This window comes from Bos mutus, chromosome 3 (assembly GCF_027580195.1).
Source record: "Bos mutus isolate GX-2022 chromosome 3, NWIPB_WYAK_1.1, whole genome shotgun sequence".
Taxonomy (NCBI): Eukaryota; Metazoa; Chordata; class Mammalia; order Artiodactyla; family Bovidae; genus Bos; species Bos mutus.
In genome coordinates, this window is record NC_091619.1 from 42,022,842 (window position 1) to 42,167,020 (window position 144,179).

General features: G+C 38.8%; 1 protein-coding gene across 1 annotated transcript; it reads right to left on the reverse strand.

The window, feature by feature from the left end:
• Nucleotides 1-6,230: 6,230 nt before the first annotated feature.
• Nucleotides 6,231-67,127, reverse strand: PALMD (palmdelphin). The gene is made up of 8 exons (XM_005906509.3): nt 66,802-67,127; nt 40,992-41,072; nt 35,282-35,406; nt 15,127-15,241; nt 14,955-14,988; nt 14,723-14,836; nt 11,862-12,956; nt 6,231-7,700 (listed from the first exon to the last, which is right to left on the reverse strand). Exons 1-8 carry the CDS (start codon nt 66,844-66,846, stop codon nt 7,657-7,659), a joined length of 1,653 nt encoding a protein of 550 aa, XP_005906571.1. The 5' UTR covers nt 66,847-67,127; the 3' UTR covers nt 6,231-7,656.
• Nucleotides 67,128-144,179: the final 77,052 nt, after the last annotated feature.

Here is a 144,179-nt window from a genome sequence, read left to right on the forward strand (position 1 = left end):
AAAATAAAATAAAATAAAAATAAAAAAAAATAAGTTTTTTTTTTAAGAAACAAATTCTGGAATGTTGTGGTTGGGATAACATTCATAACTGATGCTATTTTTGTTTTTGTTGTTTTACTATCTTTGGAAATTATTCTTGGGGACATAGGTAACCTATGGCATAAGTTATTGAATAAATGACTCAAACTCACTTTAATTCCTACTTGGTTATCCAGATTTTGGCTCAAACATGTGTTAAGTAATATTCATCCCACCCACCTCCTGCCCCAGTACAGGCTGCAATGGGAGAAGACAGATGCAGCAGATGCCAACTAGGAAGCCCTAGGGGCACATGTAAATTTTGACTAAAGTTCTATTTATCTGTATATTCTGGTAAAGCAAGAAAAAACAAAACAAAACAAAGGTCCTTGTTTAAGATAATCCATTGTAGATGGGAATGAAATAAAGATTTCTTCTAAACTCTTTTCAAATCAGATTAGGCTACATCCTGTCACTCTGTATATCCTGTTTCTCTCCTTGCCCAATACCCACCAGGCTAATCTCTGCACCCAGGTCAGATGGTCACCTGCCTGGAATGCCCCTTCTGTTCCCCTCTTCCTAGAAAAAACGAATTTATTAAGTTCTGGCTCAAAATGTTTCTTGTTTTTGGAGCGTTCTTGACTGTTTCTTCTACATAGGTCTCTGCTGACCATCCTTATAAAGGGTGGGTTGGAAGGCAGCTAATCCTGTAACTACAAAGGACTGGGAGTTCGGGAGTGGAATTGGAAGACCTGAATATATACGTTTGGTTTATGAGACTCATGTTGTTGAGCAAGTCACTCATCTCTGAGCCTCATGCCTTCATCTGTAAAGCCCATCTCACAGGGAAGTTGTGAGGAAGAAATGAAGTGGTGCCAGCAAAAGATACTTTGAACAGGTTGTTGATGATGTCATTGCTTTTGATTACAGTGTTAAACTTTGGTAGCTTTTAAGCTATGAAATGTGTAGTTGTTATTTGGTAAAAGATTTGATGTTTACCTTGAAAGCATGATGCTAAGTGAAATAGCCAGACAAGAAAGGACAGCTATTATGTAATATTTACTTGGAATATCCAGAATAATCATATTCATAGAGATATAAAGCAGAATGGTGACTGCCAGGGGCTGGTTTGTGGGGAGGGAGGAAAGGGGACTTATTGTTTAATGGATACAGATTTTCTGTTGATGATGAAGTTGTTTTGGAGATTTACGGTGGTGATGCTTACTTGTGATGATGACATTGTGAAATGTATCCATGCAAGTAGTTAAAATGGAAAATTTTGTGTTACATATATATTTTATCACAATAAAAAATTGATGTTTATAGGAATACTATTCATAATTGTCAATTGATAGAAACAGCCCATCTGCAGATAAATGAATAAGAAAGTTGTGATACATACATTCGATGAAATAGTATTTGGCCATAAAAAATGTATGAAATACTGATATGTTCTGTCACATGGATGAACCTTCAAAACATATGCTTCTCCATGGCTACCAGAGACATTGAAGGACTAGAATAAGAGGAACAACAAACAAACAACAAAAAACTATTATGCTAAGTGAATCAGACACAAAATGTCACATATGATGATTATGAAATATCCAAAATAGGTAAATGCATGGAGACAGCAGAGTAGTGATTGCCAGGGCCTTGAGGGGAGGGAATAGAGGAGGGAGTGAGAGTAAATGCCTAGTGGATATAAGGTTTTATTTTGGGGTGAGGAAAATGTTTTGGAGATAGATAGAGGTGGTGGTCATACAACATTGTGAATATAAGAAATGCTACTTTAAAATGCTTACTCTATCTTTTGTGAATTTCTCCCTAGTAAAACAAATAATTTATCTAATTACAACTCTTGGATTATGCCTTTTGCTGGCCTTAAATTTGTTATCAGCTTAATTTCTTATTTCATTATCAAATAAGTTAATGTAATTTTATATTGTGCCTGGTTATGTAGCTTTAGTTTAAAGGAGAGGTAGTTCCTAGAACATATCTTTAGAAGTATATTGTCTTCATATGATATTCTTATTCACATGTAAAATAAATTCATATTACATTCACATGTAAAAGAATTCACATTACTATGTCTTCTTATTCACATATAAAAGAAATTGTACTGTACTCTGGGTTTCTGAGTTGGTGATGGACAGGGAGGCCTGGTGGGCTGCAGTCCATGGGGTCGCAAAGAGTCGGACACGACTGAGCAACTGAACTGAACTGAACTGGATTTCTTGCAAGAACCTAAAGAAATTTTTTGATTCCCAGTCAGATGCTAAGACATAGTAATCAAGTTCTGGGAATAAGAATTTCCTGAACCCACACATTCTAAATATGTGATTTCTACTGCCAGTAATGGCTAAGATCCTGCAAAATAGACTTTCCTTCAGAAAACTAGGATAAACTTCAAAAAGCAGCTATCTAAAAGAATAAGGAAAAATTTCGGAAAGAGAAATGACCAGAATCCCAAGGCCTGTTAATGATAGCATCTTCAGTATTATCTCAGGAGAGGAGGAACTAAGTTAATAATGACTGGAAAATCCCCAAATTTACTAAAGGCCTAACTTTACTGATTTATGATGCAGGAAAACAACTCAAGCAGGAGAATGTCGACAGTCATGCTTATACAAATCATTGTCAAACTCTTGAAAGCAAAAATTACAGAGCAAGTCTTGAAAGCAGAAAGAGAAAAATTAAGCATTCCAGACAGGGGAACAATGATTTGGTTAACATTTGACTTCCCTGGTGCTCAGACGGTAAAGAATCTTCCTGCAGTGCAGGAGACCGGGGCTCAATCCCTGGGTTGGGAAGATCCCCTGGAGGAGAGCCTGGCAACCCACTCCAGTATTCTTGCCTGGAGAATCCATGGACAGAAATGGGCTACAGTCCGTGGGGTCACAAAGAGCTGGACACAACTGAGCAACTGAGCACAAGCACAGCACAGGGATCTTATGGAGCCCAGACAGAGTGGAATCACATCCAAAAGAGAAAAAAAGTCAATAAGAATTCTAGTTGCAGAAGAAATATCCTTCAAGAACGAAACAGAAATGAGAGGACATTTAAGAGAATTTGTTAGCACGTATGCACTACAAAATGCAAAAGGTTCTTCAGACTGAAGAGAAATGACAGCTGGACCCTGGGAAAGACATGAAGAAAACTCAAAATGATAAACAATTAGTAAATAAAAAATCCCTCTTGGACTTTTATGACCTAAGTTCTTTATAACAAATATGCCTGATTAAAGCAAAAAACAGTCTACATTTTTTTGTGGGGTTTATAATGTATGCAGATATAATGCATATAACAAGTTAGCATAAGGGATGGCAAGAGATAATGGACTCATACAGTTGAAAGGTGTCTGCATTTTATATGAAGTTATACAATGTTAGTTCTAAGTGAAAAGTTCAAGATGTATATTGTAATTCTTACAGAAATAAAAAATAAGACATATATAAGAAGCCAGTGGAAAAAATGATATAAAATCTCAAAATTATTTGCTGCTGCTAAGTCACTTCAGTCTTGTCTGACTATGTGCAACCCCAGAGACGGTAGCCTGCCAGGCTCCTCCGTCCCTGGGATTCTCCAGGCAAGAACACTGGAGTGGGTTGCCATTTCCTTCTCCAGTGCATGAGAGTGAAAAGTGAAAGTGAAGTCCCTCAGTTGTGTCCGACTCTTCGTGACCCCATGGACTGCAGCCCACCAGGTTCCTCCGTCCATGGGCTTTTCCAGTCAAGAGTACTGGAGTGGATTGCCATTTCCTTCTCCATAAGATAATTTAATTTAAAGGCTAGAAAAGAAAAATACAGGAGCAAAAAAACAAAAACAAAACAAAACAAAAAAACACAGTGGGGATAAAGAGAGAACAAGTAATAATATTGTAGGCCAAAATTCAACCACATTAATAATTACATTAAATGTTAATGGGCTAAAAACTCCAATTAAAAGCAGAGAAGGTCAGATGGATAAAAAAGTAAAACCCATGATATGATTTATTAAAATATAAAGGGACAGATAGGTTGAAAGTAAATAAATGGAAAAAAGCATAGCATGAAATAATAAGCTTGAGAAGGAAAAATGTCTGTTTCCAGACAAAGAGTATCATCAGAGATAGACTCTACTTTTTATTTTTTGAGATAGACTCTTCTTAATTGATTATAGCATTAATATATTGAGAACTCAGTAAGTAACTCGAGTAGTGTAAACATCCATGAGCCCATACTGATTTAAATTAATGATTGAATAAATCAACAAATGAAGGATAATAGACAAATCTGTATAGAAGAATTTGAAATAATTGATACAGATACTCTGTCCTCAAGGAAAGTGAGCCTAACTTCCTATTACTTAAGTGTGGGCTGTGCGTAGTGACTTCCTGCCAATGCAGACAGCAAAAAGGAATGATTTTACAGTGAAGTAATCTGACTAAATTATATCAGCCAGTTTATCAAGGTCAACATTAACAGTGATAGATCATGTTGAAAGTATGTATCATTGACATGATCTGATAAAAATGGCACTTTACCTCTTTAGTCTTCCTTTCACAAACTTATGACCTCAGCTTAATCAGGAAAGTAATATCAGACAATTTGCAGTAGAGAGACATCTTACACAATACATGGATGGTAATTTTCAAAATTGTCAAACTTATCAAAAAAAAGGAAAGTCTGAAAAACAGTCATAGCCAAGTGGAGCCTAAGGAGACATGACAACTAAAAGTAATGTGGTTTTCCTTATATGATCTTGGAATTGAGAAAGTACATTAGGTAAAAACTATGGAAATCTGAATAAACTATGCTGCTGCTGCTCCTGCTAAGTCGCTTCAGTCGTGTCCGACTCTGTGCGACTCCATAGATGGCAGCCCACCAGGCTCCCCCATCCCTGGGATTCTCCAGGTCCTGGAGTGGGTTGCCATTTCCTTCTCCAATGCAGGAAAATGGAAAGTGAAAGTGAAGTCGCTCAGTCGTGTCTGACTCTTAGCAACCCCATGGACTGCAGCCTACCAGGCTCCTCCGTCCATGCGATTTTCCAGGCAAGAGTACTGGAGTGGGGTGCCATTGCCTCCTCCGGAATAAACTATGAGACCTTAATTAATAATAATGTATCATTTTTGATTCATTAATTATAACAAATGTACCATACGAATGTAGGATGTTAATAATAGGGGGAAACTGGGTGAGGAGTATATGGGAACTTTATATTATCCTCTGAATTTTTCTCTTAATCTAAAGCTGTTCTTTGAAATAATGTTGAATATAGTTGACTGTAGATAAAACAACTCTGGAGCATGTGTCTCCTCATCTCAGGGAGAAGGTGAGTTCTTTGTATAAAGGATAACTGTCTCTTATTAGATGAAAACATTGTCTTTTTAGTTGCTTGAATGGTTGAATATATGTAGAAGGATAAATATGGAAGCTGAGTAGAAAAATGACTGGACGGTGCCAGTTTAATGCCTCATCTTTATCTTCATCATTTAATGCCTCATCTCCATATCCACCTTCTTTGTCCTGTTTTGTTATGTAAGCATTTCTCCTTTGCCAGCTGAAGCAATTGTAGAAGGTGTGAAAGTGTTAGTCGCTCAGTCGTGTCTGACGCATTGCTACCCTATGGACTATAGCCCTCCAGGCCCTTCTGTCCAAGGGATTCTCTAGGCAAGAGCACTGGAGTAGGTTGCCGTTCCCTTCCCCAGGGGATCTTCCCAACCCAGGGATTGAACTTGAGTCTCCTGCATTGCAGGCAGATTCTTTGTTGTCTGAGCCACCAGGGCAGCCCATGTTACACTTTGTCAATAGAGAGTACTGGAGGGATGCTGCAAGGGCAAGAAAGCACCTCACTTCCATTTTCCAGTTTTCCCTCCTTTTCACTGAGTACAGGGACCAGTGGATGGGTGTGTGGATGGCCCAGTCTCACCTCAGCAGCTTTGACTGACCAGCTCCAGCTTTGCACTCAAGCCCCATCCTGCCTACCTGAAAGCCAGTTTCACAGCAACTCCAGCTTCATCCCCAGGCAAAAGGCAGCTCCTGCCTCCCACACCTTCTGGCTATGCTGGGCCACTTCTACATACAAGCCCTGGTCCATGACTCATGGTTAGTGGCTAGATGATCTGCCAGTCAGATTCTGGCTCATGTTGCCTAAGACCAACTGGTGTTACAAAGCCTCCCCTTGTAGATTACATCTTCCCCCTTCTGAACTGTTTACTGTATTCATTTGTTTGTTGACCACTTCCTTGGTGCTAAGCAGTGTTCTAGTAAATTTTTGTGTACAAAAGCAAAACCCAGTGATTTATTCACAAGCATGACAGAGCTACAAAAGAATGTGCAGATTTGACACGTCATTTATGCTAAAGCCAAAGGCATGAAGGGAAGGAATGGTACCCTTGGACCTGGGATAGGGGTGTTTCTGTGAAAGTGCTTCTGAAATTTGACCCTTCAGGTTTCCCAGAACATTTCAGGCCAGCTGAGGAGCTCTTTCCTCTTAGAGAAAAACTGCCCTTTGCAAACAAATCATCTGAGGTTGATGCTCCCCAGGTAAATTCTTGTCCTCATCAGGATCTGCTTCTTTTACTGCTCATTACCTCCACATCAGTAGCGAAGATAATTTCATCATGGACTTACCAGGGAAATTCAGTGTTTTCCCTGAGAGAGAAAAACAGACTATTCACTGAAAGACTTGGCAGGGCCTAGGTAATTTGCACTGGGGATCCAAGGAAAGATGTGTTTGAGTGGATTTTGGAGGCTTGTTGGATAGAAGACAGAATAAGAAGGTAGAGTAGGAGAGAACTGTTATGGGAGTATCCTTCAAATCATGATTTAACATCTTGGCAAAAAATACTTAGGAATTAAGTGTGGTACACTTTATTAGTAAGTTTTAGCATTAGGATTCTGACTTATTTGTAAGAACTGGTCGAACATTAGACCAGATTTGTGTTGAGAATTTGAGAAGTCCTCCATCCAACAGCCTTGGGCCATAATCAGTCTCTGTACCCTGGAATTCACATTGAAATGAATGAAAGAAGATATTTCAAGAAGAACGAACATATTGGTTATCAACTTTAAAGTCATGTACACTAATAATCTAAATCCAGTCCCCAAATAAGAGGATAATTATTGCATGCACCTTTGAAATGTATGCAAAGAGCTTTAAGTCTCAATTGAATTGTTCCTTGACAGGGGATGTAGTTGCCTGAGTCCTTGTTGCCTTGGGATGGCACATTTACTCGTCAGAGTTGAAGATGAATATTTCTGTGATAAGGCACAGTGACTTCCTATAATCTCTCAGTCTTTGTGTTAGCAAAATTACAATGTCAGTTAATAAAATATAGTTGGGCTATTTTAAATACCTTTATTTGTAAATTTAACAAGCTCTTATTAGAAATGCTTTGGTATCAATACAATAAAAATATGTTGGTTTCCCCTCCACTGAATTATATCAAGTAACTGGAAAAGTTAAGCATTTGTTCTCCCCAGCATTTTTTGGAATTTTTTCAAATAATGACTACTGCTTATCCACATGGCATAATATGGCTATAATTATAATTTTTTTGTATCTTAGGGAAAAGAAACAAAATATCCAGAAGAGAAATCTGCAAATGTTTCTTAGTTTCTTCTTCAATGGATGTTTATGTAGATGGTACACCTCTCAGATAACCTTTTTTCCCAGCTTTGCCATTCTCATCCTTAATGCTGTAAAATAAAGAAAAAAATAGAGAGTTATAAAAAGCTTTAATTTTCACTCTAAATGACCATTTCATAGATTGCAGGAAAGTTTGAAACATACCTCAGATGATTTTATCCAACAATGTGAGCATTGTTTTAGTAGCATAAAAAGATAGTAGAAATAATAAGCTATGGTTAACTTAGGGAAGAAGCAGGTTCAGAACTAGAAGGAACCTATTTCTACAAATATTAATAAAGCAAACACAGCATAAGTTGAGTAAATACAGGACTAGTGCACATTAACAGTATTAGCCATAGATAAATAGCTATGGGTCAACAACTGTGTTTTGTGCATATTTCTGAGCTATGTTCTACAAAAAGAAAAAGGCATTGATATAAGCCCTAATTCATAATGGTTGGGTTATTTTTTAACTCATCAAATCTAGTTGTCAAAAGGGGCTTCATCCTTAGGTATAGAATGGCAAGAACACATTTTTTAAATAATGAAACAATGTGAACTAGTAATTAGGAGTTGGAGTCATTATGAAATGTCTTTGTCAAGATAGAAGTACTTTCAAATGGCAAATTTATCTTTTTGAGAATATTTCACTCTTAATGATGTATTAGGTATAGAAACCATTTTTAAAATTTGATTTAAAATTCATAACACTGGTATCATGCTCTTAATAGTTAAGACCTGATTATAGCTGCCTCAGTCATGTTCCAAAAGTCAAGAGATGCTTTCAAGGCACCAATCATTGCATTTACGTGTAATATTGCCCAAGCACCAGCTATTTAGCTGTTTGAAAAATTTTGCTTAATAAAAAAAAAGCAAAAAGGAAATCATATTCTCTCATTTCACAGTTATATATTAGTTATGTATTGAAAAATGAAGTGACCCTATTTCTAAGAAGCTCTTTTTCACAAATACGGGAAAGTTTGGGATCCAACACTATAACAAGACCATGGTCAATTATGTTGTCACTATACTTATATGAAATGTTGTCATTTAAATGAAACCAAAGAGCTTTATTTGCCTGGAAACTTTAAGGGAAATGATTATTTTCAGTGGCAAGATCAAGAATATTTCCTTGAATTTAGGACCAGCTGAGATAATTTTCCTTTGCTCTGTAGCCAGGAAGAGGGTCCCAATTGCTGGGAGATGTTAGATGGTGAAACCTGATGATGGGAGTGTACCTCCACATCAAGAAGCAAACTGAAGGCAGAAGGCAAGTCTTTATAGTTTTTACTCTGAGTCTTTGGACCATTACCTTTCCTGTACCAAAATAAGAGCAGGGGCAAAGTCCATTTTAAGGGACTTTTTGAAGGTCTCTTTTAAGGCAAGGGCAAAGTCTCCTCCCTACAACTACTCCTCAACTTAGATTCAGTGAAGCAGGCCTACCCAGTTGCTATAGACCGTCAATGAGTTGTTACAGGACATCCTGGATGTCTGCATCCTCAGCAGTGAGGCAATCCAGTAGCTCACGGTCCCATTTCTTAAGGTAAAGAAAAAAGAATTCTAGATTGTTAGACTCTGCTATTTCTTTCTTTAGGCTTATGGTAAGTGAGTTCCAAGTAGCTGTGTGGGGACAGGCAATGAGAAAGCCCCTTGGTATAGCAGCTAAAAAAACCTGACTTATCACCTCTCTTTTTCCTTTTCCTTTCTATTCTTCTCTGATCTCTATTTCTCTCCCTATGGCAATCCAGACACAGTTTTGATTGTTTTTAACTTGACAGAAGAGAGCTTGCTTCCTTACTTTCAGTATCCCTTGGCTTCTAATGGTTGCCACAGGTTGGCAATTCTGGCACCAGTAGCTTGTGAATCCCCTGGAGCTGAGGTTCCCTACCTATTTATTCTGAAATACCACTGACATCTATAAGAGGGGAGAACAGAGCTAGAAGTACAAAAGTAGGTAGGTGAGGATTACCAAAGGGAGCCAATTGTTCAGTTGGTGGGGATAGTAATAAAGTCCCAGTAAAACATTACATGGCCACTCATTGGTGGATGTATTTGGCATTGAACCAGATATTTTAAACATGACCCTGTTATACTTACTTTAGCAAATGGATGTAACTTTGCCTAAATTTTCTTGTCATATCTCATCCTGTTCAAAGTTTTAACTAAATCTGGTCTTTAGGATCCCCAGGTTCCACTTTTCTCCATCTTTCTTTCTCCTTCATGCTCTTTTCCAAGTTAAAAATTGCTCTTAGATAAGACTTTGATAATAACATTTGCACAAATGAAAAGAGACTTATAGTTCTTAACTATTACTGTGCCTACTAGGAATGTTTATATTTAGTAGGATATCTATACCATAAATGAAGGAATTGAATTAAATGGTAGATTTCCAAGTGTCAATATGCATTTTGGGGGAAGGGGGATAGAGAGAAGCTTAACCTACTTGGTGCTTGTGAAATTAAAATGCATGGGTGGCTATAAATTCTATGTATATGGATGACCCTGAGGTCAATATGATATGCTTATTTTTAACACACATTTAAAAATATCAGTTCTGTAATCCACATGCTGAATTGGAAAACAAGAATGTAAAACAGTATTATGATAGAAAGCAAGGAATTTGGAGGATTCTGTTTATAAGATGCTTTGATTGATAGAACATAACTTTGTATTGTTACTTTGTCTGGAAAAGTCTTCCTGTTTTCATTATTTTAGCTCAATGGCATGATTAGTGTTGTCTGGAAACATTAGTCACTTCCTATATTTTTCTCTGTGGTAAATGTGTTGATACGAGTAGGGCAGAAGGAATAAGGGTGTTCAGGAGGAGTTGGCTAACATCCAAGTTAAAAAATAGGAGGTTTTATAGTGGGTAATGTCACTGCTCTTGACCATAAAGGGTGTGTTCCTCTTTTCTAAGTTTTCTATGTTGTTCTTTAAAAAATGGATTTAAGATGCAAAATGAGATCAATAAACAAAGCTCATTCTCAAAACAGAGGAACTTTTAGTAAGTTTCTTTTGTGGGGACACACCATTAAACTCTGATTTAGGTAGATAATGTAAGTGTACAGTTACTAATAGGTTAGAAATTCTTCAGATAATCAAATTTACAGTTGGTATGCCTAATTGAACTACTTAATAAAAAGGGAAGAGGTCCATTTTATTGTATCACTGGCAACCTAAGACTAGGTTGCTGGGTTACAGAGGAAAAATCCTTCCTGAATTGTGCTGCCAATTAGTTCCTACCACAGTTCTACAAGATTATCAGGTTCTTTGATTGCTGGATAAGCTGGGACTTAATAGTTACTGCTTTTTAATGAGAATTCTCTCATTAGAACATTTAAAATTACTATCCCTTTCACAGATCCAGTACTTATGTCTGGATAATTTATGTCTTTAGGAATTGTAAGTACAGCTATTATAATTAGTTTGATCATATTTTTATTTATTGTTCATAAATAAGTAGAATACAATATTCAAGTGATAATAAAGAATCTAAAATTGATGAGCTATCACTTTTGTAGAAAAAGTGTTATTTTCTATTCAATACTAAAAAAGCTAGATAGCTATAAAACTTTAAGGGAAGGAGAATGTATGGAATGCAAATATTTAGAAAATAAAAAAATAAAATGTCTAAGTTAGGGAAGATTATGTGACATAAATATTATAATGTAGAATAAACTGATACCTTTTGTAAAATGTAGAAAAATGAAGGACATAAAGTTAATAAAATTATAAAAGTGTAGAGAAACAAGATATAGCAAAGTAATAAAATATCACACTAAAAATAAAATTTGTTTTGTGTTTTTTCTTGCAAAATTAAGGCAATTTGTTAACTTAAGTAGGAAATCTAAACCACAAAGAGGCACAAAAAAAGGGCTGGCTTCATTTCTTCTGGGAAAAGATCTAATATTGATGACAATGTGATAGTGATTCAAACACATCCATACACAGTACCATACCATGGCAGAAGATGAATTTCAAGTTACTAAGGTCAATCAATGCAATGCCTAAATAAGGCAACAAATTTTTGTTTCACTTTCTCTTTTGAAGTGACTTAATCACTTCGCTTATGATAATAATAACTCGTATCAACATTGATAAAAAAATCTTAGCATTAGTTAGTCTATGAAGCGTCAGAAAAAGCTGAGAGCAAAAAGGCTTGGTAACAACGCAAAGAGAAGATTGTCACATGACTAAACAGCAGTGACAAGCCTTGTCATGTCTGTTACCTGTTAAGGATGGATCCTCAGTCCCATCGCCTGCTATCTGAACGTCCAGTGGAGAATGGTGGATGGGGCTCCCTAAGCTTTCTTCTTGTTCCTTCAGGGATATGGAGTTTTTATGGGGAGATTTATGGTTTGTGTTTTCATGGGGATTGACTTCTGCTCTCTTTCTTGGGAGCGGTGTTGGCTTGGCAGGCTGGAAAACCTGACTGTGGGGAGCTATGGGATGGTAGGCTGGTTTCTCAGCTTCCCCTTCACCCTCCTCCTCGTCGTCAATCACAACCAGCTCAGCATGGATGATCCCATCATACCCAGTCAGAAGCTTCTTTTCTTCCTCATTGTCTTCTGCCTGCTGATACCCCATGAATATCATTGTCACGGGCTCTTTCTCATCCAGGTTAGAAGGCAGGGAATGAACAATATTATATCTAATGTCTTTCTCATCCTCCTGGCAAGGGGGTGAAGAACTCTGGCGTTCTGACTTCTCAACTAGTGCTCTGCTGGGACTCAGTCCTGACTTTGGAGAGGGAGTATATTTGTCCTGCATTACATTTGGTTCTTCCCAAGGAGTCATCAGCCTCTTTTGTTGGATGTGGGGCATCTCCTCTGCTTGCTGAATCATTGATCGGGGATGAGGTATCGGCCGAGCTGGGCTGATGTGATTGACATTGTTACCTCTCTCCTCTGCAAGTCCATTGTCCATGTTGTGTATGGATCCATTCACATCGTTACCCAGTCCATTAGCTTTAATTTTTACCCTTTCTTGAAAGTTTGGTCCAGGAGTTACCTTCTCTCTCTGTGGAGTTGTAGGTCTGCAAAATGGATTGGCATATACAGGTTCGTGGTACTCTGTTGGGGATTTAGAATTTCTCTCTGAAGCCTGTCTTAAAAGTTCCTCCACTTCAACTGGTGCCAGGCCATCGGTGCCATTGTATGCTGCACTGTGATTAGAGCTTACTGCATAGACTGACTTTTGCCCATCATCATAAACTTTTATCCCTGTACCTTTAAAGTCATCTGATGGGAGAGGTATGGAAGACAGGACTGTACTTTCTCCGGTCTTCAAGTCTTTTTCAACTTTGATTTCCATGGCATACAAAGCTGTTGAGAGACAAATTTGATCTCCGATTTAGTCAGTTTTTCCTGTTGTAAAGTAACTTGCTTTCATAGTGTTTATGTCCAGTATACCTGTTGACATTCTTTTATGAGAAATCTTTTTAAAATTTCTGATTTATTCATTAAATATATAAAGACTAAAACTTTAATGACATGGGATTTTGTGCAAGGATGTATGAAATTACTAAAAAATGGGAAAGACTGAAGAAGGGAAGCTGATTGTTTCAAATGGTAAGGATTTTCACTAGGAGACCAAAAGATGTTCCCTTTCTAATGAGAAAATCTGACACAACAGATTTACATTCTTTTATATTGCTCAGTAGGAAGAATCAGAGTTTTCTTTTTAATAAGGAAGAATATGTTACTCTGTGCATTACTGTTGGTAAAGGCTGAGCAAGGTATATTTTATGCTACACCCTTGCTGCACAGCCCTGCAATGTGTTGAAATTAGAGAGGTGTGTTCTAAAGTTTTCATAGCTAAGAGGTGGTTAAATATTGAACTGGTGTTGAAGAGGGAGGAAGAAGGCTAGAATCACATGCTTCTCATTTTGCCTTATGTTTCTTTTCATTTTCACTCCCACTTTTAAGAAGAAGGGCTAAAAATAGAGCAGTATCAGCTGTATTAAAACAACGGAACGGAAATGGTTGATTTGGGGGAAGCTGAAATCTGTTTCATGGCCCTGGCATGATCTCGATGCATGTATGCATGCTCAGTCACTCAGTTGTGCTGACTTTCAGTGACTCCATGGACCGTAGCCCACCAGGCTCCTTTTCCATGGGATTATCCAGGCAAGATTACTAGAGCGGGTTGCCATTTCCTCCTTCAGGGAAGATCCTAATGGCCAGGATCATGACTGGCAGAGTAAAGCTAACGGGATCCTGGGCAGCATAACAATGTGGCACTGACTGTTTTTGTGTCCCCCATCTTCCTCTTTGGAGACATCTTGCATTTCATCTTTCCCTCACAGCCTGGTGGTTCTTGGCCTTCCCTGGCTACCCAACTAAAATTGTAATACACTCACCCACATGTGCCCTTTCCACCTTCTCTGCATTAGTCTTCCCTTTAGCATTTTTGCTTCCTAATATATTTCATTTATTTACCTAATTTTTAATCTATTGTCTCCCTTAGAATGTCAGCTTTTATTCTCCCTTAGAATGAGGGCAGAGATTTTTGCTGTTTTATTCACTACTGTGTTCCTAGTGTGAAAACTGAGCTTGGCATTGAGCTTGGCATTGAGTATTTGTTGAATGAATGAATGATTGCTCCCTGAAGGTAAAGCATCACTTCTCTTTCACTCTAAAATTCAAAGGTTCCCTCTCTGCCCCTATACAAGCCTTAATTTTCCCTAGGCCATTGACATTAGTTTCATGCAACCATTCCCACATAGGGGCAAATGCCTGACCTCAGGGAGAATACTTTTGTTCATTCATTTAATCTTATTCTAATGTCTACTACACAGAATATGTTGGGAGAGATATTTTTGAGCAAGGGAGCTTTGTTTCAAGAGCTTCTTGTCTCCTTTAGGTCTTTATCTTCCCTGTCCTTACCTAGTTTGCTGAGGAATAAAATGCATGAAAGAAATACTGTAACCCCATTGTTGCTACTTATACAAGTGACTTACCTCATGGAACTTTGTAAAATGGACCATTACTTAACCTGGAAGGATAGGATGTTACAGCAAGTTGCTAATATATGATATTGTAAAATATGAATTTGAGAACCTACCATTGAAGACAAAGTTTTCATATACCTTTTCTATTTTGTTCGTCATCTTCTATTCCTTCATTTCTTTCCTTCCTTAACCTGGAAGGTATGTAGGATTTTGGAAGGTCGGGGATATTAGCATAGATGTCTTCAACTGACTCTGTAAAATTCATATTAATTCAAAATACATTTAGAATATACTTACAATAGAGAAAAATTTCAGCAGGCTAATCAAAAAATATCTTAGCTCGACATAACATAGACTGCTCAAGACATACCTCCTGATGTTTCTTCCTTTTCCACCTTCACAGACTATAAGAGAAAAGAATTCTCCATGATTAATACAGTTTAAAAATAAATTCTAAATGTGAATATACTTTGAAGAATTATATACTATTTGTGGAATCATTTTGGGAGGGAGTCATAATTTTCAAATCGGCTAATGCTCACCCTTATTATGTCTTCTGTTGTCCTCTCAACTGATTTCAGTTTCTTTAAAATTGCTTCTTCATTGGTTGAGATTTGCAGTTCAGCCTTTTCAAGATCTTGGATCTCTTTCTCAAGTCTGAACAAAGATATATGTTATATTGTTTAAAACAATACAAATACAGAGCCCTCAACGATACAGTTCCCATATACCAGCTTTACTTGGAATACTGCATGTAAGTATCCAGATACCATATAAGAACTTAGCATCACACCAAACATTAAAGTAAGTACATAGAAGATACCCAATACCTGACTTTGACTTACTTTTCAAGTTGTGTGTTTTTGACAAGGGGGATTCTCAGGTAAAATATTTGACCCTTGGTCCCATTTTCTTCATTACAACTACTAATGTTACTTCCAAATGAAATTGAGAGATTTCTCTTACAAAGAGGCATAAGTTTAAAGTTGGACCAAAAGAAATGGTCCATCTGTCATTAATACTGTAGATTGCCAATTTTTCTTACCCAAGTTTTCATAGAAATTACTTGGAGAAATATTGTAATTTTATTTTCTAATAAGCAATACTTTATAATATAATTATTATATTTGACTTAAAAATCATAACTATTTAACTCTTAAAACCCCTGCATATCCCAACACTGAAAATGACACTTCATTTTCATTTTAGTTTTCTAAAAGTTGCTATATTATAGTGAGTAGTGTTCTATTACAGTGAGTGAAGAGGTGAGAAATGGACAAAATCTAGTACAGTGGCCTCAGTTGCTGTTGTTTATAGAGGCTACGTTTCCTAGATTAAAAAAAAAAATTATCACATGGTCTAACAAAGTGTAAGGGAACTCATAGGAACAGAAACAGACATTTGAAATTGGATTGTCACATCCTGAGCTGGTATCTTGACTAGTTTAGAGCTGCGTGTCAGATTCAAGTTAATTCCAGGGTGTGGCATCATGACCTCTATCCTGAACAAAAGCACACTACCACTGGCATTCACAAAGTTAGAAAAGCTGACCCTTGGCATCCATGAAACACACATAATTTCTCAGGCAAATACTCTGAGCTCTGAAATCAGCTGCCTCAATGGATGGCTGCTTAGACATAGTAGCTAGTTCAGGAGATGACAGCTGTGGGTATTAGTGTCAGCTGAGATAACTGTCAGTTTTCTTGACTTCTTTCTTTAAGATGATCATGCATCTGGCAGCTCAAAATCCCTGTGCTATTGTCACACCAATAAAAGTCCAAGATATGGTCAAGCAGATCATTCTACTTATTGCTTTCATTTCAAAGTTCTGACTTGCCTGCTGCCTATAACTGTTGGTAGTTGGCTGTTTATAGCTGAGGTGCTCTTGCACATCATAAAACTCCAAGTAAAATGCAGTACTTCTGGTTTCTTAGAAGTTAGTAATGTGTGATGTCAATCTCTTAAAATCCCTCCATATCCACAGTACTACAGTTGCCCTTCGGTAGAGTTGTGGGGCTATATGTTGGTTGGTAGAATGGAAAGTTGAATACTAAAAGGGGTAGATCTGGACTGTTCTGTTTCTGCTACTCACTACTTGTAAAAGCCAATTCTTTAAACTTTCCTGAAACTCAGTTTTGTAATAGATAAAATGAGGATGTAGTATACACCTTACCTGATGCAGAAACTTGGTAAAGCTAAGAAGAGGTGATGTCTTTGAAAGCACATTAAACATAGTTGAGGGACTTCCCTGATGGTCCAGTGGCTAAGACTCTGTGCTCCAGTCTGGAGTTCAATCCCTGCTCAGGGAACTAGATCCTGCATGCCGCAACTAAAGCTCTGGCATGCCATAATAAAGATGGAAGATCCCGCATGTCGCAGTGAAGTCCCACAGGCAAATAAATATTCAAAAGTAAATGTAATTGATATCAGATGTAAATGTTATTTTGGTGTAATTATCAAAGGTTTTCTGCAATACATCATGTCTCTCTTCCATTGTGTTATTCTGCAGGTTCCTTTACCTGATAGCATGTTCAGTTCAGTTCAGTTCAGTCGCTCAGATAGCATGTTAGAGATAATCTAAGGGGGAGCCTTTGGGTAGAAAACAAGAAGGCTCAAGTCATTGCTGCATAAAGCTCTCAGGATCCAGCTGTGGAATCAAGTGGACCTGGGCTTGAATCCTGGTTCATCTATCAAGTTCCTGGGTGACCCTGGACAAATCACAAGACCTCACTAAGGCTCATTGTTTTCATTCATTTAAAAATGTTTGTTTAGCATTTACTTTGTACCAGGCACTATCCTGCATGCTGAGATGTAATGGTGAACACAGCAGTTCCTGCCCTCCAGGACTACATTCTAGTGGATAGTGTATGAATACAGGAGCTGGCAACCTTTTCCTATAAAGGCCAGATAGTAAATACTTTAGGTTTTGCAGGCCACATATGGTTTATGTTGCTTATTCATCTTTATTTTTTTAATTTTTACAATATTTTAATAGTGTAAAAACCATTTCTAGCTCATGGCTATACAAAAAGTTGGCCATGGCTAAATTTGCCAACTCATTAAAATATATATATGTATGGTCCAGGATCACATCTAGCCCTGAACTTTATACACACACACACCCCCCTCATATATTTACTTATAAATACACATATACACATATATATACATAATAAACAAATGTGTATATATACATACATACATTTATTTATAAATACAAATATTTCCTTGAAAAAAGAAGCTAAGGGAAGAAGAATAGAGGAGACAGAGGGTGCCTAGGAAGGGTGTTCTATTTTAGATAGTGTGGTGATGGAGAATCTCTGACAAGGTGTCATTTGAGCAGAGACATAAAGGAAATGAGGGAGAGACACACAGGAGTGTTAAGGGGAGTGTACTTCATAGGGAGGAAAAATAACTTCAAAACTTGAAATAATAGCTGAGGGATTAAGGAGGCAAATGATGAGAAATGAAATCAGAAATGGGGTGGCCGCCAGATCATACAGGGCCTTCTGCATGGTAATGCCTTTGGGAATTCTGAGAAGAGGAAAAACCTGCCAGGACTTGAAATTTAAACAATTACATTGGCTGCTGTGTGGAGAATAAACGGGAACAAGCAAACACGGAGGTCTCAGTTGTAATAATTCAGATAAAGATGGCTTAATTCGGGGTCCTTGCTGGTTGACGAGTGAAAAGTAATTGGATTCTGGAAATATTTCAAAGAAAGAAACGCCAGGGTATGTTGATAGATTACATGTGAGATGTGAAAAAAGAGAAATGTCCAGAGTGATTTGAATGTTTGTGATCTAAACAATTAGAAAACTGTGAATACAAGTAGTCAAATAGTAATCTGGGAAGGAGAAGGAAGGAGATTGGTGGGGGATGTGTTAAATTTGAGACAGTCAAATGGTGACATGGAGAAGACAGATTTAAAAGTTGGGAGCTTAACTAAGCCTGGGTTTGAAGATATAAATTTAGGAGTTGGTATTTATAGCCATAGGAGTGGATAAAATTTTCTAGAAAGTCAGGGATTCTAAAGACTGAATCCTGGGGCAATTAAACATTTAGCAATCTGGGCAAAGTACTTCGTAGGGTTTGTGTGTGTGTGTGTTAGTCACTAAGTCGTGTCCGACTCTTTGTGACCCCATGGACTGTAGCCTACCAGACTGTTCTGTCCATGGGATTCTTTGGGCAAGAATATTAGAGTGGGTTGCCATGTCTTTTTCTAGGGGATCTTCCCAACCCAGGGATTGAACCTGGATCTCCTGCAGTGCAGGCAGATCTGTAGGGTTTAATAAGGAATAAAAGAAATAGTGAACACTTGGCTAATGCTGGTTTTCTCCTGTCTCTGTTCCTTTCTATTCCTGGGGTACAGAGATAGAGCTCTTGGTCTGCCTGTGCAGTTCCATCTCAGGGAAGTATGGAATGCACTGGTGTTTGTAGTTGCTTTCCTCTGTCAAGAGGCCCATGGATAATGTAATGTCAGGTAGTACTCATGAATATCTTTAGATTAATACGGTAAGAATATGAGGTTGAAAGCCTGTCAGCATCATCAGAATAGCTGCTAATGAATGTTTCTGGAGGTTTTCAAGTCTTTGGTAAAAACTGCTTTAATATGAGGCTGCTGTCAAATGACACATCATGATGCATGCGTGAAAACAAAGTAGATGCAAACACACACACTTTTCTCTCCTTTATCACTTAGTTACAACCAACTCTCTGTAAAATAGAATAATAAGGAAGCACCTTGGTGCTAATTACTTGGAATTGCAAAATTCTGTAGATGCTTACTTTTACAGAAAATTTCTTAAAATTCTCACTTTAATATTTTATTTTGATATGTTGATGTGATACTTCTGTATATTATTTGTGGACAACATAAATATAATTAAGGGATAAATGTTAGAGTTTTTTTTTTTTTCTTTTGAAAAAGCTTTCTAGAAGATTAGAATGTCAGTGGGAGTAATGGGAGGCCCAGGGTAGGGAATTGGTGTCTCTCCCATGGTTCTTCTCACAAGAGCAGAGCTCTGAGGGGCAGGTGCTACAGTAGCCCAGCAGTAGAAGAGGAGGTCTCACAAGCGCTATAGCAGATAATGGATCAAGCTCTTGAGGAATGAGGATTTTAAAGGAATATATAAATTACAACTGGTAGGTAGGTGCTATTTTGTATAGCCAGTACAGTGGGTCTCAACTGAGGGCGATTTCTTCCCTGAGGTCATTTGGCAATGTCTGGAGATATTTTTGGTTCTAACAACTTAAGAAGTGCTACTGGCATCCAGTGAGTAGAGGCTGGGGATGCTGCTGAACATCCTATAATGCAGGGCACAGGCCCCACAACAGGACTTATCTCATTCCGATTGTCAGTAGTGTTGAGGTAGACAAGCCTGCGACACCTAATACACTGCCTAGTCTAGTATAGGCACTTGACACATGCTTTATAACGGATGTTTAAGTATTTGTCTTTGGGATATTTTTACTTTTTCCTCATTATTTTTCTCTTCCACTTAGCCATAACATAGGATCCAAATTTATTACTTGTTGAAAAGAATTTGATCATCCTATTTTTATTTAAAATTATTAATTGGGTTAACTTGCTTTTCAAGTCTCTTTCTGTCTATATATATAAATCAGTCTGTGTGTGTGCTCAGTCGTGTCTGACTTTTTGCAGCCCCACAGACTGTAGCCTGCCAGGCTCCTCTGCCCTCTAGGCTGCTCTGTCCATGGAATTTTCCAGGCAAGAATACTGGAGTGGGTTGGCATTTCCTACTCCATATATATATATAAAAATTTATGTACATGTAAATATATATTTATTTATTTCCTGACTCAGTGACTATTCATAATTAAGTGGATACTTAACTCTGATTTGAAGCTCCAAAAATGCAGGGCTTACATTAGGGCCTCATATCTAATACTTTTCCAAAGATTTTGGTGGAGAGAAAATTTAACAAGTATAAGTGAAGAAGTGGAGTAATATATATGTCTATATCTGTATGTGTGTATAGTACATTTGTATATGCACATTTATGTGTACATCTATTTTTTATGTGTGCATAACATTTTAGTTTTACATGTAAATATAAATCTATGGTGTATACACATGTATATGTAAAACTAATTTTTTTTAACTTGGAAAGCTTTGGGTAGATCACAGGGGATAATTCTCTAACCTTCACTTGCTTTTCTTTCAGCTGATGGGCTAGAATTTCCATAAGTGCCTGCCATTCCCATGTTTAGAAGGTATCACTTTTCTCAATGGGAACTGAGTTCCTAGAAATGCTGATTCAGTTTGGTGAGAAACAGGCAGCAGAAAAAGAGAAATGTCCTTCCTGGTGCCTCCTGGGCTGTTAGGTGGGGCCTGATGGATGAGTTAGTACCTCTCTCCCTCAGTTTCTGAGAGATGTTAAGCAGGTATCACATGCCAGTTTAGATAAGCAAACTACCCGAAAAAGGATTTGTAATGCTTTCCATTACTGGAATTTTTCCTCTCCTTATTTGTTGGAGAAAAATAGGGTTATTTTCAAGAGCTCCCTAGGTGAAAGCAGGTAGCTTTCATTTCATGCACTGTTCTAGTAGTAACTTCCCTTAATCATCGTGAGATAATGTCCCCAATCCAATTCCAATGTGCAATTTTTTTGTCTTAGAAAAAGGACAGCACAGAAATGCTAGATGCGCCAAGAAAGGGTTATTTCAGAGGGCAATTTTTTCTGCTGCTGAGGAGTCCATTTATCTCTTTCAGTTTTTGGTGGCATTAGCAAGGACTAACAACCACTCCAGTACTCTTGCCTGGAAAATCCCATGGATGGAGGAGTCTGGTAGGCTGCAGTACATGGGGTTGCTAAGAGTTGGACACGACTGAGCGACTTCACTTTCACTTTTCACTTTGATGCATTGGAGAAGGAAATGCAACCCACTTCAGTGTTCTTGCCTGGAGAATCCCAGGGACGGGGGAGCCTGGTAGGCTGCTGTCTATGGGGTCACACAGAGTCGGACACGACTGAAGCGACTTAGCAGCAGCAGCAACAACCTGATAGAGTTTGCTATTAGGGGCCAAAGGAGAATTCAGAGAAAAAAAAATTTTAAGAATCTATGCCCTACCTTACAGCACTTCACTTGTTAGCAATTATAATAACATTTAATATGTATTGAGTATTTACACTTTACTAGGCACTGGCCTACTTAGTCCTCATAACAGCCCCCATGAGTCCTGTTATTAGTTCCATTTGACAGATGAGCAAGCTGAGCCTCTAGAAAGGCAACTGATTTTTTTAGACAGCCTGTGGCAGGATGGAATTTGAAATCAAGTCTCTGCCAATAGAGCCTGAGCTCTTAACTCCTTGCTAATTAGCCACTGTGGGAACAAAACTTTTTAAAAAATGGATTCTTACGAACTTACAAACAACATTCATTTGCTAATCAGTATGAAAGGATTTTTTACTTTCCATAATAATAAAGTGAGGATTGAAATGCTAGCTGGAGTCTACCAACATGTAACAATGTTGACTCATTAACTCTAAAGGTAATATTTCTTTCCTGATCTTCATTAGAATGATTTTGCTGTGCTGAGAATGTCTCTGCTTAGTGGTCCAGTCAGTATGACCAGGATTAAAGTCCAGGCTTCATCATTTTTCTCTTTGGTTGCTTGAGTTTGGTTTTTGGTAGGAGTGCTTAGAATATACTTTTTCAAAGAGTCTGAGGTTTCATAAACTAGTGCTACTTTATAGAGACACTTCATTTGCTTGGTCATAAGATTATTGTTCAAAGTAATGGAAGCTTTAGCTCTTAAATATAAAACTGGTCATGCAATTTGATTACAATACCACAGTTTGAATGTAATCACCAATGCTACGTTTGAAATTAAATTTATGACTGGTTTTAGCTATTTACTTTGAAAGGACTGAGGAATTACCTGTGTCTTGGTATCACAAGCTCTAGTATTAAAGGTAGGACTATGCCCAAAGAGAGGTCCCAACTGACACTTCTCTGGGACGGCCTGAGCCAGCAGGTCTTAGATCCAGGCCAGGCCGCTACTGATTTACCTCTGAGAATAGTTGGTAGAGGTGCTAGGACCACCTCTCCAACCCCACCCCAAGCTGGATAAGGAAGAATCCAGTTTCTTTTGGGGCTCACAGGCTCTCAGAGAAGTTTGCCTCCAACAAGGTATTGAATTCAATGAGGAATGGTGAGCAATTTTACCCATTGACTCTTCCCCCATAGGTTCTTTCCTTTCCTCCGCACGGAATCTTGGGAGAATAGGAGGTGGCTGCTGGTTTATCTATGCTTTGGAGTTTTTTGTGTGTGAAAGTCCACTTTTTCTCTTCCAGCCCTACTCATGGAAATAGAAAGTGAGCTCTTATCAAAACCAACACACTTGGCTTAAATATTAAACCCCTTCAAGCTTCAGTTTCTTCATTTGGGGAATAATGATAGTGGTCATGTATGGACTATGAAGAAGGCTGAGCGCCGAAGAATTGATGCTTTCAAACTGTGGTGTTGGAGAAGACTCTTGAAAGTCCCTTGGACTGCAAGGAGATCCAACCAGTCCATTCTGAAGGAGATCAGCCCTGGGATTTCTTTGGAAGGAATGATGCTAAAGCTGAAACTCCAGTACTTTGGCCACCTCATGCAAAGAGTTGACTCATTGGAAAAGACTCTGATGCTGGGAGGGATTGGGGGCAGGAGGAGAAAGGGATGACAGAGTATGAGATGGCTGGATGGCATCACTGACTCGATGGATGTGAGTCTGAGTGAACTCCGGGAGTTGGTGATGGACAGGGAGGCCTGGCGAGCCGTTGTTCATGGGGTTGCAAAGAGTCAGACATGACTGAGTGACTGAACTGAACTGAATAGTATTCACAAAGGGTTGTCTTGAGGAGGTAAATGAGATAATGTTTGTAAGTTTTTAGCACAGGGCTTAGCATAGAGAAATTCGTCCATAGGGCCTCCCAGATGGTGCTTGTGGTAAAGAACCTGCCTGCCAATGCAGGAGATGCAAAAGATGCAGGATTGATCCCTGGGTGGGGAAGATCCCCTGGAAGAAGGCATGGCAACCTACTTCAGAATTCTTGTCTGGAGGATCCCACAGACAGAAGAGCCAGGCGGGAAATGGTCCATAGGTTCTCAAAGAGTCAGACATGACTGAAGTGACTTAGCAACAGCAGCAGCAGCAGCATAGGTTTGACATAGAGGAATTCCTCAATAAGGGTTAGTTACCCCTCTCTCCTCCTCAGTTTTCTAAGAAGAGGAGGGCCATCTCTGACAAATCTAGTGAAGAAGAAAATCTACAAGGTCCATTTTTAGATTTGATCTTCAACCTTAATATCAATGATTTTAGAGCAAGCATTGTGCTACTAGAGCTTCAGGGACATATCCATTCTTGAAAATACGGTTCTAGTCAGAAAACAATAACAGTGCTCCAGCATTATTAGAATATTCATGATATTTATGGGAATAGTGTCTGTTTAATAAATGATGTCTAATTTATGAAAGAATGTGCTAGTCTGCCTTGACAACCTGCTGATTCCGTACCCTCACCCCAAGTCCATTCCTTCTGTTCTTTTTAGTAATAGAACTCCCTGAGTTTTATTTGTCTTTCTGCTGCCCTGCTGCAGATTGTATTTCCCATTCTTTGCATTTAAATGATATCATGTGACTAAATTCTGGCCAATAAGATACTAGCAGGAGTGACCTCTGCAATTTTCAGGTCATATCCTTAAAATAGAGCTGTTTGCCCTCCATTTATCTTCCCCTTCCTAAGCTGAAATGCAGACGTGGTGAGGTCAGCGTCCTTTGATCTTGACCAAGGGCATCTCTTAGAGGGTAGCAAAGCAACAAGACAGAAAGAAACAGGGTTTCTTGATCATGTTACATAACGTTGCTGCTCCCTTCCCTTGAATTTCTCCCAGCTAGGATAGGTATGTGTAGGAGGAAAATGAACCTTTCTAATATTGTTTAAGCCACTGTTCTTCTAGAGTCTTTTAAGGCAATAAAACCAGTATGCAAATTATTACATAACCTTATGGAGGATGAATCTTGATGTGACAAATTTTATGAATTTTTTTCAACTTTTTTGTTGATTTGCAGAATTAGTCATTAGTATATTACACTTTAGGTAGTTCACCAGTGAAAATAGAAAATAAATCAGTTTTTGCTCCTAGTAGTAAAGAATTTACGTGTTTCTAAATGACACATCAAATCTGACGTGGTTTGTGTTGGCAATAACTAGTTAATACTGAAAGGCTAAGGTTTGCAATGAAAAAAGGAAATCTTATTTTATTGTATCTTTTAGTCATAACTGATCTAAAAATAGCTCAAATTGCAATGGATATGGTTGAGTATATACAGCTGATGACTTCAGTCAGATATTCTTGACTATAGTATGTTGATCACATGTCATGGGCAGCTACATTGTTATAATGGGTCAGAGATTATAGATATTTTATCTTTATAGATAATGTGGCCAATGAGAATGTCAAGCTGTATTTTCTCAATAAAATTAAAGGTATGTAATCCAGATGAATATAGGCTGTTTAATTTTTAAAGTTGAGGTCCAATAAATTTCGTCAAATATTTAACAAACTTTTAAATGTCAGGCACATTTTATTCACCAAGCTGAAACAAAAATAAATCGAAAAAGGTGGAGATTATCCCTCTGCATGGACATAGGAGAAGAATTGCCTTACAATCAGCCCCTGCTGAAGAGCATGGGTATAATAAGAAAGCTCTAACCCACCAGTGCAAATAATCACATGCCATGGGTAAGTCTGCCAGAGAATTAAAGGGCATTTGGCATACAGCAAACACTGTTTTCCCCAAGCCAGATCTACTGCCTCTAATCCTGAGCACTGAAGAACAGGACGAGCAAATACAGCACAGTAGCTTCAAGATAACTCCAAGCGGAGAGCGGGCCTGACAGTGACATTGAAACAAGTGTCAGTTTGCTCTGATAATTGGGAACAGAGTAGATATTTAGAAAAACTGAATAATTCATACTTACATGGGGGCAGCTTTTGCATGGGTGAATATCATCTCCTAATATAGCTCTATAAATGTTAACAATTATCTTATGGGCAGACAATACTCCCATGATTTGAAACTGCCTGCTGGGCAGGTAATGTCAAAAGAGAATGACTTAGCAGAAAAGCAAACCCTCTTACTCAGAATATATTGTAAATTAAGGGTTGCATGTGCCATGAAAAATAAGACACCAAACTGGTTTTCAGAGAATCAGGTGCTTTTATGTCCAAGTTACAAATGTAATTTTCAAATGAACGCGAATAAACCCACACCCTGGAGGTTGGTGTGATACAGCAAATTGGTTACTTTTGAGCTTCTCAAATGTTCTGCCAGACAGAAGCAGGGTGTGTGGTTTTAATTAGAGCCTGGAGAGAACCTTGCAGGACATGCCAAACACTTATTAAGAGCTGAATAACTGTAATAATAATTCAAATTGACCTCTACATAGGTGGCATGAATTTCCTGAGTGACCTTCAAATACTGTTGTAGCTAGGTCATGGGAAGTTAACTGCAGATACACTTATCCATGATTTTGGAAAGTTTTTTTCCTTAAAAAAATAAGTCATAAGGGAAAAATATTTTAGTAAATATGCTACTTGTTTATTATAAAATAACAAAACATATTCAATGATATATACAGCCAGTGACTGTCTCCATTCAGAAATAATTACTGGCTTTGTGTCTTGTAGCCCTTAACATTTATCTCTAAAAGTATTATAGAGAAGGCACTGTATTTTTCACTTCTACTCACTTCATTTTTACTTTGCTCCTAGTGTTAATTTTTCATATTTGATGCCAAGAACAGGACTCTTATTATTGGAACACCAAAAATATAAATCCCAACCTCAATATAACACAGAATAACCAACAAAGAGCAGTTAGCCTTGGGTGGTCTAAATGAACTAAGTGACATTTGCTTTATGTCAGACAAAAGAGGAATTGCAAGGGGGTGGTGTGGAAGTTTTCCGAGCTGTAAATTGTCTCTGGGGACTCTCCTGGGGAATGGGGAGGCCTAGGCCCCATGATAACATAGAGCCGCCTTTTCTCACATGAGCCTCTGCTTCTGAACCTTCTTTCCTCATGCCCACTACCTGGAAGATGGAGAACTGAAACAAATGCCCTTCCCACTTGCTGGATTGTTCAGTTGTTTCTTTGTTCTTTCTTTACTCACAGTCATACTTCTATGACATCCCTGATAATAGCCTTAAATTTGTGTCTCAAGTTACTGAATATTATTTTGAATGGGATAATTAATGTCAAAGTTCTTTGAAAAGTTAAAGAATGTAAAGAGAGGTAAACACAAATAAAAATTTGCTTTGAGGAGTTTATGATTCTTGAATTGCTTCTGAAAGAATAAAGACATATGTGGCAGGTTTTTAATAAATGCTCGTTATTTGTTAAATAAGAAATAAACAGCGTGAAACATGATGGACAAGGTCTGGAGTCAGAAAGATCTGTGTGTGACTTCTAGGTCATCTGATAAAAGGTTCATGGCTTTCTGTGCTTTAGTGAGCTTATGTGTAAAACAAGCCTAATTAGATTTCCCTCAAAGAATTGTCATTCTCAAAATAATGCTTATTATGTAATATGTACTCCATAAAGGATAGTTGTTATTGAATTGCAATCGGGTGATGGGAGCACTCTCAGAGGTGACTCTAATCTGCCTTTCAGCCTACCATTGTTGTGGGGGAGTGTTTATTTTAGGTGAACATTTAAATTCTTATTTCTACTAACATATAAATGAGATTGGCAGGTATGAGCAAAAGAGAATGCTGGGAAGTGAATATAAGAAAATAAAAAGGCACATTAAAAAGGGGGAAAGGTAAGAAGGTGAAATGATGACAAGATGGTAAAACATGCCATCAACAAGGGTCTCAAATCCAAGGACACTACAGCCACATAACTTTGCCCTTAACTCGAGATATGGATTTTTTTTAAATTCAAAGCTTTCCTTTTTAGTTTACTGATGTACAAGTTATTGTCTAATCTTGAGATGGCCTTCTCATATATGTAGTATTTTCAAGTCCATCCATCCATCCGTCATCCATCATTCATTCATTAAGCTATGTATTCATAGATATTCTTACTATGTGCTAGGAGTTGTACTTTTCTGTGGGGGAGATAGATTTTTTACCTCTTTTTTTTTTTTTTTTTTGCTGAAAATTTGGTTAATCGCTCCTTTTGTTAAATTTAAAAAGCTTCTGAGTTAAAAATAATCAGAATATCTGGGAAATTAAAAACAACAACAGATGAACTATTACAAATCTGTAAACCAGTTAGTCAAATATGCGGAATGAAAAACATGCTTGGAATGATTTCAACTGAAATATTTGCCTCAGAATAATTTCTTGAGTGTTTCCAGCCTACAGCAAATTTGAGAAGAAACAAATGGTGGGGAATTTTTTCCTCCCTTTTTGCCATTTTTTTCTCTTTATCTTTGCTCTTATGTTGTCACAGAAGAGCGGCTTGTCTGTCTCCCTGCAATGTGATGTTAGATGTGGCTGGCTGGGTCAGAGCAGGAAGGCAGAGATATTTAGCAGGCAATATATTCCATGTAGCATGTATCACTGTGTTGATGAGACATTCATTTCATTAAGGGGTAACTGGTTTGCAGAGGGAGACAAGAGCATTAGGTAGGGGTTAAATTTGGATAGAAATAATAATGAGCTGCTGCTGCTGCTGCTGCTAAATCACTTCATTGTGTCCGACTCTGTGTGATCCCATAGACGGCAGCCCACCAGGCTCCGCCATCCCTGGGATTCTCCAGGCAAGAACACTGGAGTGGGTTGCCATTTCCTTCTCCAATGCAGGAAAGTGAAAAGTAAAAAGTGAAAGTGAAATTGCTCAGTCATGTCCAACCCTCAGTGACCCCCTTGGACAGCAGCCTTCCAGGCTCCTCCGTCCATGGGATTTTCCAGGCAAGAGTACTGGAGTGGGAATAATGAGCTAAGCTTTGATAAACCATAACCAGCAACATTTGCACTCATCTCACACACTAGTAAAGTAATGCTCAAAATTCTCCAAGCCAGGCTTCAACAGTACGTGAACTATGAACTCCCAGATGTTCAAGCTGGTTTTAGAAAAGGCAGAGGAACCAGAGATCAAATTGCCAACATCTGCTGGATCATTGAAAAAGCAAGAGTTCCAGAAAAACATCTATTTCTGCTTTATTGACTATGTCAAAGCCTCTGACTGTGTGGACCACAACAAACTGTGGAAAATTCTGAAAGAGACGGAAATACCAGACCACCTGACCTGCCTCTTGAGAAATCTGTATACGGGTCAGGAAGCAACAGTTAGAACTGGACATGGAACAATAGACTGGTTCTAAATCGGGAAAGAAGTATGTCAAGGCTATATATTGTCACCCTGCTTATTTAACTTCTATGCAGAGTACATCATGAGAAACGCTGGGCTGGAAGAAGCACAAGCTGGAATCAAGATCGCCGGGAGAAATATCAATAACCTCAGATGTGCAGATGATACCAGCCTTATGGCAGAAAGTGAAGAAGAACTAACAAGCTTCTTGATGAAAGTGAAAGAGGAGAGTGAAAAAGTTGGCTTAAAGCTCAACATTCAGAAAACTAAGATCATGGCATCTGGTCCCATCACTTCATGGTAAATAGATGGGGAAACAATGGAAACAGTGACAGACTTTATTTTTGGGGGCTCCCAAATCACTGCAAATGGTGACTGCAGCCATGAAATGAAAAGACGCTTGTTCCTTGGAAGAAAAGTTATGACCAACCTAGACAGCATATTCAAAAGCAGAGACATTACTTTGCCATCAAAGGTCCATCTAGTCAAAGTTATGGTTTTTCCAGTAGTCATGTATGGATGTGAGAATTGGACCATAAAGAAAGCAGAGCGCCGAAGAATTGATGCTTTTGAACTGTAGTGTTGGAGAAGACTCTCAAGAGTCCCTTGGACTCCAAGGAGATCCAACCAGTCCATCCTAAAGGGAATCAGTCCTGAATATTCATTGGAAAGACTGATGCTGAGGCTGAAACTCCAATACTTTGGCCACTCCAATACTTTGAGTCAGATGTGAAGAACTGACTCTTTGGAAAAGACCCCAATGCTGGGAGAGGTTGAAGGCAGGAGGAGAAGGGGACGGCAGAGGATGAGATGGTTGGATGGCATCACCGACTCAGTGAACATGAGTTTGAGTAAACTTGGTGAGTTGGTGAGGGACAAGGAGGCCTGGTGAGCTGCAATCCATGGGATCGCAAAAAGTCGGACACAACTGAGTGACTGAACTGAACTGAATTGAACCAGTAACAAAGCCATTTAACTTACATACTGCATTAATGCTGGGGTTCCTTTCTGAAACTGAATCTCGCCTGCTATCTTTTGAGTTAACTGAGTAGATTATTGCTTTATATACTGTTGAGCAGAATGCATTTTCTACTATTGTGTCTCCACTTGTGGAAGAATTTTCCTTAAGTGATGTGGGATGCCTATAGCTACTGTAACAGCCTGCTTTCCAGGTTTTCTCATGATATACAATCCCATAGAAATCCAGTGCTTCACATGCACCTTCCTATCAGTACTATACATGGAAGGCAGTTTCTACCTCTTTGGAGACAAATGAAAGTGCATTAAGGAAAAGCAGAAGGTCAGAAGAGTACTTTGCAATATCAAAACAAAAATTCTTACTCGGGAACATTTAATCACAAGTAGATAATATTTCTCAAAGGGAATGCAATGTATTTGTATCATTTTCCTTGACAGTTAACCTTTTGCATTTTATGCTTATGACATTTCTGTCAGGCACTCTGTGTGCTCCAGTTGAAGTCAGGAGTCTTTGGACACAGTTCAGAAAATAGCTAGTGTCTGGTAGGGAGCTTGGTGCAAGGCAGTTTGGCAGAGGGAGTCATGGAGAACCTCAGGGTAGCTGGATAGCAAAGAAGAACCTGGCAAGTGAATGACATAGTTCCTTTGGACTCTTTTTTAGTGCTTGTGGTGTCTTTTGGCTGTAAGTATTTTATGGAGGAAAGCAACAGAAGCGACAGAACAGGATTTCTAAGCCACCAATAGTCTGTGCACACAGATGTTTGGATGAGAAGTCAGTGCCGGACTTGCACCTGTGCCTACAATCAGGAAGTAAATGGTTCAGTGGTCACCCAAGGGCTCATTTGGGAGGCAAATTGAAACCCTAATTTGAACAAAGTGATTCAGAAGATGTTCAATATAGTTTTTCTCCTGGGAACATTTCCTCCTGAGGTATTAATCAGGGCACCAGGCAGAATGCTCATGAATATTGTTCCAGAGCTGAAGTGTGACTCAGAAACAAAAACCATGGAAACCCACTTAGTTTCTGAAATGTTGCCTCTCTCTGAAAGGAAAAACAAGAGGATAAATGTGAAGACATACTTTACTTAAAGGTTATGTGTGAGTCAGGGAAACTATGAGTGTTTTTAATATGATAAAGAGTCAAAAAATCTCTCTATAAAATGATGCATATACAAGTGAAGTCATAGCATGGACTGGAAATTAAAAATTCTGTGCATGCGTACTAAATTGCTTCAGTCATGTCTTATTCTTTGCAACCTTGTGGACTGCAGCCTGCCAGGCTCCTTGTCCATGGGATTCTCCAGGCAGTAATACTGGAGTGGGTTGCTGTGCCCTTCTCCAGGGGATCTTCCTGACCCAGGGATTGAACCCGTGTCTCATTAGGTTTCCTGCATTGGCAGGCGGGCTCTTTACTACTACTAGCGTCACCTGAGAAGCCCAAAAATACTATAGAGAATAGCTTTTACAGGATTTAACTTTTGGAAAATTTCGCTGTTCATCCTGAACACAATTTGTTTTTATGATTAGGACTCTTAATTTGATTTTATATTCTGGCTCTTAAATTTTTAGCTGTATGACATGGGGCAAGCTAGCCTCTATAAATCTCATCTGTTAAATGTTATCTATCTCATAAGATGGTTGGGAGAATTCATGAAATAATATAAATGAAGTGCATAGTCCAGTGCCTAGTCTACAACAAATGTTCTGTAAAAATTATCTGATATTATTAACGTTTTAGTCTTCAAACCATAAAGAAAACCAATCATTTTCCAAATGGAAAGAATCATAGTTGGGGGATAACCTTAGACTACTCAAAGAGAAAGATTCTTTGTCTTAGCATAAAGAAAGGCGTGGGTTGCCATTTCCTTCTCCAGGGGATCTTCCTGACCCAGGGATTGAACCCAAGTCTCCTGCATTGCACTGGACCACCAGTGAAGTGCAAAGAAATAAGTCTTGGCTGTAAGATGAAAATCTCCAAAGCTCCAGGCACTGTCCTTATTTAAACTATTTTTGATTCCTAGTAAGAAATAGTATCTAATGTTTTTTGCACGCCTACCATGTATCAGGCACTCTTGAAGTTGCTTCACTCATCCCAGCCCTGTGAAGTGGCTTATGATGGTCTGCTATTACAGACAAGGAAAGTGAGGCCCGGAAGGATGAAAGAACATGGCCAGGCTTATGAACTATGGTTGGTAGAACAGGGATTTGAATGTCAAAGACCATGCTCTTTCAGTTGATCTCATGAAACCACGAAGTAAAAGAAATGCACACTTCATGGGTAGTTTGGCTTGGCTACAGACTCTGAGGTAATAGCAACATTTCTATTTTGATGTTCCTATTAAAATCTTATCCTGTAGCCGAGAGACCTGGCAGATGGCAAATGTTACCCTTAAGCAGGCACCTAAGTTAGTGATAAATCACATCCAGGGATGGAGATACCTCCTCTGCTTAGGGAAAGAAGACGGCTCTGCCTAGTTCAGCCTCATCAGTTGGTTGCCATTCAGAGCTTACAGGAAAATGTACTGTATTTAGCAGTAATAAAAGCTCCTTAAGTACTGTGGGTGGTTGTTTCTGAAAAAGAATGAATTTTAAAACATGCACCTAATTATTTAGCAGCTTTAGAAATATCTGTGAAGAAACTGTTCAGTTACCAGGTAAAGCTGCTTTGGAACGTGGTTTCTATAATGCTGGGCAGTAGCGAGGCTGCTTAATACTGTCAAAGCACAGATAGGTATTTTTTGTCTCTGTATGTTGCCTTAGAACGTTCTGTTCCCTGAAGATTTTAAATAAGATAGACATGCCTTTATGGGTCACAACGATGTAAATTCTTTACTAGATCTTTGCAAATACATCTTTTAAAGCCTATTCCTTAAACAATGCAGTCTGCTGTGAGGTGTTGTACTGCTTTCCGAGCATTTATTCTTACAGCTCCCTATTAATTTTGCAGCTGGAGAGCATTGAACCCGACTTGTTTTGAGACCCAAATCTATCCTCTACTGGTTCTGTGATCTTAAAGAAGTCCCTTATCCTCTCTGAGCCTATTTCCTCATCTATGATATGGAGGTGTTGATGCTTTCATTCTAGGATTGCTGTGGATATTAAATGACTTAATGGAAGTCCAAGTGCTTTATAAATTGCACAAGGCTATTTAAGAACCAACAATTACTGCTATTATTATTTATACTTGAGGATTAAAATCATCTGGTGATGGGTTAATGACATTCTAAAGATCTAAAATAAAGGCTCGATGAGATGCCAGAAATTGGATAATAAACAGACATTTAATTGGTAATTTAACAAAAGCATTAACTGGGTGCAGAAGAAGGTCCTGAGTGTTGTAAAGGCTTTGTAGAGAAAGGAGAACCAAGGGACATTACGTGCTGCAAAAACTTCCAATAAGATCACGCCTTTTCAGTTCATAGAGGTTGCTGTGTGCCATTATCTTATAGGCAGCACTGGATGGTTTCTTATTTTGCCACTTCCTAACAGTGTGAGTTCTTTATTCTCTCTTTAAAAAGTGAAGATTATAACACCTGCCTTACAGGGTTATGAGAATTAAATGGGATGATATATGCAAAGGGCCTGGTGCATAATACGACTCGGCAAATACATTTTCCTTCTCATGCCTCTCACTTCTCTCCTTCTTCCTTCTTTTTCTTATTCTTTCCTTCCTCCCTCCCTCTTCTTTCTCTCCACTTCCTTCCTTCCTTATTTGTTCACATAGGAGCTGTAACTAGGCAAGTCACTACCAAAACTACTAGAAGCTTATGTGCTTCTCAGAGCATTCAGGCAAGGCCTGAAAGCAATCAGGAGAGTCCTAGTAAATTCTCTGGGATTACTCAGAAGCAGCCAAACTTGTTAATGGAGTTGGAGTATATGTAACCACTTCAACTATCATCAGATGCAGAGAAAGTTGGAGGTGTTCAGTATGTGGAAAGACTTCAAAGAAGGGGCTCTGAGGGAAAGCAAGGAACTATCTGTGCAGGATGAGGGTTTACAGGGATTAAATTCAGGGTTCCTTCAGAGATAAGGATTGTGTATGGAGGAATGAGGAAAGCAATCATCAGCGAAACCAGACTATGTTAGAAAGCTTTTGCTAAGAGATGCTTTACGAATAATCAAGTTTTCCAAACTGTAGAATTCATTTATTGAATTACTTTTTGAAGTATAGTCTATCTGTCATTCAGAAGCAGATGTATCTTTGAACAAACAGCTAAGAGGTTTATAAACATTTCAGTGACAAAATATAACTTTAAAAGAATTTGTAATTTAAAAAACATCTGAACAAGAATGAACAGTAAATGATTTTAGCTATTAAATACACAAGTGTATGAAATTAAGCTAGTAAAATAAAACTCCGTTGAGAAAAAAAAGTTTTTTTCCATGTTTTCAATTTTAGGCCTAATGCAGTCTGATTGCACAGTGTGGTATGTTTGGACAAAAATTGGTTATAGCACAACAACTGGATATTTTTATTTTCTAGATCTTTCCTATGGTCCTCACTAAAGATAACAAATTTGTAGTGAGTAAGGTTTTGAAAGACGTCTAGGCTTTAAATTATTGTCATTATTATACCACAAAAAATTCCATCTTTTTTCTATGTGTGGGTTAAAAAATGATTTTTGACATTTCTCACATCTTTCTTCTATCTTATTTATATTTTGTAATAATATTAATAATCCCATCTTATATTTGAGCTCTCTAGTTTTTTTCATGTCCAACACCTCATTTTAAACCATGCCAATTTTATTTGCTATATCAGAAGTTGCTGATGCTTTACTACTGATAATTATAAATTATGGGCAGGGAAGGACATTGAGAAGTGAAGTCAACCCCCATGACCAACCAGGGAAGTAGAAGAGGGAAAACGGTAGTGAAGTAGTCCTGTAGTCTCTTCTCTTCCAAAGTAGCATGGTTGTGACTGGGGAGGGCCTGGGAAGAGGTGATAAGGGGAAGCGTGTGTGCACACACCCTTATAACCATCACCTATCCTAAGGTGAGAGAGAAGGTTGAGGCTGTGAAGAATTGTTTTTTGATCTCCTGCCAAGTTCAGGTAGCTGCTAATAGTTTAGCATATGCATTTTTCATCTGTTCAATAATTCTGAAAGATGGATGTCATTAACACCATTTTGTAGATGACAAAACGGGCTGAGAGCTATGAGTAAGTCACCCATATGTATTTTAAAAATAAGTTTCGTGGTGCTATGTGTTGGGGACATTTACAGCAAAATATATGCTGTTTCTTTGTGGTGTGTTTTCATAGTCTTTATCAGAATTTCAAATGGAAGATATGATTATGAGCCTAAAAAAGAAAATGGCTTTTATGCATTCAATCTGGGACAAAGTCAAGATAAATGTATTTGTGGAGAATCTCAGAGAGGGCCATACCTGAGGATACTTTGTTCTAGAACCTGGATCTGGTGCTGGTCTTGTTGATTTTGCTTCTTCATCTCTTCCTGCTCTTTTCCACTGCTGATTCCATCTAGAAGCCATTTCTCCCTCAAAGCCTTTTTCTGTTATCAGGAAACATAAAGAAATGTTCTTATATCAATCAAACATTCCAAAATCTCCAAAAGCAAATTCTAAATGCTTTCAAACTTATTATTTTTAAGAGTGGAAATATTAAAGAGAATTTTTTTCTCTCACTGCCTTGCCTGAATAAATCTGATAGTTTCCTACCTTGCACCCTTCTTGACCCTCTTATAAAGCCAGTGTTTATGTATCTAAGTCCTATGTATATTCTAAGGTCTAGCTCAGGTCCTATTTCTTTATGGAGATCTCTTTCCTACCCCTGCATCCCTCCCCCTCTGACAAACCCACTTCACCCTCAGAGAAATCTTTCTTCAGAGTCACACGCTGCTGCTGCTGCTGCTAAGTCGCTTCAGTCGTGTCCGACTCTGTGCTACCCCATAGACGGCAGCCCACCAGGCTCCCCCATCCCTAGGATTCTCCAGGCAAGAACACTGGAGTGGGTTGCCATTTCCTTCTCCAATGCAGGAAAGTGAAAAGTGAAAGTGAAGTTGCTCAGTCGTGTCCAACTCTTAGTGACCCCATGGACTGCAGCCCACCAGGCTCCTCCGTCCATGGGATTTTCCAGGCAAGAGTACTGGAGTGGGGTGCCATTGCCTTCTCCAATATTTACATCTACTATATGCTTACTATGTGTTTAACATTATATAGGAAACTTATCATGGTAGTGCCTTAATATTATTTGTTGGGTTGATAGATGCATATCTGATGTCAAAGTAACAAGTTCCTAGAAGCCATTTGCTATGTATCCCAGTGACAATACACAGTGACTGCTCAAAAAAAAAAAAAACAAAAAAACTTTTGTGGAATTAATTGAATTGGTGGGCAAAACAAGAGATGGCTTTGTGTCTTAAAAGGGCTCCCCTGGTGGCTCAAATGGTAAAGCATCTGCCTGCAATGCAGGAGACCTGGGTTCAATCCCTGGGTTGGGAAGATCTCCTGGAGAAGGAAATGGCAACCCACTCCAGTACTCTTGCCTGGAAAATTCCATGGATTGAGGAGCCTGGTAGGCTACAGTCCACGGGGTGGCAAACAGTCAGACACGACTGAGTGATTTCACTTTCCTTTCCTTTATTGTATCTTAAACTAATTCAGTGATAGAGTCTGTGGTTGACATTTATTGTTTTACCTACCCAGCACCCCCCCTACTTGTCCCAATAATATAATCCACAAAATTCATCAATCTGTTTAAATATTAGTGAGTTGAACTCCTGTCAACTTGAACAAAACAAAAAAGATTTATGTTTCATCAGATGGCAAAAAGTCTCCTTGAATTTGCATGGAAGAATTACATTCCTTGACTTGAGCTTCAGAAGACAAAGCAAATGAAGAAGACCTATACATTTCAGAGAAGTTTTAGTTAGCTTCTTGTCCATGTGTCAAGCAAAAACTGTTAAATATTATTTTCAAAGAGTTTCAATTTCTCTTTTTCTCCCTGAAGAAAAGTGCTGTCACTATATATCTAATCCACTTTAAAATTATTTGTTCAATGATTGTTCCCTGGGAACATACTGTGTCTAAAATGGTGAGGAGAGAAGAATGAGAATTTTCCTTATTATTTTGAGACTTCTTTATCTAACACCACTATTAGAATGAAAGCAAGTAAGAAGAATTTTTGTCTTCTTTTAAAAAAATGCTAGAATTAATACAACTGGATTACAAATATCTCTGAATTTAAAAGAAATTTAAACAAGTCGATTGGGTTAGATAGTTACCAAAGGACATTAAGAAATTACACTGATTACAAATACATATTATTTGGAATTACAACTTATAGAGTAGATGAAATGTGGTCTGTTCTAGTTGAAACAGTGAGAGGGCCTGGAAACCTATAGAGGTTATAATAGCCTATAGAGCCTATTATTAAGTCAATAATAACCTCACCCCAGATCATCATATTTGTGTTGGCTTTTTCAAAGTTTCAAGCAATTGCATGTGGACAACACACCCTGTAAGAGCAGTTTGTATTATTGCAATTTGTAGCCAGATTCTTTCTCCCAATGTTATCTTTTCCCTTAATTATAGTTGTTTAGTTGTTTATAAAAATATGTTCCCACAGACACAGTAAATATTATTAATAAAGTCAAGATTTATCACTTGATAATATGTGAAGAAAATCTGAGTATATAAGCACTTAAGAATTTACCTTGATTTTAGTTTATTTTTATTTGATGAAATATGATGATAGCTAATGCACAGCAAAGAAGATAGATGACAACCATCAAAGCAAATTACAGTTCTTACAAACTACCTACAAGGATAGTTTCAGTCAATTACCTCCACATCACTATAAGAAATACTCAGATGGGATGGTCTCATGATGCCAAGTTACAGAGGGTGGTGAATGGTTCCTGTGACATAATTAGGTTATCTTGGGCTACATTCATGGTTCTCAGTCTGGTTAGGACTAAAAGTAATTTTAATTTTACCCTTAAAAACTTCATTCATAATTCAGGAATTATCATTTAACTCTGGCAGAGAATTTTTTGCATCTAAATATAAAATATGTAATTTGGATGGGCAATCAACATGATATGGTACAAACTGTAGAAATCACAACAGTTATTTTGCTTTTATGTCACAATTTAGACTTACATTTCAGTCTGTGAGGATGATGAATAGAATAAAATCTATTTCACAGCAACGACATTCAGGATCAAAATCTATAGTAACTAAATGAAAATATAAGTGACATGCATGTAGTAGATCTTTTGGCAACTTTTCCCCAGCACTTCTATATTCTACATAGCAGTTACAGAGACTTTAGGAATAAATTAGTTTTTTATACCATGATTTAAATAGACTTCCAGATAAGAAAAGTTTTCTAGGTTAAGTATGCTTAGGTTAGTGTGTTTCTAGGTGGCATGAGATTGTGATCATGATACTAAGCAAGATGATACACAGTGGACAAGCCTCAGGAGTGTTTGAATGTGAGAATGCTGATAATGGCCCTGGAAAGTCCTTTCCAAGAATGTCATTGGTATGAATGTCAAGTTCCGGACCTATAGGATATTAGAGTGAATTTCCGCAACTATTTTGAAGTGTGTGTGTGCTGTTGATACAGAAGGAGCACTTTGAAAATATTTACATTTGTGTTTTTTAAAATGGGTTGCTGAACTCTAATGAAATAATTTGCAACCAGGAAAGTGCTGAGGATGGTCACGGGAATGGAGACAAGTAGATGAAGAAGAAAATGAAAGACTGGTAATTGCTGAAGCCAACAGAACTTTTTTGACTTGGTGAACATATTTTAGAATCGATTTTTTAAATACTTCTGCACATTTTTGAATCCTGTTGTGGAATTATGCCTAGTTGCTGTTTGGAATAGCCAACCATTTTCTGCAGAACTTGGAAGAATATGATTACTGGAACAGCCACTCTATGTTCCCTTTGCAGTTGATGCCTCAAATATAGTGTTCATCACAGTATAAGTTATAAATGTCATTATCAGTTCAGGTGTCTGTTACCATTTTAAGGGTACAGATCAAACATATTTTATATTCTTAATGCTCATCTTAGTGCTTTGCATGTAATAATAAGTGCTTATTTAATAAATGCTTATTGACCAAAAGACTTTCTATTTATCTGTTAAGACTCAGGTTAAATCCCACACCTTTAACAGAACATTTTTTGACCACCCCAGATTAAAAAATTGTTGTTTATACTTATGTTTAAATTAAAAAAAAACATAATTTAACTTGTCCTAATTATTTATTTAACCTTGAATTTCCCACTAAGTTGCAAGCAGAAGGGCTGAAACTCTCAGGGCCACTAATATTCTCTAAGGCATTAATATGCAAATTAGGAAATTAATATGCAAACCAGGAGAGCTCCCCGCTCCTACCCGGCCAGGTCAGTGCACAGCTTGGGAAGGTGGACTGCACTTTTGTGCAAAGAGAAACTTCGTCCAGACAGAAGCAGCCCTATGCTAGGGTGCACAGTTCCAATGAAGTATGGGCAGGATTTCAGCACCCCTCTCTCTCAAGTATCTTTACACAGTATACAATCTGCACAGCTGTGTACTGCAGTCCAAAGCATAAAACATGCTTTGATGACTGAATTATATTAGAGGAGATCTCCTGGGTTCCAGAAGGCAAACCTATAGAGAAGATTATATATTACTTTTCAGACTTTTTTTTTTTTGGTTAAGTATTGAGATGAAGCATCAGCTAAGAAATGGACTTCTCAGTATGTTAGAGTTTTCCTGTGTGAAATTTACTTCCTACAAGAACAGAGGAGATATATTAACCTTTTCTCCTAATGTGAACTCTTCTGATGTTTGGCTACCCATTCTGCAAGGATAGAAATTACTCAGAAACAGTAATTAGTTCACTGTGAGATCCAAAATATGTGTGTCTGTGTGCGTGTGTGTGTGTGTGTGTGTGTGTGTGATAGAGAGAGAGAGAGAGAGAAGAAAGAGGGAGAGAGAGAGAGGAAAAAAGATTTTGCAATTAGAAATTGCCTATCTAAAAATTTTTTGTATATATATTTTTGACTTCATTTGACTTGTACCAAGATAACTTGGTAAAATCTGTTACTTCATTGATTTTTCTGAGAGTACACATTGCATTTCTTGACTATATTTCCTACTCAGGTAAATTCAGTGTGATATACTGTAAGGATAGCAGGCTGACTATACTTTGAAATTATTCATCAAACATTGGAAATGTCAATTGTATAGGACTGACGAAGCAAATAGAATCCAGAGAAACGAAGCTAACTGGAATCTTAAATTGTATCTCTTCTCTCAAGAGGTGATTACTTGATCCATCAGAAAGATGGATTTAGCAGAATTCAACAAGTTTAGCAAAAGACTGTAGACCCCATGAATATGTGGCACTGTTTCACTGAGGGACTTATTATGTCCACTGATAGAAGTCCTGCCAGATAAATAGTTTCCTGCTTAGGCCTGTTCACAAGGAGCTCCTGTTTGTTATTGGGTTGCATCCTGTGACTAAGCTACATAATAAAATGTTGAGACTCAATGTGCTTTTATTACAAAATGACCACACCCATGAAAGATGTAAGGTCTGATTTTAAAAATGGAGGTTTATTTTTGGTTATGATCTCATGTTTTGTCAAAACAAAATAAATATTACCTTGAACCACACTCAGACAACACTGAGTCCTCTGCACTGAACTCTTAAATGTGAACATCCTTGAGCAGGCCAGACAGTTGTTCTTTACACCCCCTGGGTAAAGGCTGGCATTTCATTGATTTCAAAAGGAACTTCCCAGCTGGATCCACTCCCAATGGATAATAAGCAAGACTGTACTTAGGGCCAAAGTGTTAAGACTGAATTCTTAAGGTTACCAAGAAAATGAGGAAATGCAGTAATAAAGGATAAAAGTAATAAAACCATATTTTCAATTTTCCATGTTTGCCAGAGGTATTAGTCTCCTATGCAAATAATACTAGCTTGTTGTTTTCCCCTATGGTTTTTATGGTGTTAGTATAAGTCTGTTGGGATTTTTTTTCCTTCCTTAAAGCATCTTTACTATTGAAATTTGAGCACAATTAAAATATTTGAATCAGAATCACTGAAATGAAGTTAAAGTCATAAGTTACCTTCAAATGCTGGTGCTTTAATTTTTCTTCCTCTATTTTCAGACGCTTCTGTGAGATTTCTTCTTGTATTTTTCTTTTATCCTGAAATAAAAAATATTCCAGCATGATCAGTTTTTTTAATTTGCTTAAGTATGTTTCCTGGGGATGTTGTCATTATTGAATGGCTGGCTAGTGGTATGCTCTTGGCATTGGTATGAAGCTGCTTTGGAAACCCTTATTTCAAAGCAAAAGAGAGTGAAGTGGGATATGCAAAGCATCTTACTGACGGAAAATGATATAAAGAGCTTATTCAAAGAGAATTTAAAAATATTTTAATGACTTTCCTTACCCCCTCATCTTTTCTATCTTCCCCATTGAGTCTAGCAAGATTGAGCTACTGAATGATGCAATGGAAACTGTGAATTTTAAGGTGGGAGTTTTGAAATAAGCATGAGGAAATATTGTGAGGAGAGAGATTGTTCTTGGCGCAAGACTGAAGAAGCTGCTGGGTAAAAGGGCTGCTTATGTGTGAAAACAGGATAGCCTACAGAGCATTAGAACACTAGGGAGCTAGAAAATGTGACCGTTTCCTCCTGTAAATGTTGCTATGGGAAGAGAGAGAGAAAAAAAGATCAGATAATGCATGTTAACACTAAGAGGACTTCTAGCAGAGGTTAAAAAAATTCATGAAGAGATATAGTATCTTTCACCACATTTATTATTTTTAATTTTATTGGGTATAATTGATTTGCAGTGTTGTGTTAGTTTCATGTGTACAGCAAAGTGAATCTGTTTTATATATATATATATACCCACTCTTTTGATTTTTAGATTCTTTTCCTATGTAGACCATTACAGAGTATTCAACAGTTTCCTGTGCTACACAGTAGGTCCTTAGTAGGTATCTGTTTTATATATAGTTGTGTGTATGTGTCAATCCCAATCCCAAAGGAGAGTGTGTCCCTACTCCCTTATACCTGGTAACCATAAGATTATTTTCTACATTTGTACCTCTATTTGTGTTTTGTAGATAAGTTCATCTGTAGGCTCATTTTAGACTCCACATACAAGCACTATTGTATTTTTATTTCTCTTACTTCACTCAGCATAACAATTTCTAGATCCACCCATGTTGCAGCAAATGGCATTATAATGTTCCTTTTACTAGCTGAGTAATATTCCTTTGTATGTATGTACCACATCTTCTTTATCCATTTCTCTGTTGATGGACATTTAGGTTGCTTCTGTATCCTTGCTATTGTAAACGGTGCTGCAATGAACATTGGGTGCATGTATCTTTTTAAATTATGATTTTCTCCAGACACATGCCCAGGAATGACATTGCTGGGTCATATGGTAGCTCTATTTTTAGTTTTTTAAGGAACCTCCATACTGTTTTGGTGTATGGTGGCTGTACCAGTTTAGAACATACCCTAACATCATACACAAAATAAACTCAAAATGGATTAAAGACCTAAAGGTAAAACCATAAAAACTATTAGAGGAAAGCATAGGTAGAACTCTGTATAAATTGCAGCATGGTCTTTTTTGATCCACCTCCTAAAGTAATACAAATAAAACCAAACAACAGGACCTAATTAAACTTAAAAGCTTTTGCACAGCAAAGGAAATAAATAAAACAAATAGACAACCCTCAGAACTGGAGAAACTATTTGTAAACAAAGCAACCAACAAAGAATTAATCTCCAAAATATACAAAACAGCTCATGCAATATCAAAAAAACAAATAACCCAGCTGAAAAATGGGCAGATCTAAATAGATATTTCTCCAAAGAAGCCACACAGATGGTTAAAAAGCACATGAAAAGATACTCAACATCTCTAATTATTAGAGAAATGCAAATCACGTTTAAACTACAATACCTTAAAATCCCAGAGAGCAAAACTGTTGATACACAGAAGTTGTACTTTTTAAGAGCTATAGACTGCATACTAAGTAGAAAGCCTGGTTTCAGTTTCCGGCTCTGCTGTTTACTAGCTATGCATCCTGGGACAAAATCCTTAACTTAGTGTCTCATTACCTTTATCTGTAAAATGGAGGTGGTGAGGATACCTACGTCATAAGATATGAGCCTTAATGGAGCGAATATATGCAAAAGCTCGAGAACAATGCTTGACACATAGTGTTCTATAAGTATGTGTTTAATGAAATTAAGTAAATAAACACATAACCTATTAATCACACAGAAAGCAACACATTAACTCTGATAATGGTTCCACTGGTTTGAAATGCTTTAGAACTTTCCTGTCTGGAATTGTTTGAGACATTTTACAAGCCATGCAAAAAGGCCCTTATTTCCTTATTTTTTGACCAGAGGTGATATTATTCTCCATCTTACTTATAAAAATTGGTGCTAAATCTGCTTTCAAAATGGAAAACTCCCAAAGGTAAACATTTGTTGCCAATAAAGACCTCTAAAAGAATTTGAAACAGGCAGAGAAGGTAATTTAGAAAGAAGAGCTCCAAAAATATTTGGCAGCAATATGGAAACAAGTGCATGGCTTCCTGGTGTAACTCCTTTGAAGATAAAAACTCATTTTTGATGTATAAATTCAGGTACATTTATTGAATGTAACAGAAATCATTTGAACATTGCTGTTCAAATATATGCCATGTTTCTCTTTGTGTGTAAGAAGTGTATATGACCTTATCGGTGTTTTTTTTTTTTTTAGCTTCATGAGCAGTTCTTTTGGAGGAAAAAAAGAACTTGGCAACAAGCCTGGGTTTTCAGATTCACTTGTTTATTTGGATGAAATCTGGTTGTTTAGGAGTAAAAACTGTGAAGATCTCTTTGAGTCAATTCTTCACTATATCTTGAAACTGTTATTGAGCAAATCTTAGTAATATTTTAAACTTATTGTGCCAAACATTTGGGTAAGTATTTTTCAGGCACTATTTCACTTAATAGTCATAATAACAGAGATATAATAATATTACACTTAATAGTTATGATAACAAAGACATAGTGTAATAATTTTCATTTTATAGAAGAGGAAATGGAAGTTTCCAGAGATTAATTAACCAATCCAAGTTCTCACAGCTGGTGCCTGGTGGCTCAGTGGTAAAGAATCCGTCTGCCAATGCAGGAGATGCAGGTTTGATCCCTGGGTGGGGAAGATCCCCTGGAGAAGGAAATGGCAACCTACTACAGTATTTTTGCTGGGAAATCCCTTCCACAGAGGAAACTGGCAAGCTACAGTCCGTGCCATCACAAAGAGCTGGACATGACTTAATGACTAAAAACACCACCGTGGCAGAGCCAGGATTTGAACCCAGGCAAACAGAGTTCAGCCTCTTAGCTAATTCACTATATTATTTCCCTGAGTGGGAAATTAGTCAGCTTCCCCAGTTGTCCTGTCTACTGTGAACCACTGAGGTGTGTTGGCAGTGCCACGACAGCCAGTCCTGGAGGGGCTTCTCATTTGAAAGGCATACATACACTTTCAGTTCCCTGTGTGCTGGTGTGGAGCTGTCCACCTCTCTCCATGGACAGCCCTAGAGGAGAGCACACTATGTATGTGTGACCATGATTGCTGAACCCAGCAATGATTGCCCACCCCTGCTGGTAGCCAGTTTGTGCTGGTCGTTTCATCCTGGGTTAGTAATAACATAATGAAAGCTGTGTGTAGAGGCAGGGCATCTGAAGTGTTTTGGCAACAGGATGCTTATAGAAGGGTTGCACAGGATGCTTATAGAAGGGTTACTACTGCTGCTAAGTCGCTTCAGTCGTGTCAGACTCTGTGCGACCCCATAGACGGCAGCCCGCTAGGCTCCTCTGTCCCTGGGATTCTCCAGGCAAGAGTACTGGAGTGGGGTGCCATTTCCTTCTCCAATGCATGAAAGTGAAAAGTGAAAGTGAAGTCGCTCAGTCGTGTCCAACTCTTAGTGACCCCATGGACTGCAGCCTACCAGGCTCCTCTGTCCATGGGATTTTCCAGGCAAGAGTACTGGAGTGGGTTGCCATTTTCTTCTCTGAGAAGGGTTGCTAAGGAATCCCAATGTTTTGTGTTACTCAATGTTACTCAATGTTACTCAAAGGTAATGTAGTGCCTTTCTCATGTCAGTGTAGGTAGTTAAGAAGGTAATTTTCTAATATTATAGGCATGACTCTTTTAAGATATGAGTACATTTTCTTCATAAGATATTCATCAACTGCAAATTGTTGCCCTTTTGCCAAATTTCATGAAGATCTATAAGCATTACTGAAAACTAATATGGCAACAGTTTAGTTTCATTATGGCAGGGTGAACTATAATACCAGACCATCCGACCTGCCTCTTGAGAAACCTGTATGCAGGTCAGGAAGCAACAGTTAGAACTGGACATGGAACAACTGATTGGTTTCAAATAGGAAAAGGAGTACATTAAAGCTGTATATTGTCAATCTGTTATTTAACTTATATGCAGAGTACATCATGAAATGCTGGGCTGGATGAAGCACAGCTGGAATCAAGATTGCCAGAAGAAATATCAATAACCTCAGATATGCAGATGACACCACCCTTATGGCAGAAAGTGAAGAGGAACTCAAAAGCCTCTTGATGAAAGTGAAAGAGGAGAGTGAAAAAGTTGGCTTAAAAGTCAACATTCAGAAAACAAAGGTCATGGCATCTGGTCCCATCACTTCATGGGAAATAGAAGGGGAAACAGTGGAAACAGTGGCTGACTTTATTTTTTGGGGCTCGCAAATCACTGCAGATGGTGACTGCAGCCATGAAATTAAAAGATGCATACTCCTTGGAAGGAAAGTTATAACCAACCTAGACAGCATATTAAAAAGCAGAGACATTACTTTACCAACAAAGGTCCGTCTAGTCAAGGCTATGGTTTTTCCAGTAGTCATGTATAGATGTGAGAGTTGGACTATGAAGAAAGCTGAGTGCAGAAGAATTGATGCTTTTGAACTGTGGTGTTGGAGAAGACTCTTGAGAGTTCCTTGGACTGCAAGGAGATCCAACCAGTCCATCCTAAAGGAGATCAGTCCTGGGTGTTCATTGGAAGGACTGATGCTAAAGCTGAAACCCCAGTACTTTGGCCACCTCATGTGAAGAGGTGACTCATTTGGAAAGACCCTGATGCTGGGAAAGATTGAGGGCAGGAAGAGAAGGGGACGATAGAGGATGAGATGGCTGGATGGCATCACCGACTTGATGGACATGAGTTTGAGTGAACTCCGGGAGATGATGGACAGGGAGGCCTGGCGTGCTGCGATTCATGGGGTCGTACAGAGTTGAACACGACTGAGTTCAGTGAACTGAACTGAAACTATAAGTTAAGCTTAAGATGTCATGTAGTTTTATTGTTAGTATACCAAAAGTTATTACAGTCAACTAATTGCTTCTCAGATTATCATGGAACAAATATTAATAGATGTGAAATGCCACTTGCTTCCAAGAATTTCCTCAGAAACTTAAGCATCTCTATATACACCTATCATAATCCAACACATCAGATATTTATTGATGTTAACCAATATGAATAACTTAATTACTGTTTTCTTCTCCAGTGTTCAACTAATAAAGACATTTGTTCAATGAATTGCCTAGATGTTCAGCTGTCTAAATTGGAGTATTTTAGCAGCTGACACCCACAATTTCAATTCTGTAAAAACCTACATCTTAACTGTTTTGAAAATTTATTTAGCTTGTACAGCTACACAGCTGTTGCAACCATTTATGATGCATTGACATTATTGCAATCACATACTTGATAAAAGTATCCTGATACATAAGAGTATGAGTATTTTAGATGTGTTACTGATTAACAATTAGCTAATATTCTAAAATGCTTGAATCTGTCAAGATGGCAGGATTAGTCCTGAGTTATTTAATTTTTAATTTATTCAATAGTTAGTGACTTCCGTACAAATGCTTTTGTCAAGACAACGCTGAGTTGTTCGATGTTTGAAGATTACTCAGAAGTAAGTACTTTCACCAAGGAAGTTACATGTCTTAAAGAAGGAAAATCACTTGTGCAGGGACCTATAAGAAATAAAGTGATAAATGTCATCACTAAGGCACAAGTGAGGTATGGTGAGAGTTGAGGTGAGACAAGAAGCGATGATATCTTGATCATGATATGGTTAGGAGAGGCTTTGAAGAAGCATCCAAGTAAAATAATACTTTGGGTAGTTGCTAGGGACTGGAGGGTGGGGAGAAAAGGCATTCAAGCTCATTGTGAGCAAAGGCCTGATGTAGAAAATTGGGACATTATTCGGAATAAAAAGTCTGGAATCTAAATTGCTGAAAAGAGAGTAGTGGGAAATGAAATAAGAAAATGAAATGAGGCTAAATCCTCAATAGAAAATGCTGAAAGGCAGGGCATGAAGTTTAGAATTAATTTACATGTTGAGATAGAGAGTAATGAAAGGTTTTCAGAGGGAGAGGAATAATAGAGTTTAAATCACATTTTAAGAAGTTTAAAATAGCTTGATTGTGTAGATATTGAAGGAGGACCACTTGAACGGGATGATCATTTACAACTCATACATAAAATCGAGAGAGCTGGAACAAGAGGTAACAGGAGGTGTGGATTTCAGAAATACCAAGGAGTTAAAATTAGCAGGACTTGGCAACTGACAATGTATGGATGCAGGAGAGGAAGAGGTCAAATTGGAGTACAAGTCTTTGATGTCCAGGTAACTGAGAGGAGAGCAGAATCATTAATTGAAATAGGTACTTCAGGAAAAGAGAGTTTGGGAGGAAAGATGGTGATTCACACCAAGTTTGAGGTGTCTTTGGGAAAACCAGATGGAGTAATCTGGCTGGTAGCTGAAATACTAGATGAAGAGAGATCAGAAGTGAGAAATAGAGATAAATATGCCAGAGTTTTGGAAGGGATAGCTGAGACCAGGAGACTATGTCAAAGCATGACAAGAGATGTATTTATGAAAAGTAAGGGACAGCTAAAGACAGAACCTTATGAAGCATCTACATTTAGGGGTATTGGAGGAATGGAATCCGTATGGAAGTTTATTTGGGGACCAATGAGATATTATTGATAATAGAACTTGGTAAATTGGGCTAATTCAGTTAGGCAAATGGTTTCAGATTCATTCTGGTAGCAGTATCTTATAATCATGACTATCTTTGCTGATATTTTCATTATTTAAGGTCTCAAAAGAACAATAATAGAAGCTAATTGTTTGGATTTGAATACTATCAACAATGCAGAACTTACTGGTGAAGTGCAGATAATAGTAACCTTGAAGGAAAGGGATGCCCTAACCCAATATTCACAGAAAAGAATACTGAGCATAGTTACAGGTTTACTACACTTCAGTGAAAGTAGATTTTTTAAATTCTTGAAAAAAATTCTTGAAAAATTGTTGTAAAGATTTGTTGAAAAAGAGTCAAACATTTCAGGCGGGACCATAGATCATGAAGCATAGGCAATTTACAAATGGAAATATTGATACACAATTAAAAATGATCTCAAGTAAAAAGAAAACTAAACAAAACCAAACTAAATACTTTTTTTTACTGGGAGCTTCCCCAAAGTTCATGAAACCAAGAATACAGATGAACCGGTGGTTACCCATTTGTAACAGTGTAAATAAGATACAGATGCAGGGTGATGAGAAGATGTGAAGCATGTGGGAAACACTAAGGGTACAAAAAGCATGTGTGTAAAAATGAATTATATAAAAAGTTATGTTGAGAGCAAAAAGACTACTGCTGAGATACACAGTGTAATATTAGCAAGATGGAGATAAACTAGAACAACTTTACTCCTGTTGCTGCTGCTAAGTTGCTTCAGTCGTGTCCAACTCTGTGCAACCCCATAGACAGCAGCCCACCAGGCTCCGCCGTCCCTGGGATTCTCCAGGCAAGAACACTGGAGTGGGTTGCCATTGCCTTCTCCAATGCATCAAAGTGAAAAGTGAAAGTGAAGTCGCTCAGTCGTGTCCGACTCTTTGCGACCCCGTGGACTGCAGCCTACCAGGCTCCTCTGTCCATGGGATTTTCCAGGCAAGAGTACTGGAGTGGGGTGCCATTGCCTTCACTCCTATTTTACTACAATTTTTTTTTTGACTAAGGAGAATAACTTTAATCCTGGAAATCGTAGAATAAATATGCTTAAAGGAAACTCAAAGCCCAAGAGGAAATAAACCACTGAAGACACAGCTGCTCAGACTCTGATGGGTTTCAATTCAGGGAGCAGAAACATTTCTAGACACAACAGGAAAATGTCAAATAGTCTTGGAATCTTAGGTGAAGTGAAGAGACATCAGAAGGCTGAAGGTGGCGTATGACCTATTTTTTTCCCCAAACTTATTTACTTTTAATTGAAGGAAAATTGCATCACAATATTATGCTGGCTTCTGCCATACATCAACATGAGTTAGTCATAGGTATACATAACTCAGTTTTTTGAACAGAGACAAAGGTGAATTAGGAATATTTAAAGACTGTTAAATGTATTGATTAATCCTTTTTCAAAGTTGTAGAATGAATTATTAAACAGTCTTGTTTTTAGACAAGGAACATCTAAAAGATAATATTTGATTATGAAAAAAATTTAAAAGTATTTCTTTAGCTTAAATTTTTAAGATCTGCAGATGATGATTAGCTGTTTATTGAGCTTTAAGCCAGCTTTTTCACTCTCCTCTTTCACTTTCATCAGGAGACTCTTTAGTTCTTCCTCATTTTCTGCCATAAGGGTGGTGTCATCTGCATATCAGAGGTTATTGATATTTCTCCCAGCAATCTTGATTCCAGCTTGTGCTTCCTTCAGCTCAGCGTTTGTCATGATGTACTGTGCATATAAGTTAAATAAGCAGGGTGACAGAAAGTGAAGAAGAACTAAAGAGCTTCTTGATGAAAGTGAAAGAGGAGAGTGAAAAAGTTGTCTTAAAGTTCAACATTCAGAAAGCTAAGATCATGGCATCCAGTCCCATCACTTCATGCCAATACATGGGGAAACAGTGGAAACAGTGGCTGACTTTATTTTGGTGGACTCCAAAATCACTGAAGATGGTGATTGCAGCCATGAAATTAAAAGACGCTTACTCCTTGGAAGGAAAGTTATGACCAACCTAGACAATATATTGAAAAGCAGAGAGATTACTTTGTCAACAAAGGTCTACCTAGTTAAGGCTATGGTTTTTCCAGTGGTCACGTATGGATGTGAGAGTTGGACTGTGAAGAAAGCTGAGTGCTGAAGAATTGATGCTTTTGAACTGTGGTGTTGGAGAAGATTCTTGAGAGTCCCTTGGACTGCAAGGAGATCCAACCAGTCCATCCTAAAGGAGATCAGTCTTGGGTGTTCATTGAAAGGACTGATGTTGAAGCTGAAACTCCAATACTTTGCCCACTTGATGCGAAGAGGTGACTCATTTGAAAAGACTCTGATGCTGAGAAAGATTGAGGGCAGGAGGAAAAGGGGACGACAGAGGACGAGATGGCTGGATGGCATCACCGACTCGATGGACATAGGTTTGGGTAAACTCCAGGAGTTGGTGATGCACAGGGAGGCCTGGTGTCCTGCGGTTCATGGGGTTGCAAAGAGTCGGACACAACTGAGTGACTGAACTGAACTGAACTGATTGAGTGCTTTATGCGTTGGGAATACTTAATGAACTTAAATATATCAATTACTTAATTTTCCCCAAGTTGCCAGGAAGTAGGGATCATGTTTATTCCTGTTATGCAGGTAAAGCAACTGAGGAGCATAGGTATCTAGATCATGAGAATTTATAAGTATATCTTGGTTTCAGCATGATTTTTGACAAAATTTCTTATTTTTTTCTTTGCTAAAATTGCGTAAATGTGAACAGAGAGGAATACTTATTTGAAAGTAATTGTCCTAACATTTTTTTTAAACTATAGAGATAGAAAAACAAAACCAAGCCCAATAAGCAAGTAAACATAAACGTGTTGAGCTAATTCTTTGAGCCAGAGATTTCAAGGGTGAAGTCGGGGTGCACTGGATGACTTGTTGCTAAAAACTGCTCCAGATGACTTTAATGAACAGACAGGTTTGGGAAGCAATGAAATAAAAGATGACCAAGGCAAGATTTCAAACATCTTGTCTGTTAGGAACGAGGAATCCAAATTAATGATTAATTTTATTATTAATAAGGGTGAACTATGAAACTTATAGGATGTTAATTGCATGTTTGAATGTTTGAAAAATCTAGACAACTTTAAAGAAAAATATAAAAATCTCCCATAATCCCACTACTTTAGAAATAACTATTATCTACGTTTTCATACATTTTATTCCAATATTTTTTCAAAATGTTTAAAACAGATAATTATGTTTATAAAAACACATGCACAAACCACACAAGAGGCCCCTATGCAGTTTTTTTTTTTACCTTTTGCACCTAATTCTGTGTCATGAACATTTGTCATGTAATTGAATTTTATCAATAAAATAACTCAACTTTATTCAGAAGAGCATAACTTGCTTAATCAGTTTCCCTTTTTCTGCCCATTAGGTTGTTTTTAATCTTTTGCTGTTATAAGTAGCTGTATGATGAAATCCCTTGTTTATAAAATTTCAACAAGTTTTGTCTAGGTATTTCCTCAGAATAGGTCCCTAGAATGTAGTTACCTAGTCAAGGGGCATGGATGTTTCCAGATTGGTAAAAAGCTTCAGTGACAAGTTATTTTAACTTACATTTCTGTAAAGCAGTGTATATTACCTCACTCTTTTTAAGTAGGAATATTATATGTGAAAGATCCTTAAGCAGTATAAATAGAGCAAAATTAGTCTAATTTTGATCTCTTAATGAGATTTATAGGATTACTGTGGTCAAATATTATATTGTGTATAATTTTCTTGGCTATTTGTATTAATTATGTAAAAACTTTTTGTGATGACTATCTGACGGTGATGGTTTAGTTGCTAAGTCATGTCTGACTCTTTTGCAACCCCAGGGACTATAGCCCACGAGGTTCCTCTGTCTGAGGGATATCCTAAGGAAGAATACTGGAGTGGATTGCCGTTTCCTTCTCCAGGGGATCATTTTGACCCAGGGATCAAACCCACATTTCTCACATTGCAGGCTGATTCTTTCCACCAGGGAAGCAGTGATGTCCACCTTTTTGGTAAAGGTGATGTCCACTTTTTTGGTAAAGTGAAAGTGAAAGTCACTCAGTTGTGTCGGACTCTTTGCAACCCCATGGATAGTCCATGGAATTCTCCAAGCCAGAGTACTGGAGTGGATAGCCATTCCCTTCTCCAGGAGATCTTCCCAACCCAGGGATCGAACCTAGGTGTCCCACATTGCAGGCGGATTCTTTACCAACTAAGCCACCAGGGAAGCCCAAGAATACTTCTCCAGGGATCTTCCTGACCCAGGAATCTAACTGGAGTCTCCTACATTGGAAGCGGGTTCTCTACCAGCTGAGCTACTAGGAAAGTCCTTTTTTTTTTTTGTAAAGCCTATTAATTTTTTAATTAACAATTTGAAAGAGTTCTTTGGAAGAAGGAAAAGGCAACCCAACCCAATATTCTTGCCTGGAGAATCCTATGGACAGAGGAGCTTAGCAGGCTACAGTCCATAGCATCACAAAGAGTCTGAAGTGACTGAACACACACATATACACACACAAGCACACATACATGGGTTCTTTGAATTAAGAATAGCAGCCTTTTGTTTGCCATCTCTTGGCTCTCCTGCATTGGCAAGCAGATTCTTTACCACTGGTACCACCTGGGAAGCCTCCTTTGTTTGCCATACTTGGTTGTAAATAATGTCACCTAGTTTCCTTTAATTTTTAAAAAATCTATGTTGTTTCTAGAAGCACTGAAAGTTATTTTTCCTATGTGCTGTGCTGTGCTAAGTCATTTCAGTCCTGTCCGACTCTTTGTGACCCTATGCACCGTAGCCTGCCAGGCTCCTCTGTCCATGCGGATTCTCCAGGCAAGAATACTGGAGTGTGTTGCCATGCCCCTCTCCAAGGGATCTTCCTGAGCCAGGGATGAACCCTTGTCCCTATGTGTCCTTCATTGGCAGGCGGGTACTTTATCAGTAGTGCCACCTGGGAAGCTCCCCCCCTTTTTTTTTGCTTTTATATTTTTAGTATCTTTTACTTTTTGAGATACAGTAATTATTCATCTATATTTTCTTCTAGTTTTCTAAAGAGTTTTTTAAACACTCTTAAATCCAGCTGAATTAATTTTGACTTATGGTAAATGCTGAGGGTCTTAATTTTGACTTATGGTAAATGCTGAGGGTCTAATTATTTCCCCCCAAATTTTAACTACATTTGAAACTTGATCAAACAATTCTTTCTTATTGGTTTACTTTTTTTATTTACTAATTTTATCATTTACGTTTAAAAATTGTACACTAGGGTCTGGCTCCAGTTTATCTGTGTGTGTCTTTAGTTATAGATTTTTGTACTAATACTATGTACCACCAATGAGATAAATTGACATTTTATTGGGCAAGTTTTCCTTCGTTGCTTTCCTCTAAAATATCTTGATTAGCAGCAGTACTTTATTTTTCCCATTGAATTTTGCAATCATTTTATTTAATTCCGATAGAAACTAAATGGAAAATTCAGCCTGTTCCTTATGCTTCATCACTGTCTACTAAACCAAAATTACCAACCAACAAACCAGCCAACCAAACAAACAGCCAAAGAAGCAGATAAAAACTCACGTACACTGGTAGAATTTTAAAAGTTACTCCTAATAATAATTATCACTATCCAGAGATAATCAGAGATTGATACTGTTATATATGATTTAAATCTGCATGATATGTTATACCTCATATAAAGCTGGAATTGTTTGTTACACATTTTGTAATCTTATTTCTCTTAATATATCATGAAATGATGATATACCACGTCGTTAGTCTTCTAAATTATTTTTAATGGAAACTTATTATTCCATTATATATATATATATGTACATATTTGCAAGTATATTTACAAACCTGTATATGTGCACTGTATTTATTCAGCTAATCCCTACTTTTGGACATTGAATTGGATTCTGCTTTTTACTAAAAACTCTGAGGAATGATTTTGCTATCTTATGAACGTCTTAAGAATACATCTTGTATGCATCTCTTATTTTTGTTTAGTATTTGTTTACTTGTTAATAACATTCTTGGTCAAATGGTAAAACAGTTTCTGAGTTTTCTTGTACTGATTGCAGAATTATCCTGTTTTAACAATTTCATTGTGCCACCAGAAGTGAATAAGAATGCTTCCTTAGAGATTTTGATTGGAATTGCATTTGAAAATATGTAAGAACATTTTTTGTCTTCAGACTTTACCTCAAGAAACAGTGTGTCTCTCTAGACATATATATCACTTAGTAAAATTTCATTATATATATCCTGTGCAGTTCCTTAGTAGGTATAAAACATAAAGATTTCTTCATATAAATTCTTCACATTTCCTAAATAAAATTATTTTTAGGCTTTAACTGTTTTTTTTTTTTTCCTAAATGTAGCTATCAGGAATGGATTACTTTCACATTACATCATGCATGGTTGGTCATGTCTCACTTTTTTACATTACAATTTCTGACTGTTGTTTTTCAGGAAGCTTTTGATTTTTGTATATTCACTGTATATTTGAATATTGAGTTTTCAATTTAATTGTTATTAGTTTTAGAGACACTGATGTGAGGACCAGAGAGTTTATCAGCATCCCCAAATCATAAGGTTGGTCTAGTGTTGGAATTGGTATCGAGCCTAATTTTCTATAAATTCCAAAGATAATGCTTTTTATACCACCCCGTATCACTTCCCAAATATATCTGTAGAAATTCAATTCGCCAAACAAGGGAGATTATATACAGCATTAAACACTTTGTACAGGTCAGTGTTCTATTCAACTCTCAGCACCAAATTTTAAGAGTGACATGGACATTAAAAGCTGGTAAAGAATCTGCCTGCAATGTGGGGGAATTGGGTTTGATCCCTGGGTTGGGAAGATCCCCTGGAGAAGGGAAAAGCTCTCCCACTCCAGTATTCTGGCCTGGAGAATTCCATGGACTATACAGACCATGGGGTCGCAAAGAGCTGGACACGACTGAGCAACATTCACTTTCACTTTCTAGAATGAGCCTGTAATATGAGGAATGATTGAAATCAAGAAAATGAAGGTATACAGCTTCAGTGACTAGAGTCAAGATGACTGGGAAGAAGTTAAAGGAAACTGGATTCTGGCACATTATGTCAGAACACAGCACAGAGAGTTTTTCTTAAATGGAATAGGGTATTTTGAGAGATATTAATCCACCTGATTTTGGAAGTGCTCAAGGAGAAGCTGGATGAGCATCTCTTGAGCCTGTTGTAATGGGGATGGGAATGTGGACCAAGAAATCCCCAAGTCTTCTCCTGGTCCTGTGATTATTTCTGAATTTACCTTTGAAAAACCCTAATTCTTATGTTAGCCATGGGATTTGGATGTAGTTATCATTACTACTTATGTGGTGAGTTAAAAAGCACAAAATTTCTAAACCTCATTTTATTTAGTAATCTTATTCTTGTTTCCTGGCTTTACAACAAATTTTGACAGATCTCTAAATAGAATCCAGTTAAAGTTCTACTCTTTTATTCCTTTGTCTATCTTTTCCTGTTTATTCTAATGAATAGTGACAAAATAAAATAAGAATACACAACAAACACAAAATAAGCCCCTGAATAATCAAAGGGTGATGCTAAGCTGTGACCATGTCTTCAATAAAAAAAATGTGTTAGCTGGGCAAGCAATCATTAGGTTTCTCCCCCGCTTTCAGCTTGACAATCTTTATTCACTCACTTATGCATTCATGATGGTTTTTTGTGATTCAACTAGTGTTGAGGGGCTATGAGAGATGCAACAGTGTCTTTGCCTTAAGAAATCCTGGTTGGAAGGGAAGAGACTATGTCACAACAGTGGGGTGGGGAGAAAGTAACAGAGGCTTAGAATATGAGGTACTCTGAAAAGTGGTTCTTCAAGTGATAACAAATGCTTCTGAAATGGCATTACATTCTTTCCTTTCCCACTTCTACTTCTAACAGTTTGGGGATGAGGATAAGAGACTGTAGGATTGGGTTAAAAAATGTGATTAAGTGAAGAAAGTTTGGGTTAGAAAATGTGATTGAATGAAGAAGAACCTCCAAAGATTCTTCTCTTTGCTCCATTTTAAACTTTTATTAAGAGTGAAAAACAGAGGAAGTTCTGAACAAGGGTGAAGATTGTAGTTTTAGTGTTTTTTAGAATTTATTGTGATGTTATGAGCAGAGACTGCTATCTTCCACTATTTAACTAATTCCTTTCCTCGATCTTAGATTCTTCAACTATAAAATGGAAATGGTAACATCTACTTTTGAAAACACTCATAGGACTGTTTGGACAAATAAGATAATGAATACGAATGTTTTATTTTTATTTTTTAAGCCTAAATGGTATGCCAAGAATAGGTGCTGCTATTGTTATTTTATCTTTTTAAAATTTAAGTATACTTAATTAACAATGTTGTGTTAGTTTCAAGTATACAGCAAAGTGATTCAATTATATACATATATATGTTATGCATATAAAGTTATATATATACATATACATGTATATGTATATATATATATTTTCATATTCTTTCCCATTATAGGTTATTACAAGGTATGGAGTATAGTTCTTTGTGCTATACAGTAGGTCTTTGTTATTTATCTATTTTATATATAGTAGTTCAGTTCAGTTGCTCAGTCGTGTCTGACTCTTTGAGACCCCATGAGTTGCAGCACGCCAGGCCTCCCTGTCCATCACCAACTCCTGGAGTTCATTCAAACTCATGTCCATTGCATTGGTAATGCCATCCAGCCATCTCATCCTCTGTCGTCCCCTTTTCCTCCTGCCCCCAATCCCTCCCAGCATCAGAGTCTTTTCCAATGAGTCAACTCTTCGCATGAGGTGGCCAAAGTACTGGAGTTTCAGCTTTAGCATCATTCCTTCCAAAGAACACCCAGGGCTGATCTCCTTTAGAATGGACTGGTTGGACCTCCTTGCAGTCCAAGGGACTCTCAAGAGTCTTCTCCAACATCACAGTTCAAAAGCATCAATTCTTCGGTGCTCAGTTTTCTTCACAGTCCAACTCTCACATCCATACATGACCACTGGAAAAACCATAGCCTTGACTAGATGGACCTTTGTTGGTAAAAATATGCTATCTAGGTTGATCATAACTTTCCTTCCAAGGAGTAAGTGTCTTTTAATTTCATGGCTGCAGTCACCATCTGCAGTGATTTTGGAGCCCTAAAAAATAAAGTCTGACACTGTTTCCACTGTCTCCCCATCTATTTGCCATGAAGTGATATAGTAGTATGCATATATTAATCCCCAAAGTTATTATGAAGTATAGTTGATTTGCAAAGTTGTGTTAATTTCTTTTTTTTTTTTTTTCTGATGGGACATAATCTTCTTTGGTTCTACTTTAATCTAGGGCTTTCTCCTACCTTGTATGGATGCACTTGCTCTATCTTTTTACTTCTTTTTGTATCAGAATTCTTTTTTTTTCTTTTGGTGAATTTTATTTTATTTATTTATTTTTAAATTTTATTTTATTTTTAAACTTTACAATATTGTATTGGTTTTGCCAAATATCGAAAGAATATTTTTAAAATGTATAATGTACATATAACTGAATCTCTTTGCTGTGCAGTTGTGTTAATTTCTGATGTACAGCAAAGAGATTCAGTTATACATACATGTATACATTTTATAAATATTCTTTTCTATCTCAGGATATTGAATATCCTGAGAATATCAATATCAATATCTCAGGATATTGAATATCAATATCTCAATATCAATATCTCAGGAATTGAATATCAATATCTCAGGATATTGAATATCCTGAGAATATCAATATCTCAGGATATTGAATACAATACTCTGTGCTATACAGTAAGACCTTGTTGCTTATCCACTCTATATGCAATTGTTTTCATCTACTAACCCCAAACTCCCCAAACTATATAATCCAGAAGATAAAAAAATAAAAAGATACATGCACCCCATGTTCATTGTTGTTTAGTCAATGTCATTCTGACTCTCTTTTATGACCCATTATGGATTGTAGCCTTCCAGGCACCTCTGTCCATGAGATTTCCCCAGGCAAGAATACTGGAGTGGGTTGCCATTTCCTTCTCCAGGGGATCTTCCTGACCCAGGAATTGAACCAGCGTCTCCTGCATTGGCAGGTGGATTATTTACCACTGAGCCACCAGAAAAGCCCATGTTCAGAGCACCACTATTCACAATAGCCAAGACATGGAAGCAACCTAAACGGCCATTGACAGATGAAAGGATAAAGAAATGTGGTATATACAGATACTTAGCTGTAAAAAGAATGAAATAATGCCCTTTGCAGCAACATGGATATACCTAGAGATTATCATACTAAGTGAAGTAAGTCAGAAAGAGAAAGACAAATACCATATGGTACCACTTATTTGCAGAATCTAAAATATGACAGAAGTGAACCCATCTACAAAACAGAAATAGGCTCACAGAGATAGAAAACAGACTTGTGGTTGCCAAGAGGGGTGGGGTAGAGAAGAGATGGACTCGGAGTTTGGTGTTATTATTTTTAATTGCAGAATTCTTGTCCTTGAGATGTCTTTATATCTAGATTTGGTAGTATAGATCGATTTTGAGTAGCCGTTATGTCTCCTTTTAACATGTTGTATCACTCCATGTCAATTATTGATGCAGTTACACATTGAAAACTTCATGCTTAAGACAGAAGCTAGAGGTTCAGAAAATTGCCTGGCTGTATGTCTAAAATGGTTTGAGTGAATCTCACTCAGTCACTGGGGTTTTACATAAAAACTGTAAGTATGGATCTCACTCAAATTATTCCTATGGTGTTTTAGGAAAGTTGACATGTCACAGGGCTCCTGGTGAGGAAGCTTCTTGAGTTTCCCAGAATGACACCACTGCCATTTAAATAAGTTGAATAAATTAAAATATTCTGATCGTGTTTTTAGAGAAGCTAGGTAGTTTCAGTCTGTAGATTAGGAAGTGGAAACTCTGCTTTGGTTCTAGCCTGAACTACACTGTATTGTTTAGACTCTTGTTAGATTTAGTCACTTAGTCTGTGGCTTGTTTTAATCACAGTTTTCTAAAGAAGCAGCTTTTCCTTTTCACCATCTAGTAATGTTGAGGAAGTTCATGGGGATCCTTGTCAGTAGAGGGCTTGGCAGAGTAGCATTATCACTCCATAGCACACTGGAAAAACCATCCCTGATTATCAAAAAGTAGTTTCCTTAACAAGGCATCAAAATTATTGTACCTCATCACATGGTCTCCTTTGTGGGTGGGCTATTATGTTTGGCAAAGAAATGTGGCATAGCACTTTTGTTTTAAGAAACCTTTCCCTCTCTGGAAGAAACATGTAATCTTAGCATAGCATTGTGGAAAATTGTGCAGAGGCTTTATTGTTTGAGTATACTGGCACAGGACATCTTTGCTTAGGAGATTCCTACATCTCCACGTACCATCTTTCTGTGGATGTCTTGGGACGGTCATGACAAATTGGGAGTTCTTTCCATAACTGTCTTAACCATGAGGTGCAGTGAAACAATGGTTCACTATGCTTCCTTTTAGTCATTATTATTTTAAGGTGTCCTTAGAATTCTAAACAACACAATGATCCAAATACATGTTAGGGTCTAACTTCTGTTGACATACAGCCTGGTTTGCACTTGTTTTCATGCTCTCATTTGTACAGAAGGAATGAATAGGAAAGAGATGGACTGGGCTTCTTGGACATATGACCTGGGAAGTCATACATGGCAGCACCACTCTCAGAGGGGCCCAGAGCTTCATTTGAATGTTTTTAAACTTTTGCTGTTACCACCTTGAAATTCTGAATACTTTTTGAACAAGGGTCCCCACATGTTCATTTTGTATTGGGCCTCACATATTATGTAGCAGATCCTGCTTTGAGGTCATTAACTGTCATATGAACTGTTAGAAAATACCGGGTATTGGGAAAAAGGTGAATGAGATGAGGTGGAGTGTCCAGTGAGAGGAGGCATGTGCTAAAGAAGTAACTAGAGGGACTTCCCTGGTGGTCCAGTGGTTAAGAATCTGCCTGCCATGCAGGGGACACAGGCTTGATCCCTGAGCTGGAAGGATCCCACATGCCAAGGACTAACTAAGCCCGTGTGCCACAACTACTGAGCCTAAGCTCTATAGTCAAGAGCCTGAACACTAAGCCCACGTGCTGCAACTAGAGAAAGTCCGAAGGTAGCAACGAAGACCCAGCACAGCCAGAAACAGAATTAATGAATTAAAAAAGAGAAGTAACTAGGATCTATGTGTATTTATCTTACTGTTTTAATAGTGGTCTTTGTATTGACTCTTGGAGAAGGAAATGGCAACCCACTCCAGTACTCTTGCCTAGAAAATCCCATGGACGGAGGAGTCTGGTGTCCATGGGGTCACAAAGAGTCGGACATGACTGAGCGACTTCACTTTCACTTGTATTGACTAGATTTCTGTTTTATTCAAAGAACTTTCTGCCTCCTACATTCCTATGTTTACAAGTCTAGAAAAAATTCCTTGGGAGTGGAACCAAATAGGGAGTGGATCTGGGGAAATGTAGAGCTCTTGATTATTTTGCGTCATGAGCAGCTTTGGCTGGCAAATCTGGCTCTGTTGCTCAAATTCCAGTGTCAGGGCTTTATATGGCTCATTACCAAATGGAGTCAGTCCTAGGCAGGTGCTTGTTCTTGTGATTACTGCCATTGTCTAACTTTTGACAAGCTCACCTCCTTCATCCATGTTCAAATGTCACCCTTTCCTTGAGGCCCTTCCTGACCATTTTACTACAAATTGCAACCTATCCCATCCCACTTCTTACACTCCTGAAAGTGAAAGTGCAAATTGCTCATTCGTGTCCAACTTTTTGTGACCCCATAGACTATACACTCCATGGAATTCTCCAGGCCAGAATACTGGAGTGCGTAGCCTTTCCCTTCTACAGGGGATCTTCCTGACCCAGGAATCGAACCGGGGTCTCCTGCATTGCAGGGGGATTCTTTACCAACTCAGCTATCAGGGAAGCCCCTCTGACACTCCTAATTCCTCTTATTTCACTTCTTTTCATTTAAAAACATGAGATGTAAATAAATATTGTGTGTTGTTGAGGGTTTTCCAGGTGGCTCAGTGGTAAAGAATCCCGCCTGCCAATGCAAGAGCCACAAGAGATGTAGGTTTGATAAATGGGTTGGGAAGATCCCCTGAAGATGAAATATTCATGCTGAGATAATCCCACAGACGGAGGAGTCTGGCGGGCTCCAGTTCATGGGGTTGCAAAGAGTCAGACATGGCTAAGAGACTGAGTACATATATTGTTGAAGTGAAAAATGAATGAGGTTTGGCACTTAGTAAATGCTCAATAACCTTTAATTGAAAGACGGAATGAGAGAATGAGTGGATAATGTGCATTTCTAACAGCTAAAAGTTAAACCTGAATGAAGTAAAAATGTCAGCTTTATTCTTACCCATTTTCTCCTCAGCTGGGTTTGTTCTCTATACATTGATTCTAGTTCTCAGGATTTTTTTGAGCTCACTAACTGTCCCCTAACCCCGGCCCCAAAGTACTACTTTTGTGCACTTCTATGATCTCCTGCAGTTTAAGATCTATGAGTTTTCCAGCCTGAGTATCCCCTGTTATTTAGTAACAATATTTTCCTAATGCCACCATGGGAATGGAAATAAGAAAATGTGTTGCTTGGGAAGGAGGGTAGGAACGGTATATAGGATATTACTGATTATCAGAAGATATTTCTGTTTTTGTGGGAAATTCCACTTGGGCCATTTCATCATTCTTCGAGGTGTACCATGTCTACTTCCAGAGAGGAACTCTGAAGAGATAACTCAGTCCTTCATGTCATTCTTTCAGAGAACACTGGAGACATTGGTAGCCTCAGTTCTGATAATATTTAAAGTGCATGTCTACTTTCTAGCCTTCTTTAATAGTTCTCCTTTAGTATAAAAATCAGCTATTTGTTAAAATACTGTCTTCTAACTTAAGCCTCAAGAGACTTTTTAATCAATATAATATTTACTTAGTTTGAAGTATTCTGTTTTACATTTATAATTGAAAACTTAAACTCTTTGGCTAAGAGATACTTAGAGATTAATTAATTTATTAATTTAGTAAGTTAAAAGTTGGCACAGATGTACCCCGTTTTATTGTGCTTCACTTTTATTTCGCTAGATATATAGTATTTATTTCCATAGATACTGCTTTTTAAAAACAGTTTGAAAGTTTGTGACAACTCTGTAGAGAGTGTCTATTGGCACCATTTTTTTTTAACAGCTTTTGATCACTTTTACATTTTGGTAATTCTTGCCATATTTCAAACTTTTTCATTATTATATTTGTTATGGTGATGTATGATAAGTGATCTTTGTTCTTGTTTTTTTCCCTTTGTGAGCAGTCTTTTTTTTTTTTAATTGAGGAAAGGCAATGGCACCCCACTCTAGTACTCTTGCCTGGAAAATTCCATGGATGGAGGAGCCTGGTGGGCTGCAGTCCATGGGGTTGCTAGGAGTCAGACACAGCTGAGCGACTTCACTTTCACTTTTCATTTCCCTGCATTGGAGAAGGAAATGGCAACCCACTCCAGTGTTCTTGCCTGGAGAATCCCAGGGACGGGGGAGCCTTGTGGGCTGCCGTCTATGGGGTCACACAGAGTTGGACATGACTGAAGAGACTTAGCAGCAGCAGCAGGAGCAGCATAGTGACTTGAGGGCTGTCCTGGTCGCTCAGTGATAAAGAATTCTGCCTGATAATGCAGGAGACGCATTTTCAATCCCTGATCTGGGAAGATATCCTGGAGAAGGAAATGGCAATCCACTCCAGTGTTCTTGCCTGGGAAATCCCATGGATAGAGAAGCCTGGTGGGCTAGGTCAATGGGTCACAAAAGAGTTGGATATGGATTAATGACTAAACAACAACAACATAGTTAGCCTACAATATTATATTAGTTTCAGGTGTACAACCTAGCAATTCAATATTTTTATAGATTGTACTCATACAAAGGTATATAAAATATTGACTAATTCCTTGTGTTGTACATTATGTCCTTATAACATTATTTTTTAGCTAATAGTTTGTACCTTTAATCCCCGTTACCCACTTTGCCCCTACCCAACCCCTTTCCCTATTCTGGTAACCACTAGTTTTTTCTCTGTATCTGTGAATCCGCTTCTGCTTTGTTATAATTGTTCATTTGCTTTATTTTTTTAGGTTTCACATACAAGTGAAAACATACACTGTTTGTCTTTGTAATCAGTGATCTTTGATGCTACTACTGCAAAAAGATTACAACTCTCAGAAGACTCAGATGATGGTTAGCATTTTTTAGCAGTATTTTTTAAATTGAGGACTTCCCAGCTGGCGCTAGTGGTAAGGAACCTGCCTCCCAATGCAGGAAGCTTAAGAGATGTGGATTCTATCCCTGGGTCAGGAAGATCTCCTAGAGGAGGGGATGGCAATCCACTCCAGTATTCTTGCCTGGAGAATCCTGTGGACAGAGGAGCCTGGAGTTAAGCGTCGTAGAGGAGAGTCGGACACGACGGAAGAAACTTAGCACTCACGCATGTGTGTTAGTTTTTAGACATAGTAATATTGCATTATGTTACATAGTTGAAACATAACTTTTGTCTGCACTGGGAACTGAAAAATTCATGTGACTCACTTTATTGTGATATTTGCTTTATCAAAGTGATCTAGAACCAAATCTGCAGTATCTCCGAGGTATGCCTGTACCTGGATAAGGTAATGAAGGAGAAACATGAGAGTGAGTATACAAAATAGAATCCATACTTGGTATACCCAAATGAAATGCATGTTCAGTTGCTCAGTTGTGTCTGATTTTTTGTGACCTCCCCGGACTTTAGCTCTCCAAGCTTCTCTGTCCATGAAATTTTCTAGAAAAAATACTGGACTGGGTTGCTCTTTCCTTCTCCAACCAAATAAAGTACCCTGTGTAAGCAATTGTTTCTGTGTACTTTCATAATTTTTTCTTTTATTCCCTTTAAGCCTTGGGAAGCCTTCTAAACAATCTAAAATTCAACTTACTGGTATGAGAAATAAAGGCACCATCACAGTGATTTAGTTTTCAATTTGAAAGCCTGATGTCACATTCCACATACTTGCTGTGTTCAATCTGTTTCTTTTCAAAAGAGGAACAAGAAGACTGGCACTTGATTCTATCAAGTTTCAGGCATATACATTTATTTTTCAAATTTCTTACAGCAGAAATAATGACTTTTTGGACCCTCAAAATCACGTGGAATAAATATTGCAGTGAAAATTATTTCATTTCTCAGCTAAGAATTAGAGGACTAAATTTTAGTATGAAAATCAAATAGATCTTAGAATGTTGAAAATTTTGTTTTCTAATAAAGTGAAGTCTGAATTGCTGTGTTTGGTTCCATTGGGCAACTGTCTTTTGATTTTGTTCTTAAAGTACAAAATTCTGTTCTTAAAATATAAAATATATTTCAGTGTAGGGAAATAGAATTAAAACAGTTAAGATGAGATTATTGTCTCTGAATTTTAGTCTAGGTCTGAGAGTCTGAAGATTTTAAGTGCTTCTAAAAGCGAGACAATCCCTGAAAACTCTCTGGACACTGTGTTTTCATTTCCCTAGGGGGAAGGGGAATAGCTGAGGTGGCTTCCTGGGTAAGGCAAGGGTGGAGAGAGCTGGCATTTCCCAGGGTGTCCGGGAGGGAGATGAGTGGATGTGTTGTTTCCATGGACACACCAGTGCTCCATTTGTTCATCTTCAGTGCTGACCTATGTGACTGGACTTGGTCCAGTGAGGTATAGACTAGGGGAAATTTGTCCCCATAAACTTTTCTCAATTTTTTCTCTACAATTTTATACAAGTGTTTTACTTCCAAAATATAATTATTTTGTAATTTTGCTTTCTAGATATGCTTATTCTTTCTAATGGGATATGGTTAAGCTAACGAAATAATCCAAAAACTAGTTGTTATTATTATTGTTTTTTAATCATCATAAAAGTACACACCAGTATATTCAGGAATCTATTTACTCTCTGGTCTGCTTGTAAGATATTTAAAGCATTATGACTTTTGTCCTAGTTTTATTTGAAGTTGGAACCCTCCGTGAAAATTCCTAGTTTTCCTGAGTGCGGTCTTAACCTTAGAACATGCGCTGCTTCAGTAGGAGTTGTAAAGTGCAGCGGGCGTAATAAGGGCTGAAGTAAGGGTAGGCTGCGATTCAAAAAGGAAAATGTGGAAGAAGGAGCTACGGGTGGATTTCATCGGATATATGATTTAATTTAGTTAATTAGAAGATAGAAGGGTCAGGAAAAGCAGAGCTTGTGCCCACACAACTCACACAGTCTGATAAAGTAACCTTTAGACAACAGCTGTAATGTAAAAGGCCCACGCCAAAAACAACAGAGCAGGGCCCAGTTCCTGTCCCTTAAAGCAAGACAGCTGAAACAGTGGCTGAGTTTAACAACAAAAAGAACAAAGCAAAACAAACAATAATCCAAACCAAGGTTTTCTGAAGAAAGGAAAATGAACTAATTAGGAGTTGGACATTTTGAGAGCACTGCCTTATGGAAAAGTGCCAACTTTATCTGTGGACTTTTGGTTCCTAAACCATTGGCTGAGAAAATATTTCAAGTTACTGAATGCTTTCTGAGGGGAACTGAAACTTTGTATCTGTTTAATAAAAATTCTAAATTGGGCTTAGCATAATAATAATTTATGCTATGAGAATTTGAAGAGCAAAGAATAATACCTTTCTATTCACTCTAATTTTGCATCAGTTTTCTTTTCACAAGACAGGAAAGAGTTATTTTTATAGATAGTAATGTCCAATATACATTTAAATTAATAAACCCACATCTGTGATATTATGCATCAGTTTTTGAACAGTACTCTGACAGCTAATTTCAGTGTCAGAAAATGCTGAAAAAATGGAATGTTGATTTCTAAAGTGTTTTTTCTTTAAAAAATTATATAATAAATTGTAGCCAATGATAAATGATTGTGCCAGAGATTTGCAGGTGACTGCCAAATAGAAGACTTTGTAAAATTGAAAAAAAGCTGGATCACTTAAGGAAAGTAATTCATTTCATACTTTGACTCTTTCCCAGAACAAACATAAAAAATGCACTCACTATTCTCCTTCCTGGTATTAACAAAATATTTTCCAAATCCATTGCATTGCATGCATTACATTCCTTTATCAGGATTTTATTCAGTTTGTGACTCTGCTGGAAACTGATATCTTAGAATTAATCTGATACATGCTTTTACCTACTTTTCTCTTGTTTAATCCTTAGCTAAAGTACAACTACATTCGTTTGAATTCTGTGAGGCTTTGTGGAACACACCACCACAACTACAAATAAAAAGCATCAAGTTGTTTTCTTAATTTCTTTTTTCTTCTCCTTTTAAAAGATTTTCACTTTTTGGTGAATTAATTGTTCTAAAAAGTTTCCAAGTTGAAGATCAGTTTCTTGATCTAGTATTTGTCAAATATAAATGTAAGGAAAATCTGTTTTTCAGGTACACGATAGTGTAGCCAAAGTGCCTTAAAAGCTTCTGACTGCTATTTAAAACATAGGTACGGTTTTTGTGAAAATCAAGAACATTTGCTCTCTACTTAGGTTCGGAAGCCCAAGAGTTACAGAGGGTCATCAGGGTTAAGAGAGCGGCAGAGACTTGCCCGTGAAAGGTGACAGTTCTGTTTTTTCACTAATGGGGCTCAGCAGCAGGGGCAGCAAGCAACGTGTCTGTCGTCCCTGTAAGCAAGCGCCTCTGTGAGTTATAACTAGGCAGACTTACTGTGATGGCCTGGAGTCTCTCCTTCACCAGCTCGGCTTCTTCCATTCTAGAAGTCGGGGACAGGCAGCCAGTGAGGGAAGTCCAAAGCTACCATAAAGCAGGAGCCTCCTTGGGGAGAGGAGTGGAGGTGACAGAAGAGAAGCCAGGAGAGACCCACTCCTGCACCAGTGGAGAAAAGCAGAAATCCCCGACTCGGCAGGAGCGCCTCTGAGCAGATGTACAGATCAGCCCAGACAGACACATGTAATGAGGGTGTGCCGGGGAGGCAGACGCTGAGGCTGCTGGCACAGGCTGACTGACAAGTTTGAACGGCAGCGGCACAAGCCCTTTTCCTTCAGGAGCTGCCAGCTCTTTGTTGCAACGTGCACAGTGAGCAAGGCACAGTTTCTTATTAACTGTTCCTTTCCCAATTCATTCTTCTCTAGGAGTAGCACCAGGAGCCCACGCTCTGTGTTTCATCAGCCTCTGCTCTAGCCACACACAACCAGACCTCTGCATGTGTGGGTTTGTACAAAGTTGGTGACCCCTACTCTCTCTACCAGACGGAGCCTTACCTTGACTGGGCCAAGTCACTTGCTTGCTTTTCTTCCTTTGATTGCTTTCAGATACTAATACAAAATTCTGGAGCAACTTTAGAATTTAATCTAGTGGTAAATTTACATCAGGCTGTCCTCACCTCTTCCTTCTCCTCCTATTCCAGCAGTGTGTTTCAAAGTTTGGAATCTTTAGGTCATGGAGAAATTAAAGACAGTGACGTGACTCTGTTAAGAACTTGGTCCATCAGCCGTGTTCAGTGCGGTTTAAATGTCAAGACCACTCTCTGTTATTTCTGTCTTGGACTTCTGTGGGATGGATTTCTTTCTTGCACCTTGTTCAGCAATGACACTCAGGAAGGTGGCCATTTTGACCTCACCAGTTACACAGGAGAAAGGAGTGTGGAGACTTTGAAAGTGTGATGAGACATTCTGTAACTCATGTAGTCTGACACCATGTGAGAATTCCTTGGCCCTTTGGCAAAAAGAAGTCAAGCCCAGTGAAACTCTTAGCTCGAAGCAGTCTTGGAAGCTTTATGATTGGCTTTGTCTGTTTTCTTTCCCCTACCCTTTCTTTAATTAAATTTTGATGCAATAAATCCTAATTACCATCTACCTCATTGTTATATGTGTAGATGCTGTCAAGCACTTTTATATCAACATTCAGCTACAGAAGTTAAAAGGATAACCCAAACATCGAACAAATGGTTTACTTTCCTTTGCATTATCAATATCAGTAATAATAATGGCTAATATTTCTTGAGTACCCTCTAAAGGCAAATTCTTTACGTTAGATTTATCTTACAAGAGGCTGGAAGATTTTAGCCCTATTTTAAAAATGAGGGAGCTGAGGATCAGAGAGGTCATTTGCCATACAGATAATAAACAGCAAAGCCAGGACTGGAACCTGGATTTTCTAACAGTCATTCATCAGGTCTGCCCAAGATAGGCTGAAGATTACATCCACCTTTGTGAGAAAGAGTTGGGCCCCCAGCTTCCTCCTCCATCTAGCTTCCAGAACACTTAGAGCTGGGCTTAAACCCCTTAGTTGGAACCCTGTAGGAATCTCCTTAAGTAAGCTTAGTGGCCCCAGTGAGAAAAGACTTCCCCATACTGTCATTTAAAGCCATCCCACCACAGAACCCTGTTTCCAGAATCTGGAGTTATATTTGAGAATAGTTTGTCCTTACTCGTCCATCCTCAAGAGACATTTAGGGAGACTAGAGAATGGGAGAATTGATCAGGTATGCACCAAGTTTGATTGCTATTGGATGAATATTTAACCATCAAAAATTTCAGTTTTGTTTATCTGCAGATCCTGGCTGACATTAAAGACAAGAGAATGATAGTGATAAATATCTCAGTCAAAATTGCATATTGGCTGCCCAGAACAGATGGCAGTCATCCAATTATTAACCTGGATCTTTTCCTAAAAAAATTTACCTCTCAAATCTCATTTCTGTAATGGGGAAACCCAAGTATTTTCTAGTGTAAGGGAAGGGCTAGATTAGATAAGAGAATCAGGGAACTGAGGAGGGAGCAAAGCTGTGATAACTGATTGGGATCATCATGTGTTTATTCAGTTATTTCATTGATAATATGAATTTGCTAATTTGCTAATTGTAAGCCTTTGCTGTCCATTTATTCTGCACAAATTTGTTGAGCACCAACAATGTACTAGGCATTCTACTAGATGTTTGACATACATGGATAAACAAAATTCCTGCTCTGCTGGAACTTACATTCTAATGGGCAGTAAAACATAAAATATAATAAACAAGCAAAACACAGGATGTGAGAAGATGACTATGTTGGTCTGAGTCCAAGATGGATTAAATATGTTTGATTTTATTAGGAGACTGACAGTGTGAGAGAGAATGGAGAGGTAGACAGCAAAGGCTGGAGATGGGGAGGTCTGGGAGAGTGGTCAGAACATGGTGCAAATCTGACTAGAGTGAAGGAAAATCGGGTGGAAACAGCCCAATTTATTGTGCAGTTCAAGGAAGATTGGCAAGTCTATCAGAGAGCACTGGAGCCAAAGTCAGCCACCAAGATGTCCTGTGTCTCCCAGGAATAAGCCTACTTTAGCATTCTTGCTAGATTCAATCAATGGCTGGGAGTAACTCTTAAGAGGCATGAAGTGATGTCGTTCAGTCGTGTCCAACTCTTTGCGACCCCATGGACTGTAGCCCACTAGGCTCCTCCATCCATGGAATTTTCCAGGCAAGAGTACTGGAGTGGGTTGCCATTTCCTTCTCCATAAGAGGCATGGTCTTAGAGCAAATACAGGCATGGATTTCAGAGTACAACAGCTGGGACCCTGTGGTCAATTATTTTCCAATAGTTGGATGTCTGAGAGGCACATTCTCATGATAGCCACTGTGATAAATGCTGTGGAAAGCAAATAGAGCAAAAGAGGAGAATAAAGATCTCTAAAGGCTGACACCAAATCCTTTGACTGTGTGGATCACAACAAACAGTGGAAAATTCTGAAAGAGATGGGAATACCAGACCACCTGACCTGTCCCCTGAGAAATCTGTATGCAGATCAAGAAGCAAGAGTTAGAACTGGACATGGAACAACAGACTGGTTCCAAATAGGGAAAGGAGTACGTCAAGGCTGTATATTGTCACCCTGCTTATTTAACTTATATGCAGAGTATATCATGTGAAATGCCAGGCTGGATGAAGGACAAGCTGGAATCAAGATTGCTGGGAGAAATATCAATAACCTCAGATATGCAGATGACACCATCCTTATGGAAGAAAGTGAAGGAGAACTAAAGAGGCTTTTGATGAAAGTGAAAGAGGAGAGTGAAAAAGTTGACATAAAACTCAGCATTCAGAAAACTAAGGTCATGGCATCCGGTCCCATCACTTCATGGCAAATAGATGAGAAACAATGGAAACAGTGTCAGACTTTATTTTTGGGGGCTCCAAAATCACTGCAGATGGTGACTGCAGCCTTGAAATTAGAAGACACTTTCTCCTTGGAAGAAAATCTAAGACCAACCTAGACAGCGTATTAAAAAGCAGTGACATTACTTTGCCAGCAAGAGTCTGTCTAGTCAAAGCTCTGGTTTTTCCAGTAGTCATGTATGGATGTGAGAGTTGGACTATAAAGAAAGCTGAGCACCAAAGAATTGATGCTTTTGAACTGTGGTGTTGGAGAAGACTCTTGAGAGTCCCTTGGACTGCAAGGAGATCCAACCAGTCCATCCTAAAGGAAATCAGTCCTGAAGGAAGGACTGATGTTGAAGCTGAAACTCCAATACTTTGACCACCTGATGCAAAGAACTGACTCATTGGAAAAGACCCCGACATGGACAAAGATTGAAGGTGGGAGGAGAAGGGGACGACAGAAGATGAGATCATTGGATGGAATCACTGACTTGATTCCATGCATTTGAGTACACTCTGGGAGTTGGTGATGGACAGGAAAGCCTGGCCTGCTGCAGTCCATGGGGTCGCAAAGAGTTGGACACAACTGATCAACTGAACTGGACTGATCTCCAAACTGCTGTTTGAAAACTCTTTATTTCTGATAGAATCATTAAGAGCATCTCGGCCCTCAGATTTATTATGTGATCAGTTCAGTTCAGTTCAGTTACTCAGTTGTGTCCGACTCTTTGTGACCCCATGGACCAGTCCATTTCTATTCTTCTTGCTCTTGACTCTTACTCTCCCGTATCTCTGGACCATGTGAGTATTTTCACATCCTTTTGGTCTCTAGTATGGGGTGGGATTTAACTGCTATACACAAGTAAGAAGCAGGTATGTATTAATAAAGGCTTCCCAAGTGGTGCTAGTGGTAAAGAACCTGCCTGCCAATGCAGAAGATGTGAGAGATGTGATTTGATCCCTGGGTCAGGAAGATCTCCTGGAGGAGGGAATGGCAACCCACTCCAGTATTCTTGCCTGGAGAATCCCATGTTCAGAGAAGCCTAGTGGGCCACAGTCCATGGGACCACAAAGAGTCGGACACTACAGAAATGACTTAGCACACACATGTGTTAATAAATGGGGTGATCACATAAATTCCAAGAGATTCCGGATACTGCTTTATAGTCATGCTAGGATTTTCTATATAGTTGACTTGACAATATGCCTATTTCTTTGTTAGGTAATTTGAGCTTTATGATTTAGAGGCTGAGTGAGGGAAATACAATAGGCTTTAAGACCATCTAAAGGGTAGATGTTCATCTTACCTGAACTATTCACTGCATTGGGCAGAGTTGATTCCTCTTTCTGTCTTTCTTCACTGGGGCTCCAGGATATGCGCTCTCTTGATTTTACTCCTACCTTACTAGTCTCTCCTTCCTAGCCTTCTTTGCTGATTCCTTCTCTTTTCCCCAACCTGAACACCAGGGTTCTGTTGTTGGTGCTTTTTCCTTTTCTATTATTCTCTACTCACTCCCTAGGGATCTCATTTCATCTCATTCTAATGCCATTTATACGCCAAGACTGCATTTATTTATTGGGCTTCCCAGGTGGCTCAGTGGGTAAAGAATCTGCCTGCCAATGCAGGAGACACAGGAGATGCAAGTTCCATCCCTGGGTTGGAAAGAGCCCCTGGAGGAGGGCATGGCCATCTACTCCAGTGTTCCGGCCTGGAGAATCCCATGGACACCTAGAGGAGCCTAATGGGCTACAGTCCATAGGGTCACAAAGAGTCAGACATGACTAAAGTGACTGAGCATGCATGCATGCATTTATTTGTATCTACAGCTTAGACTCTCCCCTTCTGCCCTAGGCTCTTAGGAACTCACTTACTCCAAATACCTGTATGGCTCATTCTCTCACCTTCTTTTAAGTCTTTGCCAAGATATCACCTTCTCCATGAGGTCTCCCCTGACCACACTATAGAAAACCACAAACCTCTCTCTCTCTCATTCTAGCAGTCCCCCTCACCTTGCTCTATTTTTTGCCATGTATTTGTTGCTCAGTCGTGTTCAACTCTTTGTGACTCCATGGACTGTTGTCCTCTAGGCCTCTCTGTCCATGGGATCTAGGCATGAATACTGGAATGGATTGCCATTTCCTTCTCTAGGATTTTTTGCCATAACCCTTATCATTTTTACAATACTATATAATGCACACTTTTTGACTGTTGCTTGGTTGGATTATTGTCTTCTTTCACAAGAGGTGCAACTCCTACATAGTGAAGGGTTTTGTCTGTATTTGGACATCAACACTTGAAAAGATTCAGTAACCTATCAGGGAATCACATATTCAGTGCACAGTGAGACCAGGATTTAAATTTGGGCTTGTCTAGACCCAAAGTTCCACCCCAGCCCATTACATCATCCTACCTCTATTTTCCCTCAGTTGTAATGAGACACCACGACACCACGTTTAACTACATATATTAATACATGCCTAGAATAGCATACTATGCATGACAAGCCAAGTCAATCATTTTGGTAATTTGTGGAACTGAGTTTTTAAAACTGCTCACAATCTATAACTATTTTTCCTTAGGAATTTGTTTAAAGATTACAACTTTTCTGTAAGTGAAGTATTCAGAGGTATCAGTTCAGTTCAGTCGCTCAGTCATGTCCGACTCTTTGTGACCCCATGAATCGAAGCACGCCAGAAGTATACTAGTCCCAAAATTCTACTAGTGGATATTCGAAGAGTGTGTGTAGTTAAGCATTCTGTTTTATCTTTGAACAACTTAAAGTTCTTTCACGCTGAGTTTCTTAGAATTAAAATAGCTACTTAATTTAGTGAGAAAGAATATTTAGAATAATTGTTGGACTTTTTGGAGATGAAGAAAACATCCATTTTCTGAGCTCAGCTTCAGTTATCTAATAGCCTGTCCAAAATAGCCACAGGAAAACAAACAAATCTATTAACAAATGAAACATACATAGCACAATAATTCCCCAAGCACCCATCAAACAAAATTCGAGTGTTCCATAATTTCTTTTCTCATGTGCACATAAAATGAGAAGTTAATATTTAACACATTTATAATCTTATATTTTAGTTTCCTTTGACTCAGTTTACAAATAGACATGAATATAATTAGCATGGTAAAAAAGTGTTAGCAGTGATTTAAATCATAGAAAAGCAAAAGTCTAGAGTCTACAATTACTGTTCCACCATGATCACGGGCTATCGGTGTCTCAACAAAGTAAATTCAATTCGCCACTCGCACATCCAGACCTCGTGGCTTTCATAATCGTGTACACTGTGCACCATAGAGAGGATAAAAGGACCATCTGAGTTGAACTCGAAGTGTATTGTTTTGAGTCAGAGCTTTTGGTGAGGACGTTCACCTTATTCATTTTCCTGCCTTTGTTAGCAGTGTAAGGAAGCTGCCCTTCCCTTGGCATTGTTTTCGGGTTTGGGTGTTTTCAAAAGTGCTGTTCCACTGTGATACCTTCGCTTGAGGCTTTCATTTTCAGTCAGTCAATGCAAGACAATATTTAAAATATTTGGATCAAGAATGTTCTTGAAGTCATAAGTATTTTGAATGGTGTTCACAATACGTGATACTACACAGACTGAACTGGGTACTGAAACTGTCTGGTTTGCCTCTGTGTGGACTTAGCTGCTCTTTTAATTTGAAAAGTTTGAACTTTTTTTGTGTTGAAAAATTATTTTGTATTTTTTCCTCAAATTTGTGATTTTAGTTTAGAGAGTGATTGCAAGTTTTAACATTTGTGTAGTTAGAAGTTTTTGTTCTAGATTTGCACAAAGAAATATTGAGTGGGGACCCTTTAAAGGAGTGGGTAGCCATTCTCTTCTCCAAGGGATCTTCCTGATCCAAGTACTAAACCCTGGTCTCCTGCACTGCAGGCAGATTCTTCACCATCTGAGCCACCAGGGAAGCTATCATCTGGCCCCAGAATTTTTGTATTATCTTCTTACTTTCTCTTTAAGTTTGAATCTCAGGTTTTGTTGGTATAGCAAAATGAATAGCCTTATATCTATATTAGGGTCATAATGACAAATGGAGAAATTGAAATTGATCATTGAGGAACTATCTTCCCCATAAAGTAGTCACTGATTCCATCATTCTGCTAGACTGTTGAATTCAGACACTGGAATTCCTGGTTTTCATATTTAAATCTTAAATACCTGTATTCCCTAAAAGTTTCAAAGATCAGTTTGGCTTTCACAGGAATCGGTTATGGAACTGGATATGAAATTGTAAAGGGGTGTCACTGCTACATGGAAGCCCAAGTACCCTGAGTTCTGATCATTTGTTCATTCTCCTCTCCATACATCACACATTGGTTAAACATCTACTGACTATGTAACTAACTTCATGCTATTTGCTAGAGTCAGAGATGAATAAGACAATGAACTCTTTTCAGTGGAGAAGACAGGAGGTAAACAAAAGACAAGAAAACACTGTGTGAAAAGTGCTAGGTCACCAAAGTCAGACACTGGACAGAGGGGAGACCAGAGTTCAGCCAAGTCGTCCTAGCAAAAGTGAGAGCTGAGCTAAATGTTTGAATCTTTTAGATTTGGACAATTAGGAATTAATTAATCAAGAGAATGTGTCAGGTTGGAGGGTGGGAAGGCAAAAGGGAAGTTGTACAGTAAACAGTCCTTGATTTTCTAGATCATCATAGACAAACTGAATATTCTCCCCAGATATAGATTCCTTAGCAGATGATGGAATGACTTACTTCCCAAATTGTCCACATACAGGCTTATAAGACCCCAGTTTATTATGTAAGGTATGTGGTATTCAAAGGCTATGCATATTTATACACATATTATAAATATGTTTGTTTACATAGATACACACATATTATAAATATTAGGGCTTCCCTGGTAGGTCAGATGGTAAAGAATTTGCCAGCAATGCAGGAGACCTGGATTCAGTCCCTGGGTTGGGAAGATCCCCTGGAGAAGGGAATGGCTACCCACTCCCAATATTCTTGCCTGGAGAATTCCATGGACAGAGGAGCCTGGGCGGGCTACAGTCCATGGGGTCACAAAGAGTCAGACTCAACGGTTTGACTAACACTTTCACTTTCATTATAAATATTAATGATCCTTAACTAATTCATATACATCAAACTCTTGATATCCTCATTAGAAAGTTAATGTAGGTGGTTTAGGAATCAGAGAGACTTGGGCTTATTTTCCAACTTTTCTACTTACTAGATGAGTGAACCTGGAAAAATCACTATCTCAGAGAGTCTATTCCTTCAGGTGTAAACTGATGGTAATAATAGTTCTCATAAATTTTTTTATCAAGGTTAAATGAATATTTAGTTAATCATGGAGCATAATAGTTGTTTAACAAATGGCAACTGTTAGTCTTAATTTCTTATTGTTCAAGTCAGTTTCTTAGAAAGGTTTTTAAATCTTACAGGCACCGTATTATTTCTTTCAGTGCTTTCACATAACTGCATCTTTCTCAACACATAACCTAACACTGTGATTGACTTGCTCAGGAGAAAGACCAGAGACTCATCCTTCTCTGTGAGCCAAGAAGTTATCAGATGGGTTCATTTCTAACATGGGGAAACTGAGGCTTAGATGGACTGACTAATTTGAGCAGGGAGCCAGTTCACTAAATGGTAGCACTATCTGTCCAATAGTCTTTCCATTAGACTGTCTATGGAAATCTTGGAGGTCTTGGTCTGATTCTTTGTTATAATGGAAATATGCTATAAGCTTATCCAATTAGATTGGCTACTAGGCAGAGCCATCACTTTGAAAGCTAGGGTGCAAGCCAGTTATGTTAAAGAGGATTTGCATGGCAAAGCAAGAAAGGAGCCGCTGTCAATGTGTTTACCCATCAGCCCATTTTGCTATTAAGAGTGAAGGCTCTGAGGTTTTTACTGACATATTGGATTCCAGACAATGGTAATTCTAGCCTGAAGATTTTTGGAAATAAATGTTTTGAAAGATGCCAACTGAAAGTTTACTTCTAAAATATTTAATGGGTCTCTCTTTGGAGAGATGGATGTTATGTAAGGGCCAGTGATTACTGCATGCTTTAGACAGGCCTTTAAAAAAGAACCTGAACAAAACCAAACCAAAAAATCCCCAAACCTTTTCATTTAGGAGGTTTACTCTATTTTAGCACAGTATGAAGAATCGCTGTTTTGTGATTAGACCTGTTATCATTAGATTTTCTCCTCTCATCTCCCTTCTCCTCTTTCCCTCTCTCGACTTCTCTCTGGTGAGATTCTAACTGTAGGAGTTAGATTGCTTAATGCCCGCCCAGGGCAAAGACTGAAAGAATTGCGGTATGCAGTCATGCAGTGGTGTGGGTGGGGTGAGAATTTAAGAGAACATTAGGTTCCAAGAAATATAGTTGCCACAAACAGATTTGTAGGACCTCCCTTAGAGCTGGTTAATTAGAATCCTTATTTCCTATGAAATTTGAAGTTCTAAGAATCTAGTCCAAATAGTGACAGAGATAGCTGCCACGTTATACCTACACCAGTTGTCCAACAGCCACTTTTTTTTTTTAAAAGATCTAAGCAACAAAAATATCCCTCTGTATATATCTGATTTTATTTTAAAATGTATTTGATTGAAGTGTAGTTGACAACAATATATATCATTTAGTTTTAATCTTATTCTATAAAAATTATTTTCAGAAGAGAAATTTAAAAACAAATTACATAAAAATTTTCCTTCAAAGTGAAGTCCCAAAGAGCAGTTCACTCTGTTCCTGAGACTGGAATTCTTAAAAATGAAACTCTAAGCCATTATGGTACCACAATAGCAACCAGCCCTCTGAAGGCAGCCCCTGAATAGAGGAAGAATAGTAATTCAGTTGGGAAAGAAAGGTCAAGCCAGATGACTATCTCTAGTTAACTTTGTCCAAGGCTTTATTAACTTACTATGGTTTGCCCATTTGACATTTGATTTTTTATCAAGTTATATTCTTATCTGCCTCTTTTATTTCCATATCTTTTTTTGGAAATGGATATAAATGAAATAAAAATCACATCCTTTTGGGGTATGGGGCAGAGCCATTTTCCTTTGTTTGAATTTACCAAATCTCCCTGTGTGAAGAAGACAGAAATGCATTTTATGATGGTTTAATGAAATAAGTATTATGTTTCCTGGAGCTAGTAGTCAGCTCACTTCCAACTGTGAGATGTAAACACTTTCAATTTTGTGTCAGGCTTTGGGTGATTGCTGGTCTTCTCTCTCTTCCCACAAATCTCCCAAGTGCAAATGCACATGCTGATGAATGGAATGCAGAGAAATGGTATGCCATGGGTACACAGTGGGTGAGAGGTACAGAGAAGCACTAAGGGAGTTACAAATAGTAGCCCCCAGTGGCAAGTTATTGACTTCCTAACATAGGGCTCAAAATAAAGACGGGCTTGTCCACAAAAAAGAATGTGGTGATTCAGTTCTGTGCATTTGTTTACTGATGATCACTTTTTCCCCTTACGTCTTGACATTCCACCAAAGCAAATTGCATGATCTTCCCTTTGGGAACTAATCCAGAGCTTAGCTTTATTTAAAAGTTTCATTATACTAAAAAGCAAAATGTTCTCGCTGATTGAATAGATATCATGTCGCAGCCCACTAATTTCTCTATTTGGGAGAAATATTTGACTCCTATAGAGAAGTCCTGAATGTTTAGCTGATTCACAGTTAGTTTTGTTTTTATACTTACCGCAGCCCAGATCAGATCAGATCAGATCAGTTGCTAAGTCGTGTCCGACTCTTTGCGACCCCATGAATCGCAGCACGCCAGGCCTCCCTATCCATCACCAACTCCCGGAGTTCACTGAGACTCACGTCCATCGAGTCAGTGATGCCATCCAGCCATCTCATCCTCTGTTGTCCCCTTCTCCTCCTGCCCCCAATCCCCCCCAGCAGCAGAGTCTTTTCCAATGAGTCAACTCTTCGCATGAGGTGGCCAAAGTACTGGAGTTTCAGCTTTAGTATCATTCCTTCCAAAGAAATCCCAGGGCTGATCTCCTTCAGAATGGACTGCAGCCCAAACCACTACATTTCCTTCCTTTCTTCCTCTCTCTCTCCTTCCATCCCTTCCTCCCTCCCTTCTTTCCTTCCCTTCTTCTTTTTCTTTTCTTTCTCTCTCTCTCCCTTCCTTCCTTCTTTTCTTTCTTTTCAGTTTTGTGTTTCATACTTCAGGGATCCAAGAGGATGAGAAGGATTTTGACTTTAGGGAGTGGAGTGACATCACAGGCTGGAAGTTCCAGTGTCAAAAATCATTGCAATGCATACTATATCCTTGATAGTCGCCCTGGCTCTCTAGGACAGATGTGGCCTGGGGAAGATCTTTTAGCACACAATGGTTACTCCAGTATTAAAATGTAAATTCAACACTCTACAGAAAAAACATTTTTGAAAAGAGGCTAGGATTTTTCCAAAGTCACTTTGATAAGGTATTACAATACTAGTTGAGAATCCTTGCTTCTCACAACACTTTTACTGCAGCTTTTATTCCTGCTTCTGTCAATAGCCCTTGGTTCATTCCACCAAACCAGTGCTAGCTCATTTGAAGCTTATAGCCAACATTGTGATTCAAGCAGCATGTGGAATTAATCTCACAGCATGGCCAGAATTACTTTCTCTCTCTCATCCAAGTGTGCACAGAACTCTTGATTACTACCTGTATCCTCACTACTCAAAGTCCATCTGTCCCTCTCTCTTTCTCCTTTCTCCCTTTTAACCATAGCATTGTTATTCATAGGTAAAACATAACTAAATGGGCCTAGGTAGTGTTTAGGTCAATCTGAATGATGTATTTAAGGATGAAAACACTTCCCATAGTCTAAAAGGAATGAGAGCTTAAGCATTCATGTTTTACTGAGTGCTCAACTCATGTACAGAAAGAAGTAATCCTTCCCCTAAGAAACTCGCTGGACATCAGTAGGACCTTCGTGTGAATTACAGCCTGCATATCACCTGTGTGTGTCAGCTGGTGTTGTATCAGTGCCTCTGTGGTGAGCTGGAAAGATGAATCACTTGGAATGACAAATAAAATCTTGGTTCAAACATGTTGATGGAAATCAAATGATGACTAAAAACCTTTTGAGTTTTAAAAGTCTGTTCGAGTGTGAACCTTTTCAATGCTATGCACCTTGGGGAAATGACTGTTGTGGCATGGTTAAATTCATGTGCTCAGCCAGTATTTGTTGTGTATTTGCCATGACTTGGGCACTGTACATGTGGCTGGCAAGAGGGTTCTAAGTAGCACTGACGCCGTCTCTGCTCTCTTAAGCCTTACATTTCAGTGGTGAAAACAGACATGAGAAAAGTCAACGCACTTTACTTTTATCTAAAAGCACAGTTTTAGATTGTGGCAAGTGCTATAGAGAAAACAGCGCAGGGCTTTTGGTGAAGTTCCTGGTTGGGGTTAGCAGCAATGGTAGGTGTATCTGACTTTGCGGTCCCACGGCCTGTAGCCCCCAAGGTTCCTCTGTCCATGAGCTTTCCCAGGTAAGAATACTGGAGTGGGTTGCCAGTTCCTTCTCCAGGGGATCTTCCCAACCCAAGGATCGAACCCCTCTCTCGTGCCTCCTGCATTGGCAAGCAGGTTCTTAAGGCGAAGTCATAGGGTATTTATCTAATTTAGACCGAGCTGTCAAGCAAGGCCTCTCTGAGAAGATAATATTTAAATTGTCTTAAGTTGAAAACTCAGGGATCTTTTTGAATTAGATCCCTCTCCTCATAGTTCTGGATCAATGATGCCTTACCTTGTTGGCAGGTCAACTGCTATTCTCAAGGTCCTTCCTATGATGTTTCAGAAGACATCCATTAGGGATAAGCTATGAGTTTATTTCCACTAGAGGCTTGCTCTGGAGGTCACCCAGTTCTGATCCTTCTCCTTAATGAATTAAATAAAAATATAGGTCTAAAACACAATTTTAGAAACACTTTCAAAAGTTTATAAAAGATAGTATTTGAATGAGACACAGGTGTATAATTGTATGGCTCAATTATGACTCATTCTTTCCCAGATATTTATAGAGAGGGAGCCTGAGTAGGCAGGGGGAACAGATTGTGATACAGGTCTGCCACCTGTGAAAGGAGATGGGCAAGGAAAGGATTGTGTAGAAAGACTTCAGAGCTCACTGCAATTTTGAAAGAGTCTTGCATAGGCTGATGGGGAGTTCCTGGGTCAAGGGAGTCCCATGTCAAAATAGCCTGCATTTGATTATTCAGTCCATGTCTCTGCTGGGGGGCCCCAAGGTGGAGACAGAGCTGATTTAAGAGAGCTCCATGGTGTATGACAGAGAAGGCAATGGCACGCCACTCCAGCACTCTTGCCTGGAAAATCCCATGGATGGAGGAGCCTGGTGGGCTGCAGTCCATGGGATCGCTACGAGTCGGACACGACCGGGCGACTTCACTTTCACTTTACACTTTCATGCATTGGAGAAGGACATGGCAACCCACTCCAGTGTTATTGCCTGGAGAGTCCCAGGGACGGGGAGCCTGGTGGGCTGCCGTCTCTGGGGTCGCACAGAGTCGGACATGACTGAAGCGACTTAGCAGCAGCAGCAGCCTTGTGTATGACAGGCTTCCCAGGTGGTGCAGTGCTAAAGAATCTGCCTGCCAATGCAGGAGGCCCAGAAACTCGGGTTCCATTCCTGGATTGGAAAGATCCCCTGGAGAATGAAATGGCAACCTACTTTAGTATTCTTGCCTGGAAAATTTCATGGATAGAGAAGCCTGGCAGGCTACATGTAGTCCAGGGGGTTGCAAAGCCCACCAAAACTTATTTTAAATTTCTTTTTTTCTAAAATGACTTTATGGAGATATGTCACATATCATATAATTTACCCATTAAAGAGAATTTTTAGTATATTCACCTTTGTTTATCCATCACCACAATCAATTTTAGAACATATTTATTACTTCAAAAAGAAACCCATGCCCTTTATCCATCACCCTCAGTCTTCTTGTATGTGTAGCACTGATACAATTTCTGTCTCTATAGATTTGCCTGTTCTGGACATTTCCTATAAATGGAAGTATGAAATATATGGCCTTTTGTTTCTGACTTTTATTTAGAAAAATGTTTTTAAGTTTATTCATGTTGTAGCATCTATCAGGACTTCATATATTTTTGTGGCCAAATAATATTCCATTGTGTGAACACATCATATTTTATTTATTCATCAGTTGATGGATATTTCAGTTGTTTCCACTTTTGGTTATTAAAAATAATGCTGGTGTGAATATCTCTCAAAATTTCTACTCCATCTTTCCATTTTTCTACCCAGAGCTGCTTCTTCCTCATATCTAAGTCCAGAGATAGGAAAGCATGAGAATAGTCTAACAATTACAATGCATACTCAGGGGTAGATAACTGAGGCACTAGATGCATTTTAAAAGAGGAGCATTTATGACTCAAGTAAATTTTGAATTAAAGAGGTAGGTGCAGATAGTTCTTTTTGAGAAATGAAACCTTCCTAGTGCCCCTTTCTCACAGTGTCTGCCACCTGTCACTGTTCTCTCCTCACCCACAAAATTTCCAAAGCAGTTTAGCAGTCATTTCTGAAAAGCTGCAGATTCTTTCAACAGTTCTGTTTAATCCTTTCTTATTTTCTTCTCGTCACATCCTAATTTTCTTCTCTATAGTAATTTTTTCTGGGTGAATAAAAAGATTATTATTCTGAATCTGATCATTACCCATAATTGTAATGTTTTCATCATCTCTTCCCCCTCTATGACCATTACTTCCTATCGTCTACCTCCCTTCTTCTGGAACTGTGATTCCAGCAATTTGATTTTACCTAGACCTGCAATCCATGGATGTCACTTACCTTTTCACTGTCACCCTGTCTATGATCTCTCTTCACTCTTGATCAAGCTTGAATTCCATTTGCAAACAGGATATCACACCTGTGTATATTTCCCTGCCTGTTTTGACTTCAGTGTTCTTCCTCATAAAAGCCTCTAAATCCATTTGTCTCCTACATACTTACACCAATGAATCAACAGGACAAGAGGAGAAAAAAATACCTTGTCTCCCTATATAATTTGCACTGATTTGTCCCACTGCAAATTGACTACTTCACGTGGGCCTCTGATGCTTGATATTTCCTGGAAATGGAATGATTCCTGGAAATGGTTTTCCTAGTCTACTGGCTTTCCCAGTTTTCTAGCTAATTTTTTTTCATATCTCTCCTCAAACCTCAAATACCTCCCCCATCATCCTCAGTCACATCCGAAGGAAAGTTCTCCAGCCTCTAACCCCCAGTATATCTGTCTGCAGCATCTGCATCCTTTAGCTTGACCTATACATGTGTTTCTATTGTTTCTCCTTAGACAGAAAGCTAGTCTTCCCACTTGTGTGATGGATCCCACAATGTGATGGATCTTTTTTTCCGGCCAAAGATCATTTTGTTATTGTTGTTCAGTCACCAATTCATGTCCGACTCTTTGAGACCCCATGGACTGCAGCACGCCAAAGATCATAGTCCCAACAATTCTTCCCTCTCTCTGCTTCCTCAGTTTTCCACTTTCTTAGAACATTGTTACCAATATACAAATACACTATTTATTATATTTTGTATCTTAAAACAAATAATGAAAACCAAAGCTTTCTACTCAGTCCACTCTTCTTGCTAGTTACCACTCCATTTCTTTGGTTTCTTTTGCAGCAAAACTCTTTGAAATAGTTGCCTCTATTTGCTGCCTTCTTGAAATCTCCACTCAAAGAGCTAATCAATATCACAAAGAGTATATCCAAAATTGAGTATCTGGTCTTCACTCCTGCAATACTTCTTTTCCATTTGTCTCCTTCTCAGTCGATGGAAACATCACTGTTTTAACTGCTCAGAACTTGGTTAAAAGGGATACCCTTGATCTTTTTCTCTCTTGCCCTATATCCAGTCAGTTGGAAAATCTCGTTTGCCCTACGTTTAATCTTTATGCTTTATCTGACCAATTATCATCATCTCTATCATTGGCACCCCAGTACAAGCCCTCTGTTGTCTCTCTCCCCGCATTGGTCTCCCCATTTCCATCCTTGCTTCTTACCATTTGTTCCAACAAGGATTGATCCTTGTAAAGCATAAGGCAAATCGTCACTTTTCTGCATATAACCTTCAGTGTAAAAGCCAAAATACTAACAACAGCCTACACAGCCCTACATGAATTGAGCCTCTAATAATCTCTGACCTCATCTTCTCCTTTTTCCCTCCCACTTACACAGCTGATGTGCTCTACTTCAGGGCCTTTATACAGGCCTCTGCCTGGAATTCTCTTTCTCTAGAAATCCACATGGCCAGCTCTTTCACTTCTGGGAGCCTTTCAAACATCACTTTCTCAATTATGTACACCTAAGTTCCTCTATTTAAAATTGTAAAGCATCTCCACCCGGACTGTCTCACCCTGTTCTATTTTTACATAGTGTTTGCCACCTTCTAATATACTATATACTTCTATATATTATATCATTTCACTGTTTTTAATTTAATTACTTGATTTAAAACACTTTTAATTATTATTTTTGTCTGTGTTGTGTGTAGCACTCAGGATCTTAGTTTCCCACCTAGGGATTGAGACTGTGCCCCCTGCATTGGGAGCATGGAGTCTTAACAGTGGATTGGCAGGGAAGTCCTCAAATGGTTGTTTTTTAATGTTCTTGTCGTTGTTTTTTTTTTAATTGTCTGTCTTTTTCTACTAGCATGTAAACTCCATGAAGTCTGGAATTTTTGACTGCTTTATTCATAAGCATTTAGATGCTCAATTACTATTGGATCAATATTTGATCATAAATTACTCTGGGAAGTTGAGAAATTTAGTATAGCCTATTAAATTTAATGATCAAATTGCTCTATTATGTGAAATATCAATTTTTCCTTGAAAGTTTGGTGCAAGAATTACATATTAAATCTGAAGCTTATTTTTAAAAGATATATATAAATATACATATTATATTTATCACCTACATTGTCATAAGCTTTCATTGAAATGTTTGCTGTTTTCAGTTTGCTATAGAAAAATATTTGTTTTAACTTACATTATATTTAAAAGCAGCATTCGTTTGATAACTAAGACCTAAAATCATGCATTTGTTTTAAAAAGAGAAGTTTAAAACAGTGGTATTAGCTTTGTGTCCTGGAATTTGGCATTGAGGACTCCCTGGAATTCTCCAACTGCTGAGACCTAGCTGAGAGCTAAGAATAGTGCAGAGCATAAACTTCTATAGAGGCAACTGTGAAAGGAATTTTTAGAAGCAGTGTGAGACTGTAGCCTTGTCAAAGAGTTTGGAAAATGGCAGACTTTGATTGTCAAATAGAACATATTTTTAGTTTTATATTTTACAGTCCTAAATTTGTAAGGAAATTTGTGAAAAGCTTGTAGAACCCTGCCTCCCAGTTTTATTAATTCTCTATTCATTCACATTTTATTGAACATTATTATGAGGGAACATAGGGCCAAATCTATATTTGGCAAAAGGCATATACTTATTGCCACATTTTACGGAGTACCTTCGAGGTTCCCCAGAAATGCATGTGGCAATTTTGTTTGACATTGGATTATAGCTTGTTGAATTCACTTTAGACCTGGGATCCTCATTTTTGTTTGTTACCTTCCAGGCTAGATTCAAGGAACGTCTGGCAGAATCTGGGAAATGAAATGATACTGATTTGGTGTCCTTCCATCTGCCCTTGCACTGTTCTTATTTTCTCTTTCAGCGTCTTGATCCCTGTGGCCAGTTTCATCATGAGAGAATCCCACAAAGCTCTGCTCTCCCCAGAAAATGTTTGTGTCCTGGTCCTACTTGCCTCTTTCCCCTTCAGTGGAAATCTTTTCTTCTTCTTCTTTCTTTTTTTAATAATGTATTTCATTTTTGGTTGCTCTGGGTCTTCGTTGCTGGAGCGGGCTTTCTCTAGTTACCATGAGCAGGGGCTGCTCTTCGCTGTGGTTCATGGGTGTCTCATTGCAGTGGCTGCTCTGTTGCAGAGCACAGGCTCTAGGCACACATGCTCAATCGTTACAAGCATGGGCTTTACTTGCTCTGGGACGTAGAATCTTCCCAGACCAGGGATCAAACCTGTTTTTGCTGCATTGGCAGGAGGATTTCTATCTACTGTATACCACCAGGGAAGTCCAGAAATGTGTTCTTAATGGGCTGATAGTTGGTGGGGGGCGGGGAATGGGGAGTTAGTCTACATTTTTATTTTGGTAAAATAAGGAAATTGGTCTAGATGCTAACCAAAACCCCTTCCTGCTCTAAAACCCTGTGACTCTGTGATCCTTTCTTTTCCGTTCACAGTGAAAACTACTGATAATAAACTTTCCTGAGAAAACTGCCATTTTCACCATGTTTGTGAAATTATCCTTTTTGTTTTGTTGATCTCTCTCTCTCAGGAATATTATTTGGATCTAAAAGAGTATTCTGCTGATAGCACATTTCATAGAAGACTGGTCAGTCGCAGGCCTGGTTTCTAGGTGTTTGGATTTCAAGCTCATAATGGGACTGCTGGGCAGTTTGGTGCATTTCTCACTCTTGGTAAAGGTTCTGATTTAAAGCCACTCTGCATATGCTTCTCCATTTTTAGACTTAGCATGGACGACTGAGTGATCTATAGAATCTTTTATTAGAAGGTGCAATATTGCTGCTACTATGATGGCTTACTCCTTGGAAGGAAAGTTATGAACAATCTAGATAGCATATTGAAAAGCAGAGACATTACTTTGCCAACAAAGGTCCGTCTAGTCAAGGCTATGGTTTTTCCAGTGGTCATGTATGGATGTGAGTGTTGGACTGTGAAGAAAGCTGAGCACCAAAGACTTGATGTTTTTGAACTGTGGTGTTGGAGAAGACTCTTGAGAGTCCCTTGGACTGCAAGGAGATCCAACCAGTCCATTCTGAAGGAGATCAGCCCTGGGATTTCTTTGGAAGGAATGATGCTAAAGCTGAAACTCCAGTACTTTGGCCACCTCATGCAAAGAGTTGACTCATTGGAAAAGACTCTGATGCTGGGAGGGATTGGGGGCAGGAGGAGAAGGGGACGACAGAGGATGAGATGGCTGGATGGCGTCTCTGACTCGATGGACATGAGTCTCAGTGAACTCCGGGAGTTGGTGATGGACAGGGAGGCCTGGCGTGCTGTGGTTCATGGGATCACAAAGAGGAGGACACGACTGAGCAACTGAACTGAACTAATGATGGTTTTCTAGGCTTGGTTCCTGCAAGCAGTTCACGTGAGTGCACACCATAGACTGCTGCTGCTGCTAAGTCACTTCAGTCGTGTCCGACTCTGTGTGACCCCATAGACGGCAGCCCACCAGGCTCCCCCGCCCCTGAGATTCTCCAGACAAGAGTACTGGAGTAGGGTGTCATTGCCTTCTCCCCACATATGCTGCTGCTACTGCTGCTAAGTCGCTTCAGTCGTGTCCGACTCTGTGCGACCCCATAGACGGCAGCCCACCAGGCTCCCCCATCCCTTTGATTCTCCAGGCAAGAACACTGGAGTGGGTTGCCATTTCCTTCTCCAATGCAGGAAAGTGAAAAGTGAAAGCGAAGTCTCCCAGTAGTGTCCAACTCTTCGCCACCCCATGGACTGCAGCCTACCAGGCTCCTCTGTCCATGGGATTTTTCCAGGCAGGAGTACAGGAGTAGAAAGAAGTAAATGAGAAGCATTGTCCGTGCTGAAACTCATAGGCCTCTGCTGAGATTAATTGTCGGCAAACTCCCCTTAAGATCTGTGAATATAAAGTACTCTAGGGAGTGCAAAAGATTATAGTCATTACCCCGATGAAAAGCTGAGCTAATTTTGCCTGGTTCTGCTCCTCCGGTTTCAGGGAGTCTAGCTATTCCAAACCTGTTACTTAGATGACACACCATGATGACGACATCCAGAGTGTGATCAGCTGCTCATCAGATGCTGGGCCCCCCAGCATTTCCTTTCCAGCTCACAGATATTCCTATGGAATTTAAAACACCTTCTGAAACAGGGACCTTCCATCTCTTGTCAGTCATCCCTGCTTTGTAGCTGGTCAGTTGCTGTCCCCAGAGGGTGGAAAGACATACAGTCTCAGACACATGAATCCACAGTGAGCCCTGTGGAGCTGCAGGGGGAGAGGAAAGAGCAACAGGTGCTGGGACCCAGGGCACAGGCAGAAATGTGCTATCACAGTGAGGGATTGGGGGTATGCAGGCAAACTACCTGCCGAGCAAACTCATTAAGTTTCATGTTCTTTTCCAGAGCTTTCTTCTTTTGTTTCTGTATGACTGGCAGACACCCACAGTCTCGCTTGATTGTAGTATTACTTTCTTCGTTACCAAGGCAGCTTTATTACCGAAACCCAGTGAAATATTATAAAGAAAATAAAGAGCCCCAATGAAGGAAAATAAATTCTTAATAAAAGAGAGGTGATGATTTAGATAAAGGTTTCTTAACACTGGATACTGCTGTCTTTGGGATACAGCATGAAATTGGAAGGCAGTGGGGAAAGGATTTGGAATACAATGTTTTAGTTAAACTATTGTTTCAGTGCAAGGATAAAAGTGGGGAGTTGAGGTTAACCAGAACTTAAATGACTGGCAGTATTCACTTAGGTAATACCTGTTAAAGGGACTGGCATTTCCTGAAGAGGAGGAGGAGAAAAAGGGCTAATAGTTCCTAAAATCCTCCCCGCCTCCGAATGGTTAATCCTCAGGAAGCAGCTTCCTTGGGTCATCACTGCGGTGAGTGAGAGGGTAATTTACAAATAATGAAGGTCCGGTTCAAAGGCAGAGTGTATAGCACTGCACGGTAGCCCTGAGTGCCCACCCATCAAGATTTCTTTGAGGAAACTTGCCCTATCCGAGTCCTGTTCATGGTTCTTAATGGCAGAGATACTTGGTGTATTCTTTGAGGAGTTTAGTTTCACTGGTGTACACTAATGTGCAGAACTTGAGTGAAGTTTGGAAGACGAGATAAGAAAAGGGACTTATATGTTCAAGTATCAGCACAGAAAATCCATATAGTATATTAATTGTGTTTTATTCTTTATAAAGTGATTCCATCCTTCACTCTACAACTTTTTTTTTTTTTAAACACAATTCTTTTTCTTAACTAAAATTGCCTTGCTGTGACTTGCTCACTCCATTAGAGAAAGCCTATTTATAACACATATTGCTTAGTGTGGATTGGAAATTCTGACTCATCCATTCTCATTTTTAGTGATTACCTAGACTGAATATTTGCCTACTGGCAGCGCTCAGTCTTTGCTATGGAAAAGGGACAGTGACCAAATTTTGGTTCTAAGGCGCTAATAAGAGCTAGAAATCATTTTGAAAACAATATTATGCTTAGCTTGTATCTCTAAGATGTTTTCCACCCTCTTGAGATGTAGTCTTGAATGTAATAATAGTGATAATAACATTCAGTGAGAACTTGCTTTGTACCAGATGGTGTAAATTCTTTACATATGTTGACACACTTAATTTTCAGAACAACCCAGTGAGCTAAGTCTTATTAGAAAGACCTCAAGGGAAGGGCTGAATGGCTATTGCTCTGGGTTTAATAGATGAATCAAGTGTTAAAGGAGGGCAGATTGATGCTGAATGTCAGGTGGTGGATGCCTTTTCAGATCTAGTTGCCCTGGCACAAGGTTCTGTTCTTGGGACAATGGCTAAGCATGTGAGGATTAAAGAGGTATAATACTGAGATGCAAGTGTGGGGAAACACTGTGGCCATGACTGAAATTTGGTCCAGTGTGGATGTCACTGATCCCACATTAATTAATTAATAAAATAAAATAAATAAAATGCTCACCACACTGATATTTGTCTTTTATTTTATTTGTTTTAATTTTCTTGGCTGCCCCACACAGCATGTGGGAACTTGGTTCCCAGACCAGGGATCAAACCCAAACCCCTTCCATTGGAAGGTCAGAATCTTCACCACTGGCCTGCCAGGGAAGTCCCTGATACTCATCTTTTAGAGAGTTCAGGGATTCTGTGACAGTGAACCCAGTTATAGGCCTAGTAGATTGATGGGTCTTTCCATTCTCTCCTTCTGCTAGCATTTAGGAGAACAAATGACCCCCTGAACTGAACTGTGAAAGCCCTTAGAATTCTTGGATAATTCAGGGTTAGGATAGGATGCCGTTTTTAGGAGAGAGATGCTAGACTTCCTGCTAAGGCAGATATAGTTTCTATCAACAAACTGGAAAGGTAAAATAAGTCTGACTATATTTATGCCAGAGGCTGGATGTTCCTCTATGAATATCCATTTCTATGGGTCAATGCCTTGGCTAGAAATCTCCAATGATTTTCCATTACATATGGTACCAAATTAAATTCCTTCCACCAGCCCCCAGAGTACTTTGCCTCTAGTTGCTCTTTTGGGATGCAGTGTGGACATTCTGTTGAATCCAAGCACAGATCTTCTTATGATAAACTCATGGTCAAAAGAAAATATTGTAAATTGAAAATGGATTTAATACCCTAACCTACCAAACATCATAGCTTAACCGAGCCTACCTTAAATGTACTCAGAATATTTTTATTAGTCTACTTTTCACTAAGATCATCTAACAGAAAGCCAATTTTTAGTAAAATGTGACTGTCTCATGAAATTTGTTGAATTACTCTACTGAAAGTGAGAAACAGAATGGTTGTCTGGGTGCAGAATGGTGGTAACTGTGTTGGTTATTTATTCGCATGATCGTGGGGCTGACTGACAGCTGTGTCTCACTGACGCTGCCTAGTAACAGGAGGGGGCATCTACTGTATATCACTAGTGTGGAAAAAGAGCAAATTTCACAATTTGAAATGTTGTTTCTACTGAATGCGTATAACTTTTGCACCATCACAAAGTTGAAAAGTTGTCAAGTAGAACCACCGTTAGGTCCTACAGTCTCACTTCTGTTTCCAAAATATGCTGTGCTTCCTGACTTGAAACTTTGCTCATGATTTTTCTGTATCTTCAAAAGGAACAGTTCCTCCTCTCTCATAATCCAGATTAAACTCCTCCACTAAAACCCCCTGTCCTTGGGGAAGTTTTTCTCTACTGCAAGCAAATCTCTTCCATCTCTAAATTTCTACGGCCTTTACTATCCACACTGGTCCTTTGTTTCCATGAGAATAAAGTGCTAGCTACCATTAATGACCTACTTTGTTTATTTATATATTTTCTTTTAAAATTGTTATTTACTTATTTATTTAATTTTTGGCGGTGCTGGGTCTTTTCTCGTGCTTTGCTCTGGTTGCAGAGAGCAGGGTGGGGTGGAGTTGGATGAGGGGGTAGGGGTGGGTGTGAGGGGACTATTCTCCAGTTGCGCTACCAGGGTTTCTCATCTTGGGAGCTTCACTTGTTACAGAGCATGGGCTCTAGGGCACTCAGGCTTCAGCTAGTTGTGCCTCCTGGGCTCTGGAGCACCGGATCAGTAGTTGTGGCTTAGTGGCTCGGAGTCCTGTGGGATCTTCCCAGAAACAGGGTGGAACCCTTGTTTCCTGCATTGGCAGGCGGATTCTTTTACTACTGAGCCATCAGGGGAGCCCTTTATCTTTTCTTTTTTTAACAAAGCTTTAAATTCTGAGAGGACAAGACTACAGAACTAACATTTCTTTTATATTCTCCAAGTGGCAACTTGATCAGAGGGAGGAAAACTATGCATTGAACCAGAAGATCTGGATTTCAGCGATGCCTCTGCCAGTTTCCTATTGTGAGCTTAGGTGACTTTTTCAAGCCTCAGCTTCTTCATCTATAAAATGGACTTAATAGTCACTCTTTGACAGGGTTACTCTGAAGATGAAACATAATAGGGTATCTGAAAGTAACTGTGCAAGAACCAGGCACTTGTAAATTATTAAGAATGTGTGATCATAAAATCTTTTGAAAATGAATGACTATTATGCAGTCATTTTTTTTTTTTCTATTTAGTTAAATAATTTGGCTGCTCCAAGTCTTAGTGGCAACATGTGGGATCTAGTTCCTGGACCAGGGATCAAACCTGGGCCCCCATGCACTGGGGTCATGTAGTCTTAACTGCTGGACCACCAGGGGAGTCCCCAGCCATACTTTTCTAACTGCAAGAATTTACGCCATTTCAATATCTTTATTAGGGACAGCAGAATATCTTAGAATACTTTGTCTTCATTTTAAACTTCCCAGTGAAAACCATGACCTTCCTTTGAGCATCATTTGTTTTCTTAAGCAGCCTGGCCCCTGTAGTTAGTCACACCAGAGGTGTCCTATCTATCATCTTCAAGTTCTTTCCCCTGTTGTTCTCCTACATTTTCAATTTTGCTGTGTTTGTTCTCTATTGCTGCATAATAAATCACTCCAAAATGTGGTGCCTTAAGAATCACTTATTATCCCTCATTGTTTTGTGGAATTTAGGAGGAGCATATCATGACACTGCAGATCAGATGTCAGTGTAGCTCCTGTCATCTGACGGTTTAGCAGGGGCTGAAGATCCACTTCTAAGATGGTTTAGTTACATAACTGCTGCCTGGGCACCTCTCCACATGGGCCTCTCCACAGGACCAGAGTTTCCTCATGGCACTGTACAGGAGGAAAATCTTTTTTTTCCCTTCTAAATTCTAAGCCATATCAGAGATGTGCTATCTATCAGCTTCTAAATTCTAGTCTGGGGCACCTGTAACAGAAGACAGATTAACAGGAAAAAAATAGAAGTTTATTAACATGTATATTGTTGGGGAGAAAGAAAAATTCTTCCTCTACCTATCTAGGTTTTTTGGCTGTTCTAAAAATAAAATTGACATAAGACAGATTAATACGACAAAAATAAATTATTTACATATGTGCAGGGACCCAGAAAGACATTGACACCTAAGGGCAGGTCTGGCCATTGTGGTTAATATATCCTCTTGAGCTAAGGAGTGGGATAGGAGCCTGGGGTTTCAAAGGGAGGAGGGTGATTCATAGGACAGTAAGAAAAGCACATTTGGTAATTGGGTATTTGTCTGGCCACCCAGATAGGTCACTCGGATAAGACGTTCTCTCTGGTGATACTGTCCCCTGGAGAAGGAAATGCCAACCTGCTTCAGTATTCTTGCCTGGGAAACCCCATGGACAGAGGAGCCTGGTGGGCTACAGCAAAAGAGTTGGACTCAGCTTAGTGACTGAACAACAGCAACTGGTAATACTCAGCTCTCTTTCTGGGCTAGGTCCTTATCTAAATTGTCTACCTGTCAAAGTGGCATATTTTGGGGAGGCTGATTCTGAACCCCTTCAATATCTCACACTGTTCCTCTATATCTGAAAACCTATGAACAAGTCTTCTGTCCCCTACAATGCCCAGTACCCAACAGACATTAGACAGCCACAGGATAATAGCAATTCAAACTCTTCAAAAAGGGCAAAAACACGAAACACACAGAGTCAGTGGTCTATAGCAATTTCACATCCAGGTAGGCACACATTGACAATTCTTTGATGAGTGCTCAGCTCTACTGCCTTGGAAGGATACTCCAAGACTCTTGCCTCTGCTACCTGGGCTTTGGATTCTGTCTTCTGAGCCTTCCTTCCTCTTCCATAAGAAATGCCTGGTATTTGCACTTGAGTGGTTTTCTCAACCTGCTTCTTGACCATAGTAGTTCAGGGATCCAAAGGTCTCTCATTTACCATCTCAGTCCCTTAAATTCAAGAAGACATAATTCTTTATAAATTTTGTGAGTTTTTAGTGACTCAACTATAATCCACTCTATTAGACAAAAGGCACATGTACAGTTCTTTTCAAGATAGCACTCTCTTCACCTTGAGCTTCCTGTGAGCATACTAAGAGACGTCATCTTTCAGGGTCTTAGAGGGATTTTTTAAAAGAAATGAATTTGTGAGACTTAGTCTCAGACCTTAGAGGACCTTTTGTCTGACTGAATAACTTTCCCAGGTACTGTCTTAGATCTTTCTAAGTTCTTAAAAAAGGATCTTATAATATTTTTACTGTATTTGATCTCTGTTCTGAAGTCTCTTCTTAATTTGAGAAGCTTGGAAGTGCTGAGAATAAGATTTCAGTTTTGAACTCAGCAAGTCTTAGCTTCTTTTTACAGTTAAATATTCTTCATTCATCTCTCCTGTTACATTTTACTATGAGGGACACAAAGAAGCCAGGTGGCACTTTTCACACCCTGCCTAGAAATCTCCTTTGCTAGATTATTCAGTTCATCAGGTACACTTTCTACTTTGCCCATCACTGCAGGCAGCAGACGCCTAAATTACCTGCCACTCCATTATAAGGACACTCTTTCCCCTAGCTCTCAATAACATTTCCCACGTTTTCTTTTTTCTTTTTCCCTTTAAACTAGACCTTATTTTTTAAAAACAATTTGTGTGTGTGTGTGTGCTCAGTTACGGCCTACTCTTTGTGACTCCATGGACTATGGAGTCCTACCAGGCTCCCCTGTTCATGGGATTCTTCAGGCAAGAATATTGGAATGGGCTAGAATCACCGAAGAATTGTATGAAAAGTACTGAGAGTTCCCATGACCCCACTGTCCTCACACATAGACACAGCTTCCCCACAGTTGGCATCCCCTACCACAATGAGACATTTGTTACAGCTGAGGAACCTACACTGACACTTTATCACCGAAGATCATAGTTTATATTAGGATTCACTCTTGGTGTTGTATGTTCTATGGTTTTTGACAAGTGTATGATAACAGGTATCCACCGTTATCCTATCAGGCAGAGGATTTCACTGTCCGTAAATGACAGAGGATGAGATGGTTGGATGGCATCACTGACTCAATGGACATGAGTTTGAGTAAACTCCAGGAGTTGGTGGAGGGCGTGCTGCAGTCCATGCGGTCACAAAGAGTTGGACACAACTGAGCGACTGAACAACTGAACTGAAATCCTCTGTGCTCTATCTATTCATCCCTCCTTCCCCTCTATCCTCTGGCAACTACTAATCTTTTTACTGTCTCCATAGTTTTGCCTTTTCCAGAATATCATACACCTGGAATCACACCATACATAGCTTTTTTGGATTGGCTTCTCCCACTTAGTAATATGCCTTTAAGGCCCCTCCATGTCTTTCTATGGCTTAATAGTTCATTTTTTTTTTTAAACTGTGGAAAAATGTATACTTTTTATTTTCATTGTCTGGCTGTTCCACAGTTTATCCATTTGCTCGATTTCTTTTAAACCCTCATTGAAATCCTCCCTCAGGATTTCATTATCAGTGTCTTCTAGGTCCCTTAGGCTCTCACCAGCATTCTTCTCAAGATCCTTCTAGTTTCTGCCTGTCATCCCATCTCAAGCCGCTCTCCCATGTTTCACATTTTTGTCACAGTAGCATTCCATTTCCAGGTTCTTAAATCTGTATCAGTTACAGTTTGATCAAAGAACAAACCTCTCTCTCTCTCATCTATATAATCTATATCTATTTCTATATCTCTTAGTATATAAAAATAAGCACACATTATAAAGGGATTTGCTTCAGGAATTTGACCAAATGCAATTTTGGGAGCTGATTGCACAATTTATAGGAGGTTTTTGTTTCTTTGTCTGGTAGAGGAATTGAAAATTTACATGTTGGGCAGTTGGAAAGGGATGAAAATACAAAATGGTCCTAAAGACAGATCTGCACTGACTTCCTGACATTAAGCTTTTAACTTGGGTGATGGGTGTATCCTGCAAGAGAAGCTGGTAACTTCTGTCACAGAGCTAAACCTGCACCTGTCCCAGGATTTGGAGAAGCTGAAGCAGGAGAAGTGTGCTTGGCTGCTGCCCTGTGCCGATCAGTGGAACAAGAAAGACATGCCCAGGTGCCGCAGCAAAGCCTTGTTTGGCCTTGACCTTTGCAGCACAAAAGGAGGATGACAGCTCTTTCTCTTTCACTTTTCCAAATGTCATGCACTATCTTTTGTGCTCCAAACTCACCTGTCCTAAGGAAGGGAATTCTTGGAAATTTACTTAAAGTGACAAAATGCAAACCTGATCCTCTTGACCATACACTCTCTCTTGACCTCTTCCCCACCCTATACACACTTTGGGGCTTCCCAGGTGTCCAGTGGTAAAGAACCCACAATGCAGGAGATGGAGAAGACAAGGATTCAATCCCTGGGTTCAGGAAGATCCCCTGGCGCAGGAAATGGCAACCTGCTCCAGTATGCTTCCCTGGAAAACTCCGTATAGAGAGGAACTTAGCAGACTACAATACATGGGGTCACAAAGAGTCAGACACAACTGAGAATGCATGCATGCACTCATACATTCTTTATTTCTTTTTAACTGCAGGAAATTTGAAATGAGATGCACAATTTTTGCACATTGGATAGTTGAATATTATTACAGGACATGTTTTTTTTCACTTGTTCAACTCATTTAGCTCTCAGTAAATTTATTACAGCAGCTGCCTTAGACTTTTTCTAAACCCTTATTATATTTCAAACACTATTATTGCCTCATACTTCTCTCTCCTATTACTGATGAAAAATAATGTGAAGGGATATAGGGTAGGCTGGTGGTTTTCAAACCTTAGTGTGGTTGAGATTTTGCTGGAGGCCTTATTAAGACAGTTAGGCCCCCCCTCTCTCAATATTTCTGATCCAGTAGGTCTAGGTGAAGCCTAAGAATGTACTTCTAACAAGTTCTCATGGGATGCTAGACTCCAAAGATCTTTATGAACTAGGGATGGGGGATAGAGATTGAACCAGGATGGGCTAAGCATGGTACTATGGTAATGAGATTTGAGGAAAGAGCATGTGTTTTAAACTTTTGGTAGGCTCCCTTGGCCCTAGTGTCACACACCCTGCTATAGCTAGGATTAGCTATGGGGTTTCTAAGAGTAGCTGAAGATTATTCCATGTGTATTTTGGTTTTGGCAAAAAATAAGATGTACTTGAATGAATGCATATCTAGACCCTTAATGAAATGGTGAAGACATGAGGAAAAGAAATTCACATTTTGCCATCTTATTGTAGCCATCTGGAAATTACTTTGCTGTGCAGTATTTCATGTTTGTGGCAGCTAATATGAGTGCCCACCCCACCCACCCCCACCCCCGGCCTTGCAATCTGCTGGTGTTTAGACATGTGGTGTCCTCAAAGTACTGCAAATCCCTGGGGAGAATTTTCATTCTTTAAATAAATATTATTTTCCTAGTCTTTACCTAAATATGGAGAAGAATATTCTTTTTGTATCTGAGATTGTTGTTCATATTTGAGCATCTTCCTTCTCTAACATAGTATATTCTGATGAAAGTAAGGGGTAGATTTTAGCGAAGGACACAGACAGGTATGATAAACTTTAGAGAAGCTTCACTGTTTAATGAAAAGAACACTGTCTAATGAAAAGAACACTAAGTTTCAGCTCCAAATCTGCAAATAACATGTTGCAACATTTGAGCAAGTCATTTAGATAATCTGGTATTAGTTTTCTGGACTGTAAAATAAAAGAGACGCATGAGATAATTCCAAAGGTACTAAGCCTAAAATCCAACGATGATTTTAATGGAAAACCAGTTCATCAAGTAACAGGATTGATGTCATTATTCTGGGAAGTAATACAGAGTCATGTTAGAAAGGAACAAATTTGCAAAGTAGATTGGAATAACCTACTGAAGCTTCAGAACCTTGATCTGAGTCTTATAGGACAAACTAATCTTCTAACTGGTTTTAAGTGAATTGAACTTCTTGAGGTAGGGTGAGAGGGCTGGCTCTAAGGCTGTGCACCTTGGCACACCAGTCTCTTGTTTAATGTCATTTCCTCTCAAGGGCCAATGTCAACAATCAGGCACACACAATGAAAGTCATTGAGTCAAAGTTTCAATGCTTAGGTGACTGTGGCAGGGTAAGTTTTGATGGTGGAATTTGATAAAGCATCTAGATTGTTTACTCAAAACCTGCATCAACTGAAACCTAATTATAAATAGCTCCGGACACATTTGACATTGAATGTACCCTGTGATGGCATCCTTTTGGAATTTACTTACATCATTTGGTGATGATAACAGCATGAAACATATTTTAACCTGATTTCTTCATTGAAAATTCATATTTTTAAATGGAGTAAGGGGCTTCCCAGGTGGCTCAGTGGTAAGCAATCTGCCTGCCAATGTAGAAGACATAAGAAATGCAAGTTTGTCCCCTGGGTTGGTAAGATCCCCTGGAGGAAGAAATGTCAACCCTCTCCAGTATTCGTGTCTGAAGAATCCCATGGACAGAGAAGCCTGGCGGGCTATCGTCCATAGGGTTGCAAAGAACTGGACATGACTGAGCACGCACACATACTCTCAAATGGAGTAAACCATGTAATTTAATATTCCCCTTGAATGATGATGAATTCAAATATAGCTAATTTTTTTTTTTTTTACCAAGGAGAGTAAAGGTTCACAAGCAAAGTTAGATTTAAAAAGCTTCTTTTTACTTCTTCTGTCTTAAATAGTGAGCAGAAGGAGAAAGCCAGAAGAATCAGTCCAAGAGGGAGAGATGTACATTTATAGGGTTTTGGTGAGGTAATTAGGTCAGTTCTTGAAAAATCGTGTTTTTGGTGCACTTTGCCTATCTATTTTTATGCATTTCCAAGCAACTTATTCATTTAAATTATTTATTGATTGATTTTTGGTTATACTGGGTCTTGGTTGCCACGCATGAGCTTTCTCTGGTTGCGATGAGTGAGGGCTTTTCCTTGTTGTGATGCACAGGCTTCTCATTGTGGTGGCTTCTCTTATTGTACACCATGGACTCTAGGCACATGGGTTTCAGTTCTTGGAGCAGTGGGGATCAGAGGTTGTGGCACATGGCTTTAGTTGTCCGAGGCATGTGGAATCTTCCCAGACCAGGGATAGAACCCATGTCCCCTGCACTGGCAGGTGGATTCTTATCCACTGTACCACCAGGGGAAGTTCTCCAAGCAGTTTAATAAAGGTCTTCCAAGTGTAAAGAACCTATGTACTGGAATCTATTCTCAATGCCTTTGTGTTTTTCAGCTAGGATATAAATACATGTGATGAATTTTGATGGTAATATGGAAAAGTCAAAAAGAACCTTGAAGTGAGAATGGTCCAGAAAGGGAGGGTTTAAGGAATATTTAAAGTCTTAATCACTCAAGAGTGTATATTTTTATAGACAGAATAGTTCCAAAATAATATAGAGTATAAGCCATGTTTTTTTGTAATTTTACAAAAATTTGCAGGGAGTTATCATCTCTACTATTAAAATAAAATTAAAAAACCAAAACCCTGAGCTTTAGTGTTTAAATAACTTATGGTGAAAGGCGAATATAGGATTCACACCCAAATCTACTAATGCCAAATCTCATCCATCGCACCTTGTTCCCTCTGATTTCAAGACCGGGAACAGATTGCCAGATATAGCCCCTTAAATCAGTAGCCTCTTCATTAATCTGGGCCGTTAGAAAGTTCCGGTCTAAATATAAACACTGCAAAGGAGTGTTTTGGCTATAACGCCCCTCCTCTCTTTTTCCCCTCCCTTCCCCTCATCCCTGACGAATAAGGAGAGAGAAATTTATAGAATTGTAGTCTTTGCAGAACCAAGTTGGCTGATTCATGAGTCTATGATCCTAAAAATAGAATCTGGTAGAAGGAAGAAGTATGGATGGTTGTGCAGAATGCCTTTACAATGCCTTGATTATTGATTAAAATATGATTTTAACAGGACTGGTTACATAATTTTCAGGGTTCAGTGCAAAATGAAAACGAAGGCCCTCTGAATAATTCAAAAATTATTAAGAATTTCAAGAGAGAGACAGCAGAGGGTTAAACCAAACACAGGGCCTCTGTAACTCTGGAGACTTTGTGACTGCGCGAGGTTGCACATCTCTGAAATGGGTCCTGGATCCTGATTTCAGAGAAGAAATTACCTCTCAGTTGTTTTGATTGATCCACATTGATATAATGATCCAGCTTGATATAATGATTAAAAGATTATTCCCATTAATAAAGTTGTGAAGTGAAGAGCATAGTTCACATTGTAAATTTAAAAATTTTAGTCTGTGTAAAATGTATAGGCACAGACAAGTTCTAGAATGGTTAGGTCTACAGTTTTGTATTTTCTTGGTGGGGGGAGACAAAAGTGGGAGAAATATATTTTAATAAATACATTTAGAATTAAAGTCCATTATTATCTCAGCTGTTCAGAAACTACATGTGAGTTAATGAACAGAGGAGGACAATACCTTTTATTTCTATTGATAATCTACAATTTTTTTCATCTTCTCTCTTTGAAGGATACAACAAAAGAGATAGGCAGCGTGTAAATTACACAGCTGAGTATTTGAAAATGTCTGCTTATTTGTCATTGGACTTTCTGACACTGTACAGTAAAGTAAATAAATGGAAGAAATGGTCTTGCCTTTCGAAGAAATGACAATTTAGTTTATATTTCAGCAAATAGATTTAGAAAAACACTTAAAGTGTGTGGTTAGACTTAAAGAAGATTCAAGATGATATGAGAATAACATGCAGATATTTTAGGAATAATTTAATCAGGAGGTCAGTTGAAAGTGCTATGTAAGATATACAATCTACAGAAGAAGTCTTCATTGATAATTATGAGAAATCATTATTTAGTTTTTTTTTAATTAATGATGTAGTGCCCTTATCTTTGAGAAGCATGATGCTTTAAAGTAGGACAAACAGGCTGCTTATTAATATTTATAGAATTTTAATATGCTTTCTAGAGAATTACCACATTATTCATCTGAAATTAGGTTGTCTTTATGAATTACCAACTTGGTTATAAACATCCTCAGGACAAAGACCATTTAACCCAGTAATTCTGTGTATAAGTAATATAACACTGTTTACAAATGATGTTAACTGCATATAATTGGCCTGAGATCCTCCAGTCACCAGTGGTTGTAGATCTTCTTAGATGAGCTTTTAACTATGGTTTCTAAAGTTTAAGTTTTAAAGTTAATGATTATCACAATAAGTTTAGTGATCCATCATCTTGTATAGATACCAAATTAAATAGAAAAAATATTTTTTCCTTGTAATGAGAACTTTTAGGATTTACTCTCTTAACACAACTTTCATACATAATATCTAACAGTAGTAATTATATTTATCATGTTGAATGTTACAGCCTCAGATTTATTTATCTTATAATTGGATGTTGTACCCATTGACCACCTTCATCCAAATCCTTCTCCCCTGCATGTGTTTTTTGGAGTATAATTGACCCATAACACTATATTAGTTTCTGATGCACATCTTAGTGAATCAGTAGTTCTATGCATTTCGAAATAAGCACCACAGTAAATCTAGTTACCACTTGTCACCATACAAAGATATTACATCATATTGACTATATTCTCCACACTGCCCATTTCATGTCTATAACTAATTTGTTTTCTAACTGTATGTTTTTACCTCTTAATCTCCTTTACCTATTTCTTTCTTCCCTCCAGCCTCCTCCCCTCTGGAAATCACCTGTTTGATTTTTCATCTGTGACTCTGTCTCTGTTTTGCTATGTCTTTTCATGGGTCTTGTGTTTTAGATTTCACATATTAGTGAAATGATATGGTATTTCTTTCTCAGTCTGACATTTCATTTAGCATAATACCCTCTAGTTCTACATATTGTTGCCAATTGCAAAATAACATTGTTTTTGATGGTGGAGTAATATTCTATGGTATACATACACCATATCTCTCTGACACGTGAAGCTGGAGCCAGGGGGATCCTAAGCTTGCTTCCTTCTGCTGGGATAGGGCTAATCTACTGGTAGGTGGGACTTAGTCCTAGGGTAGCGGTGGTGGTGGTGGCTTAGTCACTCAGTTGTGTCTGACTCTTTGTGACCTCATGGACTATAGCCTTCCAGGCTCCTCTGTCCATCGGATTTCCCAGGTAAGAATACTGCCATGAAACGAATCACCAGTACAGGTTCCATGCAGGATACAGGAAGCTTGGGGCTGGTGCACTGGGATGACCCAGAGGGATGGTATGGGGAGGGAGAAGGGAGGGGGGTTCAGGATTGGGAACATGTGTATACCCGTGGCGGATTCATGTTGATGTATGGCAAAACCAATACAATATTGTAAAGTAATTAGCCTCTAATTAAAATAAATAAATTTAAAGTTAAAAAAAAAGAAAAGGAAAAAAAAACTGTCTGAAAACAGCAAAAAACAAAAAACAACTGGACTATTAAAAAAAAAAAGAATACTGCAGTAGGTTGCCATTCCCTTCTCCAGGAGATCTTCCCAACCCAGGGATCGAACCTCTGTGTCCTGCATTGCAGGTCAATTCTTTACCAACTGAGCCACCAGGGAAGTCCTGGGGTGGCTGGGATTAAATGGGGGCCTACAGCTACCCATGGGTGGGTCTTTGGGTGGGCCTTTGGGTGGTGGGCCTTTGTCCCCACAGGGCTGACTGCTTGGCTTTGGGAAAGGTTGTCCCAGGACAAGTGCTGACTGACTCATGGGTGAGGCCGGGTCCCAGTGCTAATAAGTCAGAGCAAGGACTCTGAAGTGGCACTTACCTAATGTCTTTGTGGTAGGATGAGCTCCTCCAAATAGCTGCATCATCATCTATATCCCCGGGTAATCTTGGTTGCTCCTTGCCTCTCTGGTAGGCTCCTGAAGATTAGCAAGTAGGTCTAAGTCAGACTCCTCTGGAATGACTCTTTCTATCCTGGGTCTTGGAATGTGTGAGATTTTATGTGCACTCTTTAAGCATGGAGTCTGTTTCCTACAACCCTCTGGGTCTCCTGAAAGCAAGGCCAGCTGGCCTTCAAAGCCAGATAGATGTTCTAGGGCTTAACTTCAGGACTCCTGGGCTGAGGAGCCCATTGTGGAACTTGGATCCCTTGTTCCATGGGGAGGACTTGTGTGATTGTCATATTCCTTCCCTTTGTGGGTTGCCTACGTGTGAGTGTCTTGATTATACCGTGTCTCTGCTGCTCCTATCCATCTTATTTTAGTTTCTTCTTTATATCTGTTCTGCTAATCTTCAGGTTGTTCTTGTTGATAGTTGCTCTGTAAATAGTTGTAATTTTGATAGTTGCTCTGGAAATAGTCTAATCTTCAGATTGTTTTTGTCGATAGCTGCTCTGTAAATTCTTGTTCATAGTTGCTCTGTATATGCTCCCATGGGAGGAGGTGAGCTCAGGGTTTTCCCATTTCACCATCTTGGCTCCTCTCCCAACAATAAACTATTAATGCTGCAATTTAACTTTATAGCTGAACTGGTTTAAAAATGATTTGAATTCTGCCATCTATATCATAACATTTTAAAAGGCCCCTGTAAGACAGTTTGGGAATTTCTCATAAAGTTAAACAGATTTACTCTATGACTCTGTAATCATACTCCTAGGTATTTTCCAACTGAATTGAAACCTCTATTTAAACACAAACTGTATATAAATGCTTATAGAAGCTTTCTTTATGTTCACAAAAAATTAGATTTAACTAAAATGTCTTTTATCTGAAAAATACATAAATTGTGGTATATCCATTCAGTGGTACACTTTTCAGCAATAGAAAAGAATATGTAATTGATTTACCCAACAACATGATGAGTCTTAAGTGCTTTATACTAAGTGAAATAAGCTAGATCACAAAGGCTACATATTGCATCATTCCATTCATATGACATTCTGGAAGAATAAAAGTATAGAGACAAAAATATCAGGGGTTGCCAGGAGTTGGTCTAGAAGTAGTTGACTACAAAAGGGATGCACAGGAAAAGTTTAGGGTCATAGAATTATTCTGTATGGCACTGGGATGGTGGATGCATAACCCTGCATTTGTCACAATGTATAGAGTGTATATCACATATGGGAAACTTCAGTGTATCCAATGAAGATATTAGAGATCCCAAGATGAAATGTGGACTTTGGCCAGTGATTCTAACTATAGTATAAATGTACAGCATGACTGCATTAAAGAGTGTAGGGGAGGAAAAAAAACTAGCTGAGTTGAAAAACAGAGTTTGGACTGAAATTGTAAGGTTGAAGACAAAAAAGAACTATATGTGAGCACTGTATTCTAGTTGGTAAATTTGTTTCTTATAGAGGTCTGAGTTAATAATTATGAACCTGCTTTACATATACACTGGGGCTGAACAAATAAGTGAATGGAAGCCATGTTTCTCACTGTTGGAGTGGAAGGTTCCAGGCAAGCACGAGGGGAATGTTAGAATGAGCCCTCTGGTACTGGATTAGAGTCAAAGACATTAGCGTGAACTCACATGTGGTTTAATATACAGAGAGATGAATTAATACAGAAAAAATTAAATGTGTATTTAGGTTCACATATATATATATACACACACATATGTATATGGAGAAGGCAATGGCACTCCACTCCAGTACTCATATATACATATACATATATATATATATATCAGCTAGCTCTGTCCACTGAGACAAGAGTCCACGGAGAGTCTAGAAGCAATAACATCTCAGGAGAAACATGTACTCTCAGTGCACAGACCTTGATTTCTCAATAACATTTTGCTATAAACTCACCTAGGGGTCCTTAGAAAATGGTTGACTCTAGACCTGGTTAGGGAAAATACAAGATAAGCCTGGAGCATCTTCTACTACTAAATAGTAAGGAAATATTCCAAAAATTAAAGGATGGGGCATGTCAAAGAAGCATGTCAATAGTCTGAACAGCAAGATAGATCATAATATAGGATTATAATATAAAATATGAATACATTAATAGTGACATACATAAATGGTTGAAAAAAAAGTAAATGGGGAAAAAGAGAAAAATCTCCAAAAGAAGAATTCCTAATAATTTATGTGGGGGCTTCCCTACTCCACTTTTTGAATGTGGTTGGGACTTACTGACTCACTTCCAAAGGGTAGGGTAAGGAAGGAGCAGAATAGTAACTTTACTGTGGAGAAACCTGGCAAACACTGTCTTTACCACATGGCCAAAGTTAGCATCACCAATGTTGTCACATGCATATCAAGTGTCCTTTATATGAAATAAGGAGAAAGATGCTTCACTTCTGCAGCTTTCTTTTCAAAACCCATAACCTTTGATTAATTATGAGAAAAACATCAGAAAAAACCAATTCTATAGATACTTTACAAAATGTATAACTAATACTCCTTGAAACTCTCAAAGTCATGAAAAATAAGGAAAGACTGAGAAACTGTCACACTAACGTGAAATGACAACTATATACAACGTAGTATCCTGCATCAGGTTCTGGAATAGAAAAAGAATGTTAATGGGAAAATTTATTGAGATCTGAAAAAAGTCTGGAGTTTACTTCAGAGTAATTCACTGTTGCTGGTTTCTTTAGTTTTGAGACATATACTCAGTCAGATGATAACATTAGGGCAAACTGAAACTGGATAAGGGCCTATCAGAATTCTTTGTACTATCTTTGCAACTTTTCTGTGAACCCAAAACTATTTTAAAAATAAGCCATTTATTTAAAAAGCAACTCTGATGTTAAAAGTGTTAACTTTATTCAACAAGGAGCTACTGAAGCCTACAATCTTTAGTCAGTGAGATAATAATGATGAACAAGTCAGATGTTGTCCCTGTCCTCTCCAGGCTGACAGCTTAGTGGTGGATAAAGACAATAGGCAAGTTCAAATGTAATTTGATAAGCACTCTGAGAAAGTGCCAGAGGTTGAAAAAGTATTTTTAACTCCTTTATTAAAGTTAATAAGCATGGTATGCTAACTAGACGCTGGAACATAGAAAACCTATTAGTCCAAAAGTAATATCCCTATTGAATATTTTTCATATGAGATAATCCCTAAACTGAATGACCTGCCAGCTATTTTAGAAGACTTTTTTATTATATAAATTTCGGGATATTCTTTATTATACTCCATTCACCAAGGAATTATGCCCTTACCAAGTGGAGAAATGTTTCCCCTTTTTCATATTCAAAATGAAGAGTTAGTGGATACATTCTTAAGTATTTCTTTTAATTTAAAAGTCAATGAGCTTTGTCAAATATGTGGCATTTTCTTGAGTGTTAACTAGTTCATGAAGGTTTACTTATTGATCACATAAAAATAAACGTCATTATATTTTCCTTTTATCATCAAAATTCCTATTTTTTCAGTTTATTGCAAGTAAAAACATGTATCTCAAAGAAGAAAGATATTCTCATAGCAAAAAAGAAAAACAAAAAACACCCTATATTCCCTTAGGTAGGCAGCATACCGCATGAGAACGAGAAACCACGTTCCTTTCATAAGAAGGCTGGGCCTTGAAAGCAACACCTAAATCACAGACTCTGCTCTTGCCAACCCTTGCCAGCCTACCTTAGTTCTCAAAACCCTCAGGAATGGGTATTTTAAAAAGAAACACTTTGTTTTTTTTGGTGGATTTGTGATTTCTCACTGCAAAGAAATCCATCTCAGTTTGAAACATTTTGTGGGAGTCAAAGTCAAGACTTATTTGGGAATGCTGGATGACAGATTCTCTGTAACTCTTTTGATGAGATGTAATCCCCCAAAGGACTTATAGTCTATGGCTGTGCATGAAGGCAGCTCCTCTGAGGGGCTCAAATACATGTACTGGGGGAAAGGCAGGGGGCGGTGAACATGAAACATGATGCCCAATCATGAAATCTGCTTCTTTAGCCACAAATAGAGAAGTTTTGGGAGAAGGAAATGGCAACCCACTCCAGTATTCTTGCCTAGAGAATCCCGTTGACAGAAGAGCCTGGTGGGTTGCCATCTGTGGGGTTGCACGGAGTTGGACACGACATGTCTGCTTATTGACTATGCCAAAGCCTTTGACTGTGTGGATCACAATAAACTGTGGAAAATTCTTGAAAGAGATGGGAATACCAGACCACCTGATCTGCCTCTTGAGAAATTTGTATGCAGGTCAGGAAGCAACAGTTAGAACTGGACATGGAACAACAACAGACTGGTTCCAAATAGGAAAAGGAGTACATCAAGGCTGTATATTGTCACCCTGCTTATATAACTTATATGCAGAGTACATCATAAGAAACGCTGGACTGGAAGAAGCACAAGCTGGAATCAAGATTGCTGGGAGAAATATCAATAACCTCAGATATGCAGATGACACCACCCTTATGGCAGAAAGTGAAGAGGAACCAAAAAGCCTCTTGATGAAAGTGAAAGTGGAGAGTGAAAAAGTTGGCGTAAAGCTCAACATTCAGAAAACGAAGATCATGGCATCCGGTCCCACCACTTTATGGGAAATAGATGGGGAAACAGTGGAAACAGTGTCAGACTTTATTTTTGGGGGCTCCAAAATCACTACAGATGGTGACTGCAGCCATGAAATTAAAAGAGGCTTACTCCTTGGAAGGGAAGTTATGACCAACCTAGATAGCATATTCAAAAGCAGAGACATTACTTTGCCAACAAAGGTTCGTCTAGTCAAGGCTATGGTTTTTCCTGTGGTCATGTATGGATGTGACAGTTGGACTGTGAAGAAGGCTGAGCACTGAAGAATTGATGCTTTTGAACTATAGTGTTGGAGAAGACTCTTGAGAGTCCCTTGGACTGCAAGGAAATCCAACCAGTCCATTCTGAAGATCAGCCCTGGGATTTCTTTGGAAGGAATGATGCTAAAGCTGAAACTCCAGTACTTTGGCCACCTCATGCGAAGAGTTGACTCATTGGAAAAGACTCTGATGCTGGGAGGGATTGGGGGCAGGAGGAGAAGGGGACGACAGAAGATGAGATGGCTGGATGGCATCACTGACTCGATGGACGTGAGTCTGAGTGAACTCCGGGAGTTGGTGATAGACAGGGAGGCCTGGCATGCTGCGATTCATGGGGTCGCAAAGAGTCGGACACAACTGAGCTACTGAACTGAACTGAACTGAACTGAACTGAACTGAAGTGACTTAGCAGCAGCAGGAGCAGAGAAGTTTTACAACCAGAGGCTGGAATCTAAAGCTACAATAAGATGTAACAAGGGAGGAGTTTCCAAGAATGCACTGGGGAAGGAAGGGGGTGGGACAGTGACCAGATTTCCTCTAAAGAAAAGGAGACAATAGAAAAGGAATTTCTAATGGGGTAGGGGAGACAAAAAATGCCACACGCAAACTGAAAGAAAACCACTTTCAGTTGAAGCAAACTTGTCTCTTTTAAAATTAACCTTTTGCCGAATAATTTTGTTTAAACTTCCTGTCACTAATTTCTCCCTCCTTAAGTTTATTCTGCAAACTGTTTTCTGAATGATTTAGAGATGATGTAACCCTCATGGTCAAAAACTTTCAATAACTCATCACTGTCCCAGGAAAAAATCCAAACATGTCGATTTTAGTTTTCAAGTCTTTATAGCTTTTAAATTTTTTGTATTTTTTCAAGCCTTTAGATCATTAGCCAAATCACAAAACTTTTCTATGTATTGTTTTCATTTGTAAAATGACATTGACTTATATAGAAACTTATAGACTATCTCAGCAGACTAGGCCAGATTTATATCCAAGTACTAATTTAAAAAATGGTTCAGAAGTAGTATTTTGCTATCTATCTAATCCTCAATCTTCTAGTATTAGCATTAGTAGTTTGTACTTAGGGTGACTATAAATATGGGATATAAGTTATTCGTTTCCAATGTTACATTGATTTACCTATACAAGTGATTTTTAAACATGCTAAATAAATAAAGATAATATCCAAAAGAAAAATAATGACACTTTTACTTTTTATTAGGACTTAGACTAACCCTGCTGCTGCTGCTAAGTCGCTTCAGTCGTGTCCGACTCTGTGCGACCCCATAGAGGGCAGCCCACCAGGCTCCCCGTCCCTGGGATTCTCCAGGCAAGAACACTGGAGTGGGTTGCCACCCTAGGAATATTAAAAAATGAGAATTTTTTTTTGATGCCTGCCATATATTTTCAGGTTTAGTAAATAACTGGTTTAATTTAATCTTTTAATCTTCAAAAATCTCTTGAGCAAACTCTGGATTGCATCTGCTTTCAGTAGGTTAATTATAAAATAATTAGATCCTAACGAGGCTTTTGCTTCCTTACTCTGTTTACCGGCACAATTTCAACATCCTCCTATTGATATGAAACCTGTGGAAACATAATTTTTTTTCTTCTCTTTTTAATCTTGATTCTGGAAGTCCTGGTAGAATAGTTAAGGAGATTTCTTAACAGTGAACAGGGGAAGTCTTTTTTTCTCTTTTGATTTTGACAGTACACAAATTAACTTGTTTCCTCTACTGAGCTGGGAATTCAGAAAAAGAAACTTGTTGGACATATGAACATTCCTTTTCTTCCTGACTCTAAAGTTTCAGCAGAAAACTTTTTGCATTACATAACTTCTACTGAAAGGAGAATGGAGGCAGTGTTAACAAGAATGTTAATGTAAGAAAAACAATGTGGAATCACTAATCACTCACATAACAAACAACATAAACACCACTGTTTACGGAAATGGTGTAATTCTGAAGTAGAGTTTTAAGTTTATTTCAGGTTTCCATTGAAAGAAGGGTATGAATTTGAACCAGACACCTACCCTCTGTCAGGCATGATGTTAAAGCATTTCCCCCATTTCATGTCATTTAATTCTTATTGCAGTGCTGTGGCTGGGTAGTTTTTCAATCCAAATTATTAGAGATAAGGAAATTGAGATTTAGGGAATTAGAGCAACATGTTTTAGGTCACACGTCTACTGAATTGCAGGGCTTAGATTTGAGCCACGTTTGTTTGAAGCAAAACTGATGTAATTTCCACTACGACACCTTCTTTGTTGGGGTTTTTATATCCTTGAGTCCAGTTTCCTGGTTTATGGGACTAGCCTGGTAATCTTGATCTGCTTTGCAAGAATGAATAGGTTAAAGAATTGTTAATTGTAGATTTCTCTGGTACTTGTGGAGAACATGTATTGTTGAAACAAACCCATAACATTTTATAGTTACTTTTTCAGATCTTTTTGGTTCAAACAAACCTTATTTGATGCTATCCCTACTCCCTTTTCAATGACATGATGTAATGGAAAGTGAACAAAAATTTCCAAGAATTTCCTAACACAGTTAACTCATCCTTTTCTGCTACTAACTTCTCTCAAACATTTAGATTCATGGGGACACCAAGACCAGACTGCCATCTTATTAAATTCTTCCTTAGATAATATATAAGATGGAAATGAGAAAAATGCTAAAGTTTTATAAAGACCACCTCTGAATTTTATAACCCTGATTTAGAAGAGTACATCTATAGGATATAAAGTGATGAAAAGGAAGCAGGCACAACTGTATACATAATGGGGCTGCAGTTTTGTAATATATAAAACAAAAATATATTTACATAGAGAAAAATACCTGAAATAGATATGCCCAAATGTGAGCCATTGGTCACCTGTAGGTGAAGAGCTCATTAACTCATCTAATTTCATTTAGAAAATATTTTTCTGTATTTTCTAGTTCTTAAAAAAGAACTATATATTTCTTCCCTAATTAGAAGAATGCAATGAATTTTCTTCCATGTTTTTAAGACACGTTCTTTTGAAAACAGCTCTGATGGAGTGTGAGGGTGAGAATATTCTCAAATGGAAACAATTTTGTTTGTAAGGGAATTCAGTTTTAAAATGGAAGCAGGGCATTTGTCTCTCTGATGCCATGGCAACCAGAGGAACACTGCAAAGTCCAACAATGGTATAAAAATGTGCCTCAAGAGTGGGTAAGAAGGAGGCAACCTTGGACCTTTTTTTTTTCCATTTCCCCTAGAACAGAAGCCGGCATTGTGTTTTTCTAGCTGACTCTATTGCTTTTCAGTTAGGCTGCTGCGATAGGAAAGAACAAACAACAATAATAACGTTTTTCTTGTGAAATTTTGGACCTCTCCAAAAAACTGTGTGCTTTCTCTGTGTAGAGAGCTCAGTTTTTTTTGAGTTAGTTTATCTGTTTCCCCTCCCCTTGACATCTTCATATTCAGTCATGTTTATGGTGAAGTTTCTCAATGCCCTATATATTTCCTTCTCAGACTTCCCCTTTGTTTGCTGTCCTCTTTGAAGTTGAGGGCTGGATTGATTTTTTCTCTGTGGTTACAGCTTTCTACAATCCCCATGAATTTCTTCAATGAATGGCCTCTCTTTCTCAGACCTCAAACCTCAATATATTTCTCTTGGTCTCCAAGGACTTGGCTGTCTGATACTATTAATATCTTTTCATTCAAAAACTTCTTTTTTAAGCTTAATTTTATTCTTCAGGTAAATCAAATTTCTCCAAGCCACTAAATATTGCTAAGGGTCCTCATTTTGGTGGTACTAATGCAGATATTGGGTTGTTAGAGACTTCCAAAGGATTTCTTCCCCATTAGACAAGTAAGTAGTGATGTTGCAAAGCTTTCTCTTGTGGCCTGTGTCATGTTACTACTGATCTGACAGCAGGATCGATGACCTCCGTGCTAGATTTTATTTAAGAGTCTAGTATTTGGGTTTAAAACTTTAGTCAACTTGGAAGACCCTAGGAACTTGAGCAAGTGGTCCTCTAGTTTTATCCCTCATATCAATGTTTTTCAAAAAATATAAAGAAACACTATTGGGAAGAGAGTTTCTGGGGCAATTAGAAAAGTAATTTTGAAGAGATGTTGGTCCTCAGTGTGGCAGCCAGAGATTCCATTGTGGGACTGGAGGATCCTCTGTGGCAAAGCTGATCCATGCCCCAGTGTGGCCCTCTGGCATTAGAAACCACAGGAGAGTTGTGGAGCTGCCTGGCCTCTGATGGTCATTCCAGAAAACTGGCACCAATGGTGTCATTCCTAGGAGCATGGTCCAGCAAGAAAAATGAAGATTATAGCCAGGAGAAAGCTAACTGTGGAGGATGGAGGGTTCATGCTATTCATTTTTTGAATCTGATGACAATATTAGAAGACTTTCCCAGGTCAGATAAATTTAGATTAACCTAAGGTTTTATCAGAATGGTACAAGACTTGATATACAGTAATGGGAACAATTTAACAACCTGTGTTCTTTTTCTCATTGATAAGAGAGCAACAATAGGGTATGAAGCTATGTGAAAGACTGTAAGAATTGAGTGGTCAGATCTGCCCATCCTCAGATCATTTGATAAAATGTTCTGGGGTTGGGCATGTCTTTCTATTGGGGGAGAATGGATACATGTATGCGTATGGCTGAGTCCCTTTGCTGTTCACCTGAAACTACCACAACATTGTTAATTGGATATACCCCAATAGAAGACGTTTTTGGTGTTAAAAAAAAATAAAAATTTAAAAGTTCAAAAAAAATATGTATGTGGTTGGCACAGTGCTGGTACTTACTAGTTTCTAAAATGTTAATAAGATATAATAATAATAAATAATAAATTATGCATGACTCTTGGAGAAGGCAATGGCACCCCACTCCAGTACTCTTGCCTGGAAAATCCCACGTACAGAGGAGCCTGGTAGGCTGCAGTCCATGGGGTCGCTAAGAGTTGGACACGACTGAGCGACTTCACTTTCACTTTTCACTTTCATGCATTGAGGAAGAAAATGGCAACCCACTCCAGTGTTCTTGGCTGGAGAATCCCAGGGACAGGGGAGCCTGGTGGGCTGCCGTCTATGGGTTGCATAGAGTCAGACACAACTGAAGCGACTTAGCAGCAGCAGCAGCAGCATGCATGACTGTTTTGTTTTTTCCTTTTGTTTTGTTAGTCTTGAGTTTTAATTTCCATATAGCTTTTGGCTGCCGGGTTATTCTGCCTGCTTGCTTGGTTCTTGATATACTAGGTGCTCAATATAATTTGTTGAAAGGATAAATGAAGGAAGGAAGGCTTGCAGTGGTTCTCTGTATTTATTTCTGACACAATGTTAGTGTTCTCCATTCCAGAGGAGCTCAAAATGATTCATATTTATTAGCATCAAAATTTCCCTTAGTCGTGTCAATTTAAAGTCAAAATAACCATTATGGCTTTCTTTATCATCTCCTTCTTGTTTTCATTTTTCCCCTTCTTTATAGATTTTATTGAACAGTCCTTAAAAATTGGGATGGTTCTATTTCTTAAAGTTGGCAGTTTTAAAAGTCATTTTATTTTAATATACAAGTACTATTGAAGATAAAGTCAGGCGGTAGTCAAAGTGGTAAAGACAGGTTTTCATCAATGATATATAACTGTAATAAAGAAAAGAGTCCAGAATGAATTCAACTTCAATTTATAAAAAGGTAACTGGGCATTTTAAAGGCAGAATGAGGGAATAAGGAGAGGGATGGGCGGGACTCAGAGTGAGAAAGTGAACAACTACAAAAATCAAGAAGGAAGGGTTGGTCCAAGAGAATCCCATCTGAGTTAGTCAATTGGCATTTATTGGATCATGCTCTATGATAGCTAATTTTACATAAAAGGCATTATTTACTGTCAAAGGTATTAATATTACCAGTTTAGCCATAGTTTTGTCTTTATGGAGCTTATGGTTAGCAAGAAAGAAGTTATTACAAATGTGATGTGTTCCTTTTTCTTCCATTGGAAATATTTCCTTTGATTTTTTTGACTTCTCGCAGTTCCTAGCAGGGAAGTTGTCTTTTTCTCTTGCTACATCAAATAAAAGTAGAGGACATCTTGTTAAAAATTTCATGTAGGTTTGGCGAGAATTGGCATTTCACTGCACACTAGGTCCAAAATTTAGGGCAATGTTGATTCAGAGTGGCAGCTTCTCAGACACTGGGTTGGGATACGGTGCTTGAAAATATTTTCTTGCTAAATATGATATTGAAAGTACATGGTTTGGAACCTTTCAAAAGAAAGAAAAAAAAAGCTATCAGAAGGTCTGGCACGCCTTATATCTAAGCAGGTGTAGCTTTTGTATAATTTAAAGTCAAACCAAACTACCTTATATTTATGGTCAAATTTTGTCTTTCCAAGTGTAACTGAAAATGTTATTATCATAGGACTATTATGCTATGCTGAAGATTATAAGCTGAAACCCTCAGACTAAATTTTAAGGCACTGTTTTGAATTTAAGCTATTGCTGTTTGAAAATTCTAAAAGCTATAATAACATTTTACATTTTGTACTTTTTCATCCAGCAGGATTTTAGAATTTGACCCCATTTGGTAAACAACAGTATGATCAGACTTCTTTTCAGAGCTTCTTTCAGTCTTAGAAGTTGTTTCTCCTAGTGTACTCATCTACCAGGAATATTAAACACTGATGAGAATGGAACATAAAACACACTTCTTTCTCTCCAGAGTCCCAGGAAGTTTGAATTCTGATTTTAGTCTCTATATCTTTGTAATGCACCTGTGAAATTCCCTGAATACCTTACCCTGGAAGGCATTAATACCTAATATAGACTCTTTATTCCTGAATCTAAGCTGCCAGTTTCTCAGCATGGAAAAAGTAAAGTGGTCCGGAAGCTCATGCCACCAACTCAGACAAAGGCGGTGCTAACTCCCAGGATAAGCTGTCTGTTTATAAGAGGGGGAACAATCTTTAGCTGGTATGGGGGCTTTAGAACACTGTTTCAGGGTAAGAGATTTCAATCCAACAGGGATTGAGTATTTATTATGAACTGGGCCTGTGTAACACACTTGAACATTATGTCATCTAATCTTGAGAGACTAGCATTAAGACTCACTATCATTACTATTTTACAGAGAAGGAAATTGACACTTATATTTGAAACATGAGAGTTCTTTTGATTAATATTTTCATGATGTATCTTTTCTAGACCTTTATTTCCAAACTTTCTATGCATTTTAACAAGTCTCTTGCAAACTATATATTTTTCTTTCTTGATAATCTCTGTTATTTGGGCTTCCCAGGTGGCTCAGGGGTAAATAATCCACTTGTCAATGTAGGAGATGCAGGAGATGCAGGCTCAATTGATCCCTTGGTTGGGAAGATCCCCTGGAGGACGGCATGGTAACCTACTCTAGTATTCTTGCCTGGGAAATCCCATGGTCAGAGGAGCCTGGTGGGCTGCAGTCCATGGAGTCGCAGAGTCAGACACCACCGAGCACGCTCACACAGTTTGGTTACTCTTTTTGCATTTATTATGACTATTGGCGTTACTGGATTTGCTTCTACTATCTCAGCTCTGCTTTCTGGTTATCATCCTTTCCCTTTGTCCCTACCCTTCTCCCCCCTTCCTTCTCTTTCTCCATTCCTTTCCTTCTTTCGTCCTCTTTCTTTCTTTTTTTCTCTCTTTCTTTATTGTTGTGATAGTTTTAGACATACTGCCTGTTTTTGTTCCTTTCTTGGTGTGGAAACTAAAATTGTATAAACATGTACACACATATACATGCAGTATACATGTGTTTTATACAAATATATGTGATTATATACAGTTTTACATGTATGTTACACACATAACAACTTTGCCTCTATTTACACAAAAAGATCCTTGTTTACATAGAGTCTATGGGTATTTTTATAATGTCTGAGATTACTTTTATTTTGCTTCTACTCTTGAAAGATAATGTGGCTGAGTATAGAATTTTAGGTTAAGCATTCTTTCCCTAAGGTTTTAGAAGATATCATTATGTTATTTTCTGGCATCTATTGCTACTGACGAGAAATCTACTGATAGTGAAAACATTAAGAAACTTGTTTATTGTCATTACTTTTAGGTGTTCTCTCCTTTCCCCTGGTAGTTTTAAAAAAATTTCTCTTTACATATTGATATTCTGTTGATTTACTCTGATGTCTAGATGCAGACTTATCTTTGTTTATCCTGCTTGTACTTAGAGTGCTCTTTTAATAGTGCTCATAGACTTCTTCATATTTTAAGCCATTTTATCTGCCTTATCTTTGAGTATTGTATCAACTGCATTCCTTCTAATACCCTTCCTGGAACTGCTGCTGCTGCTAAGTCACTTCAGTCGTGTCCGACTCTGTGCGACCCCATAGACGGCAGCCCACCAGGCTCCCCTGTCCCTGGGATTCTCCAAGCGAGAACACTGGAGTGGGTTGCCATTTCCTTCTCCAATGCATAAAAATGAAAAGTGAAAGTGAAGTTGCTCAGTCGTGTCCGACTTCCTGGAACTACTGTTAGTTAATTTGTCTTTTGTCTTTTAACTACTATTTCATATAGAAATAATTTTTTCATCATGCTATTCTGAATTCTGATGAATTTTCCAGTGCTTCTACCTGCTAGATGCCAGTAGTACACTTAACCCTGCCAGTTAAGATGATCAAAAATGTCACCGGCTATTGCCAAATCTCTCTTGGTTGGGTGACTCAGTGGTAAAGAATCTGCCTACAATGCAGGAGAGCCAAGTTTGATCCCTGAGTTGGGAAGATCCCCTGAAGAAGGGAATGGCTACTCACTCCAGTATTCTTGCCTGGAGAAGTCCATGGACAGAGGAGCCTGGTGGGCTATAGTCCATGGGGTCACAGAGAGTTGGAAACAACTGAAAAACTAACAGTAAATTTATGCTCTGTTGATTTTTTTAAAGTAACTTTTTTGAGTGTTAATTTTCTTTGTCTATTTTGGAATTTGATGTGTAGATTTATTCTCTCACCCTCTCTGCCGTTTAGTGCTGTTGTGGTCACCATCACTGACCCCTTGGCTCAAAGACCAGAAGCAGTTCTTATGTTGGTGACTCAAGTCCCTGTCTCATGGTGACATTAAGGATATCACAGATTCAGGCACTGAGTGGCTAGGCTCAGGTACTGGTCAATATTTATGTATTTTTACTTTACCTGCCTGGGCATTCAGCTTCCTGCAAGACATTGCTTCAGAGAGTTCTGTGTAGCAGTTTTTCTCAACTTATTCTTAAAACCTGCTTTTATACAGTGAAACTTGGTTTCTTTTCCCATGTCTCCATTGTGCACAGGAACCAAACTCATGGCTTCCACTGCACCTATACCCAGAGTCTGGAAGGCACTCCATTTCACACGGCTGTCTGGTTCTGTGCTATGGAGATGCTTATCTTGATTGTAAGCAGAGTTTGGTGTTTTTTAAATTCTCATTCCATAGGTCATCTATCAGTACTACGATTGGAACACAGGCTTAAGGAGGATGAAGGGGGTTCAAAGTGTGGACTTAGATGATAAATGTTACACTTTATTTAAAATTCATGACTGCTGAAAAGAATTTAAGTTCATTTTTTGGTGTCACTAGTCCAAGATTTTCCCACCTAAGACATTAACATTTTGGGCCAGATAATTATTTATTAGTGTGAGAAGAGATGTCTTGTGCATCATAAAATGTTTAGCAGCGCCCTTGTCCTCTATCAGCTAAATGTCAGGGGCAGCATCTCCCCTTCCTCTCAGTTGTGATGACCAAAAATATCTTCAGATCTTGTCAAATATACCCTGGGGTCAAGATCGCTCCTAGTTGAGAACTACTGCTCTTGTCTGTGAATTTCTCTTCTTCTTATCCTTGGTTACATAAAATCAATACTTGATGCTTTACATATGTGAAGAAAATGTAAACTGATTTTTTAAATTTAGCTTACCTTTTTAGAGTATATATTGTTATAGCACTGGATTTACAATGCATTCAATTAAAAAGAGTTTCAAGATGGTATTGTCTGATTTTGCTTTAAATTGGTTTTAGATCTTGGTGACTTGGAAGAATGTTCTGGAGGGCAGCAGAAGCACAAAAGCAACTGGCCTTGAATACTTGCCCTTTGTCCTTGACATTTTCTTGTCTAATTCCTCTGACAGAACTGCATCTAAGATACAATATTACTTTCACAAGTAGTGTCATTTACTAATTGCTACCCACACCCAGCCCATTGTTAATAGATGATTCTGTCAAGCTAGGGCTTTGGGAAAAATACATGGAGGCTGAGGTTGTTGTGTGACAGACTCTTTACTTCTCCCAGCTTGAGTGGGGTAGAAAAGCAACATACTTAGTGCATTAGGGGCTCACTGGCCTGGCCCCTTCCTGAGAGCTCTACTCATTCTTTCAGGAAATTTAAGACTGAGGCTTGGCTTTGACATGACATTTTGCAGTAAAGAAGAGCAGTTCTGCTCCTGTTGGTGAAGGGCTGAGACATGACCTCCTCTGGTCCTAGACTAAGGTTGGAGTGAGGGGTAGACACTTGCTACCTTCCCATAAGAAGGAATGACGGTACGGAGCGCTCAGGCAGGTGTCTGGTAGGTGGCAGTTTAATTGATGCCTGCTGGCAGGGCTCAAAGAGGTTAGCCTGAAGAAGTGAAGCCAGATGGGAAGGTGGGAAAACCAAGGGGAACATGTCCTCTCCCCAGGGGATACTGGCCTTGAAACACAAGCCCTTCTGTTTCTGTTCTCTCGGTATTACAAAGGAAGCTCTTTCTAACAGACACTCACTGTTCTTCTTTTGTCAGGCAGGTCCTTCCCTCAAGGTCTGGAGGGTGTTCTTCTACTCAGGTATTAGATGACCGTGTGAACCAAGGTGTGGCTTTTGTGGACTTCAGGTTGATGAATGACAATGTTGTTATAGATTAGTCAGTTGCCAAGGAACACTTCCTCTCTTCATGGTTCTATATATTTCCTAGCTTCATAGGGCCTCAGGTTCCAGAATGCAGGCATTATTAATAGAAAAAAAAAAAAAAACCAAAAACAAAAAATGAGACCTACCTCTCTCTACCTGTTGCCATCATAGAGCTAGAGGCACAGTAACTTAATGTCTTTGTTCAGAGGACTATTTATTGGGTTTGCTGTCAGTTCCACTTCTTGACTTCTTGGCTTGGGCTCTTTCCATGCCCCAGCATTTACATTGTCTGAACAGGAAGGACGTGGATTTGCTGCTATCACTGATCCAGATACTCCCAAGATTTTTCAATATGAATTCTGTTAGTCAGGGCCCAGACAGTGAAACAGAGACACTATGAGTGTTATCAAATCACCGATTTATTGTAGGAATTAGACTTTAAAAAACTGTAGGAGGAGATGAGATATTGAACTTCAACAAGAGGGAACTTGAGAATAAGAAAAGTGGCTAACTCATCTTCTCAAGGCACTGATGCAGGTGAATAAGTTGGAGTCATAGGGAAAAATCTGAGAATCAAGGTATTTCCAGCCATTGAAGCAGGAATGAGAACAGGAAGTTATGTAAGGTCTATGAAAAGCTGATGATCTGTACAGTTGCTGCCTCTACAGGTCCACAGCCAAATGCCTGGTGGTGGGCATGGGCAGACAAGGAAGAGCTGGAAACCTGGTGGAGGAGAGCAAAGATAAGCCAGGACCTGCTGAGCAACTGTTCCTCACTGTATCTCTCCTCAATGGTCTTCATGGAGTAATGCCCACTGCTTCACTTCTGGCGGCCAAATCCCATACTCATTTCTCTTTTGGCCAACTCTAACCTGGTGGGCTGCCATCTCTGGGGTTGCACAGAGTCGGACAGGACTGAAGCGACTTAGCAGCAGCAGCAGCGACCTGGAACAATATAAAGGAGGGGATACTGAGGACCTTGGCTTCCAGCTTAATAATGTTAATATTAATATTAGGTATGTTAATCAAGTCTACTACCAAGAAATGCCCAACATCCTATAGGGGAGACTGCAAAAACATCTAGTTACCACACACATTGTATCATCTAGGAGTTCATTCAGATTTACCTCTAAGTGGCATTGTAGATTGTATTTTATAAAGATGGCCATACAAATAGGTTTATTCAATTCTCTGTGCTCTCTTTGTAGTGTGACTTACACCGCTGAGAGGTGGGGCTCCCAAGTGGTCGATCCTAGGTCTCCATCCTATGAATCTAGGTTCTGATTAAGTATGGCAGAAGTGATACCTTGTGACTTCTGAGGCTAGGTCATAAAAAGGATACAACTTCTGCTTTTCTTTTTTTCTCTCTCTTCTGTCTCTCTCTCTGGACACTCGCTCTTGGAATCTAGCCACCAGTTGTAAGGAAGCCAAGGTTATGTGGAAAAACCACAGGATGATCTATCCCCTGGCCTTTGCATCTCCCAGCTGAGGTTCAGACATTATGAACAGAAACAAGCCATTTCCTCACAGTGCCCTGTGCATTGCTTATCCACAGAAGATCTGAGATATAATAATCATTTTTTAAACGATTTTGTTTATTTTTGGCTCTGCTGTGTCTTTGTAGCTGCATGGGCTTTTCTCTAGTGGTGGTGAGTGGGGGCTACTCTCTAGTTTCGGTGCATGGGCTTTGTAGTTCCTGGGCTCTAGAGCACAGGCTCAACAGTTGTGGTGCAAGGGCTTAGTTGTTCCGTGGCTTGTGAGATCTTCCCGGACTAGGGATCAGACCCCTTTCTCCTGCATTGGCAGGTGAATTCTTTGCCACTGAAACCACAGAGAAGCCCACTTATTATTAAGTCACAAGGACTTTGGGGTAATTTTTTATGTAGCAACAGATAACTTTAACAGGTGGACCCTGGAAATCTCCTCTTCCGTCTGTCCCCACAATTCCCCATCTTCCTTTTATATCCCTCTGACAGCATTCCTGGCTCCATCCTATTCCCATCAAAATATACTCAAGGCCAGTAGAATCCATTTTTGGTTCTGTCCTAGAAAAACTAAGATATAGGCTCGTAATCATTAGATTGCAACTCCTACAAGCCAACAACCCATTTACTAATACTGATAACCCTTCATAGCATAACTTTAATGTTATTAGGTTAGGTAATTAACCTCTAGGAAGTAGGATAGGGAAGAACAAGAAGGGGAATAGGAAAAAAAAAATCCTTTTATGATACTGTTTGTGTGGCAGAGCAGCGACTAGTGTCTAGTGAGCGTTTAATAAGAATACACTGAATAAATGGACACATTGCTAAATGATGACTTAAGCATTAGGAGAAGACTCACATGAATTTGTGTGGGGCATTATTGCAGTTTATGTAAAAGACAGTTTAGGTAGTAGATGGTGCAGGAATTCTGCCCCGCAATGGAGGAGATGAGAGATCTAGATTGGGCCTAGACATGACTAGGTGGACCTGAAGTATTTGCATTTATTCTGAGGCAGGTTGAAGAATCTGTAAGACCAGTGTGTGTTGGGGGGTGCTTTAAGTGCAGTAGTTACTCTATTTATTTGCAGGTTTACTTCGCATAGTTTCAGTTATCTATGGTCAACCACTGTCTGAATATATTAAGTGAAAAATTTCAGAAATAAACAATTGCATGCCATTCCAAGCTGCGTGATGCAGCCCCATGTTGTCTCACTCCTTTCTTCCCTGAGAATTGAATCATTCCTTTGTCCAGTGTATCCATGCCATGTAAGCTACCCACTTGCTGGTCACTTAGTAGCCATCTTGGTTATCAGATCTACTGTTGGAGTATTGCAGTACTTGTGTTCAAGTAACACTTATTTTACTTAAAAATGGACTCAAAATGTAAGAGCAGGGAGGTTGGCAATTCAGATATTCCATAGAGAAGCCAGAAAGTGCTTCTTTTAAGTGAAAAGGTGTAAGTTCTTGACTTAACAAGGAAAGAAAAAAATTGTACTCTGAGGTTGCTATGATTTACAGTAAGAATGAATCTTCTATCTTTGAAATTGTGAAGAAGGAAAAAGAAATTTGCTCTAGTTTTGCTGTCACAGCTCAAACTGCAAAAATTATGGCTGCACTGCATGATAAATGCTTGGTTAAGATGGAATAGGCATTGCATTTGTACAGTGTGATGTTTTGAGAGAGAGAAATTACATTTCCATAGCTTTTATTATAGAATAAATAGTTGTTCTATTTGATTATTAGCTACTATTGTTAATCTCAGAGTACTTAATTTATAAATTAAATTTTATCTTAAATATGTATATACAGGAAAAAAACAGTATATTTGGGGTCTAGCACCACCTGCACTTTGGGGCATCCACTGGGGCTTTGAAACCTATCCTTGGAGTAAGGGGAGACTGCTGGAAGTGTTATCCATACACAAAGCAGGGGATTTTTTGATTGCCAATTAGGTAAGGATAGGTCATAAATTCTGGGATTACTTTGGACTATAATGAGCAGCATTATAACCTTGTAGGCTCGAGCATCCACATTCTTCACCAGCAGGGCACTGCAGTCTGTTTATTATAAAAGCACATGAAGAGACAGTTTGATGCTCTTCCTAGGCAGATGCTATCACAGGTTTTTAAACTAATATCACTCAAGGATGGAGGTTCTAGGAATCTTGAGCCATATGGGCTCTGACTGGGAATTTTGTGGCCACCTAGAGTGATAACAGTACATCAGAAGTCTGGGTGAACCTGGCCAAGGCCTTGGTTCTGGAGTCCAACAGAACTGTGTTTAAATCTTAACGCTACTGCTACCTGTGATTTTGAGCAAACTATTTAGCCACCTTAAACTTTAGTTTCGTTATCTTTAAATGAGGCTAACAGTAGTAAGACAATGTCAAAGAATGTTGAAACTACCGCACAATTGCACTCATCTCACACGTTAGCAAAGTAATGCTCAAAATTCTCCAAACCAGGCTTCAACAGTACATGAATCGAGAACTTCCAGATGTTCAAGCTGGATTTAGAAAAGGCAAAGGAAACAGAGATCAAATTGCCAACATCCACTGATCATCGAAAAAGCAAGAGAATTCCAGAAAATCATCTACTTCTGCTTCATTGACTGTGCTAAAGCCTTTGACTGAGAGGATCACAACAAACTGTGGGAAATTCTTAAAGAGATGGGCATATCAGACCACTTTACCTGCCTCCTAGGGAATCTGTACGCAGGTCAAGAAGAAGCAGTTAGAACTGGACATGGAACAACAGATTGGTTCAAAATTTGGAAAGAAGTACATCAAGACTGTATGTTGTCACCCTGCTTATTTAACTTATATGCAGAGTACATCATGTGAAATGTTGGGCTGGATGAAGCACAACCTGGAATCAAGATTGCAGGGAGAAATATCAATAACTTCAGATATGCAGTAATACCACCCTTATGGCAGAAAGCAAAGAGGAACTAAAGAGCCTCTTGATGAAAGTGAAAGAAGAGAGTGAAAAAGTTGGTTTAAAACTCAACATTCAAAAAACGATTATCATGGCATCCAGTCCCAAAACTTCACATATTGCTGAAGCCTGGCTTGGAGAATTTTGAGCATTACTTTACTAGTGTGTGAGATGAGTGCAACTTTGTGGTAGTTCGAGCATTCTTTGGCATTGTCTTACTTTGGGATTGGAATGAAAACTGACCTTTTCCAGTCCTGTGGCCACTGCTGAGTTTTCCAAATTTGCTGACATATTGAAAACATATTTGACATATTTGGAACTCTGCATTCAAATGGGTATATCTTTCCTTTTCTCCTTTGTTTTTTGCTTCTCTTCTTTTCACAGGTATTTGAAAGGCCTCCTCAGACAGCCATTTTGCTTTTTTGCATTTCTTTTTCTTGGGGATGGTCTTGATCCCTGTCTCTTGTACAATGTCACAAACCTCTGCCCATAGTTCCTCAGGCACTCTGTCTATCAGATTCCAAAGAATAGCAAGGAGAGTTAAGAAAGGCTTCCCCAGTAATCAGTGCAAAAAAATAGAGGAAAAGAATAGAATGGGAAAAACTAGAGATCTCTTCAAGAAAATTAGTGATACCAAGGGAATATTTCATGCAAAGATGGGCTCAATAAAGGAAAAAAATGGACCTAACAGAAGCAGAAGATATTAAGAAGAGGTGGCAAGAATACACAGAAGAACTGTATAAAAAAGATCTTCATGACCCAGATAATCATGATGGTGTGATCACTCACCTAGAGCCAGACATCCTGGAATGTGAAGTCAAGTGGGCCTTAGGAAGCATCACTATGAACAAAGCTAGTGGAGGTGATGGAATTCCAGTTGAGCTATTTGAAACCCTAAAAGATGATGCTGTGAAAGTGCTGCACTCAGTATGCTAGCAAATTTGGAAAACTCAGCAGTGGCCACAAGGCTGGAAAAGATCAGTTTTCACTCCAATCCCAAAGAAAGGCAATGCCAAAGAATGCTCAAACTACCACACAATTGTACTCATCTCACACGCTAGCAAAGTAATGCTCAAAATTCTCCAAGCCAGGCTTCAGTAATACTTGAACCATGAACTTCCAGATGTTCAATCTGATTTTAGAAAAGGCAGAGGAACCAGAGATCAAATTGCCAACATCCGCTGGATCATGGAAAAAGCAAGAGAGTTCCAGAAAAAGATCTACTTCTGCTCTATTGACTGTGCCAAAGCCTTTGACTGTGTGGATCACAATAAACTGTGGAAAATACTGAAAGAGATGGGAATACCAGACCAGCTGACCTGCCTCTTGAGAAACCTGTTTGCAGTGATGGAAGCAACAGTTAGAATTGTACATGGAACAACAGACTGGTTCCAAATAGGAAAAGGAGTACGTCAAGGCTGTATATTGTCACCCTGCTTCTTTAATTCTTTAACTTTGTAAGCAAAGGTCCATCTAGTCAAGACTATGGGTTTTCCAGTAGTCATGTATGGATGTGAGTTGGACTATAAAGAAAGCTGAGCACAGAAGAATTGATGCTTTTGAGCTGTGGTGTTGGAGAAGACTCTTGAGAGTCTCTTGGACTGCAAGGAGATCCAACCAGTCCATCCTTAAAGGAGATCAGTCCTGGATGTTCATTGGAAGGACTGGTACTGAAGCTGAAACTCCAATACTTTGGCTACCTGATGCAAAGAGCTGACTCATTTGAAAAGACCCTGACACTGGGAAAGATTGAGGGCAGGAGGATAAAGGGATGACAGAGGATGAGATGGGTTGGATGGCATCACCGACTCAATGGACATGAGTTTGGATAAACTCCAGGAGTTGTTGATGGATAGGGAGGCCTGGCATGCTGCGGTTCATGGGGTCTCAAAGAGTCAGAAACGACTGAGTGACTGAACTGACTTACCCATCACTTCATGGCAATTAGATGGGGAAACGACAAAAACAGTGAGAGACTTTATTCTTTTGGGCTCCAAAATCACTGCAGATGGTGACTGCAGCCATGAATTAAAAGATGCTTGCTCCTTGGAAGAAAAACTATGACCAACCTAGACAGCAAATTAAAAAGCAGAAATATCACTTTGCCGACAAAGGTCTGTCTAGTCAGAGCTATGGTTTTTCCAGTAGTCAAATACGGATATGAGACATGGACCACAAAGAAAGCTGAGCACTGAAGAATTGGTGGTTTTGAACTGTGGTGTTGGAGAAGACTCTTGAGAGTCCCTTGGACTGCAAGGAGATCAAAGAAGACAATCATAAAGTAAATCAGTCCTGAATATTCATTGGAAGCCCTGGGAGTTGGTGATGGACAGGGAAGCCTGGTGTGCTGCAGTCCACGGGGTCACAAAGAATCAGACATGACTGAGCGACTGAACTGAACTGAAAAATAGAATCTGAACTTATTGTGTAGATTAAATACCGTTTCATATATGTAGATGTGACAGTATATTGTGTACCTTACACACACACTCATTAAATGGTACCTCTTCCTATTATTAAGATGTATTCTTTGGCAAAAGTCATTTCCTATCCAATCATCCCTTGAAAACATCAAAAGCCTTTCATTATGATGCTCTTGTTTTCCTACTTTCTGATTTTTTTCTACAATGCAAAACACTATCAGTTCATCTTTTGAGGTCAACTTCCTTCATGAAGTTTTCCCTGACCTTTCCATCTCACATCTTAGACAAAACCATACTTCTGTCACGACTTGTTCTTCTCACATGGCTCTGGGTGTGGCCTTGTCCCTTTAATAGAATTTTAAGTACCTTGAAGTCAGGGATAATGACTTACCACATTTGTACCATCTTGGAGTGTTCTAGACAATGCTGGGCAAAGATATGGTACTCAGTAAACAATGGTTGATTTTACTTTCTATTTGAAAGGTGATTAAAGTAAAATTCCTTCTTTGGAATGGATCAAAAGGTCAAGTCATGAGATGTCACTGATAGCTCTGGGCTGAGTCTAGAGAGAGGACCCCTGGGCTTCAGGAAGACTAAAGGGCTTCTGGTCACACAGCACATGCACACAGGATATGTGAGGAGACCAGGGAGCATTCAGTAAAGGAATGTGGTTTAAACAAACCAAATGATTACATATCCTGGGCTCTGCCCCTGCCTATGGCTGGTTCAAAGCCAGTGGTATGTGGCTGGTGAGGTGGGGAAGGCTTAGATGCCTGGCTTTATGGTACACACCATTAATAGGAGTCTTTTTTCTAACAGCTCCCAGATTTCTGAACAGGCCAAGGGCAGGACCTGGTCTAGAATAGAAGGTTGACAGACAACAGATCACCATGCTTAAGTCGGACTGAGAGAATGGAAAAACTGATCCACAGGAGGTCCACCCTGCCAATTCAGCGGCAGTTGGAGGAAGTGCTTTCAAAACATAGTGTGTGGAGGTTGGCAGGTCAGCACAAGGAGACATGCCAAAGCTTGAAAGTTCCCTATCTGAAACAGGGTGGATTCTACATGGCTAAATCATACCTTTTCAAAAGGTATGGTACCTCCCAACTATCTTCTGTATCTTGCCAATCTTTCAGTATAATCTGGACTGATTGACATTGTTTAGGCAAAGACCAAAGAGAGAAAAATCGTTCAAGTGCACGGTGGTGGACTTCCAAAAATAATCATAGATATCCTGTTTTATGCTAATTTTTCTATCCTCCAACGGTGAACTTCATGAGTGCAAATAGACTGTAGAAGGTAAGCACTTAAGTTTCACAAAGTTAGTACTTGCTTGCATCATTGAATAACAGGTGAGTAAATGGGGCTACATTTCTAGTGCCTTCTGGTTCAGTCTCATAGGTCACATACTCAGTAATAGATCTCTAAATGGCTACAGCTTACAGTGCTATCTTATGGAAGGGATTGGGCTGGTTTTTCTTGATTGGGAAGAAATGAACCTGTTTAACTAGATGACTTCATCCTTATTCCAGTGGCTGGGCAAAAAAGACAACAAAAGACCAACATAGGCAAGAATGATGCCCATTTCCCCGGAGAAATTGGTGGGGAGGGTGATAGTCTTAGAGGGACAGGTTATGACCTGCTTGGAAGAGATGAAATAAAGTTGTGATTAACACTCACAGAGTGTTAACCTTAGGCCTAACAAGGTTAGGTTTTAAAAGAAAGCAAATTCATTGATGTGAAACGCTGTGATTATTGGCTTCAGATGACAGAGAAAGTGGAGACGTGATTTGGAAGTAGCAAACACTTTAAGCTTATTCTGCCTGATTCATGGAAATCTGTTTTTCTATAGTACTTCATTAACCATTTTATGAAAAAAATAGAAAGGACTTTCTACTTTATTCTGTAGAAACAGAAACATGTCTCTTTTCATCTCATTTCTGCCAAACACACACATAGATTCCACACTCACAATGAGGAAGAAAACTTCATAGACAAACATGAATAACAACTGTTGGACAGATTTTTTTTCCTTTACCATTGGGTTCAGGTTTCCCTGTCTTCCACATCTGTGATCAGAGAATACCTGAGAAGTCTTTTTAAGGAAATGCTACACTCTGACTTGTCACATGTGTAGAGCAAGTGAAATAGTGGCCTGGGAGAAAATTCCGTCCTTCTCTGTGAGCTGGTGGTGATTTAGTTACTAAGTTGTGTTTGACTTTTGCGATCCCATGGACAGTAGGCTGTCAGGCTCCTCTGTCCATGAGATTTCCCAGGCAAGAATACTGAAGTGGGTTGCCATTTCCTTCTCCAGAGGATCTTCCTGACCCAAGGGTCAAATTTGGGTCTCCTACACTGCAGGCAGATTCTTTACTAATTGAGCTACCAGGAAAGCCCCTCTGTGAGTTGAAGACTTTGATAAACTCTCAAGACTGCTAAAAATATTACCTTTTCCTTAGCTGTTGTTGTTTAGTCACTCAGTTATGTCTGACTCTTTGCTATCCCGTGGACTGTAGCCCACCACGCTCCTCTGTTCAGGGGATTCTCGGGGTAAGAACACTTAACTCACTTCTTAAATGAGTGGAGACTCTTAGTGCATTTCCTATCAGTGGAGGGGCTGGAAGATGGGATATGGTGGGGTGGCTGGGCAGGAAAGCTGATACTTTGGGGGAACTTGTGTGGCTCTGAAGTGATTTTTCAGAACTTCAGAAACGTGTATGAATGTCCTGAAATATCATTGTGTGAATATTTGTGTTAGTAGTACTTTCTGAATTCAAATGGCCATGATTGGCAAACAATTTAGGAGTAGAGAGAAAGTGAATTAAGATGCAGAATTAATCATCCTGAGGTTATTGATGAATGACACTTGGGAAAGATATGGTGTTGGGGAAAAAAAGTACTTATTCTACTTGGTTTGGGGAAAACCAGAACAAAACAAAAAGTATGGCTATTTAATGTCAATTTAAAGTTGAAATAGATTAGCATTTAAATGTAAAAAAGGCATAATGATAGTGGAAGAAAATACAGGCAAGATTTTCATAACCTAGGGACGGAAAAGGATGTTACCTAAAAGTGACATTTAGAGCCAAAATCCAAAGAAAAATTCAGGTTGGTTATATAAAAATATCTCCACGAGATATAGAAAGCACTATAAACAAAGTTAAAAGACAAAAAGTACATGGCTTTATTATAAAAGAGAATTATATAAGAAGTTTATAAAATCAATAAGGGGATTGTGAATACTCCAGCAGAAAAGCAAAAGACAAATTACAAATGGCCAATAATCATATGAAATAAAATTTAAAATCACCAATGATGAAATAAAAGCAAATTAAAAGAATGCTTACCATCCTATCAATAGAAAATGCTTTTAAAAATTAGTAACCAATGTTCAGCAAGACTGTGAGGAAATGGGCCCACTCATGCACTGTGGAAGGTAATGCTGTGCTATCTGACTCTTTGTGACACCACGGACTGTAGCCCGCCAGGCTCCGGTGTTCATGGGATTCTCCAGGCAAGAATACTGGAGTGGGTTGCCAGGCCCTCCTCCAGGGGATCTTCCCAATCCAGGGGTCGAACCCAGGTCTCCAGCATTGCCAGCAGGTCCTTTACCAGCTGAGCTACCAGGGGCGCCCATGGAAGGGAATATATAACTGCAAATTGTATTAAGAGTAATCTTGCAAGTGTCTCAAAATGTAAAGAAATGTGCATTCTTTGACCTGGTATTTCTACTTTTAGGGATTGTATATGGAAATAATCACATACAAGTAAAGATGTGTATGCAAAACGCCTATAGCATTAATTTAACATAACAACAAACGCAAACTATCTAAACATCTGTAATTGAGAATTAGTCTTAAAAAGTTAAAGCAAAGCCATGGACTACTTTTGAAAATAATATTGCACACATACCTTTATTGCCATGGAGAAGTAGCCATGATATACTTGGTGGAAAAAGGTACCAGAAAAACACTTATAGTATAATAGGATAATTTGAATGGGAATGCTCAGGTTATACACATAAGTTTGCATAATTCTCAAAATTTCATTATAAATTTTTTAAGCATACAAAAAGGTGAAAGGATATTAAAGATCCTTATGTTTTCCACCTAGATCCAATAACTGCTAACATTTTGCAATATTTATTTCTGTTTTTCTGGACATGTACATAGACACACACACACACAGAAACACCACATATATTTGATTTTAATGAACTGCCTGATTCACGAATCTTCTATAATCATTAAGGCCCAGAATTCTGTCTGAAGAAGTTGTGAAAGCCTCTGTCTCACGAAAAGTAATGTATTTTGTCTTTAATTGCACTCTCCAAGAAAGTTTCTGCCTAATTTGGATTAAAATCAACTTTTTTTTTTTTTTTGGTGGGAGGTTATTTATTTTTTTACTCTTTAAAAAGTATTTTTTAATTCAAGGATAATTGCTTCACAGAATTTTGTTGTTTTCTGTCAAACATCAACATGAATCAGCCATAGGTATACATATGTGCCTTCCCTCTTGAACCTCCCTCACCATCCCACCTCTCTAGATTGATTCAGAGCCCTGTTTTAGGTCTCTGAGTCACACAACAAATTCCTGTTGGTTATCTATATTCTACATATGGTAATGTAAGTTTCCATCTTACTCTTTTCATACACCTCATCCTCTCCTTGGAGGGAGGTTATTGACACTATAGTTTGGGAGTCATTGTTTCTCAGATAGAAGGATGCTGAAATAAAAATTTAATAATTTAAGATAAATTGGGAATAAGTTCTAATTTTTATGCTACAAAAAGTAGCAACATTAATGTCTTTGGAAGATTTGCTTAAAAGTCTGAGTAAGGCTTTAGAAAGAGAGCTCTATCCATTAGTCTATCTCTCTTGACCTAAACTGGAGGAGGGGTGGGAAACAGACATTTTCACTTGCTAGCCAACAGCTTTCCTTCTTACAGTGATGTTGAGCAACCACTGTGCTCTGGGACTATTCCAACCAGTCAGGGAATCAGATGCTAGATAAGAAGATGCTGACAGAGTTCCTGTACACATACAAGCTCCCCTTCCGAGTTTCCCTCTTTTGTCTTGATCACCCCACCTCCATCACCCACCCCATTTCACTAGGCAGGGCAAGGATATTTTCCTGCCACTTTTCTGTGGCATCTCAGTGTAAATTATTGTAATCAACCCTCTTTTGTAATCTAACCTTTTTAGAGTGTGTGGTGTGTGTTTGTGTGCACATGTGTGTGAAAAAGTTTGGGGTGAGAAATGGCTTTCTGGAAGTAGGGAGATGGGTTTCTCTGCCCTCCTGTTTCCTACAAAGTTCTCAGATTTGATCTTTGTTACTGTTGTTTTCCTTTTAGTTTCTTACTCCCCTTTTCCACTTCCTGCTTCCCATCTCATGCTACACTCCTCTCCTCACTGGGATTTTCTCTTGATATTTCTCTTCTGCTAAAGCTGTCACTCATCTCAACTTACCTGGGCTTGGTAGTTCAATTGTGAAAGCTGATTTTCTTCTTTAGAGTTGTCTGTTAGGTTCTCTCACAATGTTCTTTCCAGTTCTGGCTTATCTCAGAATTTCCAGCAGGACAGAAGTTTCCTAATGTCTCTTAGTGCAGTGGTGCCTGAACTCAAGGTTAATGAATATTGGAGACCTGGGCAGGGATTTGATCACCAGGTTAAATGCTGGATTTCCTGTTCGTCTTTAGGAGTCCACCATGTTTGTTTTAGGATTGGTCTCTAGAGATCATGCTTTGAGTTAACATAAAGGTCAAGTTCCCCAGACTGGATATAGTCCAAGTTTATAATGGACACAGATAGGGGAAGGCTTTCAGCTTTTATTTGAAGTTTTTTTTTTTTTTTATAATCTTACATTGTTATAGATTGATACATTAAAAAAAACTGGAAAATTTTCACTATCATCAGCTAATTTGTCATGGTTTTTTTGTACTCATATGGTATTTATCCCTCTCCTCTGCCTTCCAAAGTCAGAATTCATGGTAAGGTCCAGAATGTTTGTCAATCTCATCATATATTTGTTTTATGGATTTTTCAAGGTGAATTTCTATATCAAAATATAAAAATAAAAAAAATAAGAGGAATTGGTCATTCAAAAGGAAATGGGATAATAAAATTAGAGAACATTTGTTAGCTCTGCCAAAGTAGCAAATGAACTAATACCTGAAAGATTCAAAGCTTTAGAAAAGTTTATATTGCAGTTATCTGGCAACTATGGAGGGGCAAACATGTACCAAAATATTGCAACTAAAATAATATGCTAGAGTTCCTGAGGAATGACATGTATAATACATTAAACAGTTTAAAACAATTATAGACATTATAGCATTTACACTACGTTTACATACAACATGGCTAAAAGATCATTTAACGCTGATGTAAAGTGATGATTAACAATCTCTCAAGGCATGTTCTAGTATTTTATTTTTAATAATTCTTGCATTTTATGTTTTGTTGTTTTTCAGTTGCTCAGTTGTGTCCAACTCTTAGTGACTCCATGGACTGCAGTACGCCAGGCTTCACTGTCCTTCACCATTTCCCGGAGCTTGCTCAAATTCATGTCCATTGAGTCGGTGCCATCCAACCATCTCGTTCTCTGTTGCCCCTTCTCCTCCTGCCTTCAATCTTTCCCAGCATCGGGATCTTTCCCAATGAGTCAGTTCTTTGCATCAGGTGGCTAAAGTATTGGAGTTTCAGCTTCAGCATCAGTCCTTCCAATGAATATTCAGGATTGATTTACTTTAGGATGAACTGGTTGGATCTCCTTGCAGTCCAAGGGACTCTCAAGAGTCTTCTCAAACATCACAGTTCAAAAGCATCAATTCTTCAGTGCTTAGCCTTCTTTATAGTTCAACTCTCACATCCATCCATGACTACTGGAAAACCATAGGTTTGACTATATGGACCCTTGTTGCAAAGTAATGTCTCTGCTTTTTAATATGCTGTCTAGGTTTGTCATAGCTTTTCTTTCAAGGAGCAAGTGCCTTTTAATTGATGGCTGCAGTCACTATCTGCAGTGATTTTGGAGACCAAGAAAATAAAGTCTGTTATGGTTTCCATTGTTTCCCCATCTATTTCCCATGAAGTGATGGCCTGGAAGCCATAATCTTCATTTCTTGAATGTTGAGTTTTAAGTCAGCTTTTTCACTCTCCTCTTTCACCTTCATCAAGAGGCTCTTTAGTTCTTCTTTGTTTTTGCCATAATGGTGGTGTCATCTGCATATTAGAGGTTATTGATATTTCTTCCAGCAATCTTGATTCCAGGTTGTGCTTCATCCAGCCCGGCGTTTACATGATGTACTCTGCATACAAGTTAAATAATAGATTGACAGTATACAGCCTTGATGTACTTCTTTCCCACTTTTGAACCAATCTGTTGTTTCACGTCCAGTTCTAACTGTTCCTTCTTGACCTGCATACAGATTTCTGAAGAGGCAGGTCAGGTGGTCTGGTATTCCCATCTCTTTAAGAATTTTCCACAGTTTGTTGTAATCCATACAGTCAAAGCTTTAGCATAGTCAATGAAGCAGAAGTAGATGTTTTTCTGGAATTCTTTTGCTTTTCTATGATCCAGCAGATGTTAGCAATTTGGTCTCTGGTTCCTCTGCCTTTTCTGAATCCAGCTTGAACATCTGAAAGTTCTCGGTTCATGTACTGTTGAAGCCTAGCTTGGAGATTTTGAGCATTACTTTGCTAGCATGTAAAATGGGTGCAATTATGCAGTGTTTTGAATATTCTTTGGCACTGCCTTTCTTTGGGATTGGAATGAAAACTGACATTCTCCAGTCCTGTGGCCACTGCTGAGTTTTCCAAATTTGTTGACATATTGAGTGTAGCACTTTCACAGCATCTTCTTTTAGGATTTCAAATAGCTCAGCTGGAAGTCCACCACCCCCACTAGCTTTGTTTGTAGTGGTGCTTCCTAAGGCTCACTTGACTTCACACCCAAGATGTCTGGCTCTTGGTGAGTGATCACACCAGCATGGTTATCTGGGTCACTAGGATCTTTTTTGTATAGTTCTTTTGTGTATTCTTGCCACCTCTTCTTAATACTTATGCTTAGATTTTGTGTAATTTTTATTGTGTAATTATTACTCTCTCAGCACCAATTATAGGTCCATACAGATTTTGATAAAGATATCTATACATGAACTAAAAAATTAATTTTATCTGATTTACCTGTCCACATTTGCAGAATATTTTAGTGAAAATATTTCATGTTTATTGAAGATGATAGCACTGGTTAAAAAAAAAACAAAACAGTGCTATGTAAGTTGGCAGCTCTGCAGGGAACACCCACTGTGTGTATAATAGCATGTTACAAGGTGTGGAAACTATAAAGATGGATGGTCAGTCTTTGCTCCTAGAACTATATAGTCTATTATTGGCATACTAATTGGCTACATGAAACTCCAGTACTTTGGCCACCTCATGCGAAGAACTGACTCATTGGAAAAGACTCTGATGCTGGGAGGGATTGGGGGCAGGAGGAGAAGGGGACGACAGAGGATAAGATGGCTGGATGGCATCACTGACTCGATGGATGTGAGTCTGAGTGAACTCCGGGAGTTGGTGATGGACAGGGAGGCCTGGTGTGCTGCGATTCATGGGGTCGCAAGGAGTCGGACACAACTGAGCTACTGAACTGAACTGAACAGAAAATACAAATTAGGGTTTCTGTGGTTGCTCAGTGGTAAAGAATCCACATGCCAATGCAGGAAATGTAGGTTGGATCCCTGGGTCGGGAAGATCCCCTGGAGAAGGAAATGGCAACCCACTGCAGTATTCTTGCCTGGCGAATCCCGTGGACAGTGGAGCCTGGCAGGCTACAGTCCATAGGGTCACAAAGAGTCAGACATGACTTAGTGACTAAACAACAACAACCAACAAAACAAGATGCAAATAATCAGTTGTGAAAGATAAATATTAATACAAGATAATATAAGTGGCAAGTGAAAGACGCTACTAATGAGTATAATACTAAGAGAAGGAGATAGTGTTTTGTATAGTGAACATGACTGACTATTTTCTAAAGACCAGGACTTTGAAAAAATTGGAGTGTTTTTACACAGAATGGGTATGCTGATAAACCACAGATCTGCTCTGAATGTAAGGAAAAGATGAATTTATATAATCTTATTTACCTTTTGAACTCAGCCTTTTAAATGAGGATCCACCCAAGGCAGTAGACATGCATTTTGTCCAAATTAAGAAACTTGGCCACTTTGCACTTTATATGCAGGATGGTGGTGTCGACTATTGTAACCAGATTCATCTACACATAGCTGCTGTGTTTTCTTTTGGTGGTATTGACTCAAGGATTTATATTCTTGCATACACATTTCATTTTTTCACAAATATTCGACTAAGCTGATCTCACTTGTTAAGCATTTTTATGTAGAATTTTTTTAGCAAAGTTATCCACACAAATCTAAATTCAGGGAAGTTTTCTTTAAAAGGAAAGTTAAATACTCAGAATTCTAGGCATGTTCTGTATAAATATTTGACTCTATGTAACCTTCACCTAATCTGTCTAGTATTTACCAATTTGTAGTAACATTGATTTTCTAATTCATTGCAGTTTATCAATCTGTTATAGGTTTTAAGGCTCACCATTGTTTCCCCAATCAATCATGCTAAAATCATCTTATATCAAGGAACTTTTACAACTAACTGAAGAAAGTAAAAACTCTATCAACCAGAAGCAAGATTTTTGAGACTGCAGATTTAAACCTTTCAGTCTAATTCCATATCTTACTAACAGCCATAATTTGGCTAACTATTCCTAAGTAATTTCATCCAAATGGGTAGTCTACAGGAGAGACAGAGTACATTAACAGGCTAGGACTTTGTAAGAAAGTATGCATTAATATTTTGTAGGATAACATGTACCTCTGTGATATAAAAAAAACCACACAAATGAAACAAATAATGGAGACATCTATTTAGAGACAAAGACAAGGCAGAAATATTCCTCTATCGTGTCGTTGTTGTTTAGTCGCTCAGTTGTGTCCGACTCTTTGCGACCCCATAGACTGTAGCCCATCAGGCTCTCCAGTCCATGGAATTTTCCAGGTGAGAATACTGGAATGGGTTTGCCATTTCCTTCTCCAGGGAAACTTCCCAACCCAGGGATCGAACCTGTGTGTCCTGCACTAGCAGGCAGATTCTTTACCCCTGAGCCACCAGGGAAGCACCCTCTATCATAATGAATGTAGAAATGTCCATTAAAAGGTCTGTTGGGAAATGAAATGCTAAACTTAAAGGCAGGACCCTGCCTGGTGTGGAGAGGACCATTGGTGGAACTCTCTTTTTGATCCATGGGAGGCTTTTGGAGATGAGGAATAGGAGCTACAGTTTGACAGACCTGGGCTCAAACTCAGTCTCTGTGCCTTAAGAGCTGTACTTGGTCTTAAGCATAATACTTGCCTCTTGGTGCCTCTATTTCTCCATCTATAATATGAAGTTACTACTATTCATCCTAGAAGAAAGTTGTGAGGCTTTCCCATCTGTAAAGAACCCAGTATAAATCTCTGTAACTGTCGAAGGCCCCATTTCTCCCCTCTCCACTTCAAGCAAATGCTCAGTGCAACAGCGGCATGACCAACCACGGTCTATACACTTTGAGAAGATGTCTTCTCACAGTAGGATAGAGAGCAGCCTTAGCTGGCTTCAAAAATAAAATAAATCCAGAGGAAATATTTTCACAAGTCTGTGAAGATAGAAGGGAAAGGCAGTCAAGTGAGAAAAGATTTTTGTTTCAAAAAAAAAAAAAAAAGCTTGGATGGAAATGAAAGAAGCTCGAGGTGGTACTGGGAAACAGTGGGTTGATTGTTAGAGTAATTAGTGGCAGAACTTAAATGTCAAGTTGTTTTTGGATCTGAAAATTCCCACAATAAACCTGTGTGAAGGTTTTCTCTGTGGGTGGCAGTTGGCCAGGTCTGAGTGCAGATATTTGAGTTTCTTGGAGACAGGAAAGGATACTTTGTGGATTACTCAGGACCCAGAGCTTGAGGCTATTTGGTAGGCTGGTAGTACTCATCAAGAGCCATCTTTTGGGGACTTCCCTGGTGGGCCAGTGGTTAAGAATTCACCTGCTAATGCAGGAGACACGGGTTTGATCCCTGGTCCAGGGAGATTCCAGACGCTGCAGAGCAGCAAAACCTGTGTGCCATGACTACTGAGCCCAGGTGCTCTAGAGCCCATGCTGTACAACGGGAGAAGCCACTGCATTGAGAAGCCTGCACACCACAACTAGAGAGTGGCCTGTGTGCAGCAACAAAGACCCATCACAGCCAAAAAAACCAGAATCAACCTGTGCATGAGCAAGAGAGGAGACTACCTCTGTTCTCTGATCCTGTTTAGACTGTGATTTGACAGAAATCTCTAAAAATATTTCCTCACCCATTGTCCCCTTGTTGGAAGTCTTGCTCTAAAGCATTTATTTCTTTGGGTTAAGGTATTATCATTTTCAGATGTTCTCTTCTAAACTGGAAGAATCTATAAGAGGGTCTAATACACCCATTTTTGTCCTATTCCTTCAGTTAGTTTTAATTCCCCTAGTGGAGAATTAACTTGAACCTGGGCTTTGCGCCTTCTAAGGCTCAGGCACTGCGGATGTCTGATGCGATCCTGGGGCAGTTCACAGAGCTGTTTGTCCAGGCTGAACAGGTTTGGGTGGAAACGTCATTCAAAAACCAAAAAGAGTCAGATCCTATGCTTAGTTGAGCCATAAAGGCTTAGACACTGAAGAGGAAAATGATTGTGAATATAAAAGTGGAGTGTTTCTCTTTTGACAAGGAAAGAGCAGAAGTAAAAATAGAAAAATCTATTTCTCTAAACAGTGAAGTCTGAGAAACAACTCTAAGTACTCCAACCCTTAGAAATTAACCCAAGTAGAAGAGAGGCATTGTCTTATGAGCTCCCATAGATCACCTCAGAAGCCCTGGTTACCTGTGGATCAGTGGCCTTGGGGCCACTTGGGAGAGTGGGAGTTTGGGAACATGGAATTGGCCTGGGGCTGGAAGATCTTTGTTAAGAAGTGGGGGAATCTATGGAGTTAACTCAGGTTGCAACTGGAAAATATGTTTATATAATCAGATACAACATTGAACATATAAGGACAGAGAAAACAAAGACATAATTTTAAAATTCAATTGTGTTTCAACTTCCTGAATAAAGGGGACATCAAGATTCAGTAAAATAGGGAGTCAATGTGAAATAATAATTAAAGGTTAAAATCAGTTGAGGAAAGAGTGTTCTAATCTTTTGTTGACCAATTTTGGTCAGAGACTAATCTTTAATCAAAAAAAGGACTAGATCATTAAAGGTGTGGAAAAAATTGCAATGGAAAAAACATTTAGAAACATTTGCCAAAATCCTGTCAGAAAATTTTACCACACAGAAAATTAAGTAAATAAAAATACTTGGTAGATTTATATACCTTGGGAGTGGTATTTTTTACTCTAAGAATTATTTGGTTCAATTATGTAATGAATATGAATTGATTCCTTTTTAGGTTGGTGTTTTATTTTTCGAAATGAAGTCAGGTTTATACAAAGTTGGGCTCAGTGTTCTCTAAAGCTTATATTCTCATCATTGGCACTGTCTATTTGGTGGCAGTAACTTGAACGATGAGGTAAAATTCCTGGCTGGAATTTATAAAGTCAAACCAGGACTTACCTCAAAATACTCAAGGGCTCAAATGATGTGACAGGGATATACGCAGAGAAAAAACTGTGAGTTGTGTTAGTCATCAAGATATTAATAATTAAAATAGATGAGAATAGGACCCTTGGGATTGGAATTTTTGATGGGGAGAAGAGTGAAGCTTGCTAAAAGAGGTGGAAAGGACACAGTGGCAATGTGGACCCAGATATGTGTGTTTGGGAGCTTTGGACAGCAAGCACTCCCAGGTGTAGAGGATGGCTCCTGGATGGGTGGGGGGCAGAGAATAAGGAACAGAAGGGGTCAGAATGGCGCTACCCATTGTAACACTCAGCTTAGACACATTCCTTAGAGACACACAGTTAGGATTTCCTCGGAGATTCATGTGGCAACTTTTTATGACCTCTTAAAAGTAAGCATCCCACTTCTTAAAAACTGAAGCATTTTTAACATATATTGTACATAGCATTCATTGGAGAAGGCAATGGCAACCCACTCCAGTAGTCTTGCCTGGAAAATTCCACGGACGGAGGAGCCTGGTAGGCTGCAGTCCATGGGGTCGCTAAGAGTCAGGCACGACTGAGCGACTTCACTTTCACTATTCACTTTCATGCATTGGAGAAGGAAATGACAACCCACTTCAGTATTCTTGCCTGGAGAATCCCAGGGATAGAGGAGCCTAGTGGGCTGCCGTCTATGGGGTCGCACAGAGTCAGACACGACTGAAGCGACTTAGCAGCAGTACATAGCATTCAGTTATCATGCTTACATTCTAAACAAACCAGTGCAGGTTTGTTTTGAAAACTTGTGGCTTTAGCACTTTTCCCTCTCTTCCTTAATCCAACTTAAGAAATGTTAATGAGCCTCTGGACAAATAAATATAAGTAATAAATGAATGCTTGAAGTTTTAGACAATGGGTGGGGTGTAAATAGATGGATGGGTATATAGATATCGATGATGGTTTGGAAGCTTTACTAAAAAGAAAATACTTGTCAGGTAAGGATGAGAGAAAAGACTTTTCAGATAGAGTCATGGCTTCTTCAGAAAATAGAAATTTGGTGAAATTTGAATACAGGATATTGAAAAGAATCTAGTGAGAAAAACAGTAAATACAATTATAGCTATTATTTGGTTGAGCAGTTTTTTGGTACATGAAACTAGATTAAAGTCATATTGTAAGGCCTGAAATGTTATGCTAATAGATTTACTTTATACTTTATTCTTAGAATAAATAGAGAATGATTCCCTGTAATCAAATTGTGAAGGAAGTCACAATTCTGTAGTGATCTAATCATGGCTATAATTACTGAATATTTATTTTGTGTCAGTCATTGGGCTAAATACGTTAAACATTATCTCATTTATTAGATTATATTAGTTATATTAGTATAACAAGACATGATAAGGGCCTTGATTAGATTTCTAGTGATAGTGAAAGGGCAACAATTTAAACAGTTGTGGAGAAAATATTTCAAGAAGATGATCATTCATTCATTCAGTCAAAAAGACATTTATTAAAGCACTTACTCTTTCCCAGGCTCTGAGCCAAGTGCCAGAAGCTAAGTGTATGTGGTGAGAGCTTACTGTGTGCCAGGAACTGTTCCAAGTGCTTTGCAGGCAGGTGCCTTATTATTATCATTATTATAGGTGAGAAAATAAAGACACATAGAAATCAAATAACTTGTCAAGTACAGTCAGCTGCCGCATAGGATCTGACCCACATGATCAGGCTCCAGAGTTGTCATTCTTTCATACTCTGTACTACCTCTCACAGGTGGATAAGACCTCAAATCTCAAACATGTCAGTTTTTAGTTGGAGAGAAGGATATGGAACAAATAACTAAATTGCCCAAAGCATATAAAATGATAAAGTGCCATGTGTTATTTCCAGTTTTGGGCTGTTACAAAGAAAACTGTTACAAATATTCATGCACAGGTTTAATGTGAATGCAAGTCTTCATTTCTCTGAGATAAATGCCTAAGAGTGCAATTTCTCAGTTTTGAAGAAACTGATAAAGTATTTTCTAGAGTGGTATTGCCAATTTACATTTCCATCACCAAAGTGCGAGTGATCCAGTTTATCTGTATTTTGATCAGAGTCTGGAATTATCACAGTTGTTAATTTTAGTTATTCTCATAGGTGTGTCAGTGTATGCCATTGTGCTTCTATTTTGCATTTTTCTAATGGCTAATAACGTCAAACATCTTTTTGTGTGTTTTTTTCAATCTGTGGGGCTTCCCTGATAGCTCAGTTGATAAAGAATCCACCTGCAATGCAGGAAACTCCGGTTCAATTCCTGGGTTGGGAAGATCTGCTGGAGATGGGATAGGCTACCTACTCCAGTATTCTGGCATGGAGAATTCCATGGACTGTATAGTCGATGGGGTCACAAAGAGTCAGACACGACTGAGTGACTTTCACTTTTTTGCAATCTGTATATCCTCTTCAGTGAAATGTCACTTCATGTCTTTTGCCTATTAACTAGATTTTTTTTTTTCTGTTTAGTTTTGAGAATTATTCACACATTCTAGTTACTGGACACCAGTCAGTCATGATACCAGTCCTTCATTGGTTATGTGGTTTGCAAGTGTTTTCTCCTAGTCTGTAGCTTGTCATTAACAAGATATTTAGTATAATGAAAGTTTAAATTTTAATAAAGCCCAATTTATCAATTTTTCAATTTGTATCAAGTCTAAGAACTTTGAAGTATCACTATGAACAAAGCTAGTGAAGGTGATGGAATTCCAATTGAGCTGTTTCAAATCCTAAAAGATGATGCTGTGAAAGTGCTGCACTCAATGTGTCAACAAATTTGGAAAACTCAGCAGTGGCCACAGGACTGGAGAAGGTCAGTTTTCATTCCAATCCCAAAGAAAGGCAGTGCCAAAGAACATTCAAACCACTGCATAATTGCACCCATTTCACATGCTAGCAAAGTAATGCTCAAAATCTCCAAGCTAGGCTTCAACAGTACATGAACTGAGAACTTCCAGATGTTCAAGCTGGATTCAGAAAAGGCAGAGGAACCAGAGATCAAATTGCTAACATCTGCTGGATCATAGAAAAAGCAAGAGAATTCCAGAAAAACATCTACTTTTGCTTCATTGACTATGCTAAAACCTTTGACTATGTGGATCACAACAAACTGTGGAAAATTCTTCAAGAGATGGGAATACCAGACCACCTGACCTGCCTCCTGAGACACCTGTATGCAGGTCAAGAAGCCACAGTTAGAACTGGACATGGAACAACAAATTGGTTCAAAAGTGGGAAAGGAGTACATCAAGGCTGTATATTGTCAATCTATTATTTAACTTATATGCAGAGTACATCATTCAGAATGCCGGGCTGGATGAAGCGCAACCTGGAATCAAGATTGCTTGGAAAAATATCAATAACCTCAGATATGCAGATGACACCACCCTTATGGCAGAAACAAAGAGGAACTAAAGAGCCTCTTGATGAAAGTGAAAGAAGATAGTGAAAAAATTGACTTAAAACTCAACATTCAGAAAATTAAGATCATGCCATCTGGTCCCATCACTTCATGGGAAATAGATGGGGAAACATGGAAACAATGAGAGACTTTATTTTGGGGGGTTCCAAAATCACTGAAGATGGTGACTGCAGCCATGAACTTAAAAGATGCTTGCTTCTTGAAAAAAAAAAAAGCTATGACCAAACTAGACAGCATATTAAAAAGCAGAGACATTACTTTGCCAACAAAGGTCCATCTAGTCAAATCTATGGTTTTTCCAGTAGTCATGTATGGATGTGAGAGTTGGACTATAAAGAAAGCTGAGTGCTGAAGAACTGATGCTTTCAAACTGTGGTGTTGGGGAAGATTCTTGAGAGTCCCTTGGCTTGCAAGGAGATCTAACCAGTTAATTTTAAAAGAAATCAGTCCTGAATATTCATTGGAAGGACAGATGCTGAAGCTGAAACTCCAATACTTTGGCCACCTGATGGGAAGAACTGATTCGTTGGAGAGGACCTTGATGCTGGGAAAGATTGAAGGCAGGAAGAGAAGGGGACGACAGAGGATGAGATGGTTGGATGGCATCACTGACTCGATGGACATGAAATTGAGTAAGCTCTGGGAGTTGATGACGGACAGGGAAGTCCGGCGTGCTGCAGTCTATGGGGTCACAAAGAGTCAGACACGACTGAAGGACTGAACTCAACTAATATTTCTGCCTAGTCTTAGATTCTGAAGATTTTCTCATATGTGCTCTTCTGAAAGTTTTATAGTTTTATGTTTTCTTTTTAAGAACAGTTTTTGCAATTTTTTTGCACTGCTGCTGCTGCTGCTAAGTCGCTTCAGTCGTGTCCAACTCCTTGCGACCCCATAGACGGGAGCCCACCAGGCTCCTCTGTCCCTGGGATTCTCCAGGCAAGAATACTGGAGTGGGTTGCCATTTCCTTCTCCAATGCATGCATGCATGCTAAGTCACCTCAGTCGTGCCCAACTCTGTGAGACCCTATGGACAGCAGCCCACCAGGCTCCTCCATCCACAGTATTCAACAGGCAAGAATACTGGAGTGGGCTGCCATTTCTTTGGAATGAATGATGCTAAGGCTGAAACTCCAGTACTTTGGCCACCTCATGCGAAGAGTTGACTCATTGGAAAAGACTCTGATGCTGGGAAGGATTGGGGGCAGGAGGAGAAGGGGACGACAGAGGATGAGATGGGTGGATGGCATCACTGACTCGATGGACGTGAGTCTGGGTGAACTCTGGGAGTTGGTGATGGACAGGGAGGCCTGGTGTGCTGCAATTCATGGGGTCGCAAAGAGTCGGACATGACTGAGCAACTGAACTGAACTGAACTGAAGGTTTTGGTCAAGTTTCTTTCTCCTCCTCCTCCTCCTCCTCTTCGTTCCTGTCCTCCTCCTCCTTTCCATCTCTCCCTCTTTTTCTCCTTCCTTCTCTCCATTTCCTTTTTTTTTTTTTTTTTTTTGCCTATGGCTATTCAATCACGTTAGCAGGAGTTGTTGAAAAGACATTCTTTTCTGCACTGAGCTGTTTTTGTGCCCTTGTCAACAATCAGTTGGACGTATTTGGAGTTTTCTTTTTGTTCCATTGATCTATGTGCTTATCCCTCTAGCAATATCACAGTCTTGATCACTGTAGCTATGTTGTAAGTCTTGATTTCAGGTAGACTTTATTTTTTTAAAATTGTTTTAGCTATTCAGTTTCTTTGCCTTTCTGTATAAATTTGAGAACAATTTTGCCTATGTTTATGAGAAATCTTGAGGATGTTTGATGAGAATTGCGTTAAACTTTACATCTCAGTTTGGGGAGAACTGACACCATTTTATGCTGTCTTCCAATCTTATTAATGGGCTTTCCAGTTGGCTCAGTGGTAGAGTTTGCCTGCCAGTGCAGGAAATGCAGGAGTGAGTGTCAGGTTCTATCCCTGGGTCATGAAGATCCCCTGGAGGAGGAAGTGGCAACCCACTCTGGTATTCATGCCTGGAGAATTCCATGGACAGAGGGCCCTGGAGGGCTATAGTCCATAGGGTTGCAAAGAGTCAGACACAACTTAGTGACTGAACACTTCAATCTAGGAATATGGTATGTCTCTCCATTTATTAGAGCTTTCATTTCTTTCGAAAGTATCTTATAATTTTCAGCACATAAGTCCTGTGCTTGATGTTAGAATTATATCTAAGTATTTTAATTTGGGGAGCAAATATAAATGGCATTGCATTTTAAATTTCAGTGTCTGTATGTTCATACAGAAATATAATTAATGTTTATTTTATTTTTTGTGTTCTTGCTGAACCCATTTAGTTGCTCAGTCATGTCTAACTCTTTGCGATTCCATGGACTGTAGCCTACCAGGCTCCTCTGTACATGGAATTTTCCAGGCAAGAGTAGTGGAGTGGGTTGCCATTTCCTTCTCCAGGGGATCTTCCTTACCCAGGGATCGAATCCAGGTCTCCCACATTGCAGGCAGACGCTTTACTGTCTGAGCCACCAGGGAAGCCCCACTTATTAGTATTGCTGCTGCTGCTAAGTCGCTTCAGTCGTGTCTGACTCTGTGAGACCCCATAGATGGCAGCCCACCAGGCTCCCCCATCCCTACTAAAAGTTCTTTTGAAGATTCTTTAAAGTTTTCTACATTGACAGTCACGTCATCTGAAAATATGAGCAGTTTTACTTTTTTTTCTCCTTTCCAATGTCTATGCCTTTTAAAATTCCTTATTAGCTAGAACTTCCAGAACTAGGTTGAACAGTGGTGAGATGGCATTATTGCTTTGTTCCTGATCTAGGTGGTGGTTCTGGTGGTGATGGTGGGAGTGTGTACATTTAATCTTTCATCATTAGCTAGAGACTTTAAAAAAATAGATGTTCTTTACCAAACTGAAGAATTTTCCTTCTATTCCTAGTTTCCTTTTATCATGAAAACAATATTGATTTTTCTAAATGTCTTTTCTGCATCAATTGATAAGATCAAATAATTTTACTTCTTTAGCCTATTAATATGGTGGATTATATAGAGTGATTTTTAAATATCTAATGAGACTTGCATTCTTAGGATAAACCTCACTTGGTCATAGTGTATAATTCTTTCTATATATGATTGAATTCTATTGTATACTATTTTGTTAAGAATATGTGTCTATGTTAATGAGGAATATTGGTCTAAGTTTTCTTTTCTTTTTTATAATGGATTATATGGAATCCATTATATGGAATTTTATAATGATTATATGGAATCAGTATTAATTGTTTTTTTAAGTTTGTCAAAACTCTCCAGTGAAACCACACGCACCTTGAGATTTCTTTTGGGAGTTTTCCAATTGTGAATTTGAATTCCTGATTAGTTATGGGGATATTGGAATTATCTAGTTCAGATTAGTTCAGTTGTTGTAGCTTCAGGAATTGGCCTGCTTCATCTATTTTGACAAATTTACATATGTAGACTTATTCATAGTATTTTTGCATTTTCTTTTTGGTGTTTGCAGGGTCTACAGTGATGTCTTATGTTTCATTACATGCATCTACAGTTTGTATCTTTTCTCTTTTTACTTTAGTTTTTCTAGAGGTTTGTCAATTTTATCAATCATTGAAAAATAACTGTTTCATTGATTTTTCTCTTTGTTTTCCTCTTCTTAATTTTGTTGATTACTTTTCTTATATCTATTATTTCTTTCCTTCTGCTTGCTTTCA

Coding starts and splice junctions, on each gene's coding strand:
- PALMD (XM_005906509.3), bottom strand. CDS start 66,846: ATGGAAGAAGCCGAGCTGGTGAAGGAGAGACTCCAGGCCATCACA. Junction 41,073..66,801: donor AGAGACTCCAGGCCATCACA/GTAAGTCTGCCT, acceptor TTTTTATTTCAG/GATAAAAGAAAAATACAAGA. Junction 7,701..11,861: donor TGAGGATCCATCCTTAACAG/GTAACAGACATG, acceptor TTTATTTTACAG/CATTAAGGATGAGAATGGCA.